The sequence below is a fragment of the Prosopis cineraria genome, unplaced genomic scaffold, assembly GCF_029017545.1.
Source record: "Prosopis cineraria cultivar Desert tree isolate PC_DT_omini unplaced genomic scaffold, ASM2901754v1 PC1, whole genome shotgun sequence".
Taxonomy (NCBI): Eukaryota; Viridiplantae; Streptophyta; class Magnoliopsida; order Fabales; family Fabaceae; genus Prosopis; species Prosopis cineraria.
In genome coordinates this window covers 35,780,869-35,905,124 of record NW_026555332.1, presented here as the reverse complement: position 1 = coordinate 35,905,124, position 124,256 = coordinate 35,780,869, and the positions used below count along the sequence as shown (strand labels likewise).

General features: G+C 31.4%; 13 protein-coding genes, 2 long non-coding RNA genes and 3 pseudogenes across 21 annotated transcripts; 9 read left to right on the top strand and 9 right to left on the bottom strand.

Moving 5' to 3' along the window:
- Positions 1 to 4,410: 4,410 nt before the first annotated feature.
- LOC129293946 (kunitz trypsin inhibitor 5-like) lies at positions 4,411 to 5,309 on the bottom strand. Its single transcript, XM_054932096.1, has one exon. It carries the CDS (start codon positions 5,283 to 5,285, stop codon positions 4,638 to 4,640), a length of 648 nt encoding a protein of 215 aa, XP_054788071.1. The 5' UTR covers positions 5,286 to 5,309; the 3' UTR covers positions 4,411 to 4,637.
- A 10,291-nt stretch (positions 5,310 to 15,600) lies between these two features.
- Positions 15,601 to 16,530, top strand: LOC129304763 (miraculin-like). The gene has a single exon (XM_054944551.1). The coding sequence runs from the start codon at positions 15,807 to 15,809 to the stop codon at positions 16,413 to 16,415; it is 609 nt and encodes a 202-aa protein (XP_054800526.1). The 5' UTR covers positions 15,601 to 15,806; the 3' UTR covers positions 16,416 to 16,530.
- A 6,164-nt stretch (positions 16,531 to 22,694) lies between these two features.
- LOC129304080 (miraculin-like) lies at positions 22,695 to 23,395 on the bottom strand. The gene has a single exon (XM_054943721.1). It carries the CDS (start codon positions 23,393 to 23,395, stop codon positions 22,796 to 22,798), a length of 600 nt encoding a protein of 199 aa, XP_054799696.1. The 3' UTR covers positions 22,695 to 22,795.
- A 733-nt stretch (positions 23,396 to 24,128) lies between these two features.
- Positions 24,129 to 26,373, bottom strand: LOC129304089 (uncharacterized). Its single transcript, XR_008591592.1, has 3 exons — positions 26,210 to 26,373; positions 25,382 to 25,448; positions 24,129 to 24,381 (listed from the first exon to the last, which is right to left on the bottom strand). It is a non-coding gene; the product is annotated as an uncharacterized LOC129304089 (long non-coding RNA).
- A 3,306-nt stretch (positions 26,374 to 29,679) lies between these two features.
- Positions 29,680 to 30,473, top strand: LOC129291068 (miraculin-like). Its single transcript, XM_054928228.1, has one exon. It carries the CDS (start codon positions 29,717 to 29,719, stop codon positions 30,320 to 30,322), a length of 606 nt encoding a protein of 201 aa, XP_054784203.1. The 5' UTR covers positions 29,680 to 29,716; the 3' UTR covers positions 30,323 to 30,473.
- A 2,453-nt stretch (positions 30,474 to 32,926) lies between these two features.
- LOC129305475 (miraculin-like) lies at positions 32,927 to 33,510 on the top strand (annotated as a pseudogene).
- A 3,209-nt stretch (positions 33,511 to 36,719) lies between these two features.
- LOC129302776 (miraculin-like) lies at positions 36,720 to 37,497 on the top strand. The gene has a single exon (XM_054941685.1). The coding sequence runs from the start codon at positions 36,756 to 36,758 to the stop codon at positions 37,359 to 37,361; it is 606 nt and encodes a 201-aa protein (XP_054797660.1). The 5' UTR covers positions 36,720 to 36,755; the 3' UTR covers positions 37,362 to 37,497.
- Positions 37,498 to 41,892: 4,395 nt separating this feature from the next.
- Positions 41,893 to 42,542, top strand: LOC129293302 (miraculin-like; annotated as a pseudogene).
- Positions 42,543 to 46,314: 3,772 nt separating this feature from the next.
- On the bottom strand, positions 46,315 to 47,049 carry LOC129304837 (miraculin-like). Its single transcript, XM_054944661.1, has one exon. The coding sequence runs from the start codon at positions 47,011 to 47,013 to the stop codon at positions 46,402 to 46,404; it is 612 nt and encodes a 203-aa protein (XP_054800636.1). The 5' UTR covers positions 47,014 to 47,049; the 3' UTR covers positions 46,315 to 46,401.
- Positions 47,050 to 49,145: 2,096 nt separating this feature from the next.
- Positions 49,146 to 49,757, bottom strand: LOC129293228 (miraculin-like). The gene has a single exon (XM_054931106.1). The coding sequence runs from the start codon at positions 49,755 to 49,757 to the stop codon at positions 49,146 to 49,148; it is 612 nt and encodes a 203-aa protein (XP_054787081.1).
- Positions 49,758 to 65,430: 15,673 nt separating this feature from the next.
- On the bottom strand, positions 65,431 to 66,399 carry LOC129294577 (miraculin-like). The gene has a single exon (XM_054933000.1). The coding sequence runs from the start codon at positions 66,320 to 66,322 to the stop codon at positions 65,711 to 65,713; it is 612 nt and encodes a 203-aa protein (XP_054788975.1). The 5' UTR covers positions 66,323 to 66,399; the 3' UTR covers positions 65,431 to 65,710.
- Positions 66,400 to 74,104: 7,705 nt separating this feature from the next.
- On the top strand, positions 74,105 to 74,783 carry LOC129305831 (kunitz trypsin inhibitor 5-like). The gene has a single exon (XM_054945974.1). It carries the CDS (start codon positions 74,105 to 74,107, stop codon positions 74,726 to 74,728), a length of 624 nt encoding a protein of 207 aa, XP_054801949.1. The 3' UTR covers positions 74,729 to 74,783.
- Positions 74,784 to 78,309: 3,526 nt separating this feature from the next.
- On the top strand, positions 78,310 to 79,150 carry LOC129305211 (miraculin-like). The gene has a single exon (XM_054945231.1). It carries the CDS (start codon positions 78,346 to 78,348, stop codon positions 78,964 to 78,966), a length of 621 nt encoding a protein of 206 aa, XP_054801206.1. The 5' UTR covers positions 78,310 to 78,345; the 3' UTR covers positions 78,967 to 79,150.
- Positions 79,151 to 83,133: 3,983 nt separating this feature from the next.
- On the top strand, positions 83,134 to 84,846 carry LOC129293155 (miraculin-like; annotated as a pseudogene).
- Positions 83,654 to 90,623, bottom strand: LOC129286161 (uncharacterized). 7 transcript variants are annotated; one of them, XM_054922194.1, is made up of 6 exons: positions 90,382 to 90,623; positions 88,537 to 88,831; positions 86,125 to 87,048; positions 85,014 to 85,348; positions 84,859 to 84,934; positions 83,654 to 84,366 (listed from the first exon to the last, which is right to left on the bottom strand). In XM_054922194.1, exons 2-4 carry the CDS (start codon positions 88,823 to 88,825, stop codon positions 85,290 to 85,292), a joined length of 1,272 nt encoding a protein of 423 aa, XP_054778169.1. In that variant the 5' UTR covers positions 88,826 to 88,831; positions 90,382 to 90,623; the 3' UTR covers positions 83,654 to 84,366; positions 84,859 to 84,934; positions 85,014 to 85,289. The 7 variants fall into 7 exon arrangements, with proteins under 7 accessions (XP_054778169.1, XP_054778154.1, XP_054778161.1 ...); XM_054922179.1 differs by having other exon boundaries at positions 90,351 to 90,602; XM_054922186.1 differs by having other exon boundaries at positions 84,859 to 84,929; positions 90,351 to 90,602.
- A 1,343-nt stretch (positions 90,624 to 91,966) lies between these two features.
- LOC129307013 (TMV resistance protein N-like) lies at positions 91,967 to 97,326 on the bottom strand. Its single transcript, XM_054947865.1, has 5 exons — positions 96,832 to 97,326; positions 94,804 to 95,905; positions 94,423 to 94,695; positions 93,539 to 94,342; positions 91,967 to 93,435 (listed from the first exon to the last, which is right to left on the bottom strand). The coding sequence occupies exons 1-5, from the start codon at positions 97,308 to 97,310 to the stop codon at positions 92,047 to 92,049; spliced, it is 4,047 nt and encodes a 1,348-aa protein (XP_054803840.1). The 5' UTR covers positions 97,311 to 97,326; the 3' UTR covers positions 91,967 to 92,046.
- Positions 97,327 to 102,089: 4,763 nt separating this feature from the next.
- Positions 102,090 to 103,636, top strand: LOC129302091 (uncharacterized). The gene is made up of 2 exons (XR_008591257.1): positions 102,090 to 102,187; positions 103,058 to 103,636. It is a non-coding gene; the product is annotated as an uncharacterized LOC129302091 (long non-coding RNA).
- Positions 103,637 to 112,721: 9,085 nt separating this feature from the next.
- On the bottom strand, positions 112,722 to 113,228 carry LOC129293067 (uncharacterized). Its single transcript, XM_054930902.1, has one exon. The coding sequence runs from the start codon at positions 113,226 to 113,228 to the stop codon at positions 112,722 to 112,724; it is 507 nt and encodes a 168-aa protein (XP_054786877.1).
- Positions 113,229 to 124,256: the final 11,028 nt, after the last annotated feature.

Sequence of the window (124,256 nt, the reverse complement as noted above, 5' to 3'; positions counted from 1 at the left end):
AAATTTTTCAGTTCAGTTTTATAATTTAAAATTTGAATAAAATAGTAAATTATCTCCTAGATTATAAGTTTAAAAGTATATGGGATCATAAACTCTTTTTTTTTTATAATGTTCTTCAATTTTTAAAAACTATAGGTGCAGTCTGATTGTTGCTATTACCAAATGTTAACTTTACTCATAGTTGCACAAAAAATAAATTTAGGGTTTCATATTGCTTTTTGACCTATAATTCACAAGTTAAGTTGTTTTTACCCTTAAAATTTTTTACTTAAAAATATTTTAAGGGCATGAATAGAACCTTGAGTTTTAACTTTACATAATATTTTAGTAGAATCTCTTAATTTTAATTTTATAAAGTGTACTTTTAATACTCTAATATTCTAACATTGTTAATTTTATTGACTTAAAATGTTAACATTGTAATTTTAAATGCTTGAAAAGAATTTATATGCAATTAATTTTTCAATTATTATTTTTAATAAGTTAAACTCAATATATATATATATATCAGTATTTAAAATTGCATTGTGGGCATTTTCTACCAATAAAACTATCGACTTCATCATCATTATTTTTGGCCAAAAACTAACAACTTCATTAGAACATGCAGAATGAGAAAATATTGGCTACATGGGTTTTTTATGGGAGCAAACATGTTTTTTTTACGAGGCATGCAAACACTACACCAATTGGCTAATCTTCCAAGATAAATTTACACTTGTAATGATTGCTGGCAATGGACGCGAGTATGCAATATGTATATAATGGCATTTCTTCATTTCACTTTCAGTTTCATTTCTCCAGTTTGTCATCCTTGCTTTTATCATGCCATACCTTTGCTTCCCTTGCAATAACTTCTCTGATGACAATTTTTGCCGTCGATGAAGGCGCCGCATCATTATTGCGGATGATATACCTGTAAGGCAAGTCCTTGAAGGCCTTCCTCTTCCTAGCACTGCCTTAGCCTATTTTATGGGTTTAGATGACATTCATGTTACCCAGCAGACTTTGGCTCTTCAAGGTGGCCCTTTCACCTGTGCAACATGCAATATCAACGTTGAAGCAGGCGGAGTGGCCAAAAGGCTAGAATGTGGGCACATTTTTCATGCACAGTGTCTTGAATCTCATGTGCAAAGGGGTAACAGATGTCCTGTTCCAAACTGTGATCGTCAATTGCCACTTGATGATCTTATCACTCGTTGGGTTTTATTTCGCAGTCAAGGAGGTCAAGGTGGAGAAGTTAATAATGAAATGGGTCAGCAGGGTGAAGATGGTGAAGAAAATCATGTTAATGATGGCGGATTAGCCAATGGTTATATGACTGAAGATGATCAAGATGACAGGGCTGATCATGAGGCAGAAGCTAATGGCTATGTGGTTGATGATGAGGATAGCCAAGATGAAGAAGCTAACAGTGAAGTAGGTCTTGATGAAGAAGATCAGGATGGGGAAGACCTTCATGATGAAGATCAAGAAGAAGAAGTGGATCATGATGATGAAGAAGATGACGATGAAGATCAAGATGAAGAAGAAGATGATTGAGGACCATTATCGATCATGGGAATGTTAATAATATTTAGTTTTTGGTTAATAATAATATTTAGTTATATTATCATAGACTGAGTAGTTTGTATTTTTAGTTGGAGAATTTATTTCCAATTAAAAGTTAGAAGTATTTTATTTTGATGCCTGAACTTCATTTAAAGTTATATCTTTAATTGAAGACTTAAAGTTAGTGTTTGATTTGAGTATTGATAAATATAATGAAGATTAATATAATTTTTTAAATTATGAGCCATCTTTTACTTAACCGGTTAAGGCAAAGGTTTCCCTCAATACTAAAATTCCAAAAAATATTATTTGTATGATTCTTTAAACGTACTTGAAAAGATTTAGTCAAAAAAAAAACATGATTAAAAAGATATAAAGTTAATATAAAATATTTGATCAAAATGTTGAGGAAAATCTAATCCTTAGCTGCTTATAATTTTATCAAGTTTAGATTCAATCCCTATAGTTTTACTTTTCAACAAGAAAAAGTAAGCTATACAGATACTCTGTTTACCTCTGTTCTTGATATAAAAAACAGAGGTAAATTACCAAAGAAAGTAAAGGCTTTTGTGAAGTACTAAATTGCTCGAGGAGGTAATGGATTTTGTGTAGTCTTAGAAATAATAGGGTTGGGAACAAAAACCAAGAACACCTGATATATTACTAAACGTGACTGCAAATTGATACTAGTATGAATTTAATCTGATATTACTAATTAAGTCTGCAGGAAAAAAAAAATCTTCAGCCTTAGCCAGCCTCACTTTCAGAAATCGTCACTCTGATTAAAATAATATCAAAAGAAAATGTCCTAAAAGAAATTCAAAATGACATAACATAAATCAACCATTCTAAAAGAAATCAAGTTGATTCAGACCAAGTGTAAAGAAAACATATGCTAGTTCACAATAAACCTAAAAAAATGGGCATTATTATAAAAACATATTCCTGCTTTGTTTTAAGTTCAATCCAAATTAATTCAGGAAAGTACAATGAAGCAAATCTTTTAGGATGCTTTATATTTAGAGCTAGCCCCACGTTTCAAGCAAGCAAATCTCATATCAAAACAAGATCGGTTAATTTTGTTTTGAACCTATAGAATTTGATTTTGAGTTCTGCAAAGTATATTGCTTTCAGAATTATACAAAAAGGCGCACTAAAGCACCATGGGGTCAAAAATGACTCATTCCACACGTACTTGAAAATATTTTTAGGGTTATTTCAATAAAAAAATATATTGTTAAGGTTATATATAGTCCATAGAATATGTTGTTCTACAGGATATATCCAATGACACTGGCACACTTCAGAGTTTTGAAATTATTATTTTGACCTGAATACCCTTCAGAGGTTAGATCGTTGTCATGCCAAACCCAAATGAAAAATGAGTAAACAATTATACAAATTTTTTCACCAATTAAACAAAGCAGTACAACCAACTGTCATGCCAAACCCAAATTAAGGGGGGGAAAAGAGACAATTATACAAATTTCTTCACCAATTACAAGCATGAAGAAACTAATAATATGAAAGGGAAAATAAGATGTTAAATCTACAGGAAGTCCCCTCTTCATGAACTACCAATAAAATATTTTTTTACTCGACTCACAATGCTTGCATGTCTATTTAATTAGATGTCGGGGCAACGATGTAAAAATATTATAGCTGTCAGGGATATTAATTAGACAGCAGAATTTTTGTTAGCTGTCGGATAGGTTGTCACCTGACCCTAAACCCACTTTCGGGCACAAGCTTTCTCAAGTTGACTTTCAGGAAATTCTGAAATGTTAGGAAGAATATTCATAATTTTATTTTTAGATAAACAGGATATTCTTAATTTTAAAATTTACATTTCTCATTAAGTCTAGAATCACATATATCTATATATTATCTTTATTTCTCTATCCTAATTTGAATATCCTATCCACTATCACTAAGGTATATAATTTAATGCATAATGATTATTTTAGTAACATTCATGTGGGGAATATTATTTTATTCATCAACGTATTGTATATGTAGCATATACCCCCCGGGTATTGAACGAATTCTAAAGTGCGCACTAACAAATGTATAAGTAATTGATATGGCTCGTAGTGGCACTGTGTTAATCCATAATGTTTTGTTTGGAATAACAAGAAAATAAGATGACAAAATTAAAGAAAAATGGTACTTTCCACTTTATTTTCTTCTAGTTTTCTTTTAGCTGGATAAGAGAAATTAAAGGAAAAAGAAAAACTTTAATTAGAAGAAAAAAATCTTCATCTTTCTGATTTACTTTTTTTTAATTGTTTTATTTCTTATTTTGTTTCGATTGCTTTTGGGAATTTTTTTTAATTAAAGGTAATGTTCTTCGAATCAATTACTAGTAGTAGATCTAAGTTGAGTTGGGGGTGGGAAAATACCCCTACTTAACTTAAAAATATTTACAAGTATATATTATAAATTTTGAAATTCTACACCCACTATCCCAATATTTTTGAACCCACTAAATTCAAAATAAAACACATTTGAGTTCTAAAAAAATTTAAAATTTTAATATTTCATTTAAGTCTAATAAATTTTAAGCTCTTAACCTGTTAAATTTAAATTTATATTATTTTTTGGTAATATAAATTTATATTATTTTTTATAGTATTTAAATTTAATTTTACCTTTTATTATTTTATATTTTATGCGTCCACTAATTCAGGGTCTTGCATCCACCACTGTCAAACACTTATTTTAACGAGAATCTGAAGATTGATTCATTATGGTACGAGGGATAAGTCATTTTCGCTAAACTCAAATATGGTTGATTTTCTTCTTCTTTTTATTTGTTTTTCTATCCCAAACGCACAGTAAATTAAAAAAGGTTAACAGTAACAGTACAAAAACTAGTATTATTGGTGGCATTTGTAAATTATTTAACATTATGAGTCATACTTGAGAATGCAAATGATCTCTCCCCGCTGGAATAATTCTACTTAATGGGAGCTCCATATTATAGCAAAATAAATTCTCACAGGAGATTATAGTCTGCTGCTAAATAGGTTTAATTAAGTGACGAAACATTAAAGTTGCGTTTATCATTAGTTAATTATAACTAGCTAGCTTGCTCTCTTAAACACAACACTAATCGGTTCGAGCTTGTCGGCCAGACCCAGATACCTTTTCTTGTCATCTGCAACATAAATGCCGAGGTCGCTGCACGTGACGGAGCATTTGCAGACATCAGTGGGACAAAACCTGAGCTTATAGGGGCTGCCACTTTTATCAGAAGATAATTTCTCGATCATGAACCAGTTGACGAAGGTGTTCATGTTAGGGTTTCCTTCAACGCCATCCGTGCTGATAAATCTCGCTTCCGATATCCTTTTCAGCAGCCTCCACACCATGGAGCTCCCACAGGGTTTCGCCGACGATGTTATGGAAAACTTGAAGTTCAGATTCGTGGAGGTTTGAATCACACGGGCTCCTGGATTAGCTGGTGAAAAAGTTACCGGCGGGAATTTGAGGGAATCAGTTTTCTGTTGGACATGGACGACGACAAGTGGGCAGGTGTCGTTTTGATAGCCGGAGAGAGTAAAAGTGCCTCCGGTGGCCGGAAGGATCTGGTATGGGACGCCGGGCAGGAGCTCTTTGCCTGAAGTGTCAAGCACCGCCGAATCAGGACTCGCAGCTCTCAAGGACAGTGGTTTCGCGGGGAAGGAAAGAAGAGAGAAGAAGAAGAGAGGTAGAATTGGAATATTACTCATTCTTTGAGATATTTTTGTTGTTGCTGTGATAATGGAGGGAGGAACAACGAGGTCCAATTTATAGAAGAAATGAAATGCGGCTTCGCTGGAGGCCAAGAGCACATTATTTTATTTTTAAAAGGGGAAATTATCAATAATCACCTTACAAAAAAATTATTGATAATTATAAATAGGGAACTTAGATTTAAGAAATTTAGTTTTGTATTTTTATCATTTATAAGAAAATATAAAATTTTGGATTTTTTAAACAATAAAAAAAACAAAGCTATATCATTTCATCACGATAAAATATCCAAATGCAATAATTTTATATAAAATATAATAATAATAAAAATATTGGAATATCGGAGCCATTAGAAGCCCCACCCAAGCTTAAAATTATTTTTTGAATTACGGGTGGTATTTGTGAATTTTCTTGTGCGACTTGTAAATTTCCAATTTAAGACAACCCGAAAATTAATACAGAATTGTAAATCATTTTCGTGCAACTTGTAAATCTCTTTAACAAAAAAAAAACAAAACAAAACAAAACAAAAGATTTGCCAGGTTTCAAGTGCCCACTTTTGAAATCGAGAAGTGGCACCATTGTAATAATTTCCCGAGAATTGAGAAAAAAGTAGATGGCGTTTGATGATTAATTGACAACTGGATAATGGATCCGACATGACAGCATGGGTTTCCAATCTGTGTGTGTGTTTTTTTCCCCATTATATCTTCTATATAAAATTCAACCGTTCAAATTAAATTTAGATTTTTAAAAATTATCAAATTTAATTTACAGTTCAGATTTATAGTAATCTGTTATTTGCTCTTTTTCGCAGATGAAAAAAATCCAATTCCATTTCAAATTTCCAACACGAAACACGCTCAAAGTCGCCAATAGAAGTCATTCCATGATCGTTTGGTTGAATGGAAATGAAAGGGTGAGGAAAAAAAAATTCCAATGATTTTCAATTTTTTAAAAAAATATAAAAGTAAGGGAAATTAATTAAAAATTTTAACCCCACTTTTCTGTTTTTTAAATTAAACTCATTGAAATATTCTATCCCTTTCATTCTCACCAACCAATAAGTCACTTTCCGAGTAGATAATTGTATCGATGGTCATCCGCTCATGTAGTTAGGCATATGTTATATTTTTTTCTTAGTAGAGTATTAGGAAATTGTATCGGTGTAGAGATATTAATTTTTTTACCGTGTAGTAACATTTTATTAGAAAAGGCATTAGACACGTGGCGGAACAATATGTTAGTTTTGGGATAAGTGGAGGCGCACTAGACGAGGATCACAGTGGAGAGACACTGCTCGCTCGAAAAGAAAGCAAGATTATTGGACTGATAACCACTTAATTTCAAGTTGATGGTCCGTGCAAACTCCAGGCCAACACTTGTGAGCAAGAGTAAATCTTCCTGTGTGCCTGCGCTTAATATATACTGCCACTGTTTTGTTTTATACAATGTTCTTTGTGTTTTGATCTGGTATCTAAAATATAAGATATTTTAAAAAAAATAAGATTTCTTGATGATAATTATTTCAATATTATCTTTTAATAGGTCATCCTTTCTCTCTTAGTGTTGAAGAGTAATTTAAGAAGTTTATGGAAAAATTAAAGTTATAAATTGTATTCCTCCATTCAAAAATGTAAAACATTTTTTGAGAAGTTAAATGTTTAAAAATATAAGACATTTTTAATCTTTTGATGTGTAATTATTGCCTTCTTTTCAAAAGTATCCTTATTAATAATGATTTTATATTTATTATAAGGTATTTAATAAGGATAAATATGAAAAGATAGAGTTGGTTGAAAAGTAAGTAACTACTTTTAACGGGATGAGATTCAATTAAAAATGTATTATATTTTTTAATAGAGAGGGTATTCAATAAACTTAATTTATTGATATGTATAAGTTTGTCAAAAATTATCTTATAAATTGGTACGGAGGGAATAGATACCCTCTTCTATGCTTTTTATAAGTTAGAGAGAAAACGTTATTTGTCTTATTTACAAGGCAAGCCATTGAACATTAATAAGGTAACGTGCGTTGTTGAAAATATGCATATTTAATAAGAGTAAAATTATAAAGTTAAAAATTGATTAAATTTTTAGATATGATTAATAAATTTTAAATTTTTTTAGTTCCTATAAAATCTATTAAAAGTAATTAGTAAATATAACAAGTGAGAGTATATATGTAATAATTTAGTATAGATTCACAGAAGAAGAGTAGATGATTTGAGTTAAGCCCAATAAGCTAACTTAAATAAGCTCAAAAAGTTTAAGTATGAGTTTGAAAGTTTAAAATATTTTCATAACTTTAAGTTTATTTAAGCTGTCCAAATAAATATGTAAAAATCTGGGCCAAGTCGAATCCAAGTGGGCTTAGCCCAAGTACCAAGATTCTTTTTTTATTAATAAAATAATGCAAAAATAAAAAATGTTATTTTAAAAAATAAAAATTAAAATTAAATAAAAATAAAATAAAATAATATTTAACAATTTAGATATTTGGGCTAAGCTTAGCTATATGAGGTTTTTTTTATATGGTAGGATACTTTTTAAGTTTGGCCCAAATTGAGTTCGACCCATTCGAATTACCAGCTCTACTAAAACCTAATAATATGGAAGAATAATATTTTTACTATATTAAATTATAAGACGCTTTTAGATAAAATCATATAGATCAATAAAACTCATTAATTACACTTTATAATTTTATTTTTTAAAAATAAAAATATAAAATTTTAAAAATTCTCTTCATTTAAGATGGAGAGAGAGGGTAATATTAAATAATTATCATTAATAAAATTTTATTTTTGTCTAAGTGTCATGTATTTTGATATGCCAAATTTTTTTTAAAAGTATCTTATACTCCTTCCATTATAAATTATAAAATACTTTTAGATAAAATTTCATATATCAATAAATTTCACTAAATATACTTAATAACCTTATCTTTTTAAAATAAAAATATAAAATTTTAAAAATACTCATCATTTAATATATTAAAAAGAGAAGTGATGAAAATTAATTATTAAAAAAAAAAGATAATATTAAAATTGGTGCATTTAATGAAATATTACTCTATCCAAAATGTTTTATATTTTGAAATAAAAAAATTATTTTAAAAATATTTTATAATTAACGACGGAAGGACAGAGGAAGTAATTTGAAATGAAGAGAGTAATAACTAAAGATCATGTTAAAAATTAACGTAAGGATTCGTGTATGTTTACTTTTTCGGTAGATCTACAGTACCCGATTTATAGTATCATCTCACTTTTTCTGTTTTTAAAAATTTGTTACCGTCGGTACCATCGCACTTTTCATTAAAAAAAAAAAATGTTTTTACAGATGGGTAACGTTTTCTTTCTTTCTTTCTTTCTTTCTTTTTTATTTTTTGGATGGATACATCTAATTTTTTTATTTTTATTTGTTAATTTTTTAATATGATATAGTAAATAAAAAAAACATAATGCGGTCCTTGTAGTAAAAAAGGTACATGTGGGATCTATAAAAAATAAATTGTTGATACGAAACTTATATTTGAAAATAATGAAAATATTTTATCTATTTTTATTTTAATTAATCATACCTCTCTTTTATTTTTTTGAAACCTATATGAATATTTTTTAACTTGAATAGTTATAAAATATAAGCTCTCTTTTTATTTTTAAGATTTTATTTTTATTTACCTAACTATTAGTTGACTGTTAAGTCACGTGTGTTAGATTAAAATACCTCTATTTAAATATAAATGTTGTCCAAGAATCATTTAAATTACCAAAAAATTAATTTTTTATTATTTAAATGCATTTATTTTGTAACTTTTTTAAAAAATAAATATATAAATTGGCTAAAAAAGATATTCAAAGATATAATATATGGACTTAGTAAAGAAAAAAAGTAAAATAAAATAATTTTTAATAATTTAGGGTAGTTAAACCAACCGAAAGAAATTTAAAAGCTAAAAGTGTTAAAAGTCAGGTTTGACCATAAATTTTTCATATGGTTAGATATTTTAAACTTATTATAAATTAAGGCTCTAAGTGTAATGGAGAAAATATAATATTTTAATAAACTTTATTTTTAAAAAAATTAAAGTAGTGTGGTTTAAAAAATTAGTGTGTAGGACCTACCATTAAAAAAATACGAGTGAGATTTACATTTATAAATTTTAAAAATTTAAACAAGATCTAAAAAAATAATAAGATTTTTATATTTTGAGAGATCATGTAAGATTTTATACTAAAATTTGATGTGACGGTGAATATATGATCTTTTGGTGAAATAATAGGTTTGAGGGGTTATATATTAAAAATATAAGACAAAGTCTTTTAAGATGTAATAAGTTCCTTTTTCTTTTTAAAATAAACCTATTGAATACATTACTTTATATTTATTTTAAGATGAAATACCATGTTAAATATGAATAAATATGAAAAAAATGGGATTAGTTTGAAGACAGTAATTACTTTATTGAGATGAGATTCAGTTAAAAATGCATTACATTTTTAAACGGAGAGAGTATTTATTAACACAAGGTAACAAATCAAAATAGTTTTTGTGAGCATATATATAACAAGTTTTTGTTTATATTCTTTAAATGCATAAAGAATAAAAATAAATTATTTTATTATTTATATGTAAAAGTTGATTATGATTTGAACGCCTATAAAAAATATTAATGTAGTTATTTACCTCAAGTCCAGGCAAAAAATATTATGGGCTATAAATTAATTATATAATATTAATGAATTTATCTTCTACTGTACATCTAATCTTTTCTTAATGATCATTGTATTATTTGTGATGCTTATAGGTATGATTGATAAATGGTAGTAAAATATTGGTTATATTATTTGCTTGATTTAGAACTATTATAATTATGATTTATGAATAATATTATCACATAAATTGTAGTACAATTGATTATAATATATTTTTACTTTCTTTAAGGTGATACACGGGGTAACACATTTTGAAAAAGAATAAGTTAGATTATATTTTAAATTATAGGATGTGAGAAATTTTTTTAAAAAAATGATATTTTTAAATATATATATATATATATATATATATAAGAGTAGTACATTACAAAATAGAAACTATTTCTTATAAGTATCATTACCTTAAATTTTAGCTTCATATTTGCTGATTGTGGGGATATCTTAGAAAACAAAAAGAAGAAAAAGAAGAAGTGTTCCTTAAATTTTAACTTACATAGGGATTATATATTTTAAAATAAAATAAGTTATTATTTATATTTTTAATATGTATGAACATAACAAATTTTAAAATAAAATATTCTTAAGATTTTAATTTGCACAAATTAATAAATTATAGAGTAAAATATGCCAGCATCCCTTTTATTTTGTTAGAATTATAAAGACTTCTTATTTATTTTTACAACTTACACTTTAGTCTCATTAATCAAATTATAAAATTTAAATAAACATAAATACAAATTATATTGACTAATTTATCTCTTATTCTATTAATTTTTTTACAGATACGTGTTTGAAATATTATTTTAATAAACTTAGTCCATTCGTTAAAAAAATTTAAAAGATTATTTATTAAGAGTTAAATGTTAAAAAATATAAAACGTTTTTAGTGTTTGAAGGTGTAATCATTAACTTTTTTTTTTAAAACGTCCATAATGAATAAATTATTTTATATTTATTTTAGAGTGAAATACCCAATTAAATAGTAAATATGAAAAAATAATATTATTTTAAAGATAAATAACTACTTTATTAGAGGTGAGATTTGAGTAAAAATACTTTATATTTTTTAAAAGATGGAGTATGTATTTAATTTTTTAAAAAATACTACATAAATTTGATTGTATGACTAATAAATTTAAAATATAAATAAAAATTTAAAAGAATATATCAGGAATAATAACTGTTAGTTATAATTTGATGGGTGAAAATAAAAAATTAAAAGCAGGAAGTATATTAATATTTTATAACTCTTAACTATTGATTTTAAGAAATATTAGTATAAATTTTAAAAATAAAAAATATTTATAATTGAAGATAAAATAAAGAAAAATAATATTTTTTACTTTAAGATATTAAAATAATTTTTTAATATTTATTTTTATTTGTATTCTTAAAAACTAAATCTAGTTGTATACTAAATAAATAAATAAATAAATAAATAAATATATATATATATATATATATATAATTTTATAGGCAGCATACCATTGTAGAATTTTTTTTATTTATTTTAAAATTCTATATCCTGCTACCTCATCGTTCAGTGGGCTGCATCAACGATACACTCAGATAACTCATCTCCAAAGATTTGTCGTTTGGTTAATACATAACTCTAATAATTTCACTAACACATATAAGTAAGTACAGGGGATGTATCCATTCTACTACGTCATCAAGCATGCAATTTCTTCTCTTACAATTTGAGGACAAATTTCCCTACTTTTATAATTTCATTCATCTTAGATAAAGAATTATTTCTCATCCAATTAAATATTAATTCATCCGCGTTTCTTAACCTACCAAACAAGGGGAACATGCCTCTGTCTAGAGCTTGAAATATGTGCAACGTCGGACTGCTTGTTAAAGTATTTTATTGTGATGAACCTGAAATATAATTAAATATTAAAATTAATGATAATAGATTCTGATGATATATAAAAAAAATTGTGTATAATTGATGCAATAGAAAATTAATGGCTTATGGAGCCATGCTTATTGCCTATCTATGGTACCGTGTTCGATCAGCACTCAGAAATAATTTTTTTTTTTCATTTTAGTTTGGTCTGAATTAGAATTACCATTATACCCTTCACTTTATTATTATTATTATTATTGTTATTGTTATTATTGTTATTATTGTTTCTCTCCCTTCCTGGATATATTTCCTATCGGCAGAACCAGGGAATTCCGGAAAAAAATAAAAATAAAAATTGAGACCCTCCGATCCTCTCTTCTCTTCGGCTTCTTCCTCCTATCACTCGCCGGCGACCTTGAGCGCATTGTCCGCCGTCACTGGAGCTATAACAGCGTTCTTCCTTCTTCTGGTTCGCCAGTGATGCCAGGACTTCCGTTCTCCTCTGTTTCTCGTCACTCGGATCCTATTCTTTTCCTCTGTTCGTGCTGCCGCGGGTTGGGTGTTAGGATCTTCTCCTAATTCGTCTGCTCAGAATCTTCTCCTCTTCCTCAGTTCTGTCATCAGTCTCCTTTTTTTCTTCGATGCTCATCGCTCAGATTCTTCTGGTTTTGCATTGCTGCTGTTCTGGTATGGCTGCTGGGAGTTTCACTTCTCTGCCTCCATTCCTTATGTGTTCAGTTGGTAACTTGAATTTCCCCTCTTCTCTACTGACGTTGAGTTTTGTGTGTATATATGTTCAAGTGGCTGAAATTTTTAATCTTCTCTTCTCTTCCTTGTTTGGTCGGTGTGCATGAAATTGGGCTGGGTTTCTGAAATTTTGCTTCATTGTTAAATGTGCTAACAAGTTTAAATTGAATATTAGGGAGCTTGCTTGATGTTAGGTAAATTTATCATAAGTTCCGGTGGTCGTGTCGTGTGATTTTTCAGTATAATGACCGTAAATGATTGGGTACCGTAGCAGGGGGTTTGATCATGTTAAATACTTAGGTTTAAGAATGTGATTTTTAGTAGTTAATTTCTCTCATATTGGTTAATGTAAGAAGAAGAAGTTAGATTTAAATTTCTCGAGCTTTCCTTCTTAAGGATTCTAGGCCAAAGAGTGTGAATTGATGATTGAAGTCGCAAAAATTGTTTTCCCCTGTTGCTGCTGTTTGTGACTATATGTATAAGTTTATGAAGGGGAAACTTGCTTTTAGTTGAAATTTATAGTAATAAAAAGAATGAGATGATGGTGTGAATTTGAGTTTTAATTGAAAATGATTGGACTACTGATATTGTAAGGTTTTAGGAAAGTTAAAATTTAGAAGGAAAAGATTAGTACTACTTTAATAATTAATGCTCATAAGATATTCAATAAAATGTTTGTTAGGTTGGGAGAGTTTTGCCTAATCTTGTATTTCTTGAAATTTCATCAAATTTTTTGGAAGACAAAAATAGTTTGAATGCTATTATCTTGTGAATTGAGTTTAGTATTGTATAGAAATTTGATTATAAAGATAATGTGGCTTATTATATTTATTCAACCTCTAAATGTTTAAAATGAAAACTATGGCTTTAAGTTAGATGTTGGGAAGAGAGTGCATATATAAATAAATGCATTGTTTATTTAAATTTTATGTTGGCGGAATACTATAGCTCTGTGTGCTAGAGAGAAATTCGAAAAAAAATGAATATCTATTGGGGATTTATAAAGTAGAGTCATAGTTAAAAAAGTTTATTCTTCTTGTTTAGGTAATAGAGTAGTTAAGGGGGAATTGAGAGAAGCGTACTTTAGAAGAGATAAATTATTGTCTTAAACACAGGTAAGTGGACAGCATCCTAACTGATTTTTTCAATCAAAATTTCATTTACTAAAACATTACGTTTTTCTCCAAATCATTTTAATAGAAATAATGTGATTATTAAATATTTATTGATTAAAATTACTTTATTTTGAGAAATTAGCTTTATCAAATTTAAAATGCTATTTGGACTTTGATTATGAGATTTTTATTCTATTAATTAAAATAAGTTTGAACTTTGATTATGAGATTTTTATTCTATCAAATATTGGATTGATAAAGAGGATGATTCATGCTAGTTTAACTTTAAAAATGAAAACTTTATTCATTATTAATGATTTTCTTGCATATTTGCAATTTGATTTGAAAGGGACTTATTTTTATAAATTAGATTATTTGGTGATTTTACATCTCATTGGTTTTCATTCACTAATTTATGTATAATTATTTATTTTATTTATTTATTTTCTTGAAATCACGCAACAATAATATTTGACTTAAAAGTTTAGTGGTTTAAAATTTTATTTAAAGTTATATATAGATATTTTATTTTGAAGTTTACCAAATTTTTATGAAAATCATTTTCTCCAACTTACATAAATGCTTCAAACTTTTCTTTTATTCATATTCAATTGTTTATTATTGGAACGTTATTCACTGAAATTATTTTTGATCTCAGATAGCATAACTGGTGATCTACCTCTTGTTGATCTTTGTGGGGCTCGTTGTTGAATTAATGAAGAAACCTTTTGAGTATATCTTTCTTTTGTTATAAATGTTTAATTATGTACTATACTTTAAAATTATAATTACGTGCTCTACATTAATAATATATAAGATTTTGATATGTTAGCTATTTGTCTATTTGTTGTGGAGGAGCAGAGCTCCGAATTCCTAATTTGGGTTGTATATGGCTGTTATAGAAACTTTAAAAAGCCTTATTTTTTTAGGGAGATTTTGATGGATTTTTTTAACACAAAGTTTAGAAATTGTTTATTTATACGAAAATGTTATAATGATTTTTTATCCTATTTCAAATGAATTAAAATATTATATTAAAGTTTTCTTGATCAAGGTTTAAGGGGTATATGTTTGTGCATATATCCGTGCCGGTCATGTCTAATTTTTGGGGCATGACATTTATTTTTTTGGTTCATATTTTTAAAATTAGGATAATTTGGTACAAAATGACTTATAAGCTTGTAAAAACTGAGCTCATGTTTAAAGCCTACAAAATTAGGATACTTTTTATATTTTGGGATGAAAATTAGATTTTATAATGTGTTTATAATTTAAATTTAAGACTTCTTTTACTTATTTTCGATGTTATAACAATTTAATTTATATTTTATAAAATAAATATGCAATATTATAATATTAAATTTAATTTTAGTCAAAAAAATAAAAGAGAGCTTTTTGGTCGAGCTTGAAGTAACGGTCAATCTTGAAGTGAAAAAAAAAAAAAAAAGACTCCTGAACTTGAGCCACCATTAATAGCCAAAATACGTCCTTCTCCCAAATCCCAATTCTACCTGCATTCCTTTTGATAAGTACCAGTTAAATATTTTACTTAAATTAAGCAAGGTAATTAAAATTAGTTGATTGTTAAAAGTCTTAATTATTTAGAATTACCCGTAAGCGAGTAAGAAAGAAAAAAAGAAAAGAAAAGTCTTTTAATTTCTCACCAAAAGCTGCATTTTTTCTAAATTCGTCATAAATATTACATCAAATTTTATTCAAAAAATGTATTAATAATTAATGGAAGGAGTTTTAAAAATATGATCGGAAGGTGTAGTAATTATCTACTGTTAGGCAAGTTCGTTCTAATTACACTCTAAAGGAATGTGATTTAATATAGTAATTATCTACTGTTAGGCAAGTTCGGTCTAATTACACTCTAAAGGAATGTGATTTAAAGATAACCTTTTACAGGATAAACTCGGTTAATGCTGCCAATCGTATTTGTCGAAACTTACAACGGTTACTTCATCTTACGCCCTTAGATTTGAATTACTCTAACACTATATAAAGTCCCACGTGCATTCAGTAAAAACAAGTCAAGCAGATTCCATCTGAAGCATTAAATTCAAACTAAGCCATGAAGATTCCATTACTGTCACTGATCCTTCTCTTTGTTGCCTTGAGCACGAAGCCACTGCTCGGAGCCGCCGCCAAGGCACCGGAGGCGGTGGTTGACACTCTTGGCAAGAAGCTCCTAGCTGGCTCCAATTACCATATCATCGCAGCTGACCCTTCCCAAAACGGCGTCGGGATTACGGTGCCAAGCTCCGGCGAGTGCATTCTTCATGTCGTGGTCGCACAGGATCTGGGCCTTCCAATATCGTTTACTCCAGTTAACCCTAAGAAAGGTGTGATACGTATATCCACTGATCTCAACATTCAGTTCAATGCAGATATAGACTGTCCCCAGTCAAGTGTGTGGAGGCTTGACGACTATGACGGTTCAACTAAACGGTGGTTCATAACGACCGGCGGTTCTGTGGGAAACCCGGGATGGCAAACGGTTCGGAATTGGTTCAAGATTGAGAAGTTTGAAGATGCTTATAAGCTGGTTTATTGTCCGAGTGTGTGCGGTTCTTGCCAGGTTCAGTGCAAGGATATTGGGTTGTATAAAGATAAGGTTGGGTTCAAGCGTCTCGTTCTCAGTGATAAGCCTTACAAAGTTCAGTTTCAGCAGCAGGCCTGAAGATGAACATCCTCCGATAGCATATATACTTGAGAATGATGTACTGTTTGTAATCCTTAAAGGATCGATATCACTGATCCTTTGCTTCACTAGGCTATGGAACTTGGGTCCTGAAAAAATATAGACATAAATAAAAGCTTTTCCTTTTATTAAACTTACATATCTTTTTTTTTTTGACATATCTTTGCAGCTTATTAACAAGATTTATATATAGTGACACATTTTATTTCACGCGTCTGATTTACTCAATGTTCATTTAAATCACATGGTAAGAGAGGGCTTGATCTTAGGAGCTTCGAGAGTACTTGGTAGCTGAGAGGTTATGATTCACTAAAGCTCAGGATCATGGGTAGCCTCTTATATTATGAGCTGCACTCTGTAAATTAAATGGTGGTCTTATACTGTTGAAGTGATTCTTTCATGTCGAATTTGTGCTTAAGAACCTGTGTGACAGAGAAAGAGAGAGCGGGACTGCGCCAAGTGAACAAACAAAGCTTATGAGTCGTTGGGATCGAAATTGTTTGGATTTGAATGTTCTCTGCACTCTCTCCTTCAATATTGGGAGAGCTAATTACATTGTTCAAAATTATATATATATCAATAATATGTTTTTTTAATTTAGTGGGCTCTTGCAATAATTTTCATAATTTTTCAATTTTTCTTTACAAACTTGATTGAACTTTGTGCAAGTTTAGAAAGTGGGCATGATCATAAAAATAATTTAAGTTATTAATATATATATATATATCTATATTTATATATTGATATAAAACATTATTATCTATACACACACATATTGTTGCAACGGTTAAAGGCATATATAAGAAATACTTGCTCATTTATTGGTATGTTGGAGATAGTTTAGAACCAACAATTGTAGCTTAGAGCTTAGTACAATCGAGGGAAATAATGTCCTTATGAGGACAAGTCACATTATTCAGATGATCGCTACACTAAGTTAAAATTCGAGATAATGATGATGCCATGGATGCTGATATCTTTCTCTTTGATGAAGAACCCATTCTAGATGAAGAACTCATTTCAAATGAGAAGCAACACGTTTCAGCTACACAGTCCCTGGGTATCATTCCAGCAACTCAAGAAAACATTGAGATGAACATGATTATAGATGAAGCTTTGCCATGTGGAACTACTGTTCAACCAGTCTCTAAGATGACTCAGCCAACTACCGTTAAAGCTCTACTTGCGGCTACTGCTCCTTCATTCAAGGATAAGCTCCTGCATGCAACTACCTCATCAACCGAGGAAGATGATGAGATACAACTAGGTAAGGAGGACGTGACACTAGGCTTGAACAAAGGAATCCCCACGATAAATTTCTCTAAAAAAGTCCTTGAAGTTCTTAACAAGAAAATGGGATTTGCAATTGTGGTGAAACTACTTAGCAGAACCGTAGGATATCGAGCCCTGAGGACACAGCTTCAAAATATATGGCGTCCCTCCGGCCAGTTTCAAGTCACCGATCTTAATGAAGGGTGCTTCATCGTCAAGTTCAAAGAAGAACTAGACTTCCAAAAGGTCTTTCTCAGTGGCCTTTAGCTAATCTATGGTCGCTACTTGACAGTTCAACCTTGGACGCCCTTTTTCAGGCCACAAGACCTTATTATTAATTAGGTGATTGGATGGATCAGACTGCCTAGATTACTAGCTCGTTATTATCACAAGAATATTATTAGATCCATTGGGAGCATCTTTGGTCAAGTTATTAGGATTGACTATAATACCGACTCAAGGGATTGGGGGAAATTCACACGTTTAGCTGTTATCATTGATCTCACCAAGCCACTCACCTCAAAAATTCAGGTTGATGGCAAATTTATCTATGTTGAGTATGAGAACCTTCCTCTCATCTGTTACCATTGTGGATGCTATGGACATCTACAAGATAATTGCCTAACAAAAATGGCAGCTAGCGGCGAGGGAGGTCAACAGATGGCGGTGACAGTCCCGGAAAAAGAACGGGGCGTGCGTGCCAGTATAAAGTACAGAGAATGGATGCATGCCTCCAAACAAGGGCACAGGTATGATAGAGAAGGCAGTAGGGAGGATCACTTGACAAACCAAGGGATAGCTACGTCCTCAAGGTTCCATGTCCTAAATGACGCTGTTGAGGATGAGGGGGAACGCCACAATATGTATGAAAATGTTAAACCACATTATGGTGGAGTGAGCACTAGCTGAAGGCCAAAGACAAAAGAGACAAAAGCTATCCCAAAGGTTAATTAACAGAGACTGACTAATGGTAAAGCAGTATCACCCAGTCAGGATTGTACCTTTAATAAGCCTAGCTACAAAACTATGCAAGGTCCCACAACCCTTGATACGACATATAACCAAGTCGTCTTGGTCCAGGACAGCAGGGTCCTACAAAAGATTCAACACGACTACAATCAATCATCTACCTTGGGCTTACCATCATATGCAACAACCCAGTTTACCCATACTAGACATTCAAACCCCCAGCCCAAACCCCTTGATCCTTTGGCTAAGAAAAGAGGTATTCATCTATCAACTGGGTTGAAAATTAAAAACTTGAAAGACAAGCCTAATGATAAGCCCCTTAGTCCATCTGTTCGAGTAATGAAGGAAATTGCCAAAAGCCTCTATGAGGAGTAGACACAGATTATCACTAACAAAGCTATTGCCATGCTGGTCAAAGGAGTTGACTTTAGCTCAACTTCCAAACACTAATTCCTCTCCATAATTATGTCTATCTTTGTTTGGAATTGTCAAGGTGCCTTAGATAAAAGGTTTCCTTCAATTATGAGATCCTTTATATCTAATTATAATTGTAAAATTTTTGTCATTATAGAACCTCAAATTTCAAGAGCAACAGCTGATAAAGTTATTAAAAAGCTTGGGTTTCACTTCTCTCATAGAGTGGAAGCTTCAGGCTCTTGTGGTGGGATATGGATTCTCTGGACTGATAGAGTAAGCATTAATATCATCAAGAACCATGTTCAATTTATCCACATGGAAATCTCATACCTTCCAACTAGAAGGAATTTCCTATTTATAGTAGTTTATGGTAGCCCACAGCCATGCTATCAAAAATTTCTTTGGCAAGACTTATCTCAACAAGTTTTAGACTCTTCCTTGCCTTGGCTTTTAGATGGTGACTTTAATGCCACCATTAGCAGTGAGGAAAGAAAAGGAGGTAGAGGCTCTGGTAGACTTAATAATGGCTGTAACCTTTTCAAATATTTCATCCAGGAGCATGGCCTTATTGATTTGGGCTATAATTGTCCAAAATTCACTTGGAGGAGAGGTACTCTAATGGTTTGACTAGACAGGGCTTTGTGTAACCAGGCCTGGTTTAATTCTTTTCATAACAGTTGGGTTGATCATCTGCCAAAGATTATTTCAGACCACATGCCCATCTTAATTCATTTAGGTCCATATCAACAGATTTTCAATAGTTAAAGCCTTCAAGTTCTCTGCGTTTTAGGCCACCCATCCTGATTTTCCCTCTTTAGTAAAACGTTGCTGGGTCTAAAATCGCAATATTATTGAAAATATTCAGATTTTCTCCTTGGAAGCCATGAAATGGAACCAATAGACCTTCGAAAACATCAGGAGAAAGAAAAAGCAAATGTTAGCAACGCTTGGGGGTGTGCAACGCAATCTGGAATCACCTCCCTTCTCTAATTTTCAATTGAAACTTGACCAATCTCTACAAGAAGAATATGAGGATAGATGTCTGCAAGAGGAGTTACTGTGGCTTCAAAAATCATCATCTAATTAGATCAATTTAGGTGATCGCAACACATCCTTTTACCACACCAAAGCCCTTATTCGACAACACAAGAATCATGTCTCCCAACTCAAGAATAGGCAAGGAGAGTGGATTGAAGATGAAAGTCAGCTCTCAAATATGGCTTGGGAATTCTTCCAAAATATGTACAGCCTAGATGACACAGAATTCAATCCGTTTCTAGTAACGGGTGCCTTCCCAAAACTTAGTAATTCTTCTTTTATTGAGTTAGGAAAAATGATTTCTCTGGATGAAGTTAAAAGAGCTTTGTTTGTGATGAAACCTTTAAAAGCTCCTGTAGTAGATAGGATTCATGCTTTTTTCTTTCAAAGCTAATGGGATGTGGTAGGAGAAAATCTATTTCAATATATTCGAGACTTTTGGCTAGGTTAACCTCTAGACCCTTCAATAAATCATACTCTTATTGCACTAATACCTAAAGTGAACAAACCTCAATACCTACATGAGTTTCGCCCTATCAGTCTCTGCCTTGTCATATACAAAATCATTACTAAAGCAATTGCCAATCGCCTGAGTAAGATTTTGCCTCATATTATCATGCCTTTCCAAACATGTTTTATCTAGAATCATAGCATTATTGATAATATTATAATTGCATAAGAAGTGATTCACTCAATGAGGAAGAAAAGATGAAAAAGTGAATGGATGGCAGTAAAGATTGATTTAGAGAAGGCTTTTGATAAATTGAGATGGGATTTTATACAAGACATACTTATTGATATTGGCATACCCAACCATTTGGTTGACCTTATAATGAGCTGCATTACGACTTCTTCTATACAAGTCATCTAGAATGGAAACCCACTACCAGCTTTTCACCAAAGAGAGGAATCAGACAAGGTGACCTACTATCACCTTATATTTTTATTCTTTATATGGAAAGACTCTCTCAAGCCATTATGTCAAAAGTTTGGTCAGGTGCTTGGCATCTAATTAAATTGGGTAGGAGTGGCGTCTCTCTTTCACATCTATTTTTTGCAGACGATCTAGTTCTCTTTGGGGATACTTTAAACTCTTAGATTAAGATTCTTAAGAAGGTTCTTTACCAATTCAGTCTATCTTCTGGGCAAGTTGTAAATCATTCTAAATCTTACATTTATTTCTCAAGAAATGTCTTTGATCCAACTTCAAAAGCTATATGCTGTAGATTGGGGTTCCAATGAACAACCAACCTTGGTACTTATCTTGGAGTTCCTTTGATTATTGGGCAAGTTTCAAATAGAACTTATAGTCATATCTTGGATAGAATTCAAAAAAAACTAGTAGGGTGGAAAAGTAAAACTTTGACTCTAGCAGGACGCATCACTCTAGCTAAGTCTGTGGTGACATCCATTCCCTTTTACACCATGCAAAGCACACTGCTTCCATCCTCATGTTGCAAAGAGATTGAGAAAATTATAAGGAAGTTCATCTTGGGTTATTCTGAGAGACATAGAGGAATAAGTCTTATCAACTGGGTAGACCTATGTCATCCTCTTTCTCATGGTGGCTATGGGCTTATAAACCTTGAGGGGCAGAACAAAGCCTTCCTCTCTAAGTTGGCATATAAAATTGTTGCAAAACTAGATTTACTTTGGGTATGTGTATTAAGAGGTAAATATGGCATCAAGGATTTGGCCTCCTCTCACATTTCATGAAACAACCCATCCTACCTCTGGAGGAGCATTACAAGTGAATGGGCTGACACCATGATGCATGTCAAGTGGAAGCCAGGAGATGGTCGCAAATTGAAATTTTGGAATGACTTTTGGATAGGGGACTTAGGACCTCTAAAGAATCTCTCATATGCTGATATTGATTCAATTGAACAGCAAAAGCCTATCTCTTGCTATCTCAAAGAGGATGGACAATGGAATTGGAATCTCTTTAGTCACCACTTGCCACACTCTATTTTGCAGCAAATTAGTGCTATGATTATATCCTCCATTGAATTAGGTCCCTCTTGCTTCTGGCACCTTAACTCTGATAGGACTTTCACGATCAAATCTGCATATCAAGCCTTTCAATTTGCCAACTGGAATCATGAGGATATAAGATGGAAAAAGGTATGGAGACTTCCAGTTGCTCAATGTGTTAGGACCTTTATTTGGTTGTTACTCAAAGGCAAACTACTCATGAATGCTGAACGCTATTGGAGGAAGATGACTGAAAATCCTCTTTGCTCAGTTTGTGATGACATATCAAAGGACATCAATCATGTTTTCAAGAATTGTTCCTTCGCAGCATCGGTATGGAAGAAGATCCTACCCACAGACATGTATGCTAAATTCTGTAAAGATAAGGTTGACACATGGCTGCTTAACATAGTTCTTTCTAAAAGAATTGGTACTTCCTGGAAAGTGGGCATCAGTATTATATGCTGGAAGTTATGGAAGTCAGGAACTAAAGGATTTTTACTGACAAACATTTTGAAGTGGGTTCCTTCCTAATGCATACTAGAATTCTAGTAGACCATACTCTTAAAGTTGCTAGAACTTTTAAGTCTTTGACGTAGCTGGCTTTCGCCACTTGTATCTGTACAGTTTTCTCTAATGAATTTCCACTTTCCACTAAAAAGAAATATTACTTGTGTGGAAAAGGATCTTTAAGCTGCCAGCTGGAACTGAACTTTGTATGGCGCATCAGTGATTGCAAGACGTTGATTTCCATCTGCATTAACGTAAATGCCAATATCTTTGCACTGAACATTGCAGTAGCTGCACACTGTTGGACAGTACATCAACTTATAACTTTCTTTGCACTTCTCAATCTTAAACCAATTGCTCACTGTTTGCCACCCTGGATTCCCCACAACCCCACCTGTTGTCACGAACCACTGTCCCGTAGTATCATCGTAGTTGTCGAGTTTCCATTCGTTGGACTGAGGACAATCTGTATCGGCAGAGAACACGATGTTCAGATCAGTAGAGACACGAATGACACCTTTCTTGGTGTTGACCGGAGTAAACGACAATGGCAGACCGGGATATCCCTGCACTTCCACAACATCCATTGGGCACTTTTCTCCGATGCTTGCAAGTGCAAGGCAACCACCATTTGCCGGAAGTATGTAGTAATTGGCACGGGCTCGGAGCTTTTTGCCAAAAGTATCGACCACTTGCTCAAATGGCGGACCGGCTGCTCCGAGCAAAGGCTTTGTGCTCAGGGCGAAGAGAAGGACGAATGCTACTAATGTGAGCTTCATTCTTTAATTTGAATGCTTCCAAACTAGCTTTGAGAGTTTATAGTTTGGTTACTGATGAGAGATGAAGAGCAGTGAGCATGAATTTATAGCTAAAGCATGGTCGGAATCTGTGGACTATAACATGCAATTATAGTCAAGGATTTCGACTTTTCTGAACTCCTGTGAGAAGACTCTTTGAGCGTTCATCTTCGGATAAAGTTTAATGTGTCTCACCCCGATTCCTGCCTGACAATTTAGTATATTTAGCTAGTTTCTAACTCAACACAGTTGAAAATTTATGTATGGGTTTATATTAATTATATTATTATTTGTTAAAACGGGTTAACTGATGATCCTGGAAATATTAAAGTCTAATTGAGTTATTTGTGTTCATATAATTGATGGGCTCAACACACGATCTGTTATTAAATTTAGTCAGATAAAGTGTTGGCCATTAACCTTACTAAATCCTAACTTAGTGATGTGTGCTTCCCCACTAAGGGTCACATAATTCTAAAATAATATAAGAAGGGAGAACTTGTGCCACGCCCCGTAAATAGAGGGTGACCGACACGGGTGTGAACCACTCACACATTCCCGTAAGCCCCAGAATGAACATTTATTCCATTTTACAAAAGAAAAGAAAAAAATTAATCAAATTACATGAGAATTAAAATAATTCCTTTAAACTCATTATCATAAGAAAGTGTCGACGTTTTTGTAGAAATTTTGGTAGAACCTCCCCTATAATTAGGATCTCCTGAAAATTCTACAATAAAATTTTTTACAGACAACAGTATAAATCAGGAGCGTAACTCCTTCCAGCCAGCAACCAATATACAAACTAAAACAAAGTCTATCAATAATCTATGTGGAGCATTTACTCTTTTTTTAAATCAAAAAGACATACAAATTATATATTTACACTAAAAGCAACAGTACCAATCAAAAATTTCCACCCACTGTAGCTAGTTTGCCCTTCAGAGGTCAAGGGGGATCAGCATCAGCTAACAAATTTGAAACCAAAATAAGTTTTCCAGTGAATAGCATTCCCATGATAAAATTCTTAAAATTTAAAATCAACAAACTCTAATAATGGTGTCAACTAATTAAAATAATTCCTCAAAATTTTATAAACCTGTAAGTCATAACCATAATTGTAAAATATGAGTAAGTTAAAAACAATTTACGCTATCATGCTTAAAGAAAAAAATTTACTCACATATAATTCAGAGTGGTAAAATTGTTAGCCAAAATCATGTAAATTTTGAAAACACATTAATTAACATTTAAAATTTTGAGAACTTAACAGAACAGGTTATAAACGTGAACACACAGTCCACAAGGGTAAATAACCAAACGCGGCTTATGCCATGAAAATAAATGTGGACACCCAGTCCACGAGGGTAAGTAACCAAACGCAGCCAAAGCCACGAAACAAATGTAGACACACAGTCCACGAAAGTAAATAACCAAACGCGACTCAGGCCACGAAATCAAATGCGGGTACAAAGCCCACGAATATCAAACGTGATAACACAACTCATGGACCAAACTAGCTAGTGTTTAACCACAGCGCGCTACGGGCTAACGGAACTGCCGTTAGCAGCAGTGTTCTGTTTAGAGTCCTCTCAAAAATTGCATTTCAAACATGCGAGAAGATTAATTATTTTTGAAATACAATCTGTGTTTTCAATACCAAACTCACAAGCATCATTTTAAATTTCAATTTAAGACTTGTTGAAAATAGTCTTTCATAAAATAATATACAAGCTTGCGTTATCTAAATAATCAAGGATTTCAAGAGTTTAATGAACCAAATAATTTCATAAATCTTTGAAATGTATTCCTTGAGAAAATAAATGCATATATCATCCTTTAACCATCTCACATCGATATTTCTAAGTTTCAAAACTAATGCAATTCACAAGAATAAAATATCTCAATGAAAATCTATTAAAATAAAAGTACTAATAAAATAAATTAAAGAAAATGCTATTCACTTACCTGTTACAGTTTCAAATCTCCAATTTTTTTTTCCAATTTCTATCAAGATCCTCTTCTTTTACACGTCCTATTAAGACATAAAATTTCATAATTACATTTCTTTGAAGTGTATAAATTCATTCATAATTCCATATCTTTCATATTCTTACTTCTCCTACTAGATACTCTTTCGAACACTTATGGTTATATTTTCCCAAGCTAAGACTACCCTTTCCTTTCAAACTTCAGCTTCCATACATCTTATAATACCAATATCCATTCTAATCCTAAGAACCAACAAAATTTCATACACTAAAAATCAAGTTTAATTCGTCTTACAAATATTGTAACAACCATCTCATAGGCACAAATTTCAAGTTTTACACTTAAGCTCTTTCTCTTTTAAATCCATTATAACAATTATTCTAGACTAACCAACTCAATAATTCAACTTAGCTTGGATATTTTGAACTATATGTAGATCATTGTTAGACCTCAGGATATATATTTTCCAAGCTCCATTGAATTTCTTTCTTCTTCCATTTTTAGCACGGTAGCAAGACCACAAAAATTTATAATCCCCTTAACACCATCCCAACCACTCACACTCACAGATTTACGAGGAGAAGGAAGAGATTGAAGCTTCTAACTTTAAATGAATCAACATGCACAAACAGAGAAAGGAGAACAACTTTGAACAGTGAAGAAGAAGGGCTGTCACCATGAATGAAGGAGAAGAGTAAGCTTACCAGTAACCGAAAACAAACCAAAAAGGAAGAAATCTTAGCTCACCCAAAGCATTTGTACACACACAAACAATAAGGTAAAAGAAAGAGAGATTTTTCTTACTTGAATCAGTGACAGAGGCGGATGAACAGCAGCAACCTGTGAAAGAAATCATAGCTGAGGCGAACGGACGAGCACAACGTCAACGGTGACCCACGTGAACGATGGTGCTAGCTACAGTTGAGGAGGAAGAAGATAGTGATTGGTGAGAGGTAGACCAAAAATGTCAGTCCTTCCCATATCTCTCTTTGCTCCAAAATAGTCGATAAAGAAGGAAGAAAGAGTTTTAAAAAAAATCTGATGGAAATAAGGGTAGTTTGGTAATTTCGCACAGCAAAGAAAAGAAAAATTAACTCTTCTTCTGGCCTCTTTCATATTCGAACTTGTGACCTAATACATGAAGGCTTGTTTAGCTACCACTACACTAAGTCTCTAACTTGTTATATTTATCCCAAGAACTAATATAAATACCTTTTAAGCAAATTAACTTATATATATATATATATATATATATATTTATTTATTTTAAATTTTGTCAGGATTATTACACCTTGGTTGAATAGCCCATCACATACCAGGTTTGCAATTCTATCTTATGTATGTTTGTTTGGTTTCTTATCATATACACTAGATTCCAATATAACGTGTGCTAATCAGATCTTACATAACTTTTGCTTTGTTCGTGATAAGTCCATGGGCTGTAAAGAGGCTGTTTTCTGCTAGCTGGGATTCTCTTAAAAAGTTGAAGCTCGCAATTTGCAAAATTTGTTGATGAATGATATTAATGTTCAAATGGTGAAATGGATCATTACAAATCCGTCAAGAGCAAAGAAGAAATATGTCTGATTGTCTGATAATTATAACCTTTCCCAATCTTCATGTTTAGTTTGAGTTGGTACTGAAGTATTTTGTTTGAATGAAAGAAAATTAGACTAATTTAAAATATAAATAAACATATTATATAATTTGAATGAAAGAAACTAGATTATAGAATAACGAAGAAAATAGTAGAAAGTTATTGAGATCATATTACAATATTATAATTATTGCTGAACTATAAAACTCTAATAATACCACATTATTCATTGAGAAAATGACAATTAGAGTCTCTATAGGAACATTGATTACAATTACAAACCCTAAATTATTAAAAACCAAATAACAGATCATGGTTCTTAATTACTTGTAATGAAATATTTTTTCTCGATTGGTTTAAGATTTACAATTAACTTTTGTAAATTCTCAACTATGCTACAAAGATTCTCAAGTATCTTTTGTTAATTTCTTAAGCGATTTAATATTTATATATTGATAGCAAAAAATTACAAGTAATTAGCTTAGAATTCATAATTGATTCTTGTAAATTCTCTACTAATGTTAAAATAATCCCAGATATATTATGTAGATTTTTCAAGCAATTTATGTATATATTGATGGCAAAAAATTACAAATGATTGGTTTGTATTTCATAACTAACTCTCATAAATGTGCAACTAACATTACCAATAATTTCAAGTATATCTTATTCATTTCCCAATTAGTTTATTTAAGCAAAAAATTGAAATTCTTAACTAACTTTCGTAAATTCTAAACTAATATTACAAATAATCTCAAGGCTATTTTTTTGACTTTCCAACTAATTATTCATATTTTTTAATTACAAGTAAGGACCATGATCTATTATTAAGATTGTAATAATTCAAGGTTTATAATTGTAATTAATATTCTTACAAGGTCTCTAATTATCATTTTTCCTTATTCATTTGCGGTCAGAATTTTTGCTATGTATATACAAGACTCATATCTGGTATTCTAGATATAAAAATTAGTGATGTTTAAATTATATATATGTATATATATATAATTACCATAATTTTTGTACCAACAATTACCATAATTTATACTTCATCCATTAAAAAATGTAAGGCATTTTTAATCGAATCTCACCCCCAATAAAGTTCTTACCTACTTTCAAATTATTCCTATTTTTTTATATTTATTCCTATTAACTATCCTATAATAAATATAAGTCACTGTCTATAGAGACACTTTTGAAAAAAAGACAATAATTATATTCAAAAAACTAAAAATGCCTTATATTTTTTAACATCCAACTCCTCAAAAAATGCTTTACAATTTTAAATGGAAGGAGTACTAGAAAGGTTGCTAAATGAACCATGTCTAATATATGTATAAAATATCACTAAGAGTTTGCTGGTGAAGTAGCTCCAGTTCTTCGTCCCACCACCTTTAAGAAAAAGCGAAGGTAGACACTAGACACTAATTGTAAAATTAAAATAGGCCAAGTGATACTGACACTTGACTCATTTCTAAACTGGAGGATTCAATTTTCAAATTTAGAGTGGGACCATTTCGGGCGGAAAAATATAAAAATAAAAAGAAGACACTTTGCAATTTGCAAAATATAGTTGACAATGCTTCCAATTTGCAATATATATATATATATATATATAGTAGGTGGTTATTTTCATTCATATGATCAATCTAAAGCAAAAAATGATACTTAAGAGATAGTGAAGAAAATTATTTTGAAGTTTATCAATTGAAATGTTATCAAGGATTAATATATATCCCATTCCTTACACATATAATTAATATTTTTCATTAATAACTTTATGCAAATTGGTCATCATCATCTTTTTCAAAAGAATCCCAGCTGCAAATCAACTTCTTTCCTTTAAAAAAAAAATGAAAACCCCCCAAAATTCAAAATCGAATCTTTGTTGCTTTACAATGGTTCCTTTGTCTTTATCCTTTTCTAGAAAGCGAAGAAAATGAAAATATAATATATTTACCCATAATATATCAAAGCCCGTGGGCTTCTCGCGAATGTAAAACATAGTTAGTGGTAAATTAGGGAAACTTAGGTAGCCATTAAGTTTTCTTTTAATGAAATGTAGTCTGTGTAGATTCATTATCTAATATACAATAATTAAGCAGTTAATCATTGTCTGTACTTTTTTTTAATAACCATCTAACTCTATCAGATTTAAATATTGTCCGCTTCAATTAGGTATAGATTTTTCAAAGACGTTTTCCGTTTTGACATATACTTGAACATTTTTTTTTTGGCCAACATGTACTTGAACTTGAGACATTGTATTTAAGCTGTCTTTCATTAGTCCTTTTCATTAAGATCAATGGCTGTTGGTTTATTATTGCTCGTATTCTTTTCTCATTCAAAATTAGGATGCAAATTTCACAGCTATAAATTATATTTTATTTCATTATGCTAACCAAAGAGCTCTTGTAAACACAAAGTACTGTATAGTATCGTTAGGTAGGAAGTGAGACTCACTATCACAAAATACAGAGGAAGAGAGGAATTAGTGCCATAAAAATGCTTCAGAAGCAACTTGGTATGAAAAGAAGACAATATCTATCGATCAACCAATGGTATGAGTCGAAATCCTTGACTGTCATTGCATGTATAAGTCCATGGATTCCGACCACGTTTCTACTATAAATTCATGCTCAATTCTCTTCATCTCTCATCACAAACCAAGCTTGACATACAAAGCTATATTTTGGAAGCATTCAAATCAAACAATGAAGATCACATTAGTAGCATTTGCCCTTCTCTTCGCCCAGAGCACAAACCCTCTACTTGGAGCAGCCGGTCCGGCACCGGAGCAAGTCGTTGATACTTCCGGCAAAATTCTCCGAGCAGGTGCCTATTACTACGTAATTCCATCTCCTAATCCAAACGGCGGGGGCCTTGCTCTCGCAAGCATAGGAGAAGCGTGTCCACTCGACGTTGTGGCGGTGCAGGGATATCCAGGCCTGCGATTGTCGTTTACTCCGTTCAACACCAAGAAAGGTGTCATTCGTGTCTCTACTGATCTGAACGTCATGTTCTTAGCCGGCACAAGTTGTCCTCAGTCCGACGTCTGGAAGCTCGACGACTACGATGATACCACTGGACAGTGGTTCGTGACAACCGGTGGGGTTATGGGGAATCCTGGACCACAAACAATGAGCGATTGGTTTAAGATTGAGAAGTACGAGGAAAGTTATAAGTTGGTGTACTGTCCTACTGTGTGCAGCTACTGTAACGTTCAATGCAAAGATATTGGCATTTACGTCGATTCAGATGGAAACCAGCGTCTTGCTCTGAGCGATGAGCCATACAAAGTTCAGTTCCAGAAAGCCTAAACATCTTTTCAACGACACTAAACCGTTTTATGAATAATGTAATTTGTCCTTAGTGGGACATTGTTCTCCTTGCTTATTCCCTAAGTAGAGTTCCTTGCATATGTACTCCACTAATTATGAGACAATAAACAAATGAGCTAGTATTTTCTCTTGTTTCAGGTGTCTTCAATTGTGTGTGTGTGTGTGTGTGTGTGTTTTTTTTTTTTTTTTTAAGTACTGCACGCACATTAATTTGGCCGGTCTATAGCTTGCCATCAATGATTTGGTGAAGTCCACTTACATATATAGATGGATCTGGTTAAGGGCAGTAGTCCCCGAGTTTAGTTGGAAGAGTAATATGGAGGAGTTGATTACGGAATTACACGTATACACAACTTCACATTTTTATATATGATGATGGAATAACATTTCAATGAGTCTAGTCAAAAAGAAAAAGAAAAAGAAAAAGAAACAAAGAAAGCATTCGAAAGTTTGAGGCTTAGCATGTGCAAAGCCCCTAGCACATTTTATTTTAGTTTGAAAGAATTATGCCATTTGCCAATTTAGGATTCATAATTTGTTATTGGGATTAATTGTTTATTATTTTTTTTACTTGTTAATATTTAATGTCATTACTGATGATGGTATTGTTACTTGAGTCTTGAGGTCATAAAATATGCATGACTGATTTAATTGGAGCGGTTGTTTTGTTATGAGATTTATTGAGAGAAAAAATTTGAAGAATTGAATTGAATTATGCCACGCATGTCTACGGTTTTTTTTTTTTAAATTTAAATCTCAAGTCAGAATATTTATTCAGGATCATTTTTGTTTACCATTATATATATTTTTCTATCATAGTAGGAATTGTTCTCGATTTAAATTGTATGTTGAAATTTTTATAACTTTGGAAGCCTTTTACACTAGTTTGATCTTTTTCTAATCTTAGTTTTAAAGTATTTGTTTAATAGGCCAAACTTCTATTATCGTGGTAGCTTTCTAAAATGTAGTTTAACTCTTTTTTTTCCATGATTACTTTTTAAATAAATTGAAACACTGGACGTGAATTTTTATACTATAGCAATCATTTTTGTAGGTTTAATTCTTTATTACCATGGTATTTGTCTAAGGTTAATTTTGAATTGTAAGATTAGGTGTTATAATAAGTCTAAGATAAGAAAATATTATGTGTATTATATTTTTTGAAAATAAAATATTAAAATTGAAGTAATAAAAGAGAAAAAGACACACACTATGGGGAGACTGCATTTGGCGCTCCCTACCTCTGATGAGATATTGACCAACTAGATTTAATATAAATGATTTAGATTTAAGACTTTTCATTTTTATTTTATATTTATCATAATAAAAATTTATAAAATTTAAATAAATAAGTTCATCAGCAATTTGAACTGTTTACATTTAACTTAGATGGTCTAAATTTAATATTAAATTTTTTAATAATTTTTATAAATTGACTTTGCAAACTTACTTTGGATGGTTCAAATATAAAACTTTTAATTTGTAATTTTTTTAGAATTTTCAATTAAGAGATTAAATTTATTTTTAATATTGTATCTATCAAGATAAAAATTTGTAAAAGTTATAAAAAAATTTAATATTAAATCTAGACTGCACGAAGTAAATCTGGATATCAATTAATAAAAATTATAAAAATTTTACTCTTAAACTTGAACAATCCAAACAAAATTTTATACATTCTGATAAATATAAAATTAAAATTAAAAATTTAAATCAGAAGGATTCAGAGTAAATTATAAAAATTAAGAAAATTTTTGAAATTTACTAATTTTCTCTTTGCACTTTTCTAGGAAGCCAATAAAATAAAAATTTAATATGTTTACACATAATATATCAAAGCCTACGGGCTTCTCGCATATATAAAACAAAGGTTTTGGTCAGTCAATGGGAAAGTTAGGTTGCCAATAAGTTTTCTTTAAATAAAATATAATCTATTTGTAGGTAAATTAATTCATTTGGTCTTATTTATCAATTACTTTCAACATTTTTACTAGAATCAAGAAAAATTTTAAATTTTATTAATTCCTTCTAAAAATTTGACAAGTTTTTAACTTTAGCTGACTCTTATTAAATATACATATTTTAAAATTAAACATTTCAATATTTAATAATCTTCCATACATTTCATAAGGACAAAAAAGTAAAAATGGACACAAAAATTATTGAGATATCCTATATAAACATGATTAAAAAAATGCCCTCTCACTATAAATAGGATTGGGGAGTACCTATTACATTATTATTAACAGTTAGTCGTTGTTGCATTATTTCCTTTTTTTATTTTTTTATCAGGCAGTATTTCTCATCTCAAAGTAGAAATTAAAGCGCAATTTAAAGCTTATTTTATTTCATTATGCTAAATAAAGAGGTCTTGTAAATACAAATGAAATCCTGTTGTTCGGCAGGAAGCGGTGGGAGTAGACTCACCATCACTTAGTCGAAATCCTTGACCGTCATTGCATGTATAAGTCCATGGATTCCGATCGCGATTCTACTATAAATTCATGCTCAATTCTCGTCTTCTCTCATCACTAACCCAACTTGACACAAATCCAGCTATTTTGGAAGCACTCAAATCAAAGAATGAAGCTCACATTAGTAGCATTTACCCTTCTCTTCGCCCTGAGCACAAAGCCTCTGCTCGGAGCAGCCGGTCCGGCACCGGAGCAAGTGGTCGATACTTTCGGCAAAATACTCCGAGCTGGTGCCTATTACTACGTGATTCCAGCTCCTAACCCAAAAGCATCGGAGAGGAGTGCCCAATGGATGTTGTGGCGGTGCAGGGATATCGCGGCCTGCCATTGTCGTTTACTCCGGTCAACGCCAAGAAAGGAGTGATTCGTGTCTCTACTGACCTGAACGTCGTGTTCTCTGCCAGCACAGATTGTGATCAGTCCAACGTATGGAAGCTGGACGACTACGATGATACCACGGGACAGTGGTTCGTGACAACCGGTGGGGCTGTGGGGAATCCTGGACCACAAACAGTGAGCAATTGGTTTAAGATTGAGAAGTACGAGGAAAGTTATAAGTTGGTTTACTGTCCAAGTGTGTGCAGCTACTGTAACGTTCAGTGCAAAGATATTGGCATTTACGTTGATTCAGATGAAAACCAGCGTCTTGCTCTGAGCGGTGAGCCATACAAAGTTCAGTTCCGGAAAGCCTAAACATCTTTTCAATGACACTACAGCGTTTTATGAATAATTTTTCCTTAAGGGACATTATTCTCCTTGCTTATTTTCTATCTAAAGGTTCCCTAAGTAGGGTTCCTTGGCATATGTACTGTTGTCAACTAATTATGAGACAATAAATAGATGAGCAAGTATTTTCCGTTTCACGTGTCTTCAATTATATATATTTGAGTACTGCACTCTCATGGTTTTTTATGAAAGATTTCCTTTGTTTTGATCAAAACCTCCATATGTATCTCTCTCAGGACATCATAGAACCTCATTTGTCTCCTTTTTCCGGCTTTCTCTCTTGCACTCACATGCACAAATGTCAGCAGGTTTTGTTTCTTTTGTTTCTTTACTTGTGTGTGTGTGTGTGTGTGTGTGTGTGTGTGTGTGTGTGTGTGTGTGTGTGTGTGTGTTTAAATCCAACCTGATGTGATCGACGAGTGCGGGAGGGAGTCCCAAAAAAACTAAATCCAACACATTTGCACAAAATTGATTTTTGCTAGGATAGCATCATTCTGCATTAATATAAACGCTATACTTTTGTGGAGATATATGAGCGTTTTTCTTTTTTCCAGTTCTTTTTAGGCTTTGGTTTCTCAAAATGTACTAGTAGCTCACAAAAGACTAAATGAGTTAGTAAAAACCTCTCAGCTCAATTACAGACATCAATTCAGAAACAATAAATTTAGTGTCTGTCATGAACTCATACCACTCTTGCATGTTCAGCGAAAAAAGAGCATAAAATTTACATCCTTACTTGATTTTATGGATAGAGGTGGTTTTAGTCGGGCATGGATGAAAATAATTGTTTGACTTATTTTTAAGTAGAATATCCGTAGTCGCATATTTCTAAAATGATATAGGAAGGAAGACTAAGTTGACTAGCTCAACGTGGCTTAGTGAATGCGATCATATCTCAAATATTCAATTCTATCTTGTGTCTGTTTGGTTTTTTTATCATATATTCTGGATTCCTATCTAATGTGTTAATGAAATCTTATATACCTTTTGCTCTGTTCGTTATGAGCCTATGGGCCTTTTTTTTTTTTTTTAAAGCCCATAGGCTTAGAAACGGCTGTTTTCCGCCAGCAGGGGTTCTCTTAAAAAGTTGCAGCTCACCATTTACAAAATTTCTTGATGAATGATATTAATGTTCAAATAGTGAAACGGATCATTACAAATCCGTCAAGAACGAAGAAGAAATATGTTTGATTGTCTGATAATTATAACTTTTCCCAATCATCATGTTTAGTTTGAGTTCGTACTGAAGTATTTTGTTTGAATGGAAACAAATGAATGAAAGAAAATTAGACTCATTTAAAATATAAATAAACATATATAATTTGATATTTTTTTTCTAATCCTATTATAGAACGAAGAAAATGCTAGAAAGTTATTCAGATCATATCTACAATATTATAATTATTGTTAAATTTATGATAAAGAAACTATACCATTATAAACTATAAAACTCTAATAAGACCACACTATTCATTTGCGGTTAGAATTTTTGCTCCGTATATACGAGACTCATATATTAGAATGTATATATATAATTACCATAATTTTTTTTACTAACAATTACCATAATTTATTCTCGAAAGATTGCTAAATGAACCATATCTATGTATCAAATATCACTACGTTTGCTGCTGAAGTCGGTCAAGTACGTCCCACCTTAAAGAGAGAAAGTATAGACAGACACTACGTGTAAAATTAAAAAGAGGTTGGTTTTTCAGGCTAATTGATACTGATACTCATTTCTAAACTGAAAGATTAAATTTTCAATTTCGATGGGACCCTTTTGGAAGAAAAAAAAGATAAAAATAAAAAGAAGACGCTTTGCAATTTTGCACAGTATAGTAGACAATGCTTGCAATTTGCAAAATATATACTCCCTCTAGTCCTTGTAATGAGTCATTCACAACATGTTTCATTAAAATTAAGAAAAATCTTAAATTTCATTAACTCTATCTTAAAATTTAATGAATTTTCACTTCTACCCCCAAAAAAATGAAAGAGAATTATTTTTCATAATTTTTCTAATATTTAATAAGGACATAATGGTAAATATAAATATAGAAAATAGTAAAGTATCATATAAATAGAATTAAAACTAATTTTTTCTCTCTACCTTATAAGTAGGACTAGAGGAGTATAGTAGGTGGTTATTATCATTCATATAATCAATCTAAAACATAAAATGATACTTATGCTAGCTAAGAAAATTATTTTTGAAGTTTATCAATTAAAATGTTATCACGGATTAATATCGCATTACTTACATATATAATCAAGATTATTAATTGACAAAATTTCTAACACCATCTTTTCAAAAGCATCGTCCCAGAGCTGCAAATCAACCTCTCTTCTTTTTTGGGGGGAAAAAAATGAAAGCTCCCCGAAATTCAAAATCGAGTCTTCATTACTTTACAATGGTTCCTCGTCTTTATCCTTTTCTAGAAAGCGAACAAAATAAAAATATAACATGTTTACCCATAATTTATCAAAGCCTGCGGGCTTCTCGCAAATATAAAGCAAAGGAATTGGTCTGTTAGGGAAAGTTAGGTAGCCAATAAATTTTATTTTAATGAAATGTAGTCTCTGTGTAGATTAATTATCTAATATATTAGTATGAAGCAGTTAATCATTGCTGTGTTATTTTTTTAGTAATAAAACTATCTAATTGTATAGGATTCAAGTATTATTGGCGGCTGTAGATTTACTTCCAAAGACGTTTTCTATATTCACACATACTTAAATTTCAAATCTTGTATTTAAGCGACTATAGTTCCTTTCATTAGGACCAAAGCCAGTTGATTTATTATTATATTCTTTCTCATTCAAAATTAGAATGCGAATATCAAAACTAGAAAGTTTTTTATATATATTTTATTGCATTATGCTAATCAAAGAGCTCTTGTAATTAAACATAAAGTATACTGTATGGTATTGTTAGGCCGGAACTGAGACGTGAGACTCACCGTCACTAAATAAAGAGGGAGAGAGGAATTAATGCTTGAAAGTGCTTGAGAAGCAACTTGGCATGAAAAAGAAGACAAAGTGTATCCATCTACAAATGGTATAAGTCGAAATCCTTGACTGTCATTGCATGTATAAGTCCATGGATTCCGACCACGCTTCTACTATAAATTCATGCTCCATTCTCTTCATCTCTCATCACTAACCAAACTTGACTCACAAAGCTAGTTTGGAAGCATTCAAATCAAGCAATGAAGATCACATTAGTAGCATTTGCCCTTCTCTTCGCCCTGACAACAAACCCTCTACTCGGTACAGCCGGTCCAGCACCAGAGCAAGTGGTCGATACTTCCGGCAAAATTCTCCGAGCAGGCGCCAATTACTACGTGATTCCAGTTCCTAACCCAAACGGCGGTGGGCTTGCTCTTGCAAGCATAGGAAAAACGTGCCCAATGGATGTTGTGGCGGTGCAGGGATATCGCGGCCTGCCATTGTCGTTTACTCCGGTCAACGCCAAGAAAGGAGTGATTCGTGTCTCTACTGACCTGAACGTCGTGTTCTCTGCCAGCACAGATTGTGATCAGTCCAACGTATGGAAGCTGGACGACTACGATGATACCACGGGACAGTGGTTCGTGACAACCGGTGGGGCTGTGGGGAATCCTGGACCACAAACAGTGAGCAATTGGTTTAAGATTGAGAAGTACGAGGAAAGTTATAAGTTGGTTTACTGTCCAAGTGTGTGCAGCTACTGTAACGTTCAGTGCAAAGATATTGGCATTTACGCTGATTCAGATGAAAACCAGCGTCTTGCTCTGAGCGGTGAGCCATACAAAGTTCAGTTCCGGAAAGCCTAAACATCTTTTCAATGACACTACAACGTTTTATGAATAATGTAATGTAATTTGTCCTTACAGGGACATTAATTATTCTCCTTGCTTATTCCCTAAGTAGAGTTCGTGGCATATGTACTCCACTAATTATGAGACAATAAATAAATGATAATAAACGTTTATATATATAAAGTATTTTTAATCAAATCTCATAAAATTATTCAAAAATATAATTGACACTCCTTATATTTAACATAGGGCAATATTATATTTTTGATAATATATATTATTCTATATAATTATAGTTGGGATGGTTATAACTATTTTATTTTCTGTCATTATTTTATTCTTTGATAAATTTTTATTTTATTTTTTGATAGATTTTTTTTTTGTATAAATATATCTCATATTGAAATTAATAAAATAAATTATTATTTTCACAAATTGTATTATGATACTAGAGCCAGTGATATTTCTTTTTCATTATTTTTCCTTTTTGCTTTATTTGGTGCTTTTGAAACCTCATGGCACCCGAACCCATCATTCTACCTTCCACCATTATGAGTACTCTGGATGCTTTTGTACTTGTTGATAGAACTGCTCAATCTTCATCTTCTTTTGCCTCTTTGTTGTTCACTCAAGATTAATACAATAGGCTTCTTGCTCTTGTGCAAACCCCTGCACCTACTACTCCATCAACTCCTTTGGCACAAGTTAATCTTGTGACTACTTCTCCTTTCATTACTTCTCTCAATGCATCTTTAACATCAGGTATATCTCACTTACTTTTCTCTAAATGCCTTTCATCTTCATAGATTATTGATGATGGCGCAACTTATCATATATGTTCTTCTATTGATTGTTTCTTCAAGTTAGTTTCTATTTATCCTATTTTTGTTCAGTAACTTGATGATTTTATTATTTAGGCTCATCATTCTAAAACCATTTATCTTTCCTCTGATTTTTATCTTATTAATGTTTTGTTTATTCCTCAGATTGACTATCATTTGATTTCTATTTCTAAACTTAGTTTTTACCTTCACTATTTCTTAATTCTCAATGCCACTCATTATTTCATTCTTAGGCCATGTTTGGTACATCAGAATTGTGAAAAGGAAAATGGAATTGGACATGGAATTCTTCAGTTGGCTTGTTTGGTATATCAGAATTGCTTTCTCGAAGGAATCTGATTCCATCAAAATTGATGGAATCCAATTCTATTGTAGAGACCATGGAATCCACCAACTCAACATGGAATTGGCTTATGTGTCATTAAAAAAATAAAATAAAAGGTATCTTGAGCTTTAAAAGTACATTCTTTATTTTTTTATTGTTAAGTTTTTCATTAAAAAAATAAAATAAAGGGTATTTTGATTTTTTATATTTTAAATACATATACTTATTAAAATTATATCATGATTCCATCTTCATACCAAATACACTTTTAAAACTCAATTCAATTTCGATTCCGATTTCGATTCCAATTCCAATTCTGATTTCAATTCTATCAAAAACTCTTCTATCATACCAAACGAGGCCTTAGTTCATTGGCGCTCGAAGAAACAATCCACTATTTTTCGTTCCTCTTTTGAGGTTGAATATCAAGCTCTTAGTTCTATAACTTGTCAATTACAATGGTTGCTATTTTTGTTGCAAGACCTTTAAATCTCTCATCTTTCTCTTGCAATACTGGCCTTTTGTGATAATCAGCTTGCTTTTCATATTGCCTCTAATCCTACTTTTCATGAGTGCACTAAGCATATTGAGCTGGATTGTCATCTTGTTCGTGATAAGTTTCAAGCTAGCATCATCTATTTGCTTCCCAAGTATATTCAGAATTAAATTGTTGATATTTACACCAAGTCTATTGGAATTAGTCCCTTCAATAATCTCCTGTCTAAGTTGAGCATATGAGACATATATTTTTAGCTTATGGTAGGTAACATAGGGCAATATTAGATTTTTGATAATATATATTATTCTGTATAATTATAGTTAGGGTGGTTATAACTATTTTATTTTCTATTATTATTTTATTCTTCAATAAATTTTTATTTTATTCTTTGATAGATCTTTTTCTCTTGTATAAATATATCTCATATTGAAATTAATAACACAAGTCACTATTTTCATAAATTGTATTAATATTTATGGATGAAATAAATTTTTTAAAAATATCTTATATATAGGGATGGAGAGGGGAGAGAGGACTACATATTCATTAATTTGGTGGGCTACTGTTATGGATGAGTTTGGTGAAATCCAGTTACGTGGATAGATCCGACTAATTGTGGTAGCTCACAGGTTCAATTGGAGAAGTAATATGGATGAGTTCAAGATGGGATTGCTCGTATACACGACTTCATATTATATATATACATATATATGTTGAATTATTGTATCCGCTCAACTGACTTAGATTTTACCTTTCTATTATACTCTGTACGCATTTTTTTATTATTGGGGCTTTTGGCTTTCATTATGTGATTACAAACATTTTAGGTAAGCTGAGTGAAATAAAAGGGAAACATCAGGAAGCTTGAGGCGTAGCATGAGAATAATGTCTTTGGCCAATTTAGAACTCAAATTATTATTGGGATTAATTATTGTTTATTTGTTTTTTACTTGTTAGTATTCAATATTAATTTATTATTATTGATATGAGAGTCCTCTTAGTTGAGACTTGAGGACATGGAACTTGCATAACTGATTTATTTGGGGTAGTTGTTTTGTTATGCCACGCATGTTTAGGGTTTTTCCCCCCTTAATTTACGTCATAGGTTGGAATATTTATTCAGTTCAGTTTTATCTATTATTAATAGATTTTTTTACTATCATGATAGGAGTTGTTCTTATTTTTGATTTAAAATTGTATGGTGAAACTTTTATAACCTTAATAACTTTTTATACTATAGTTTAATCTTTTTGTAAGGTTAGTTTTCAAGTATTTTTTTAAATAGGCAAAACTTTTATAATCATCGTAGCCCTTTAAAATGAAGTTTAACTCTTTTCTATTATAGTTATTTTTCAAATAAATTCAAATATCGGTTTACTATGGTAACTATTCCTATGGGTTTAACTATATATTTATTACCATGGTATTTGTCCAAGGTTTTGAGTTGTAATATTTGGTGTTATAATGAGTCTAAGTAATATATATATATATATATATTATGTGTATTACATTTTTTGAAAACAGAACATTAAAATTGAAGAAAAGAAAAAATGACACCCATTATGGGGGAACGCATTCGGTGCTCATGACATTTTATGAGATTTGGACTGTTCTAATTTAATTTAAATGATTTAAATTTAAAATTTTTTATCATAATTAAAATTTATAAATTTTGAATAAATAAGTTCATCACCAATTTGAACAGGCTATATTTAACTTGGATGGTCCAAATTTAACATTAAATTTTTTAATAATTTTTATAAATTGATTATGAGAATTTACTTTGGATGGTTTACTCGTTCAGATTTAAAACTTTTAATTTATAATATTTTTGAAAAAATTTTGAGAAGTGTCAAATAAGAGATTATTTTTATTTTTAACATTGAATTTACAGAAATAAAATTTATAAAAAATTTGATTTTAAATCTATACCATATCCAAAGTAAATCTAGATATCAAGTTATAAAAATTATAAAATTTTTAATATTATATTTGAACAATCTAAATGGTTCATATTAGTCATATATTTTTATTTTGATAAATATAAAATAAAAATAAAAATAAAAATTAATAGCTTTAGATTAGAAATGTTCAGAGTAAATTACAAAAATTTCAAAAAAAATTATTGTAATTTTCTAATTTTGTCTTTACCTTTTCTAGTGAGCGAATAAAATAAAAATTGAATATGTTTACCCATAATATATCAAAGCCTGCGTGCTTCTCGCAAATACAAAACAATAGTTTTGGTCAGCCAGGGAATGTTAAGTAGCCATTAAGTTTTCTTTTAATAAAATATAGTCTATGTAGATAAATTACTTGATCATATTTATTAGTCACTTCCACTATTTTCACTATAATCAAAGAAAAATTTAAATTTTGTTAAGTTTAATTTATTAAAAATTTAATGACTCTTTTTTTAATTTTACCCCTATTAAATATCAAAGTATACTTTAAAATCAAATATTCCAGCATTTAACAATCTTTCCAACATTTAATAAAGATAAATGAATAAAAATAGATATAATAATAATTGAGGTGTTCTAAGACAAAAAAATAATAATCACTCCCTATTCTAAATAGGACCAGGGAGTAACTATTTGGTCAAAGAGGAGAATACAAATTAAAGCATATTTTATTTCATTATGCTAAATAAAGAGGTCTTGTAAATACAAATGAAATCCCGTATGGTTTATTGTTAGGCAGGACGCGGTGAGAGTGAGACCCACTATTACTAAGTCGTAATCCTTGACCGTCATTGCATGTTTAAGTCCATGGATTCCGACCACGCTTCAGCGATAAATTCATGCTCAACTCTCTTCATCTCTCATCACTAACAAAACTTGACTTACAAAGCTAGTCTGGAAGCATTCAAATCAAAGAATGAAGCTCACATTAGGAGCATTCGCCCTTCTCTTCGCCCTGAGCACAAACCCTCTACTCGGAGCAGCCGGTCCGGCACCAGAGCAAGTGATCGATACTTCCGGCAAAATACTCCGAGCTGGTGCCAATTACTAAGTGATTCCAGCTCCTAACCCAAACGGCGGTGGGCTTGCTCTTGCAAGCATAGGAAAAACGTGCCCAATGGATGTTGTGGCGGTGCAGGCATATCCCGGCCTGCCATTGTCGTTTACTCCGGTCAACGGCTCAACGCTAAGAAAGGAGTGATTCGTGTCTCTACGGATCTGAACGTCGTGTTCTCTGCCAGCACAGATTGTGATAAGTCCAACGTATGGAAGCTCGACGACTACGATGATTCCACGGGACAGTGGTTCGTGACAACCGGTGGAGTTGTGGGGAGTCCTGGACCACAAGCAGTGAGCGATTGGTTTAAGATCGAGAAGTACGAGGAAAGTTATAAGTTGGTTTACTGTCCAACTGTGTGCAGCTACTGTAAAGTTGAGTGCAAAAATATTGGCATTTACGTTGATTCAGATGGAAACCAGCGTCTTGCTCTGAGCGATGAGCCCTACAAAGTTCAGTTTAGAAAGCCTAAACATATCTTCAACGACATTACAACGATTTATGAATAATGTAATTTGTCCTTAAGCTGAGTTCCTTGCATATGTGCTCAACAAATTATGAGACAATAAATAAATGAGCAAGTATTTTCTGTTTGACGTATCTTCAATTATATATATTTGAGTACTGCACTCTCATGATTATTTTGAAAGAGATGATTATTTTCTCTGATGAATGGAATAAATGACTTCAACGCCAATGGCCCATATATTCTTTGTTTTGATCAAAACCTCAATTTATATATCTCTCTCAGGACATCTTTGAACCTGATTTGTCTCCTGATGTCTCATTTCCTGGTTTCTCTCTTGCACTCACACACATATATATCAGCAGGTTTTGTTTCTTTTGTTTTTGTTTTACTCTTATGTGTGTGCGTGTGCGTGTGTGCGTGTGTGTGTGTGTTTTTTTTTAAATAATTCCAACCTGATGGTGTGTTTTTCTTGTGGAGACATATATATGAGCATTATTTTCAGTTCTTTTTACGCTGTGGTTTCTCAAAGTGTAGCTCACAAAAGAGTACTAATGATATGCTTTTTTATTTAGTGAGTTAGCAAAAGCCAGCTCTCAGCTCAATTACAGACATTAATTTAGAAACAATTAATTTAGTTTCGGTCATGAACTCAGGCCATTCATGCATGTTCAGTGCAAAAGAGTATAAAATTGACTTCCTTATTAGATTATATGGATAGCGGTTGATTTAGTTTGATATGGATGACAATATATGACTTATTTTTAAGTAGAATAAGGAGTATTATTTTTATAATTTTAATTCAAAAATTATTTTTGTAGTTTATGATAAGATATAATTATTATAAGTCTCAGAAATAAAAAGTATCATACATGTTATTATATTTTCTCAAAGTAAAATATAAAAATTAAAGTAAGAAAATAAAAAAGGACACGCACTGTGGGGGCATGCATCAACACTTGCTTATTTATTTATTATTTTATTTTAAGACAAGTTGTAACCCTATTTGCCAACGGATCCGCCTTCAGTGCAGCAACCGTTTCAACATCCGAAAAAACTTGGGCCATCCAAATTAAATTCGGATGACACAGATTTTTTTTTTTTCAATTTTAATTTTATATTTATTAAAATAAATATTTATAAATTTTTTACAAGTATATTCAGCATCAATCTGGACATTTCTGATTTAATCTAGATGATCAAATTTAATATTATAATTTTTATAAATTGACTATCTTAATGTATTCTAAACAATAACAATATATTCAATATTAAATTTTTTTATATTTTTATTTTAATAAATACAATGTTAAAATAAAAAATAAAAACTTTAAATTTGGACCTTATAAATAAAAATTTAATATTAAATATGAACCATCCAGAGTACATTCAAACAGCAAATTTATAAAATTATAATATTAAATTGGATCACCCAACTTAGATTAATACTGTCCAAATTAATGATGAACATATTTATAAAAAAATTTAAATTTTTGTCTTAATAAATATAAATTAAAAATGGATGGCCCAAATTTTTTTCTAGATGATGAAACAGTGCACAACAATTGATGAGCACCAAAGACAGGCTTGGGGAACCTATATAATTACTCCCTCCATTTTTATTTGTAGGAGAAAAACCTATATCAAACAATTTAAGAAAATCAATTAACTATATTAATTGTGTTTGAAAATAAAAGAATTGAATTACAATATCCTTTATTAATTGTGTTAATCAAGTTTTCATTAATTGTTTCTTATGGTTTTGAATGATAAAATTATGAGGAATAATTTAGAAGTTTGCAATAAATGTTTATTAAAAAATGTAATTTTGCTTATATAAAAAAAACTAAAAGTAATAGTTTCTTCTATAAATAAAAATAAAGAAAATATATCATAAGCAATAGAAATATATACATATATAAAGTGTCCCTCTAATTAAGGACAAATCACAGCACTTAGGGAACTTATGGGTATAAGCAAAGTAGACAGAATAATGTCCTTCTAAGCATTACATAGAAATTGAATTTTGTATGGCACATTACTCAGTGCAAGATGCTCGTGTCCACTGCTATCAATGTATGTCCTAATATCTTTGCACTGAATGCACATACTTGGACACTGCACCAACTTATAACCATCTTCATATATCTCAATCTTGAACCAATTTCTCACTGTTTGTGGTCCAGGATTCCCCACAGCCCCACTGGTCGTCACGAATCACTGTCCAGCGCTATTATCGTAGTCGCCAAGCTTCCACACGTTGGGTTGATGAGGACGTCCAGTGTCTGTGTCAGTATTGAACACGATGTTGAGATCAATAAAGACATGAATCATACCTTTCTTGGGGATAATGGGGATGAACGATAATGGTAGGCTTGGGATCCTCTTGCACTGTAATTACGTCAAGTGGACACTTCTGACTCTTGCAAGCTCAAACACACCGCCTGGGGGAGCGGGAACTTGAATTATGTGGTAACTCCGACCTGATCGGAGATTTTTTTCCGCCCGAATCGAGAAATGGCTCCGGTTCATCAGGACTCGCAGGTCTCAAGGACTGTGGTTTCGTGGGGAAGGAAAGGAGAAGAGAGAAGAACAAGAGAGGTACGTAGAATTGGAATATTACTCATTGTTTGAGATATTTTGTTGTTGATGTGGAGGGGTGTGAGGGGACAACGAGGTCCAATTAATAGGAGAAATGCGGTTTTGCGGTATTATTTTAACTTAACTAAAAAGTATTAAAAAGAGAGAAAAATGCAACGTGGGACCATACAATGAAATTAACGGTTGACCTGTGAGTAACAGTTGCAATCTTTCTTTCGAATTATAAGTTTATTTAATAAAACCCGTTAATCCGATATAATATAACCTGAAATTGACGGCTGAACTTGGCAGTAATGATAATTAGGAGTGAAAATAGGCTAGACTGTGTTAGACTTTGGCTAAATATAGCTTAGGCCTAAGCCTGTGTAATACAACTTACTTGATGAGCTTATCTAAAATTTAACCTGATCTGAAAGCTTATTTAAAAGTAAACTTTTTAAATAAGTTTGCATTTTAGTTTTAAATATCTCAATTATACTTTAGGACTATTATAGTATACAATATATAACTTAATTTATCAATTATAATATATAATAATTAAAAAGATTTATCAAATACAATATAATATAACAATAAAGTAACAACATTAAAATTAATATATAAGTCTAATATGATTAAAAATATGACTAAAATAAGAAAAAGAATATATTAATTAAAAATCAAATGATGAATGATATGTTTATGAGATATAGTTAGTGTGTGTGTGAAAAAATTGGCTTGGCCTAAACAAGCCTAATTAAGCTTAAACCTAGCCTGACCTATTTCCACTCTTTATAATAATTATTGATTCCATTTATATGACTTATGAATTTGATTAAAAAGCTTACGAATTGGATTCATCATAATTCGTAAGTGGATAATGAATCCGACGAGACAGCATGGGTTTCCCCCGTGAAACAAGCAGAACTACAGTAAAATCACACTCAGTGGACAACAATATATCTTAATTTTTACCACGTTATTCTTAAAGAATTTAAAAATTAAAAATTAACCCACATAAAACATATTTGGAAGTTGTCTTACCATTTGAATTAAAGCAAAGGGATATATTAGAAAATTAAGGATCACTTCAATTTTAGCATATTAATTAGATTTCTTAATGTAGGTGTGCAAAATTTAGATTTAAATAGAAACGGATGAAGTAATGATCAAGTATTAAAAATACTTACAGACAACATAAGAACCCGATTGTACTCTTGTGGAACTTAAAACTATTATGAACAACGGCAACAATAGAGTCCCTCAAAGGACAAATTACATTATTATTGAACTTATTTTCTTATTGAATATTGTCGTACCTTCTAAAGACAACATAGAAATTGAACTTTGAACGGCGTATCGCTCAGGGCAAGACGCCGATTTCCATGGTTGTTCGCATAGATTCCGATATCTTTGCACAGAACCTTACAGTTTGTGCAGACACTTGGACAGTAAACGAACTTATAACTTTCTTCATACTTCTCAATCTTGAACCAATCCCTCACTGTTTGCCTCCCAGGATTCCCCACAACCCCACCTGTTGTCACGAACCACTGTCCAGTGGTATTATCGTAATCGTCAAGCTTCCACACGTTGGACTGAGGACAATCTGTGTTGGCGGAGAACATGACGTTCAGATCAGTGGACACACGAATGCGACCTTTCTTGGAGTTAACAGGTGTAAATGACACGCCTAGGCCCGGATCGCCGAGCACCGCCACAACGTCAAGTGGGCATTTTTCTCCAATGCTTGCTAGAGCGAGCCCGCCGCCGCCTGGGGGCTGAGGAGCTGGAAGTACGATGTAACGGACGCCTGCTTGGAGCTTTTTGCCGGAGGTATCGATGACTTGATCCGGCGCTGCATCGGCTGCTCCAAGAAGGGGCCTTGTGCTCAAGGCGACTAGAAGGACAAATGCTGCTAATGTGATCTTCATGAATTCTCTGATTTGAATAATGCTTCTTCTAAGCTAGCTTGGTGGGAAATTTGGTTATTGATGGTGGATGAAGAGAAGTGAGCATGAATTTATAGCTATAAAGTGTGGTCGGAATCCACGCACGGACCTGTGCATGCATTGAATCGTAGTCAATGATTCCGACTTATACGATTGGCAGATGCAACAAAGGCCTTTTGTGTTTCACTTTCATATCAAGTTGCTTCTGAAGCCTTTTCAAGCTTTTCCTCTCTTGCGCTATACTGTATAGTGATAGTGAGTCTCTCTAGCCGGCTCTTGCCAATCAATACAACACAACGCAGCACTCGTGTTTAACAAGTTTAATAAAAAGTTTAGTAATTCTTACTTGCTACCTCAAACATGTATTTGGATTCTATAAGTGTCTCAAATTTTAGTAACACTTGAAAATTCATGTTTACTGAAAATAAACAAAATGGTAAGTTAAAAGACGACAATGTTATGAGAATAAATTTCAACAATTTCTCTACAAACACATAAATTGATGAATTAAAATATGGGACATGGAAAAATGTATGGCTGTGATTTAATTTGTATTTTGCATGTGTTAACATCTTCGATAACTGTTTAATTGAATCAATGATTTTTATAATACCATATGAAACACACACTCGTTAAGTGGGTGAATTTGTGCCGCTTACTAAATTGAATTCTGATCCTATCAAACACATACCCCAAATGACCAATACCTATGGTTAGTTTGTGAGAGGCCCACAGTCTTTGATAGAACATGGGAAAGCACGTGCTATATTTGATTTTGTTGGCTAGCCATAGTGGAACAAAACCTATGGACCAGGGGGAGACACTCAGCGCCATCTGTTTTTAAAGAACGGCGAGTCTTCATTGGCTAAAGCACAGGATGGGGTGGCCTTCAAGATAGCTGTCATTAAACCTATGGTCAAAGAAAGAACAAGAAATGTCAAACATCCACAATGTTAATAATGGGCCGTCAATAGCAATACACAACGAACCCCAATAGTGGGCCCATGGTTCTGATGAGTCCATGTCAGTATATATCAGGAAAGGGGAGCAGGTTCTCTGCTGCTGCCTGCTCCTGCTCCCCCTAAGGAAAGTGCATGGCATTATAAAGAGAATCTCAGTGAGACTTTGAAAGCTTGGCATAAAGACACGTTTGGCAGTAATTATAGAGCCTAATAAAGGAAAATTCTTCTTCAAGAAGAAGCGACCTGGCAGTTGGTGCCAATGGCTCCAGAAAATTAAATTTTTGGCTGATATTGGCTGATATTGGGTTATTAAATTAGTCCAATAACATAGCTTGAGGTTAAAAAGGATCAAATTTTTAAAAGAAAAGTTAGTAGAGGGAATACTGGTCATTGCATTCTCAGCAAAACTCATAAATCTCCCTAAATGGAGGCATGGCAAGAGACGGATGCTATATATATGACTACCGGTCTTATATCTCTTTAGAAAAAAAAAAAAAAAAAGAGACGGATTCAAGCTTGAAAAATCAATGATTTGTAGTGTAATCAGGCTTCAAAGCACAACTTTATTAAGCCATTAAAAAATAGGTATGGGTAGCCCTCTGAGCTCATAATTTTTTTTAAAAAAATTAAAAATTAAAAGAAGAAATATGAATGTTTTGTAACTGTAATTCATTTCCCAAGTCAGTTTATGATGTAAAATAAGATTTATCAACATGAACTTCATCTCCCTTTTTTTTGTTTCCTTGGTAAATTTGTTATTTAAATATTTTGGTTAACAATATATCAAAAATTTTGGTTGTTGATTAGTATTATATGCTTATTATATTTTCCAAAAATAAAATATAAAAATTTTAGTACGAAAAGGGCGGGGGGGGAGAACGCGCACACTATGGTAATACTTGCTTATTTATATATTATTGTTTTTTATTACTTGAAGACAAGATACAACCCTACTTGCCAACTTAGGGAACCTATAGCTATTATAAGCAACGGCAATAAAAAGTGTCCCTTTAAGGCCAAACAAATTACATTATTCATTAACTTATTGTTGATGAAACGACCTTCGTCAGGCTTGATTACTGAAACTGAACTTCGTGAGGGAAATCACTCAAAGCTGCTATAAGCAAGTAGAATCAAGTCCTTCTAACCACATCATAGGAATTGAATTTTGTAGGGCATGTCACTCAGGACAAGATGCTCGTATCCAGAGCTATCAATATACGTCCCAATATCTTTGCACGGAACATTATTACAGTTCCTACACACACTTGGACAGTACAACAACTTATAACCATCTTCATACTTCTCAATCTTGAACCAATTCCTCACTGTTTGTGGTCCAGGATTCCCCACAACCCCGCCCGTCGTCAAGGACCACTGTCCAGTGCTATTATCGTAGTCATCGACCTTCCACACGTTGGACTGAGGACATCCTGTGTCTGTGTCAGTATTGAACACGATGTTGAGATCAGTAGAGACACGAATCATACCGTCCTTGGAGTTGACGGGAACGAAGGATGATGGTAGGCTTGGATCTTCTTGCACTGTAATAACGTCAAGTGGGCACTTTCTTCTACTGCTTGCAAGCTGAAGGCCGCCGCTTGGGGGCTGGGGAACTGGAATTATGTAGTAACTGTGACCTGCTCGGAGCATTTTGCTGCCGGAGAGAACTGGCTCCGGTTTTGCATCGGCTGATCCTCCGAGCATTGGCTTTGTGCTAAAGGCTAAGAGAAGGATGAATGCCGCTGCCAATGTGATCTTCATTCTTTGATATATTTGAAATATGCTTCCAAAATATCTAGCTTTCTTCTTTGTCTGGTTACTGATATGGAAGATGATCGGAGAATGTAAGCATGAATTTATAGTCACAGTAGTGTGGGCGGAATCCGTGGACCAAACTTGGACTCATGGTCAAGGATTTCGAGCTTAAGGATAAACTCTTTGTTCTCCGTATAAGATTGCTTCCAGAATCAAGTCTTTTTAAAAAGCATTTGTCTTTGTCATGTGGTCTAATTACTTGGCCGCTATCTTTTTTTTTTTTTTTTTCAATTCGCGAGATCGCCCACCGTCTTTGACTAACATATATATACATACATATTATTATATTTGAAGATTGCAATTTGCAAAATCTATTATTTAATTTATTGCTGCCGACCTCTGCTTCATGACTTTCTTTTGTAAGATGAACTGGACCAGGGCAATGAAATGAGGTATATATCCATAGTCCTGAATGGTTATAAATTTGAAGAATACAGGAGCAAGCTTGCCATAGCCAACCGCGTATGATCTCTTTTCTTTGCTTGCAATTCGGTATCTTGAGTCTGACTCAGACTAATTCAGTTAGCAGCTTGCGGGTACCTCATATTTGGGGACATACGTCAACCGTGTATGATCCATTGATCCTTGGTTACGTTGCCTCCCCCCACCCCAAAAAAAAAAAAAAAAAGATATCAATATATAATAGTAGAACTTGTCCCAAAATATTCCTGAACATAAGACGATGCTTCCAAGTCTTGACCTGCAGGCTTTAGGCAACTTCATTCCATCTATGCATCTGCAATAATTCCAGCAAGAATTTATTCCATAGTTGTACCATGACTATCACATGTTGCATGTATACTATATATGTCGTATTATTTGTGTCTCAAGTATTAATATAAAGGGAGAATTTCATTATAGGACTAGAGATATGATTTTATTTAAATAAGTCCCAAACAATTATGAAATTACACCTAGAACTAAGGGATTAAATTGAAATTATGTTTTGTAGGAAAATGGCCAAAATGTCCTTCAATTAGTTTTTTTTAATATGAGTAATTTAACAAGTAATAACACTAAAATAATGAGTCAAGTTGCAATTTTAACAAGTCAATAAAATAATATCAACTATGCAAAAAATGTACCGTAATAAGTTATTTTATTGAATTAATAACTAACATTAAAATAAATAACAAGTGAAGTTATGGTTTTAACAAATCCACTTCATGTTATAAAATTATATTGAGTGTCAAAAATGTTTAGTCAAGAAGTTCCTCTATTAAATTAATAAGTAACATTATCAAAATAACAAGTTAAGTTACAGTACAGTTTTAACCAATGGGTATATATCTTAAACAAGTCAATAAGATTGAATAATATGCAAAATGTGTTGTTAACAAATTCTTTAAGGTAGTGTTTGAATTAATGGATTTGGATTTTAGATTTGAAATCTTTTGTTTGAGTAGTTTGAAAAAATTCAAATGAGGAGAGATGATTTGAGATTCGAAATGAAAAATAAAAAATAAAAATAATGAATTTATTTTTATTTTTTAATAGATAATATATGAAAAAAATACGAGAGTCATAAAATTATCAATAGTAAAAGTATGAAGAGAATACAATGTTTCAAATAATTAAAATTTAAAATGACTAGAGTGTAAACAGAGTTTTAAATTACAAAGGGATTATAATTTGAAATGATTCAAATTCAAAACTATAAATTTTTGTGTATTCTAATTAAAGATTTAGTTCAAATCCAAATCCCCATAAATCTAGACACACCATTAGATAGCATTTAGACTGGTGGATTTGAATTTGAATTCTATGTGGAGTTAAAATCTCACATTTCAAATATCACATTTAAAATAAAAAATTAGAAATAGTGAGTTTACTATGAAAGACGAGAACGAGATATGAGAAGAGATACATATAGTAAAAATACAAAGAGAATAAGATGTTTAAAGTGACAAAAATTTTAAATAACTAGAGTGTAAAAGAAATTTAAAATTACGAAGAAATTATATAATGAAGAAATGGATTTGAGTTTGAATCCATAAATTCTTATGTATCCAAATAAGGAATTCAGTTTAAATATAAATCCCTATCAATCCAAACACACCATTATTAAATTTACAAGTAACATTATTAAAATAACAAGTTAAATTAGTAAAAATAATTTAAGGGCATTTTTGTTGTTTACCTACAAAAAAAAATTTTAATTTAATCTCCTTGGTCATGCAGTATAATTTCATCATTTTTTAGGATTAATTGAAATAAAATTACATATCTTGTCCTATGTATAATAAAATTCTCCGTAATATGAAAGCCGCTGAATCATGCAAAATGGAGCCCGTGCTTTTATATTCTCTGTACAATTCAAATTATAGCAGTTTTGCTTTTATATTCTCTGTATAATTTTATGTATTCACATTTAAATCTATTCTGATCTCTTTTCATCATCTATATCCACTTCAGTTTTTTGTTTTCATTAAATAATTGTTTTCTACCCTTTCAATCTCTGTAAGCTGTTTATTGTTTTCAATATTTTAGTTTACAAATTTTCAAGTCATACATTTAAAAATAATTATATCAAATAATTTAAAAATAAAAAATAAATTCAGTGTTATTTTCAAAAAATAAAATAATATTAGACCAACCCTACCTAATGGGCTAAATATTTAACTTCTGGAGGAGGGACCTCTAAAGAAAAATGCAGCAAAACATTAGTATATGTTTTTTTTTTTTTGTTTCATAGACATTCTCCTCTTGAAGATAATTTTGTTCAAATCATGGTCAGAAAAATATATGTTAATTATATAGTTTAAACTTTAAGGGTAGAATTATCTTTTTATGATTTTATCCACACACACACACACACACACATATATATATATTAAGTTTTTCATCATATTTCAAAACTTCAATTTTTATAAGATTATTTTTAAAATTTGAGATTCGGAAATTCGTGAAAGAAAAATAAATCAGAAAGGAAAATTTAAAACAAGTTGAGAAGCAAATGATTAGGCAGGAACCAGCATTGAGATTCACTGTCACAACTCACAAGATATTACAGCGACAAAGATGGCACGTTTCAATTAGACGACTGAGATTTCAAGTGACACAAAAACGACGCGGTTTAAGCTGCGCACACAGCTAAAGTGATGTTGGTCTATGCACCAAATCCTAGAAACCCTCAGCTACTCCCTCACTACTTACCTGAGTCACTGTCATTATGCGTATGTATAAGTGCTCCCCAGTTAATCCTCCTCCAATCTCATTTGTAAATTTTTGTTTTATCAGTCAATACTAATATAATAAAATATAAAAAATAAAAATAAATAAAATTTCAAACATAACTTTTAAGTAAAAAACAAACTATGTAATATTATTTTTTCTATCTCTCTTATTTTTCAAAAATAATTTAAAAATTTTAATTTAAAATAAAATAATCATATAAACCAGTAACTTATAAAATGAATTAAATTATACTTCTTAAAAATGGTTACGTAGTGGTTCTGATGATTTTAATATTGTTACAATGTACAAGCATCTAAGTGGTTTTGATCAACAAGAGGGAAATAGTTTTTAGATGAAAATTTGGTCTTGGAAGGGTCCGAGACGTATCCAAACATTCTTATGGTTGGTTGCTTCAGATAGATTACTAACGTCTATTCGAAGGTTTAACAGTGTTGATGGGTCGTTTGTTTGTTGCATGTGTCGGTTGGTTGAGGAGTTCTGTTTGCATGCATTGAGGGATTGTTCTTATGGGCGTAGTGTGTGGGAGCAGCTGATTCGAGGTATGCATTCTTTTGATTTTTTTTTTTAAATTTGCATGAATGGTTTCAGAAGAATTTAGGTGATAGATCAAGGAGGGATGCCTATAATTGGCATTTGATATTTAGGGTGGCTATGTGGTTCATGTGGTCTTGGAGGAATAAAATGATGTTTGATCTTAACTTTGATTCCTCCAAGATTTCTACTATGAGTATTTTGCAATATGTTGATGGAATTAAGAAGGCTTATGATGTGGATGACAATATTTGTCTCAAGTGTTGGGATGATATTCGGTGGTGGCCGCCTGAAGAGGGTTGGTTAAAGCTCAATATTAATGTTGCTGCTAAAGGGTGGCTTGGGGACACTGGTTGTGGAGGAGTCATACGGGATTATACTGGTGACTGGAAATGGAGTTTTGTTAATAGAGTGCGTAGGTGTACAACTTTGGAGGCGGAGTTATAAGGATTATGGTTTGAATTCCTCTTGTTACAAAGATTGGGTCTAAGGAAGGTTATCATTGAATTTGACTCTACTGCACTTGTACATATGCTGAAACAGGTGTTGTCATGTTCCTGTGTGAAGAATCGATTCCTTCGTCAAATTCAGACTATGATTGATGTTAGCTGGAATATCAGCGTGACACATACTTATCGAGAAGGGAATTTTAGTGCAGATTGGTTGGCTAATTAGAGCCTCTCACAAAAATGTGGATTACAAGTTTTGAGTGAGTCTCTTAAAGATTTACTTGATGTACTGTATAGAGATAGACTGAACTTAACTTACCTACGATTAGTTTTAGTCTAATTTTATTTGGGCTTTATCCCTTTGTGTACTGAAAAAAAAAAAAAAACTAATATAAAGGGTCGTAGGGAGTATTTAAAAAAAATGTTAACAACGAAGTAGATCTCATAAGATTGGGAAAACTTCATTGAAGATCCTTAAATCATACTTGTTAAAAAAGAAAGTCCCTGAATTTGTGATATATCACTGTAAGTTAAAGTACTGACTTAATATTAAATTTTTTAATGAAATGACAAGATTGTCCTCGCTTGTTTCCATGTAATTCGTGAGACAGAAAATTCTCGCGTCGACGTCGTCAGAGAGAAATGGAGTCTAAGAAAACAAACCAAGAGCAGCTGATTGACGGGTCTCAAACATGCGTGGGATCTGGGTTTTAGGAAGGTGTGCCTGCTTTTGGACACTCTAGAAGTAATCAGAACCATTCAAGGAGGTTCCTTGGAGCTTCACGAGTATGGTAATGAAATTCTCTAGATTCGAGATTTGTTACGACGGGAATGGCAACCCAGAAATCTCCACTTCGCACCGTACTCACCACTTTGCTCATCATTTGCATTTCCAGATTTTATAAAATTCATTTTTTAATTTTATTTTATGTTTATTATAAAAAATTATAAAATTTTAGTAAATTTATTTTATCATCAATTTACACAATATATATTTAATTTAAATAGTCCAATTTAAAATTATTATTTTTTTAAATTTTTTTAAATTGATGATTCAGGTATACTCTGAGTAGACTGGATTTAGAGTATATATGAATATTTAATATATAATTTTTTTAAAAAATTAATATTAAATTAAAACATTCAAATTAAATTTATATTATTTAAATTGATAATAAAATAAATTAAAAATTTGGACCAAATTGCTGAGCACGCACCAAAACCGAACGCCTTAGTACGTGAGTCCAATGAGAAAGCCGACCTCAAAGCCAAACGAAGATTATCCTTTTGCACCTGATGACTTCTCTCGACTTTCCTTGTTTAGGCTGCCTTATTAATTATTTTTTTTGGGTGTTTTTTCTTTTTTAACTTTTAGTTTGCTTTCCTTTGTATTAAAAAAAAAAACCAAAAGCATTGGATCATGTTGCAAGAAGTGGGTCTAGGGAGAGCAAGACGAAGAAGCTAGATTTTCAATTTGGAAGGAAGGATTCTAAGGAAGATGATAAAGAATAAGAGAAGAAGAAATGAATAAAAATTTCACGGGACCAGAGATAAATAAATCCGAAGCAGGGCAATCTATTCCAAAAGGCAAATGAACAAGATTTGGTTGGGAAGTGAACAAACAAATGAAAAACTTATCCAAATATCAAAGCAATAACTAAAATAAAATCAAGTGAAAGTATTGATGAGTTTTTGCTGAAACTAAAAAAATATTAAAAACAAGAGGAAAATGCAAATTGGCACCATACAATGAAATTAATGGTTGTGGCTCAAAAATTGAAATTAACGGTTGACTTGTGAGTAACAGTTGCAATTTTTTTCGACTTGTAAATTTATTTAATAAAACTTGTTAATCCGATATAATGAAACCTGAAATTGACGGCTGAACTTGGAAGTAATGATAATTATACATTTTGTTTAGGTGACTTGTAAATTTCATTAAAAAGGTTACGGAATTTTTCATCTCCTGTGTAATTTATAATTTTTTTAAATAATTTAAAACACTTGATATTTTTAAAAAGAAAATGGTTAAGGGTGGAGTAATTTCAAATATTTAGGGTTGCTATTTAATTTCCCCTCAAACTAAAGAGAACTAGCTAGTTGGATTCATCATAATTCGTAAGTGGATAAAGTATCCGACAAGACAGCATCGGTTTCCCTCATGAAACAAGCCAAAGTCAATAAAAATAATAGGCAAAAATATATCTTAATTTTTACCACTGTTCTTAAAGAATTTATAAAAAATTGTAAATTATAAATTAACCTGCAAATAAAAAAAATTGAAAGTGCTTACAATTTGAATTAAAGGGTATAATTTGAATTAAAGGAAGAATATTACAAAATTTAAAATAAAGTAATATTATATTTGAATGTATATGGATTTGGATTTGAATTTGAGCGAACTCCATTGTTTAGGTAATTAAAATTAATGTGTAAATTTAGATTTGACTCAATCCTACCATGGTCCCTTTTTAATTTACAATTATTTTTAAAACCCTATTATTTCAAATTTTCATAAAAGCCTCGCTCATCTTTTGCATTCGTTCGTCAACTTTGCTACCTTCTTGATTTCGACATTGCTGCCTTCGGTCGACTTTCACCTGGATCAGAGTGCTGGCACTAACTAGAACCGAGCATCAACATTGACTAAGACCAAATAATAAACTTCGTCTGGGACTGAACTGCTAACACTAATATATATTAAACCGTTAACTTCAACAGGGATTGGACTGTCAACTTAATTTAGGAATTTCAAATTTCAGTTCACTTTCAATCACCCTCCTCTACCACATGGTTCCAGCTCGTCACTGTTAACCTCTAGAATTTCATGTCATTTGAGTACATTTTCCTTATATTTTAATATATTTTAGCTCAATTTTATGTATTTTGATTTTTCAAATTAAGAAAATGTGCATCTTATATTTTATTTGCACACTTAGCTTTATTTTATCACTTTTAAGCTAAATTTATGATATTTTGGTTTAAGGTTGGAATGGAAGCGTTTCTAGACCTTTTCTTGATGCTTTTGGAAGGCTTTTAAATGAAGAAATCAAGTGCAAAGATGATAAGTTTCATTAATTAGAAGAAGTGTGAAAAACCTGATGATAGGATCTAGTCGCTCAACCCTCAAAATAAAACTAAATTAACGCTAATATAATATAGGGCCAATCTAGGTCATTTTTCAATGAATGGTTTTAGCTCAACTTAAAGTTATCTAATGGAATAAATCACTCAATGAATTGAGAGTTTGGTTACCTAATTACTTATCTAGTTACCTAATTGACAAATAATTAAAAATGCTGGCTAAAGTGAAGCCCTTATCAAGTAGGAATCCTAGGGTGTTGTTAATGAAAGAATCCTAGCCTCTAATTAATTATGGTAGCTCACTAAACTTCTCTTCCTTAATTGAAAAAGTGTTTACTCAAGACGACTATCTCAAACAACCTAGCTTCACTAATTCAATTCCCTAAGTGTTAATTACAAGCCCCTTAAGTAATCTCATTAGCTTAGCTCAAGAATTAACTAAGCGTTTAGTAAAAAATCACCCCCTAATGCCACAATCAAAGGATTACTCAAGCTCAAGACTATGAAACTTAAGCAATTCATCAAGTATTTATAAAATATTTACCATTTGAAATCACATATTACCATGTAAATTCATCAAGTGGCCAAAATTTCCAGCAACAAAAGGAAGTAAAATTCAAGTCAACAATCTTGTTTCAATACAAACATTTACAACCAACCATAAAACTAAAGTCAAATTGAACTACAATCAATTATAGTCATAGTATTCTAGTAAAGTTGAAATAAGATGAAGAATAAGTTGATCTTAGTCAAATGAAGACTTCAATGCTCCTCTTCCATAAACTCTTCTCTAAGATTCCATGAAGAATTTAGCTAGAAAACATTAAGAACACCTTGCTCCTCTAAGAATTCCAAGAGGCCGTGAGGTATGGAGTGTCTATTGATAGATTGAGCTTCAAATCTCCTTGCAATGGTGAGGGGTAGGGTCGGCAAAGGGAGAGGAGAAGAATGGTGAAATAATTTTTGAAGTTTGATGGCTGGAAGTGGAGATATGGGTGCTGGAAAAAAAAAAGTAAAGAGAAGGTAGAGAAAATGAAGAACAAGATGAACTAGAGAGAGAATGGAGGGGATGAGTGAATTGTGTGTGGTGAATTTGAAATTGTGGTGAATGGGACATGCCTAATGAGTTTGCTTCATCTGAACACTAATTAAAAGAAAAGAAAATAAAACAAAAAGGAATTTTGGAGCCTTATCACACTTGCTAGGTAGCACCCTCCTATTGGCTTGTAGATGATTCCAATATATGTCAAATTAATCCCACCTATCATCCACATTTTAAGCTGATCTAGACTACCAATATGAAGCAAAACACGTCCAAATGCTTCAGCTTTGAGTCTATGAACTTTTGACTTCATTTGCTCAATTGATGCAAAGTTGCATGTCATCTATGTAACAAAAATTACATAATTCAATTAAATAACATGTGATAACATAAAATCTAATTAAATTGCAGAATTAAATTCATATTTAGAAGGGATAATTTATTAAAATAATCAAGTTTTTGGGTGCACAAAATCATATAAAACTTTTCACATAAATAAAAACAAAAAACTAGATCAAATTAGCATGCTTGAAAAAGTATTGACTTTTTATTTAATTATTCCTAAATTAAAATGAATTTGTAAAATCTAATTTGACTACTCTTCTTCTACACTTAAAATAAATTTTTTTAATTTTTCTTGTACATTTTCTCAAAAGTTCATTTTTTAACCAAAATACCCTAAGTGCACAAAACCTAAACACTTAGGCAAATTTTCAATTCTAATACAATGTGTGTGCACTTTGAGATAATAAATCCTTATAAATAGTCCTAATTGACATATAAATGTGTTCTATGTCCTGGCCAAAGTCGTCACCAAAGTTGCGGTGCTGTCTACAAAACGTTGCATTTTATTTATCTGAAAATGTTTGGGTAGGATACATGTATGCTTCTCTTGCTCAACCCATAATGCATTCTTTAGATAAACTTAGAGCCACCATTCAGAGCTTTATGTGCTAGGGTTTGGGCATTGGAAGAACTTGAACAAATGATTGGAGTTTTGAAGACATTTGGAGCTTATTTTCTTTAGTTTAATTCTCTCTTATTTTCTAATATGGGTCCAAATATTTTGTGTATTCTGTAACTTGTGGATGATTATGAGTAGTTAGACACTTTTCTTTAAGATTATTTGGAACCCTTGTATGTATTAACATCAAGTTCCTTATCTTTTTTTGTGTTTAATAATATAAGTGTTTATTTTACTCTTATCTTAATACTTTTAAGTATTTAGCCACCATTTAGATGTTGGATCTACTTAATTGATGTCTGAGAGAGAGCTAGATTGAGTGTAGAACTTAGATAAAATAGTGTAAAAACTTGAACTTTGCATGTTGAATTGATGGTTTTGTTAATAAGATACAAATATACTTGCTAGTCTTGTATATTCATATTAGGCTTAAAAATTGGGTTTTATTAATTGTAATAAGAGACTGGGCAATTATTAGAACCCTTGGTTGGCAATTATCTTCATTAAAAACATTTATGAGAGGGGGTATTTTTAGTGTTATGAGATACAAGAGGAATAAATAATCTTAGATTCTAATTTGTACTTGAAGTTTGAGAATCAAGTGCTTTTCTTTATTTTCTAATTTTAATATAATTTAAAAAATTAACTTTCTCAACTAATTGTGTTTTGCTCAATTTAATTAAATTTGTTAAGTCTTTTGTTTGATCACTTGTTTCAAACAAATCTCCATAAAAATGATACTTTACTCACGGTTTATTATTCGTCATGGCCCATGCACTTGTGGAGAGTGCGACAATCGCCACCATGGTCATTCGATGTCGATCCACTGCCGTCATCCGTTGTCAACTCACTACCATCACTTAGTGCTGGTCTGTTGCATCCAACCGATTTGTGATCATTGTCTTCGATCTATCTTCCTTCATTGTTCGATCCCAAACACTGCTATTAATAGGGAATGATCTAGTGTTGTCATTCAAGTCTAATACACAACCCTCAGATTGCTATCATTATCTCATGATAATTTGTTGTTCGGGATTGGACTACCTATGTTGACTAGGACCAGACTGTCACTATTGATCAAGAATGGACCACTGATGTCGTTCGGTTTAGATAGCTGGAGTCAACCAAGATTAGATGCCACCTTTAATCTAGATTGGATTGTCGATATTGTTTGAGTTGCCTTTTAATTCAAACATAGAATTTAAAATTTGGAATTTTATTTAAGACCTAAGCAAAATATTTTAATATTATATTTTGAAATTTTTTATATCATCCAAAGAAAGAATTTAAATTTATGAATTTTAAATATAAGATTTCAAATCTAAATTTCCAACATAAATTCACCCATCCAAAAACAACCTAAATTTTAGCATATTAATTAAATTTCTTAATATATATGTACAAAACTTAAATTAAGTAGAAACGGAGGAAGTAATGATCAAGTAATAAATTTACTTAATTAAAGACAACATGAGAACTCAATTATGTTATTGGTGACACTATAAAAAAAACAACTAATTAGTGATGGAATTTTCCATTGCTAATCAGTGAAAATTCTGTCACTAAATGGGTAAGTGATGGAATTAGCAACGGAATATTTTTGTCAATAAAAATATCATTACTAATTCATTAGCGATGGGATGCTGATGGAAAATATCCATTACTAAATAAGGATAAGTTATTATAACTTTGCGAAGGAATGCATTCCGTTGCTATTTCATCGCAAATTTCCAACGGACTTATTTTATGGCTAATTTCATTGCTAATATTTAGGTGGACTAAAACATCATTGCCATGTCACTTAGTCAATCAATGCCACTTTAGCACCACCTCATCACCACGTCATTTGTCACTGCTATGTCAAATATTATTATTTTCAATTATGCCTTAACCAAGCTCGAACCCACAACTTCATACTCTATAATGCCTTTGTGTTCACCTTATTACCAGTTGAGCTGAAAGAAATATTCAGTATTAATTGATAAATTAAATATATAATACGTAACCACACAAACACACATATTAATAAATATATTATTTAAATTATTATTAAATATAGTATTTATTTATTAATATGGAAAAATTAATTTTTATATAATAATTATTTCTATTATGTTTTATTTTAAAAAATTATTTCTGATAATAAATTTAATAATAATTATTAAAATATTTTATTATCATTATATATTATATTATATTATAATTTTTTTATATAATATATAATATTTTAAATTTTATTTATTAATTTATTTTATTTTAATTTTATTTTTAAATAAGAATAATTAAGTGTGCAATTTAAATTCTTATTAATAATATACAAATAATTTAAAATAAAAAATATTTTAAATTATAATTTTTAAATTATTTATTTATAGCATAAAAATAAATTATATATAAATATATATTATAAATAATAAACTTAAATTAAAAATAATTAGCAACGAAATTATAACAGAAAGCTTTGTGATGAAATTTTTTTGTCACAAATTCTGTCACTAAATTGGAATAAGATATCCTTAAAATTAATAATGGTATTTTTTATTGGTAAATTTCATTGATAAATTATTTTTGAAAAATTAGTGATGGAATAATGATAGAATTTTAGCGATGGAACATTCCATCACTAATTTCTGTCGCTAATATGTTGTGTTTTTGTAGTGAAACTTAAAGCTATTAGTATGAGCAACGGCAACAATTGAGTCACTCTAAGGACAAATTACATTATTCTTGAACTTAATTTCTTGTTGATAGAACGATCTTCTTCAGGCTTGCGGCTTAAATTGACATGTTTCCAAAGACAACATAGAAATTGAACTTTGAACGCGTATCGCCCAAAGCAAGAAGCCGGTTTCCATGGCTGTTCATATATATTTCGATATCTTTGCACAGAACCTTACAGTTTCTGCACACACTTGAACAGTGAACGAACTTATAACTTTCTTCATACTTCTCAATCTTGAACCAATCCCTCACTGTGTGCTTCCCAGCAACCCTACCCTCTTGTCAGAACCATTGTCTGGTGGTATTATCAAGATCGTCAGCTTCCACACATTGGACTGAGGACAGTCTGTGTCGGTGGAGAACATCATGTTAAGATCAGTGGACACATGAACACGACCTTTTTCTTAGAGTTAGCTGGTGTAAACAACACGCCTAGGCTTGGATTGCCGAGAACCGACGATCATTACTTCCTCCGTTTAGTAGTTTTCGAAGCATTCAAATCAAACATTTCATGAAGATCACATTAGTAGCATTCGTCCTTCTAGTCGCCTTTAGCACAAAGCCACAGCTCGGAGCAGCCATCTCTGGCACTAAATCGGCTGCTCCGAGCTGTGGCTTTGTGCTAAAGGTGACTAGAAGGATGGATGCTGCTAATGTGACTCTGGCACTAAATTGGCTACTCTGAGATGTGGCTTTGTGCTAAAGTTGACTAGAAGGACGAATGCTGCCAATGTGATCTTCATGAAATCTTTGACTTGAATGCTTCGAAAATATCTTTGTGTGTGAAGATTGGTTATTGATGTGGATGAAGAGAGGTGAACATGAACCTGTGCTAAAGGCGGAATCCATGCATGGACCTGTACTTGAATGGCAGTCAACAAATCTAAAAGCTTCCAGGAAAGTTAATCCCCCTTAATACGAAGAGGCTTAATTTATTCTGGTTATTTAATTTTAATTAGACTTTAAAATCAAGGAATCTAAATTAGATCAAGTATCCTTTGATTACTAAACCCGTGATCTCCTATAATGTGATGTCTTGAGCAAATCTGATCCCATTATGCGCAGTCCTTTAATGATTACTTAGGGCTCTTAAGTATATTTCTATCTCAAAGACAAATTAGATTAAATCTAATCTTAAGTTGCTTAATATATGGCCTGTTTGAAATTCCCTTCTGTCACAAAAAAAACAAAATCCAAACACGCACTATAGGGTGCCAATCATAAGCATGGAAAAATAACTCACATTAAGCATTAAAGTCATCATAAAAACCAATAACCAGAAATAAATCTACAAACAAAGCATTAAAAGGGTTCATAAAATTCCTAAGGGCAAAAGAGAACTAGCCACTCAATAATTTCAATTCACCACAAAGATACAAAAGCATAGAAAAGAAATAGAGTTAGAAGAATCCTGTTTAGACCCTCAATGATAACCCTCTAGACTTCAATCTAGCCTTCAAGCTCTCAATTGTTGCTCTAGAGTTGCTTTATCAATCTCCGATTTAACTCTGGAAGACTCTGGAAGCCACTATTTATAATAATTTGCATTTAATATTTTTCAATCTTCCATGAAATGCCAAAATATTATTTTTCTCCATATTTGATTTGATTTAAAATCTAATCTTTTTTAAAATATATTCTCTCTATCAGCATATCTTTGCTTCCACCTCTTCTTAATTTTGTATTTTCTTTTCCTGCACAATAAAGAGAAGGATGAGTAGATTTTGCTCCAAAAATTCTTTTTTCATCTTATAATTAATTGACAGGAGAAAAATATATAAAAATTAATTCAATAAGTATAAATTATTAATAAATATAATTAAATATAATCTAATACGGTCCAATATCTATACCTATTTACTTGTAAAATACACACTTTGTCACTACATCAAGCATGGATTAAGATTCAATAAGTGTTTTAAATCCTTTCACCCAATGAATATCCACACTATAATCATAAGATTTCATTAACATTTAAAAATTCTTGTTTGACCAGAAATGAAATAGTCATTTAAATTAAAGATGCTAATTTTATAATTAAGGATGAATTTCAACCATTTCTCTATAGCAATCTAAACTGATGGGTCAGAATATAAGAAATGGAAAAAGTTAGTGCTGTGATTTTTATTTTGTGTTAACATTTTCAACAACAGTCCAATTGAATTGACGATCTTCATTATAGTACTATATTGTATAAGACTCTCATTGGATAAGAGGTAAAAGATTTGAGACACCCATAGAATCTGATCCCATGCATCCAACGCTCGTAGACACTCATTAGTTTGTGAGAGGCCCACTGGCTTTGATTGAACATGGGAAAGGGCATGCCACATTTGATATATTTTTTTGGGTAGCCAGAGTGGAACAAAACCTAGGGACCAGGGGAAGACACTCGGCGCCTCCTGTTTGTAGAGAAATTTTTAAGTTGATTGAACGCATCACATTATTTCTTATCTATTTAATTAAAATGTTTTAAATTATTTAAATAAAATTTTATATAATATTATTTTAATTAATTTTTTTATAACAAAATATATATTTAATTTTTTTATTTTTTAACTCAATGATCATTAATATTAAAATTAATTTATATTTAATATCATATAAATAATTATATTTTTATTAGATACATTACAAATAATTTCATCTACCTAACAATTTCGCTTTGGAGAAACGCGAGTCTTCATTGGCTAAAGCACAGGATGAGGTGGCCGTCCCGTCAAGACAGCTGTCACTAGACCTAGCTATGGTCAAAGGAAGGACAAGGAAAAGTCAAACATCCGGAATGCTAACAATGGGCTGTCAATAGCAATGCACAACGAAGCCCAATACTGGGCCCATGGTTCTGATGAGTCCAAGTGAGTGAATGATAAAGAGAATCTAATTGAGTCTTTGAAAGGTTGGCATAAAGGCACGTTTGGCCGCAAATGATAGAGCCTAATATAAGTGCGCAAACTACTGAAGAATTTATATAAAGAATAATAATAAGGGAAAATTCTTATTCAAGAAGTGACTTGCTCCGGAAAATTAAATTAATTAATGGCTAAAATTGAGTGATCAAAACTCAATATTTTCATGCTTGATTTAAAAAAAAAACCGAGAAAAGAATTCATTCATCACATAGAAGATCGACTAAAAAAATTGGCCCCTTAGACTTAGCCTTTTGAAAATTGCTTCTTGGACAGAAATACAGTCCAGTTCGATAGCGTTTAAACTCATTCATATAAAAGTTTGAGTTTGAAATTAGTGATTTGTAGTGTAATCAAGTTCCTAAACCTAACTCTATTAAGCCATGTAAAAATAGACTCAAGCTCAGTAGCCCTCCAAGCTCATAATATATTTTTTAAAAAAACGAGATTAAAAAAATTTTAGAATGAGGAAACATGAATGTTCTGCAATTGTAATTCATTTTTCAGGTTAATTTTTAATGTAAAATAAGATTTGTGGCCATGAACTTCATCTTCCTTTTATTTTATCGATAAATTTGTTATTCGTTAACACTTTGTCACAAACTTTGGCTATTGATTATTATTATTATTATTATTATTATTATTATTATTATTATAATTTCCAAAAATAAAATATAAAAATTTAAGTAAGAAAAAGAAAAGAAAAAAAAAAGAACACGCATTATGGCAATACTTGCTTATTTATATATTGTTTTTCACATTTTTATTAGTTGCAGACAAGATATAACCCTACTTGCCAACTTGGGGAACCTATAGCTCTTATAAGCAACGGCAATAAAACAGTGTCCCTCTAAGGACAAACAAATTACATTATTGATGAACTTATTGTTGATGAAATGACCTTCATCAGGCTCGATCACTGAAACTGAACTTCGTAAGGCAAATCAGTCAAAGCTACTATAAGCAAAGTAGAATCATGTCCTTGAGTCCTTCTAACCACATCATAGGAATTGAATTTTGTAGGGCACGTCACTCAGGACAAGATGCTCGTATCCATGGCTATCAATGTACGTCCCAATATCTTTGCACGGAACATTATTACAGTTCCTGCACACACTTGGACAGTACACCAATTTATAACCATCTTCATACTTCTCAATCTTGAACCAATTCCTCACTGTTTGTGGTCCAGGATTCCCCACAACCCCGCCCGTCGTCACGAACCACTGTCCAGTGCTATTATCGTAGTCGTCGACCTTCCACACGTTGAATTGAGGACATCCTGTGTCTCTGTCAGTATTGAACACGATGTTGAGATCAGTAGAGACACGAATCACGCCGTCCTTGGAGTTGACGGGAACGAAGGATGATGGTAGGCTTGGATCCTCTTGCACTGTAATAACGTCTAGTGGGCACTTTCTTCTAGTGCTTGCAAGCTCAAGGCCGCCGCTTGGGGGCTGGGGAACTGGAATTATGTAGTAACTGTGATCTGCTCGGAGAACTTTGCTGCCGGAGAGAACTGGCTCCGGTTTTGCATCGGCTGATCCTCCGAGCAGTGGCTTTGTGCTGAAGGCAAAGAGAAGGACGAATGCCGCTGCCAATGTGATCTTCATTCTTTGATATACTTGAAATGTGCTTCCAAAATATCTAGCTTTCTTCTTTGTTTGGTTACTGATATGGAAAATGATCCGAGAATGTAAGCATGAATTTATAGTCACAGTAGTGTGGGCGGAATCGGTGGACCAAACTTGGACTGATGGTCAAGGATTTCGAGCTTGAGGATAAACTCTTTATTCTCCATATAAGATTGCTTCCAGAATCAAGTCTTTTTAAAAGCATTTGTCTTTGTCAAGTGGTCTAATTACTTGGCCGCTGTCTTCTGTTTTATTCGCGAGATGCCCTCCGTCTTTGACTAACATATATATACAAACATATTATATTTGAAGATTGCAATTTGCAAAATCTATTATTTGTTGCTGCCTACCTCTGGTTCATGACTTTCTTTTGTAAGATGAACTGGACCAGGACAATGAAATGAGGTATATATCCATAGTCTTGAATGGTTATGAATTTGAAGAGTACAGAAGCAAGCTTGCCATAGCCAACCGCGTATGATCTTTTTCTTTGCTTTCATTCTTGAGTCTTTATTGACTCAAATTAATCCAGTTGGCAACTTGCGGATACCTTATATCCTTGAGACATACCTCAACCGCGTATGATCTTTGATCCATTCCTTAGTTGCTTTTTTTTTTTTTTTTTTCAATAGATATCAATATATAATAGTAGGAATTGTCCCAAAATAGTTCTGAACATGAGGCGATGCTTCCAAGTATTGACCTGCAGGCTTTAGGCAACTTCATTCCAACTATGCATCTGCAATAATTCCATCAAGAATTTATTCCATAGTTGTACTATCACATGTTGTGTGCTATATATGTCGTCATTTGTGTCTCACTAATTAATATGAAGGGAGAATTTCATTATAGGACTAGAGATATGATTTTATTTTAAACAAGTCCCAAACAATTATGAAATTACACTATAGAACTAAGGAATTAAATTGAAATTATGTTTTGTAGGAAAACGGCCAAAATGTCCTTTAATTATATTTTAATATAAGTAATTTAACAAGTAATAATATTGAAATAACAACTCAAATTGCAATTTTAACAAGTCAAAAAAATAATATCAAAGATGCAAAAAATGTACTATAATAAGTTCCTTTATTGAAGTAACAACTAACATTAAAATAAATAACAAGTCAAGTTATAGTTTTAACAAGCCTACTTCATGTTATAAAATTATATTGAATATGCAAAATGTTTATTGTAACAAGTTCCTCTGTTAAATTAACAAATAACGTTATCAAAATAACAAGTCAAGTCATAGTTTTAATAAATGTATTTATGTTGTAAACAAGTTAATAAGATTGAATATGCAACATGTGTTGTTAACAAATTATTGACATCTTGCATTTTAAATTAATCTCACATTTAAAATTCATATATGAAAATATTTTATTTGGGTAGTTTGAAAAAATTCAAATGAAAAGAGATGACTTGAGATTCAAAAAAAAATTAAAAATTAAAAATGAAGAGTTTATTTCTATTTTTTAATTGATAAAAGATAAGAAAAGATATGAGAGTTATAAAAATATTAATAATGAAAGAACAAATAGAACAAGATGTTTCAAAGAAATTATAATTTGAAATGGATTTGGATTTAAATCAAATTTAAATTCAAAAATTTTTATGTATCCAAAAGAGGGGTTTGGTTTAAAAACAAATCCTCATTAATTCAAACACACCATTAGACAGTGTTTGAATTAGTCAATTTGGATTTGAATTCTATCTAGATTTAAAATCTCACATTTATAATCTCATATTTAAAATTTATGTATTTCCAATTTGGGTAATTTAAAATTTTTCAAATGAAGAGAGGTGAGTTGAGATTTTTTTTTTTGTTTTTGTGCAAAAGTGAGTTGAGATTCAAAACAAAAATGTAAAATTCAAAATAGTGAGTTTATTTTTATTTTTTAATCGATGGAAGATGAGAATGAAATATGAGAAAAGATAAGTCATAGAGGTATCAATAGTAAAAACACAAAGAAAACAAGATATTTAAAGTGACTAAAATTTTAAATGAATATGGTGTAGATAGAATTCAAAATCATAAAGAAATTATGTAATAAGAAATGAATTTGAGTTTAAGTTCATAAATTCTTATGTAACTAAATGAGAAATTTAGATTAATAACATTATTAAAATAAGGGTAAAGAGGCAAAAATACCCACAAAGTGGTCAGCCATGAGCAACCAATATCCTAAAGTGAGAAAAATGGCAAAATACCCATATCGTTACATGGATAGGTGCAAAAGTGATCAAACCATTAACTTTAACATAATGCCGTTAACTTTAATCGTTAAATGCTGATTGTGTATGCTACGTGTTAGTCTTTACTGATATGAACTAATAAAGGAGCAAAAATATCTACGAAGTTATAGGCTAGGAGCAAAAATACTCATAACATTATCAAAGTTGGTGCAAAAGTATTAATACATCTAATCCCTTAAATGTTGATCGTTTAGCTGACACTTAAGCAAAAGTTGACCTTTTTTTTTGCTAATATGGGTAAAAAATATTTCTAGATGAAATTCTCTGAAAGTTAATTGATCATTGTATGAATATCTTGTGAGAAAATATTATTTTGATTGAATATCAAAATTAAATCACTTGTTTCTTTGTAACAGTGGTGAAAACCATTTAAAAATTTTAAACCTATCATAAATGCAATTACTTAAGGTTGTGACAATGTTCTTAAGCTAGATGTGCTCATTTCAATCTTTAATTTTATACAACCTATCTCACTATATTGAATCTTAGGTTTTACAGATAAGAAAAATGAGTGGAGATGGAGAAATAAAGGGAGCGAGATACATGGTGATGGAAAGAAATAATGTAATATTAATTTTGACGGATTGGTTACTATTACACTTACTAAAGTAATATTATGGGTACTCATACGGTGATTGATCAATATTCATAAAAATTCATCTGGGAATATTTCTTGCCTACATCAGTGAAAGAATAGTTAATTTCTACTTAGGTGTCAGCTAAATGGTCAACATTTAAGAGATTGGATGGATTAGTAGTTTTGCACTAACTATAGTAACATTATGGGTATTTTTGCTCCTGATCTCTAACTTGTAGGTTTTTTTGCTCCTGACTGATAATTTCATGAGTATTTTTGCCTTTATATTAGTCCACATCAGCAAAGACTAACACGTGACATGCACAATCAGTATTTAACGGTCAAAGTTAACAGTCTGGTTATTTTTGCACCCATCCATATAACGTTATGTATATTTTTATCTTTTTCCTCACTTTAGGATACTGGATGTCCGTGGCTAACTATTTTGTAAGTATTTTTGCTCATTTTTCCTTAAAATAACATGTCAAGTTACTGAAAATAATTGTTTACCTACAAAAAATAATTATAATTTAATCCCCTTGGTCATGCAGTATAATTTCATAATTGTTTTGGACTAATTTGAAATAAAATTACATCTCTTATCCTACACACACACATATTGAAATTCCCCCTAATATAAAAGCCTGCGAATCATGCATAATTGACCTCGTGCTTTTATATTCTCTGCATAATTTTATTTATTCACATTTAAATCTATTCTGATCTCTTTTCATTATCTATACTCACTTCAATTTTTTGTCTTCACTAAAGAACTGTTCTCCACCCTTTTTTGTTTATTTTTTTCAATATTTTAGTTTACAAATTTTCAAGTCATACATTTAAAAATCATTATATCAAATAATTTAAAAATAAAAAATAAACTCAGTGTTATTTTTTAAAAAAATTATATTAGACCAAGCCTATCTAAGGCGCTAAATATTTAACTTCTAGAGGAGGGACCTCTAAAGAAAAATGCAGCTAAACATCAGTACATGTTTTTCATTTTTCACAAATATTTTTCTATTGAAAATAATTTTATTCGAGTTATGGTCGGATAATTATTCATCAATGATATAGTTTAAACTTTAAAGGTAAAATTGTCTTTTTATGATTTTATCCATATAAATAAATATATATATATATATAGTAAATTTTTCATCATATTTCAAAACTTCAGTTTTTACAAGATTATTTTTAAAATTTGAGATTTAGAAATTAGTGAAAAAATATCAAAAAGGAAAAATTAAATTAAAACAAGTTGAAAAGAAAATAGTTTGGTAGGAAACCAACATTTAGAATTTAGAACTGTGCAAATGGATTCTAGGCCAGCTTGCACAAATTAAAGTTTTAGCAGGTTGGGTTGGTCTAGCCCGCCAAGATAAATGGGTTGGGAAAACCCAACCCAACCCAACCCACACATCAGCAAAATGTAACTTTATTTTTTTTAATGGTTTAAAATTTATAATCAAAATATCATATATATATATATATATATAAATTAAATCACCCTTCTAAATCCTATTAAACGAATCCCACACAATAAGTTTTATTTTTTCTAACACCTATCTAAATCTAAATGGTCTATTGTGCATTCTTGAAAAGTCATGATACTTCAAAAAGATTTAGAATCCAAACTTTTTTTTTTTTTTACTTGGATGTTCCACTAAAAGTAAGTTTGAATAGAAATGGATATGAAATTGATAAAAGAAAAAGAATTAGAATTAAAAATATTTTTTGTATCACAAAAAATTTAAATATAATTTTGATATTATTTATATATGCTTTTTATGGATTAAGAATTAAATATAAAAATGAAGCCAAAATATTAAAAAAAATTGCTAAATTTTTACTATTAATCATCTTCTCACCTAAGTATCTTATCTTTTTCACTAAATAAGAAAATTTAAATATAAATATATTTTTTTAATGTATTATTATTTTTATTTCAATCAATAGATCTGATGAGATTAACAAATAATATATATTCAAAATATTTCTATAAAAATAATAAATTATCAATTTATAAATTATAATAAAAATTTTATTTGTAAATTATAAGAAAGATTTGCATTAGTTTTTAAATGTAAATAACATATTTTAGAGTCATAAATTATATATTTAAAAACTATCATTATATTGTATATTTATAAAAAGATATATTACAATTGAAAAAAAAATTATTTTTTAAAAAAAGTATACTTGCTTGTAGGCTAACCTTTTTAGCAAGCGGGTTAATCTATTTTAACTCATTAATTTTGCAAGTTGGACTAAAAAATAGGTCAATTTTTCAACTGAATCAATCAAAATTGATAGGTTAAATGGATTAGTCTGCTCAATTCATTTTCCGAACTCTAATTGAAATTCACTACATAAGATATACTCCTCCGGCCTCATTTATAAGTCCTATTTTAGAAGGTCTATTTGGTTTCATTTATAAGTCATGGTGCATCTTTTTAGGTAATATTTGAAAAGCATTTTCAAAATTACCCTTTATGAGAAAGAAAAAGCAATAGGACATTACTTTTTAGATTTGTTATATAGGGGTATGTTTGAAATTTTACTTACTTTTATTTCTTGTACTTTTATTGTATTGATATTGATAAGATTGATAGAAATAATTTATAAATAGAACCGGAGGGAGTATATTACAGCGACACAGATGGCATGTTTCTAGGCCAAAACCAAGATGGCATGTTTCAATTAGATGACGGAGATTTCAAGTGACGAAAAACGACGTGGTTTAAGCGGCGCAAACAGCCAAAGTGATGTTGGTCTATATGCACCAAATCCTAGCACCCTCAGCTACTCCGCACTCCCTCACTACTCGCGTGTCGCCGTCAGTATGGGTATGTATCAGAGGGAAAGTACTCTCCAATTAATATTTTTTTAAAAAAATGTTAAGAACGAAGTGGATCTCATAAGGTTAGTAGTAGTACATAATAATATATATATATATATATATATATATCAAAGTGTGTTACAGATATCAGAACAAAGTAGAGACAACTAGGCAATTTAAACGAGTTCATTGATAAATAAAACGGGAAAAAATTATCCACCCTCCGTTACTATTTATGACAAGACAACTTTTCAAAAGTTTTGGCAATGTTTCTCTAGAATGTCACAATTTACAAATTAATTAGGCAGTAATTAATGTGTATTTAAAAAATCACTTGAAAAAAAGAGCACTTTTCCATATTAGTCTAAAGGGTGGTCGCATTGTTATCAAATCCTCCAGTTGACTCTCAGAGCCTATTATTTTTATATTTTTAATTTATAAAATTATATTAACTTGCTCATAAAATTAGATTAAATAAAACTCGGCTAAACTTGTGAGTTAACTTCTTGAGTTTATTATTTTTATATTTTTAACTTATAAAATCATGCTAATTCACTCATAAACTTGTTGAACAAAATAAGTATATATTACATAGAACTTGGTCCATAAAAACGTTAGGACCTGATTTAATGAAAAATAAAACTAAAAAAACTAATATTATAAAAAAGAAAAAATATTAAAAATAAGTTGCTCTATTTTAAAATTTCTATGTTGAGTATAATAATCTATAAATGTAAATGGATTTAATTTCAATAATATATATTTAAAATATTTTTAAATTAAATTATGATCATATTTTATATTTTAATTATTTAATCATATACTTTTAAAGGTTATTTATTAATAGAGATAAATTCTTATGAATCTACGATCCAAGTTTACATTTTAAATTTATATCCCTATCATGAATTTACTTAAACTCTCAAGTTTGACAACCTTGGGTGGTTGTAATATTTCTAAATTTTTTAAGATACTGGATGATGAAATAATAAAAAAAACAAGTTGTCTAAGAAAGAGTATGTGTAAATAGATGGTGTAATTTTAAATATATTAAGCAGTTGTCTTGCTCAATGTGTAAAGTCCTTCCTTTGAATCATGATACGATATCTTCTATAAATCCTGCTTAATTAGTAAAACATTAGGTAATTTTTATAAGGGTAAAAGTATATTTTTATTCCTAAAGTATTTTCTGAGAAGCTCCTAATACCTTAACATTTTTGTTGGAATAATTTTACCTTTAAAATTATTAAAATAGAGCATTTTTACCCTTTCTATCAAATTTTCAATGGTGACATCAAACGTTAACTGTTAGAAACTTTGATAGAAAGGAAAAAAAATGCTCCATTTTAATAATTTTAAAGGTAAATTACTTCAATAAAAATGTTAGAGTGTTGAGTGCTTCTTAAAAAATACCTTAAGAACAAAAATGCACCTTTACCTTTTTTATAATTGTTTTTTCACTTATTCCCCCACTTTACTTATTACTCTTTTTTTTAAATGATCTATTAAAATTTTAATTATTATTATTATTAAAACACTTATATAAGTAAGGTATTTAATGACAATATAATTGAAAAGATGTAAATTTTTATTTTTAAGACTAAAGTTTCATCTAACTTATTTTAGAAAGAGTAAAATGGTAATTACCAATGTCTTTTATTGTGATCCAAATTCAGAGAGAACAAATAATTTTATCTTATAAGAAGAAATAGAAATCAGTTATAATAATTGTATACGAGAGGTATTTCAAGAGTGGTTAGAAAGGAGGGAACTAAAAAAAATTGTCTGCCCCATCTATAACAATGACTGTGTGCTTCCCAAGAACTAAACAAACAAATTAAAGCACTAATCAGCAAGTAATCTACTATTACAAGGAAAAGCGTGGAACAATTCAACGGCTTAAACGAGAAGCCAACTTTTATGGACAAAACAGTATAAGCTGCCAATCGTATTAGTCGAAATCCTTGACTATTACACTCACAAACCAGTTCTGTAAATTCATGTTCCTTTCACTTCATATCTCCATCACTAAACCAAAACCTAGACACAACACCCACATTTATTTGAAGCATATATACACTTCACAATGAAGATCACAATGCTAGCTTTCGTCCTTCTCTTCGCCTCAATCTCGGAGCCAATCCTTGGCGCAGCTCCCACCGGCTCATGGCTGGAAGCCGTACATGACACTTCAGGCAGGAGGCTCCGAGTTGGCACGAATTACTACATTGTCCCTGACGGTCCTGCGCAGTACGGAGGTGGTCTTGATCTTGCAAGCATAGGAGAAGAATGTCCTCTTGATGTGGTAGCCGTGGAGGGTTATCAAGGCCAATCATTGTCGTTTACTCCTGTCAATACTAATAAAAAAGGCGCCGTTTATGTCTCTACTGACTTGAACATTGAGTTCTCTATTGCAGAAACTAATTGTCCTCAGTCCATTGTGTGGAAGTTGGCCGACTATGATTATTCCGTTGGACAGCGGTTCGTGACGACCGGTGGTGCTATAGGCAATCCTGGTCGACGCACAGTGAGGAACTGGTTTAAGATTGAGGAATATGAAGATGCTTATAAGCTAGTTTACTGTCCTGTTGTGTGCAGATATTGCAAGTTTTTTCTGTGTAAGGACATCGGGTTATATGTTAATAGTGGTGGAAACAAGAGTCTTGCTGTGACTGATACGCCTCTCAAAGTTCAATTTCAACGAGCTTGAAAGAAACTCTAACAATAATGGCCAAAAGCTTTTTGAATAATTAGGAGTAATGTGTTTTGTGTGTATGTGTTGTCTCTAATGGGACAGTTTGTTTCTCTTTGTTGAGTAATTCCTATTATTAAAGTTTACAGCTGCTTATTGAATTCAAATTTAGACTTTGAATTTTAATGAAAATATTCACAAAATAGATGTCACATGTCATCACTGTCAACAGAAAAGGTTGGTTTGGGTTTTAATTTAGGTTTTAATTTATTGACTACTTACGTACGTTTGATATCTGACTTTGTGATTAGTGGACTAATCATTTACAAGTTAATTTATTCACAAGGACCCTAAATTACCATTCACATAGCATAAATTTGTGAGCCCAAACGTAACTACAATCATATTTACCACTGAAATAATAGTACAAATGTATAGGTCAAACGATATACTTATACTAGTACTACTATTTGTCACTAAAACAACACAAATTTGTAAATGGAATTATGAATATTTACCATATAAGGGTCCTTATAAATAAAAAGTTCTGGATTTGGTCCTTTAAATAATTTTTCCTTCTTTCAAATGATAATTGTTTAGCATTTCAATATTTATCTACAAATTATTTAATTTGGAAGCCAAAACCATATCACTCATTTGCAGGTAGGAGCACATGTCACCTATCATTGTCACTTGAGTCTTGAGCTAACTGAGTCTGTTTATATATTTTTAATTGTAAAAATGTCCACATTTTATCTTAATTATAGTCTTATCTTTTACCCCCATAAATGCTAAACTCTAGATTCGCTGTTGGTGGAAGAAATTCCATTCTTACTAGGTTTTTTTATATACAAAGTTAAAGAAATGAAATCCTGATCACTTGATTGATTGTGGGAACAGAATTTTACCCCTCACTCCGGCTTTGGTGGCTTGAAACATTGGCGAAGATTAATTTTTTAAATCAACTTATTTTTAACTATTATTTCTTCATCCATCTCACAGACATATAAATGTAAATAGCTAATCATATGGAATCTCTACACATCTATTTAGATATTTATGCCTTCATTTAATTTAAATCTCTTTAATTTCGTTTAGATGGTGTAAGTTGCATTATTGCATTAGTTTATTAAAGAGAAACATCATATAACATAAGTATAGTTTTTGAACAAAAGCAGAAATAACATTTGGGGCAACTTTATGGGATTTAACCGTTGTGTAACATTGTGACCATTTCTTTCACAAGGGATGAACAACCTATATCCATTAACAATGAAAGAGCAATATAAGCTTATACAACTCATAATAAACTCTCTTAAGGTATCGTACTAATTAATCAATCATCCCTTGACAGGTGATAAAGAAATCCCAAAGGACCGCACCTTTGGGGTATAAAGATGAGATCTACAGTAATTCCAATAAACTCCCCACCCTAACCCCTTGTTTGGTTTGGAAAAGTGGAGGGGTCCCCTCCCTTCCTCTCCAAACCCCCCTCCAAATTAGGGCAATTGGGAGGGGAAGGATATAATTTTGTTATACAATGACCAGTATGCTCCTTCTTTTAATTACTACTCTTCATCTTTTTAAACAAATTCAGTAATGATATATTTTTAATAATATATTTAACAATGATAATTACTCTATATACTAATAATTACATGTTAAAAACATTCATAATTATATTTTATTAAAAAATTAATAATATAAGAGTAAAGTTGTCTATATATAATTATTTTTTCTCCTCTTTCCTCTTGAACCAAATAAACCCTAATAAGGTGCTAAAAATTGAATTAATTATTAAACTAATTAAGATATTGGCTCAAGGGTTAAGAGTCAAAACCATGATCGAACTATGGTTAAACTACTTATAAACAAAGTATTTTATTAAACCGATCAAGACAATAATTTAATAATTCGCTGATGAGTTTATTTGGATTCTAATATTATGCCCTACATGACAAATATTGATAAGAGACCCTCTATAGACTAGGGTCACTAAATAAATAATTCATACATGATCTTAACCAATTAGCATAAGATCTTAACAAACTAATATCCATTTAATATCTCTAGCAACGGATATGGCCGAATGCATTCCATTACTCAAACATGTAATTAATATAAATTTATCTTGTAACTACTTTTGCAAGTGGCTAATATCATCTTTTCTAAGGAATCTAAAGCTGAAATCGTCTCCCCACCCCCCCCCCAAAGAAAAAAGAAAAAAGGAAATGCCCACTGAAATCCAATCTTAAGTTTAGAATCGTTCCTGGTCTTTTTATCGTCCCGGATGAGAATAAATCATTGATCAAGGAAAAGTTATATACTTAAGATTGAACAACGTACGTAAAAATAAAGTATACGCCATTATTTGAGACTCTTTTTAACTCATTAGACACATTAGTTGTTCATTGATACATTTTTTTTTTCTTTCAAACTGAGGCCGCCCAGACGTTCAAATACCAGGAGTAGAGTATTTTGAATTTAAATTAATCCTATTCAGTAACTAATAGGGTTGGACCTATAATTGTTTGGTTCACAAAAAGTAATATAGCCATCAAGCCATTGATGCTTCTCAATTATGCAGTATCTTATATATATATATTAAAAAAAACACTTTCTAATCAGTATTGGCTTGGTGGTTATAAGCTTATAGCTTGTATTATATAATTAAAAACCATTAATAATTTGGTGGTCATATTTATTTTGATGAATTAAGAGGTCATCAGTATTTAAACTACTCTTAGTCACTTTAAAGCATCTATTCAACCAGCATCCACTGGAGCTCTGTGCATTGGAGAGCGTCTGATCACTAGAGCTCTGGTGGCTAGTGATGATTTGTGTTTCAACAATGTGGTTTGATGGCTTTCTCAAACAAATCAAGTGTATTTGAGCCATTTTTCTTTAAATATAATCTCAATTTACCCTCTTGTTAATTTTGTAATAAATAATATTAGAATAATTTGATCTTAATTTGTAATAAATTTGTTACAGTGATTCGTTTATAAAATGGAAATTTTTATAATTATTTACTTAACTATATCCTTACTTCATTTATTACATTTTTTAAAAAAATAATATATTAAAATTTCAATTATCATTATTAAAGCACTTTATAAAATATTTAATGATAATATAATTGAAAATTAGATGTAAACTTATCTAAAAGATTAAACTTTCACTCAACTTTTTTTAGAAGTATAAAATGATTACCAATGCCTTATATATATTGTAGTCCAATAAAGTAAATAATTTTATCTTATAAAAAGAAATAGAATCAATTACAATAACATTGTATACAAGAGGCATTTCAAGAGTGGCTAGAAAAGAGGGAACTAAAATAAACATTGTCTACCCCATTTATATCAATGACTATGTGCTTCCCAAGAACTAAACAAACGAAGCACTAATCGGTAAGTAATCCATTGTTACGAGGACAAGTGTGGAACACTTCAACGGCTTTAAACGAATCCAACTTCTATGGACAAAACAGTATAAGCTGCCAATCGTATTAGCCGAAATCCTTGACTATTACACTCACAAAGCAGTTCTATAAATTCATGCTCCACTCCATCACTAAACCAAAAACTAAACACATTCAACACCCAACTTTTGAAGCATATATACACTTCACAATGAAGATCACAATGCTAGCTTTCGTCCTTCTCTTCGCCTCGATCTCAGAGCCAATCCTCGGCGCAGTCCCCACCGGCTCATGGCCAGAAGCTGTACTTGACACTTCAGGCAGGAAGCTCCGGGTTGGCACGAACTACTACATTGTCCCAGACGGTCCTGCCCAGTACGGAGGTGGTCTTGATCTTGCAAGCATAGGAGAAAAATGTCCTCTTGATGTTGTGGCCGTGGAGGGTTATCAAGGCCAATCATTGTCGTTTACTCCTGTCAATACTAATAAAAAAGGTGCCGTTTATGTCTCTACTGACTTGAACATTGAGTTCTCTATTGCAGAAACTACTTGTCCTCAGTCCATTGTGTGGAAGCTGGACGACTATGATTACTCCGTTGGACAGTGGTTCGTGACGACCGGTGGTGCTATAGGCAATCCTGGTCGACGCACAGTGAGGAATTGGTTTAAGATCGAGGAATATGAAGATGCTTATAAGCTGGTTTACTGTCCTGGTGTGTGCAGATATTGCAAGTTTCAGTGTAAGGATATTGGGTTATATGTTGATAGTGATGGAAACAAGCGTCTCGCTCTAAGTGATACGCCTCTCAAAGTTCAATTTCAACGAGATTGAAAGCAACTAACTCCAATAATGGCCAAAGCTTTTTGAATGTTAGGAGTAATTTGTTTTGTGTGTATGTGTTGTCCTTAATGGGACAGTTTGTTTCCTTGGTTGTGTATCACAGGGTTGCCTCTAAGTATAGGTTTCCTTGTCTTCAATAAAATAAAGAAATAAATAAGCAAGTTTTTATCCCTCATTGTTGAGTAATTCCTATTATTAATTAAAATTTACAGCTTCTTGTATTTGAGAATTGGACAATTATTGCAAGTCTGATTTAGACTTTTGAGTTTTTAGCGGAAATTATCAAAAAAAAAAAATAGATATCACATAATTCATGAGTTTACTGTCAACAGAAAAAGGGTTGGTTTGGGTTTATTTTGTTGGCTACCTTTGATATCTGACTGACTAGCTATTATTTAGAAGTTAATTTATTCACAAGAAAATTACAATATACATAGTACGTACAAATTTATGAGCCAAATTACGAGTATATTTACCACCACTTTTCATGGTGGAATTATGAATATTTACCATTAATGGTCCTTATTAATAAAAAAGTTCTAGATTTAGTCCTCATAAATAACTTTAAGATTAATGACCTATTTGTAAATATTGAAGTTTGACTCGTAAATTACTTGCAAAAAATAAGGAAGAATGACAGAGAGGTTTTAAAAAAATTAATTAATTTTAGTTAGATCTTAAGTATTAAATTTTAGAAATTTGCAAGTCAATATTTGTTATGATGAATTTGTAACTAGTGTTTTAAATTTTGATAAGAAAAATAAACTTTTTTTATTTCTCAACCTTATTAAAATTTAAAAAATAAGTTATAAATTTATTACAATATAGTTGCAAAATTAAGAGATGGACTTATAAATTTATGAAATTTGACACTTGAGACTTAACTTGAATTAATTGTTTCTTTTAGATCCTTCTTATCATTCTCCCTAAAAATAATTACTTTTCTTATTAAAGATTTTATTATAATTTTTTAATAATTTTTCCTTATTTCAAATGATAATTTTTTAGTATTTCATCAACATCCAATTCAAGATCATTTTTACAAATTATTTAATTTGGCAGCCAAAAATATATTACGCATTTGTGAATAGGACTAATCTCTCCTAGAGCACGCAGTCATAGAGTAAAGTGGCATTATATTTTGATAGATTTTAAGTGGTCAAGCATGGGAGATTGCCTAAGAGCTAAGACTTTTACCTATAAGTTAAAGCTAAGCTAGTTTAATTTCTTTTTTGTTTAAGGTTTAAATTTTAAATCCTTGACATTTACTTTTTTTTTTTTTTGGTAAGGGGTAACTACCCATTATATCCACACACTTACTCGTATTTACACCCCTTACCCTACAGACACAGATACACATGCCTACTAATTTTTTCCAACGTGACAATCAAGCAACAACCTTTTCATTAGAAGAGGGGAGCCAATGCCACTAAGTCAGACAGGCCTCAACAATCCTTGATATTCACCTAAACTAGTTTTGGGTGACTTTTATTTATTTTTACCTGTAAAAATGTTAACATTTAGTTTGGCCACACATTTTTCTTTTAGTCTTCAGATTTTACACCTCCAATGCTAAACTCTAGATTTAATTTAGGGAAAATTTTGGTCTAAACCAAAGGTAGTGAAATAAAATTAAAATACAAACTAAAATTATCTCCATGCCCTAGTGGCTCAAACTTGTTAAAAGATACTTATAAATTTTTTATATTGAAGCCATTTATTTCTCATATTGAAATAGTTAATTTTTTTTATTAAAGTTGTTTGTGCACATAGTTTTACTTAATTTTATTCTTAATGTTATTATCATGGTAAAAAACGTTGCAAATTTTTCATACTATAGTTGTTTATAACCCATATTAAAATAGTTATTTTTTCTACAAAAGTTGCTTGTGCTCATAGCTTCACTTGATTTTATTTTCAATACTATTATAATGGTAAAAATAGTTACAAATTCTCCATACTAAAGCTATTCATTTTCCATACTAAAGTAATTAATTCTTATACTAGAATTTGCAACTATTTTTACCATGACAATAGCACTAAGAATAGCAACAAGTGAAGCTATAACCAAAACAACCCTAGTAGGAAATAACCACTTTAGTATGGTGATGAACAATTATAGTATAGGGAATTTGTAACTCTTTTTACCATGATGACAACACTAAGAATAACCACAAGCAGAGCTATGAGCACAAACAAATCCTAAAGGAAAAAAAAAACCACTTTAATATGGGCAATGGACAACTATAATATGAGAAGTTTGCAATTCTTTTTATCAAGATAACAACAATAAGAATAATATCAAATGAAGCTATGCATACAAATAATTTCAATAGAAAAATTAACTTCTTCAGCATGAAAAATGAACAATTTCAACATATAAAATTTGCAAGTGTCTTTTAATAAACTTAAGCCATTGTAGACAATGAGGTAATTTTAGTTTGTATTATTTTAATTTCATTTTACTACTCTTTATCTACAATGAAATTTCAGACATTATGTTTAGTTAAAAGAAGGCGAGGGAAGAGGAGGGGGAGTGGGGGAAAGGGGGCCCCCAATTTTGGGGGGAGGCTTTAGAGGGAAGGGAGCCCCTCCCCTTGTTTGGCAAAAGGGGAGGAGAGAAATTTCAATAAATTTTTCCTCCCCTCCCCTCCAACCAAACAAGGGGTAAGGGGTTCTCTTTTTCATTATGTTTGGTTAAGATATTTAGATGAATATTTTCCTATTAATTTATTGTTGGTGGAAGGAAATTAATTAAATCCTTCTTCTAGTTTTTATTATACACAAAATGTAAAAATTGATAATCTAATTAACCATTTGCAATTAAGGGATAAGACTTTACCATTCGATCTCCACCTCTGGCTTGAATTATTGGAGAAAATTCTTTTTTAAAATCAACTTATTTTTATCTGTTATTTGCTTATCTACTCTCAAACACATATAATGTTATTAATTATTAATTTTTAAAATCAATTTACACTGTTATTTGCTTATCACATTGAACCCTCTACACATCTGTTTAGATTTATACATGCCTGCATTTAATTTAAATCTCTTTAATTTCATTTAGATAGTGTAAATTTCTTTATTGCATTATTTTACAAATGAAACATCAAATGAAATAAGTATAGTTTTTGAATTGGTGAAAATCCAATTGATCATTGAATTGATCAAGACACTAAACCAAAAATTAATGGTCAAAATTGTGTTCAGATTATGTTCAAACTGATATTGAACAAAGTATTTTATTAAATCAGTCAAAATAATGATTTAATGATTTGCCGGTTCAATAAGCTGGATTGACTTGCATTTCAATATTAATATATCGTGCCTTGCACAATATATTCAAAGGAGATCCTTTATATAGAGTAGGGTCACTAACTAATTCATACACAATCTTAAGAAATTAGCATAAGATATGAAGAAACTAATATCAATTTAATATCTCTAACAAGGGATTTGACCGAATGCATTTCATCACTTAAACCTGTAATCAATATAAATTTTATCTCATAACTACTTTTGCCAGTGGCTAACATCATCTTTTCTAAGGAATCTAAAGTTGAAATCGTCTCTCTCTCTCAAAAAAAAATAAAGGAAATTCCCACTGAAATTCAAAATCGACTCTTTAAGTTTGGAATCGTTCGTTGTCATTTATGGTCCCCGGATAAGAATAAATTATCGATCAAGGACAAGTTATACTTAAGATCGAACAACGTGAAAATAAATTATACGCCATTATATGAGACTCTTTTGTTGACTTTTTAGACACATTAATTGTTCACTAAAACATTTTTTTTAAACTGATGAGGCCGCCAGACGTTCAGATACCAGGAGTAGAAGATTTTTTATTTTAAATTAATCCTATTCAGTAACTGATAGGGGTTTGAACTTATAACTGTTTGGTTAACAAAATGTAGTATAACCACCAAGCCCATTGATGCTTTTCAATTATGCAAAATTATATACGTATATATATAAACTTTTTGATCAATGGCTTAGTGGTTACAATATGGCTTGTATTATATAGTTAAAAACCCTTAATAATTTGGTGGTTATGTGTATTTTTATATTGATATGAATTAAGGGGTCATATGTGTTGGCAGTAGGTAGAAAACTGAAGCTTTATGGCATTTTATTCCTTGATCCGGTGTGTCGATGGCCGTCCAACATTCATTTGGGCTAAGACTATATGTACCTGTACATCTAGTGTTCTCACTGCCCGGCTCTTGAAATTTCGAGCCTCTTCTTCCCTCTTCCTCTATTTGTGCCGTTTGGGTGTTCTATTCTGTTGCTCTTTGTAGTTTTGTGCCCCTTTTTTCAGGACGGGCTTGTTTAATTCTAAAAAACTATCGTACAACCAACAACATATGGCGGAATAGCTCTTGAAAGCAATATTCTTAATACAATTTAGACTAATGTTTTGCTCGTTGTTCTCTACAATATGGTTGGTGGCTTTTTTAAATAAAGAAAGAGTATTTTGGTCATTTTTTTAAATATAATTTCAATTTAGCCTCTTGTTGATTTTGTAATATAATATTGGAATCATTTGAGCTTAATTTGTAAAATAAACTTGTTACAGTGATTCGTTTACTGAAATCCTCCCTAATTAATACCATCCACTATAAATAGTATACATTGCAAGTTGCGAACATCATCTTTTCGAAACAATCGCTGGTCAAAAGTCAAAACTATCTTCTTCTCAATTAAAATATATCAAATCCTGCGGGCTTTTCACGAACAAGACAAAACGTAGCAGTCAGTATACAGCACGCAAGTCCTACATTGTTAGGCAGCAAGAACGATCCGACGCATCGGAAGGAGAAAGCTCGAGAAGACTTCGAAGCAACTTGATAAGAAAGAAGAGTTTATCCATCCTACCAATCCTATAATTAAGTTGAAATCCTTGACTATCATATTTGCATGTACGTCCATGGATTTCGACTGAGCTTTAGTTATAAATTTGTGTTCAATTCTCTTCATCTCCCATCAGAAACAAAACTATGAAGATCACATTAGCAGCATTCATTAATTCTTCTATTCACCTTGATCACAAAGCCACTGGTCGAAGAAGCCAGGGAAGCACCGGAGCAAGTGGTTGATACCTCCGGCAAAACGCTTCGAGCAGGTGCAAATTACTATGTAATTCCGGTGCCGGCTAACCCGAACGGCGGTGGACTTGCGCTTTCAAGCATAGGAGAAGTTTGCCCATACGACGTTATAGCAGTGAACGGCTGAACCTCAAGAAAGGTATGATTCGAGTCTCTACTGATCTGAACATCGAGTTCAAAGCTGCATCAGATTGTCCTCGGTCCAATGTGTGGAAGCTTGAAGACTACGATGATTCCACTAGACAGTGGTTCGTGACAACTGGTAGAGTCATTGGCAATCCTGTTCAAGATTGAGAGGTTTGAAGAAAGTTATAAGTTGGTTTATTGTCCCACTGTCTGCAGCTACTGTACAGTTCAGTGTAAGGATCTTGGGTTATATGTGGATGCCAATGGATTTAAACATCTTGCATTGAGTGATACGCCGTACAAAGTTCAATTTCAGCAAGCTTAATGATCCTCTCAGTTCCAAAAAGTCTATGAATATTCATGAATAAAGTATTAAATCATTTGAAGGATATTATTCCCTTTACTTATGCTAGCTCTATAATAGGTTCCCCAGGTGGGTTCCTAGCTTGTCTTCAAGACATTAACAAAAACAAGCAAGTATTTATTATCTAAGTTCTAACTTTCAAGGAATACACGCTCTTTTTAATAAAACTTATGTATCCTTAATTTTGATAATTTTAAAACTTATGGAGTGTTTTGCAAGTTATTTAATTAGCAAAAAGTAGAGAGTAAGATTGAAGTATACCAAGTGAAATCAAATACTTACGTTAATATCTTCTCGGACTTGTACAGATATAGTTGTTGGCTCTAAACCAGAGATTTGATGAAACTTCAGACCTGCACTGAATCACAACAAAGACACTTTCCATCATTTTGATGGAAAACGGGTTCATATAGAAATCCAGAAGAGAGGGATCATACTTGGAAAGACAATCTTTCAGACCAGTGTACCCTCACCATCTCTAGTATTTCTTGGCCAACCCAGCTTAAATATTCGATAGTGTTCCACAGCCACCCAGCTGGCCGGCCACCATATCATATCGACGGCAACTATGACCACCCATTTTGACGCCAGTCACTATCATCTCTTCCATAATACCGCTCCTCTAAACTTGTAAAGATGTTTGGATTAAAGAATTTTCACACAAATTTTCGTCGCAGTTCCATCATCTCAATGACAGTCACGATCATCTCTTCCTACTTCTCCTTCACTACCGTCAATGTCAAAGGCGCCGCCACCATGTATTCCTCTGAACCTGAAAAATCTTTTAGATCATACAATTTCTACGAAATATCTCAGCACAGTCCCATTTCAATTTGTGATTAATTTCTACGTTTAGTGAAGACGCAGCCCTCTTGCTCCCTACCAACGGAGGAGGAGGTTCCAGGTCTGTTCGATTATGATTGGTGTCAAAATAGTGAACTTATTTAGTGAAAGAGAAGGCAGATTATTTATTTTTAATTGTGGTAAAAATTATTCTTTAGTTAGAGCATATCTAAAATCTTTGGCCTAGAGTGCTGCTTCTATTGCAGGAGCGAGAGGCATTCTGACTAGTACTGCGAATGACTGGGCTAGTTTCTGTTGATGGGGCCTTCTCGCAGCTAACTCAGAGAGACTGGAGAACTCATTTGCAAAAATCTTTCATTTCATCATTAATAAATATATACACACCCTTTATCAAAACAACCCCCCCCCCCCCAAAAAAAAAAAAAGAAGCCAAAAGCATCTCAGCATCCAATTGATTTTTACATACCCCTTTTTGAAGCTAATCCTTGTTTCCTATCCCCTTCGCATTCTCATTTTCTTTCCTTTCCATCGAGACTCCTTCCTCCAGCATACCAAACAAACCCGAGAAACATGAATAAGGAGCAAAGAATTGTTGAACAGCAGTATATTCAGCCTGCCATTCTTTTTCACTTCATTTCCCAAAGAATTACAAGATGAAGCAACCAATATTTGCTATGCTACAAATCTGTTTGTAAAATCAATTTTCAGAAGGCTCAATGCGCTTGTTATTATCAAAGTACTTACAGTTAACGCCATCTAGCCTTTCGTTAAATCTTTCTGCTAGCTTTGACCATTCAGCTTTTATATTTGCTTGGATTTTCTTAGCCCAATCCCACTCGTCTCTCAAGCCTGGGGCTTGTTCTTTCAACTCATCTCTTTGTGCTTTAAGAGTCTTTCCTTCCTCAAATATTTCCCTCTTTCTCTTTGTTGCTGTGCTCTTAGCTGACTGAAAAACACAGATGTTTGCTTTGATGCCATTTATCTGCTCTTCCAATTCTTTCTTTCTTTCCTCCAAACCGGTTAACTGACTGTTCAACTCGCTTTCCAGTGATGCTAGTTCTTTAAATTGGTTCTTGTTAGCTTCAAGACTTTCTTCTAGTTTATCTGCTTTCAACAGGTTGGTGCTAGCACACTCAATTTTTCGACCAGCATTGTTATATTCACAACTCCACTGACCAAACCTTTTTGAAACTTCTGATATTAATAATTGCACTTCCAGAGAGATCCCATCATCTGCTGTCAGAAGGTACTCTAAGGCGGACTTCATCGAATTGCTCTGGCCAGGATGCAATACGACAGAAAAGTCTTTGGAGAGAAAGCCTTGTAATGTTTTCAAAGCTTTCTCAGTCTCTTCACATGGTGGAGTTCTGGGCAACTCAATACCGACCCTGACATCTTGAGAAGGTGACACAACAGAGGTCTCGGCATCCAAGGAAGCATAAAATGCTCTCATTTCTGCATCATCCAAAGATATATCCATCTGGTTTTTGGGGGATTCAAAGTTAGACAATCCCAAAGTGGTTTTGTTTTTTGGGTGTTGTTCTCGCCCTGTAGCAGATTCAGTAATAATCGATCCTTGACTATTTGGTGTCTCAGGAAAAGAAGTGACAAGGGATCCAGTTTCAACCTTTAATGGTTGTGCCACATATACTGTGTTCGCTCCAAATTCTACAAGAGAAGTTAGTAAAGATGGAAAAGGTTAAAGCAGTGGAATTGCTGGTTGACAAATGGTAATTCCAGAAGCTACACATCAATGTGAAAAAATATAAGCAGCAATTATAAAGTCCAAGACAGAATGAAGTTTCTCAGAGCCAACATATAAATGTAGGGGAATACTGCAATTTGATATGGGAGTTAGTAGTCCATCCATTCTTATATATAAGTCGTGTTAAACTAATTCACACAAATTAAGAAAGTTAGTTAATAAATCTCATATTTCCAAAAATATCAGTAATTAAATGCAATAAATTTTAACTCAATCTCACCCATCTCTCTCAATCCCAGCCTCCAACATAATTACTCAACAAAGTTCATATCAATTGCACTATTGGGAAAAATATTTATTGTTTCATAAATGACTTATAAATAGGAACATAAAAAGCTTCTAAAAGATGACTTATAAATAGGAATAGAGGAAGATTCTTCATATTCATCTGTGGAAAAACATAACAAGTATGCTTTTTCATTCCTTAAAAACAAATAAGTTTTGCACCATTGCTCATTTGTTTCTTCCAGCCTGTTTGCGTTGACCACCAAACAAGACTTTCAACCATAAAAATAAGTCCTACCAACTCTCTCACAGTTTGACCTCCCAGACTAATAAATTTGTCGCTCAAGAGGTGACTCATAAGCCACCTCCTCTGTCTCGTCTTTCCCTTCACCATTGGCATCACAAAAGCGAGAACCAAGAACATCAAGCCTTATCCTCTTACTAAAAATTTACCAATCCACAATTTAACAGGCAGCTTTTTTTCCTCCACTACCCCTCATTCTTTCCTTATCCAGTATTACAAGTCCAAGAACAAACACCCCAACTTCCAGCTGTTTTCATTCTTATTGCTGCCTATATCAGAAATAATGAAGAGACGAGAAAAGTTTACTGCTTTTTCTCAACCAAATTGTAATAGTTAGCATTTCAAATGGCTACAAATAACCATGGAATATAAATTAACATTACATTATCACAAATAGAAATTCACTTAGGAATGAATCATTTTATTATTACCAATAAGAACCAAACTTAAATGGTAGGTGCTTGTCAAATTTATCTCTACTGCATTTCCTTTTTATATCAACTAAGCTTGAAACCATTTAATTCAGAAGACATCTTTTTTTCAAAAGTCAAAACAAACAAGCACTCAAGAATAGATATCAACTTTAACATCCTTGCAACATTATATGCAGTATGTTTGATGCTCTATTATGAATACTTTAAGCTTCATAGTTTCTCTACTGTGTATGTAATTTATCAGTGACTCATTGCAGATGAGACTATAACAGATACTTTTATGGGAGATCCGTTAGATGCATGCAACTAACACAGCCTATAATTATTGGACTTCTATCTATTGTTCCTCTCATGAAAAATCAGTGACGATGTGTGGAGATTAAATAAACTTGGGGGTTATTTCACAATCATAAAGAATGTATGCTTACCTTTGTCAACACCCATGTCTTGGGCATGTGCTAAAGTCATTAGCTCTTGATCAACACCATCCACTGTTTTTGGACGCTTGAGACATCTGACTATGTGACGCTTTAAATGAGAGGTTCCACAGTTATCTTGCAACAACCTGCCACAGTGTTTGCATTGAACTTTACAACCATCGCTTGTTTGAACTTTAAGCATATCCTCCCATACTTTAGAAGTCAATTTCGATCGCTTGGAACTATTAAATTCCTCATATTCGTATTCTATGTCAATACTTGTATTCTGATGTGTCATTTTGTCCTGTGGAATAATAATAGATGATTTTTAGCAAAGCAACCAGATTTTTTCATGAATGGAAGAAAATAAATATAATATCTAATTGTAAATTTATTGCTCATAAAATCAGAAATGAGAATTTAAAGTCAGTAACAGTGACATTTATGCATTGTAAAACAAATTTTACTGTCTCATATTTAAGCAACAGCCCAACCGACAGGGCTATTTTATCAGATGCCTGAACTGAAGAAAAGTACTTTCAAATTTTAAAATGAATAAAGAATCTATGAATTAAATTATTAAGAAATACAACTGCCATCAATTCAGCTTACTGAAACCTCCCACAGCAAGCTAAAAATCAGACGAAGTATAACCTACCATCAAAGATGTTTAACTTTACTAAATAACATTTTAGAGAGAGGAAAGGGAGGGGAACAAAAAGGGGTGCCATTATGGTAAATGAATGAAATTCTAATAGATGTAATGAGAACCTTAAGTTACATGTAAAATCCAACAGCCAAGAGACAGAAAAATGTAACAGAGCTAATATTCACCTTTTTCCCATAAAATTGCAGAATATACTTAAGGAGTCAGACCTACCTAGCTCAGAAAATTGGACACATTACCATTCAATTGTTATGCAGATAACAATGAAAAAAGATTCCTCTAAGAAATCTTAGTTTGAAGATCATTAATCACCAACTTATTTCCTACCAATCTATATACACTAGCTTACAAATTTGCAAGCTACTATTGTACCCAAATGCACTCTCTCAATGCAAGAGAGCCATCAGGAAAAGAAAAACGCATAACTTGCAATAAGATCTCATCGAGTTGCTATAAAGTAACAAAATAAATATGAGGACAATTTATTTGAAAGTTGACTTTGTAATCCAATTAAAAATGAGATAGACAAATTAAGCAAACCAAACTTCTTTTGGTTCTCAACGATCCATATACTTGAAGGAAGCATTTGATAATATGTCAATAGAAATTGTGAACATTGTAAAGCAAGATAAAAAATTTCAAACGTTCATACGGTTTCGCTCAGAGAAAAATTCAAAAAACCCTTGGCTTAAGCAATCACTAGTAACCCGTCTTCTCTTTCATCATACAGGTTGACCATACATGTAAACAACAATGGCGTCACTAGCATCCCTGAATTACTTTCACTTAGCTTCCTAGCTATACACACGCACATATCTATAGGTTTCCTCTCCACTCCTAAATCACTAAACCTTGTACAGTGCCATAACTTCATTTTGAGGTGTGGTAAATAACATTTTATATGTCAAAAACTTTCGAGTTCAACAATTCCGAATGAAAAATCATCAATGGGTTACATCTTACATGTTCCAGAGCATTCGCTCCAAATTTTGCCAAACTCATAAGAAGCTACTAAATTTTCCCCATAAAAAATAAATGTATAATCACATAAAGGCACCAAATTTGAGCTCCCTGCAATACCCTCTAGCAAGGAGCAAAAAGAAAGGAAGTAAAAATTAATCGAAGATCAAAAGGTAAATGAAAATCATGTACATACTCTAAAAAGAACAAGAGAATCTTTCGCCTACGTTCTACTGCGGCATCCAGCAGTGCTGAGACCGTCGCCAAATACCTCGACTGGCAGCGACGGAGACTCGTTGAGGCCAGATTCCCAGACACGATAATGGCGCAAAGAGGCCAGGGCTGGGAAGAAACGGTGGGTTTTTTTGCCAGGCGTTTGGGCTTCAGCCCGGGTCTCAAGCGTCACAGTTCATGTCAAACGGTAAATTTTTTATCTTAATAACAACAAAGAATAAAACTTTTAGTTTATTACCAAAAAAATGAAAATTTTAGTCCTTAATTTTTTTTAGTTTCTAAATTTTAAGACAAAGCTATCTAATCCTAAATTTTATAATTGTTAAATTACACACAACTCTTCTAAATTTTAAATCATATATAAATAACTTCCTTAACTTTTAAAACTTAATAATAAACCTCCTTTTTTTGTGTAATTAAGGCCCTAAACTTTGATTGATATATGAATAACCCATAACTTTAAATTATGTGTAGATAATTAATATATAAAACTAATTATATAAAGTTATCTACATAAATACAAGAGACGAGGGGGTTCATTGTAAATTATTAAATGTTAAGAAAGTTATGTATATATGGTCCAAAGTTCATGAGACTAATGTATAATTTAGCCTTTTTTGATTTGAAATAAATTAATTCATATAATTTTTTTAATAAATAAACTATATGAACTGAATAGTAACAATTTAAAAGTTCAAAAATTTAATCAATAATTTTGAGAAAATTTTGGAATTGAAAATTATATTTTTCTTTAATAGTAATTAATCACACTTAAATATAGGATGCTTAGTGAGTTCCTGTAGTTTAAGTCATTGGTTTTAAAGCATGTGATCAAAATTTGATTCATTAACCATGCAAATGTAAGAGCATTTATTGAAAGAGATTAACCCTTTAACTAGAATCCCACTAATAAGTCTCTGGAACTCGTGTTAGGGGATACCATGGAGAAATTAAAAAAAAAAAAAACAGAGAGAGATAACAAAACTTTTAGTTTTCATATTTATTTCAATTACCAATTAAGTCTCTTAAATTTTTAATTTTTATCAATTTAATTTCTTATGTTTTTTTTAAGTTATCTCATTAGTCTTTTAGATTTTGAAGTAAAAATTGGCTTTCAAATTAATTTGATACATAAAGTATGTTGATGACTTGATAAGTACACATGACAAAATGAGAAAAAATTGACCCTCAAATTAGTTGAATTTTTTTATCAATTTAGTCCTTAAAGATGTGTTTTGTTCTTATGTTTTTTTTTTTTAAATTTCTGAATTTGTTCTCTTTTAGTTTGCCATTGGCTTGAGCTACTAATTTTCTAATGCAAAAAATTTACAAAAATATATATTCTCATTGTTATAGTATTCATAACTAATAATTAAGTAGAATGATGAGAACTTGATGCTTTTTAAATAAAGTTAAGGATTTGAATCATATGAACAAAGGAAACTACCTTGGATACATGATGAGAGATCCTAAACAAGCTACTTATCTTGAAGGGATATTAAATCATCTTTCATTTCAATCTTTATAATCAGCAAAGAACTCCTAATTATTTTACACATTGCAATCATTATAATCATCTTTAAAGTTGGATTGAACTTGACCTCATGAGTTTAATACTTCATTGCCATTCTTATTTCCCCCTTCTCTTACATCACGTACTACATTTCACTGAGAAAAACACCTATGCTTTTGTTATTTATTTTTTCTCTAAGTTTTGACCATTCAGTACTGATATTTGTTTGGATGTTCTTTGCTAGTGCCCAGTCATACCTCAAGAGTGGCAATTGTTCTCTCAACTCATCTCTTTGAGCTATGAGCAACTTTCCTTCCTCGAAAATTTCTCTCTTTCTCTTAGTAGCCATTTTCTGAGCTGAATCAAAAGTACTGATGTCAGACTTAATCGCACTGATTTGATCCTCTAGCTCTTTCTTTCTCTCCTCCAAATAAGCCAGCTGGTTTTGCAACTCATTTTTCGTGATCATCACTTCCTTGAAATGGCTCTTGTTAGCTTCGAGACCCTCATCTATTTCATGCACTTTCAACATGCTGGTTTTGGCAATCTCCATTTTCTTGCTTGCATTGCTATAATCCCAGCTCCAATGAGTGAATTCCCTTGAAACTTCTATTATCACTGATCTCATTTCTACTGACACTCCATCATCTGCAGATAATCCAGAGAGGCAATCTAATGCAGCTTTCATGGCGCTATAATTTTCAAGCTTCAACATGTCAGAAAAATCTTTGGTGAGAAACTCTTGAAATGTCTTCCACGCTTTCTGGATTCCTTCACTTGGTTTGGTACATGTTTCCATTTCAGAAATAGATGTGATATCTTTTGAAGGTAATGGATCAAAGGTTTCAATATCTAAAGAAGCATAAAATGCTTCCATTTCCTCATCACTTTGAGCTATGTTTCGCTCATTTCCCCAGCGTTCAAGCATTTTGCTATCCTCTGTATCAGTGGCTTCCAAGTTATCATTGACATTGCAACAATTGTCTTTAAAGACTTGAAAATCTTCCATTGAATTGTCATTACTAATGATCATCTTCAATTCAGCCTCATTGTTATCAGATTCTGTGATAGAATCTGATTCCGAGTAAGGGTCTGTGAATCTTATCTCATTTTGTCCTTGCTTGCTTACATGAATACCACACCAGCTAACATTTACATTTGGAACTTTAGACATTTTCTCACAAGAAATCTCCACCTGATTCCAATTATCATCCAAGTAGGAATCACACGGATTCCCCTGGAAGGATGGTAGAGTTTGCAAATCAAATAGCCACACATGATCTGTCATCATTTTTGAAAAGCTTGTTGGTATTTCCAATTCAAACAATTCTTCACCATTAATAAAAAAGTGAACTTGACAACTGAGACCCTCCTTCATTTCACCCTCTACTGCAAAAACATAACATAGAGAAATCACTGGAAATTTTTCACGAACCCAAAACGTCATATATTTTCCTTTGTTGCAGAGATCAAACCACATTGGAATGCTTGCTCCAGGCACCACAACATGTAACTCCCTTTCCTGAAAGGTTTCCTGTGAAATAAGTAAATGATAAGAATACTGTGAAATAAGAAAAGGAAAGTTAATGTGAGGCTCACAAGATTAAAAGGGGAAATCTGCTTTCACAAATACAAACCTGACTCAATAGTAAATTTGATGACTCTGCATTCAATGATGTGCAATTTGTTGCATTAATGAATCTTAAATCAGGAGGTAAGCTTGGAATTTCTTGGAGAAACTTGCAACTGTCTACGTGAAGTAACTGCAAGTAAAGAAACTCCTGCATGCGGGATGGAAGCATTACAAATTTGTTCCTTGAAAGGTCTAGTGAAGTCAGCTTGGGAAAAGAGTATAAAATTATGGGAAGATCTTCATCTAATAGGCCACAGTTTTCTAGATTCAATGAATCAACATTATGAAAGGTAGGGGCTTGTTGTCCCATTTCTTGCAACTTCTTTAAAAAATTTCGGAGTTGTGGACATCCCTCAATGTTAAGGTCTCTTAGATTTTGTAGCATGTCAATTTCTTCTGGTAGTTCCTTGAGACTTAAACAAGATGTCATACATAGTTCTTGAAGTCCACTGAGGTTTCCAATGGAAGCTGGTAATTCTTCTATTCCACTGTTTTCAATAGAAATGGATACAAGATTCTTCATTTTTCCTTGGATATCTGGAAATTTTTGAATGCTTGAACACCATATAAGGATCAAACTTTTGAGTGATGGCAAGCTAATGACACGTGGAAATTCCCTTAGTTTGGTGCATCCGGAAGCCCTCAACTCTACAAGTTTCTGAAGAAATCCAACAGAATCATGAACCTCTTCTAAATTTGCACAGTAATCAAGATTTAATTCTGTCAAATTTGGAACTCCAGAAATGTCAGGTAGTTTTGTTAAGCAATCACATTGGCTCAAATCCATAGATGTCAAAGAGTCCAAATACTGCAAACCAAAAATTGAATCACTATTAGATGCATGTTTTGAAGAATGAAACATAAAAAATGCATAACAATGACATATACCTTGAATGGCTCCTGCATGTTTAAACAACTACGAGATAAGTTGAGGACAACAAGTTTTCTCGGATGAAAGTTGGATGGTAATGATGATGAGGGGTATTCCATCCAATCAAGCAATCTTAAATTGTTTGGAAGATGTTGAGGGCTTCCAAAAACGTGTGCATTTTTAACTATAAGAATTTTCATATTTTTCATCATTTTGAAGGTGTTTTCTGTCAAATGTACCAAATAATGATCTGGGAGGTCCACCATCATGCCCTGAATTTTGCTTGACCCCTTTATGACAAAAGCATAAGGAAATAACATAGTTAGAATTGAAATGATAAAACCAACCAAGTTCTTTATCAAACAAAACGTTTGGAATGTCAAAAGCATGGATCTTACTGTATTTTGTGTGAGTACTTCATAAACATCTTCAGGGTACCATATTCTACTCCGATTTCCTGGCTCTAATGGAGAATCTTCTCTTACAACTTCTCTTCCCATGTCTTGAATCAGATCATGCATTCTTAATCTATTATACTCATCAATAGTTATAAGAGACCTATCAATTAGTACACTAATACCAAATTTTGGGTAGAAGCCACAAGCTTTTAGTGTCTTTTCAACATATTCTACTGTCTCTCCTTTGAAGAAGCATGCTATGTCTAGGAAAATTTCTTTCTCATTGTCCTCCAGATTATCATAGGTTACTCTGAGTACATTTTGAACCTCTTTGTTGGGAATCTTTTCATATTTGTCCAATGCAGATTTCCACTCATCCACTGTTTTACCATACAAATTTGAACCCATTACTTTCAAAGCCAGTGGAAGCCCTTCAGCATATAGAACCACACTGTTTGAAATCTCAAAATAACCTAAATCTGGTGATTTTCTTTTGAAGGCGTTCCAAGTGAACAATTCAAATGCTTCACTATGGTGTAGTTGCTTTACCTCGTATGTTTTTTCAACTTGATGAGTAACTAGCAAGTGTTTATCTCTTGTTGTGATCACAATTACACTCCCAACACCAAACCAATCTCTTCCTCCTGCTAAAGCTTGTAACTGCTCTAATTTGTCAACATCATCAAGAATCAAAAGGATTTTTTTGCAGCACAATCTTTTCTTCAAAATGGGGATTCCTTTGTAAATATTTCCTAGCTTAATGTTCTTGTCTCCAACTAAATCAAAAAGAAGTGCTTCTTGGAGCTGTGCTAAACCTTTTGGTTGATTTGAACTTTCTCTAATATCAGCAAGAAAACATGCAGCATCAAATTGATTAGCAATCAAGTTAAATAGAGCTCTAGCAATTGTTGTTTTTCCTATGCCTCCAAATCCATAGATTCCTATCATTCGAATACGTTCACCAAGCTCCATTTGCAAAAGTGATTTCACATCTGATAAACGAGTCTCCAGTCCAACTGGATATTCAGCAATGTGCAAAAGGGTGTGATTTAATTTGCTAGAGACCTCTTCAACAATCCTTTGAATGAGCTCAAATTCATACCTAACCGGTTACAAAGTAGAGTAACCACAAAGTAAGCAAGTGGGAAATCTATATATAACATAAATAAATAAGAAACCATATTTTCATAAAGTGAAAATGCAATAATAGGTCCTAGTACTTTGATTGCATTTGTTTTTAGTCCCTATAGTTTTATTTTGTTGTTCCCTATCCCTTTAGTTTGATCCATCTACAGGATTAGTCCCTATAGTTTTAAAAATGCACATAATGACCATGAGTTGGAATTGATGGAGTAAATTTTGCTTTTATGTATTTAACTTTTAACCCTTTTGCTTACATGTACTTAATCTTATCTTTGTCTCTCACATTCTGTTCAAGCTGAATATGAAAGAAAGACTTTTTTTCATTTATCTTTTATTCTTAATCGTGCTTGGTTAATTTATTTCCATGCCATCAGCATATTTTTACCATGTCAGCAAAGGAGTTAGCAGAGGGAAATCACCTCCATCAATGCCATTTCATGGTCTTTATGTATATTTTTAAAATTATAGGGACTAACGTTGCAAACTGATTAAACTAAAGGGACTAGAAACAATAAAATAAAATTGTAGGAATTAAAAACAAAATGCAATCAAAGTACAAGAACCTACTATTATGTTCTCTCTTTCATAAACTATGAATAGTTTGGTTCATTTCGGATTTTGTTATACTCTAAGCTTTTTATTTGGTTTAACGGAGATATTTTGTATGTTATTGAAGCAATATATATATATATATGGACAAAGGAAGATCCAAAAAATCAAAACCCACTAAATTCACTTGCATCTTCAAGAGCTTTTATAACAATAACAAGTCAAGGATTTGATTCACCTGTTATGTTTTATTTAAAAACTTTTAACAAACACCTAAAAAACTCTGCAAGCTTTTTTTCCAAAGTAGAAAAGGGAGAAGAATCAATGGCACTATACCCATTTTCTAAGCTCCAACCAGACAAGTTAGCTGCTTCAGACAAAGCCAACTTCCATTTCTGCACCTTCTCCATATTATTCTTGAATCTGTCTTCATGCTTGGCCATGGCTATGCCAAAACTTCCTTTTTGATGGCGTACCACAGAGGGATCTACATAGTGAAAAACTGGCAAAACCAATTGCCCCTTGACTTTCATACAATCAAGGATCTTAACTAGCTCCTCAAGACACCATGTGGAAGAAGCATAGTTTTCAGAGAATACAATGATAGAAATCCTTGAATCTTCAATTGCTTTAACAAGAGATGGAGAAATCTCTGTTCCTCTCTTGAGCTCCTCATCATCTATGAATGCGTTAATGCCCTTCTGACACAGAGCATGATACAGAAAGCCTGTGAAACTTCTTCTGGTATCTGCGCCTCTGAAACTCAGGAACACATCATAGTTCCATCCTTGAGCAGAAGAATATATATGAGCCATTGCTATCAAGTTTTGATAGTTCTGGTCTGCGCTCAAACAGAATCAACAACACTTTGATGGTAGGAATTAAGATATGATTGCATAAAAAAAACTTTCACATGCACTCACGTGGCTAACGCGTTTTGCATCTATAGTCAACGAAGGAACAAATAGTAGGGACCTCAGCTTCTAAGTCATATCATTATCAACCATCAATTTATTCTTTTTATTTCAAAAGAAAAATGAGTGGATTATGCAAAAGGGTTATTAGACTTTATTCTAGAAGGATGTAATTTTCTGGAATGAGTCACATTATTTTTTTACTATACAATATATGGGAATACATTGATTTTTATTGCTAGAGGATGCCCAATTTTGGATTCGCATTTATCAAAATGTGATTCAAAGTGATCTCTCTAAACAGAACTAAACAAAATAGCATTTGCATTTTCCTTAGCAAAGTAATGTGATAGTGCTGTGAAAGGTTCTAAATTCTAGCACCGCAAGACAGATGGAACAAGGCTATGCTTGTGGGGAACGCTTCATATCAATCAGAATTCAGATTTGATTGTATTCTACTTCTTTTCAGAAGGATGTGATGTCACTAAGCTTCAGTTTATAACTTCAATTTCGCTAACCAGTGATGCTATTTTATTTTATTTTATTTTATTTTTTAATTGGGTTCTCCCTTGAATTTTCAGTCACATCTGTACTACTTTTGGGAGAATTTGCTCCTCCACTACCGCTACATGTAGGGGTGTTCATTCCGGACCCGTCCCGATTGGCCCGGTATCGTCCCGATCATATCGGGACGGGTCTTGTCCCGGCCCGAAAATAATCGGGACGGGACTTTACGGGACGGGACAAGAAAGGAGTGCGGGACGGGACGGGACACGGGATTACCATCGGGACGTCCCGTCCCGTCCCGAATATTATATATATTATTTTTTATTTTAAATATATTAATTATATCAACATAATCTATACTTATATTAATTATATCAATTATAATTTTAATACTTGTAATTCTTATTTAAAACTAAAGTTGTTTTATATTGATAATTTTAATGGCATGGAGTAAACATGGTGATATCTTTCTTTATAATATATTAATTATATTAATATAATTTATTCTTATATCTATCTATTTAATAAATTTTCTTTATAACATATTTCTTACTTATTTTTAGAAGAGTAATTGGCTTAATACATCTTTACTAAAGAAGAAGAACAATTATTTAATGTTGTGTTTGATTTGCCTGTTGTTGCTAATCTTATAGCATAAAGATCACTTGCATTTTTTATTATAATATGTAGTTGTGATTAATATAATTCAATAATTGATTTTAAATTATTGTTATTTATGTACTTGCGTTATTTTGATTTTAAACTTAATAAATTATATAATTTAAAATTTTAAAAAACATTATTATTCAGATTTTTTTTCACATTATTCCATTTATCGGGACGGCGGGACGTCCCGATCTTGTCCCGGTCCCGTCCCGACTCTTAACGGGACGGGACAACTTTCGGGACGGGACGGGACACGGGATCAAAATTCAGTCCCGATATTTTTTTCGGGACGGGACACGGGACGGGGGTGTCCCGATCCCGTCCCGTCCCGTGAACACCCCTAGCTACATGGTGCAGATACAAGCGAAGCAGAATGGTAGATATATAGGTGGGTAGGTCCCACATGAGAGAAACTATTTTTTTTTTGGGGAAAAATCACATAAGAAGACCTTTAAAAAATATCATTTACGAATAAAGACTGACAAATAATGGCTCGCTGTTAAAATAGAAACATAAACTTATTTTTTTTTTAATGATCACTGATTATTGATCATTATCTGCAAATAATATTTTTATAGGTTCTTATATACAATTTTTCCTTTTTTAAAGGACACTGTTATTGTCATTGTGGTTTTTATCACTCACTGGCCTTCCACCTTTTTTTTTTTATTTAAAGAAGCTTACACACATACCCTCCGCTGTATATGAGAGTTTTACTTGGTTCAACCCCTCATGTCTTCCATTTGATGGTGTTTTGGTGTGACTAGGCTATTGATATTGACATTATTTCATGTCTAACTTTGAACACTCATTTATTTTTTTAAACGTGATCTAAAACATTTTTCCAGGCAATAGTAAACAAAAATAGCATCTACAACTTTAAAGAGAAAAAAATAATATTTAAAATAAATTTTAAAATTAAAATTAAAATAAATTTCACTAGAGCTTAAAATGATTGTGACAAGGATTTATTTTGAATTGTCAAATTTGTGAAGATAACGTCATCATAGATAATCAAACCTAGACTTGTGCCTGAATAATCTCATCGTGCGTCTAATAAATAATATGATAGAATATTATTTACAAATTTGAAAGTTGAAAAAGTCTTATTAATAACTATTTAAAATCAAAAGCACTTTTGGCATCATATCGAAAGTTTAAATATATTTTGTGCAATATGGTAGAGGAGTTAATACTACCTGTCAAGATTAATAGAGATTTTGATCATCATTAAATAATTTGGTACGTAGACACATATAGTAAAAAAAGAATAGTTGCTTTATAAAATAAAATTTTTGCATTAAAAAATTAAAGTCAATATATGGTATGGCGGTTGCTGGTTTAAAAAAATGAAAAATAAAAATGGCATGGTGGCTTACGGGTTCACGCACTTGAGGTCAAGGAACCCAAACCCGATATGACTTTTTTCAGTTTCACTCCTCTAATTTTACTTATAACTTACTCTTTGTTATGAAATTAACAACTAAAAAATAAAGATATTGAGAGAAGAAATAAAGACAAGAGAATGAGAGAATTTCTTATGAATTATTGTATCTTTCAATATAAATTACATGCCCTATTTATAGACATGATCCTACACATTAAAGGTTACATAAATGAAAAAAGCAAATAAAAGGTAATCAACTCTCATGATGGTGGGAGTTTCATGGGAGAATATGAAGATGAAGAGGTGATGAAGATGGATATCCATTATCCTTGTAATATTCATAATACTTCCCCTTGGATATCCATTATATAAGAATGTGCCTCATTAAAAACTTCAACTAAGAAAAACCCTATGGGAAAAAACCTAGCAGAAGAAAAGAGTACATCATTCATTGATATACTATTCAATGCTACCTCATTAAGAACCTTTCTAGGAAAACCCAATGAGAAAAAACCTTAAACAAGGAAAAAAGAGTACAACACGTGTTAACTCTTCCTCTTGATAGCATCAATTGATGTCTCTGAGTCTGCAAAGTCCAATATCATGAACAAGTTTTTCAAATATTTTAGTAGGAAGTGACTTGGTGAACATATCAACTAAATTTTCTTTATAACGAATTTGCTAGATGTGAATTCCACCATTCTTTTGAAGATCATAAGTGAAAAAAAAATTAGTAAAATATGTTTTGTTCTATCTCCTTTAATATATCCTTCTTTCAATCGGGCAATACAAGCAGTATTATCTTCATATATGATCGTTGAGGATCATTTTATTAGAAGACATACCACAAATAGCTCGTATGTGATGGATTAATGATTTTAACCACACACATTCTCGACTTGCTTCATGTACAGCTAGAATTTCTGCATGATTAGATGATGTGGCTGATACTATTTGTTTCATAGATCGCCGTGCAATGGCTGTACCATCACATATGAACAAATAACCTGTCTGTGATCTACCAACATGAGGATCAGACAAAAATCTAGCATCTGCATAATCAATAAGGTCAACTTTAGGTACTTTGGAATAAAATAATCCCATATCCATAGTACCCTTAAGATAACAAAAAATGTGCTTAACACCATTCCAATGCCTTCGTGTTGGTGAAGAACTGTATCTTACTAATAAGTTAGAAGAACTGTATCTTACTAATAAGTTAACAGCAAATGAGATATTAGGTCGCATGTGAGTAGTAAGATACATTAATGTTCCAATTGCACTAAGATATGGTACTTCTAAGCCAAGTAGTTTTTTATCACCTTTTCGAGGTCTAAAAGGATCTTTATCTACCTTCAATGATCTTACAACCATTGGGATACATAACAGATGTGATCTATCCATATAAAATTATTTTAAGACCTTTCTTGTATAAGTTTCTTGATATAAAAAAATTTTATTATTCATATATTCTATTTGCAATCCAAGGTAAAATTTTGTTCTTCCTAAATCTTTTATTTCAAATTCTTTCTTTAAGTGATTTATAGCTTTTGAAAGCTCTTTAGGTGTTCCAATGATATTTATGTCATCAACATAAATAGCATTTATAGCAAACTCTTTCCAGATCTTTTCATAAAAATATAAAGACAAATTGGATCATTTTTATAACCTTCTTTTAATAGATATTCACTAAATTGATTATACCACATACACCTTAATTGTTTCAATCCATATAAGGATTTATTTAACTTAATCAAATAATTTTCTTGAGAACTCAAATTGTATGCTTCTAGCAATTTGAATCCTTCAGGGAGTTTCATGTTGTAATAACCCTCAAAAAAATAAAGAAATAAATAATAATATTAAAATTTATAAGAATATATTTTGATTTCATTTTGTAAATTTTGGAGCAGCTGCAGTAAAATGAACGAGTAGCTTAGCGGCAAATCTTTTGAATTTCTACTTGTTGCTTCAGAGTTCGAATCTCGAAAGTGCCATAGGAGATATTTTATTTTTCTGGCATTGCAAAATTCCTAAAATGCCCTTATAAAAAAACAGAGCACAATCAGGGATTTAAAAACGCACTCAGTTTTCACCCTCTCCTCCATCTTCATTTTCAATTTTTACAAAACATATAGAGAGAGAGAGAGAGAGAGAGAGCTCCTATCAAACCTCTCTTCTTTGATCGCCCTTCTTCGTCCTCGACCATCACCAGCAGGTGAGCGTTCATTCGCTGCTATAGGGGAATTCAATCAAGGTTTCAATCGTTTCTTCTCTTCTGTTCTGGTTTGTGTGTCGGTCCTCCCTTGGTTCTGTTTCTTGGTGCCAGAAATCTCTCCCTGATTCATGTTGGACAAGCACAGTAACTCGTTGGAGATGAGAGAATTCCAAATCCTCTACTCTGCGATCTCCGACCTCCATTTTTTTCTTCGTTCACCTTCGCTTCTTTTCTGTTCATGTCGGCGACCATGTGAGAGCTGGAGACATCTTCTTCCTCCTCCTCCTTGCGTCGCGTCAGCGCTGAACCTTTTTCACCTATTTCTGTCTTTTGCTTGTGTATGATTGGGAGGGGTATCTGCGTTCTACCTCCCTGTTCACACGCCCAGAATCTCCTTCTGTTTGCTGTTGCCATTGTTAAGTTAAGGATCCTAGAGTCTCCTCTTCCTTGTTGATGCTATGTGCGTACTAGGTGGCTAGAAATTCTGATGCGTTCTTTCTTGCTCTGTTGCTGTGAATGACTTTTGTACAGTAGGAGGTTTGAGTAATTTAAATTTAAAACTTATGTGGCATTTCTATTAAATAATCTTGATAACTGGTTAAGAATCAATGCCCGTAAAATATTTAATAAAATGTTCAAGAAAAAATCTTGTTATATAGTTGATAACCTATTGAAATTAACGTCAATTTAGTGCATTTTCTTATACTTTATGTGCTAAATTAGATCAATTGTAAATATTTTGGATTAAATATAGGAAAATAAGCATCATTTCAAATTGACATAGAAAATAGAGTTTATTGAGAATTTTACAAAGATGCTGATTTTGATTTTAAACTTTAAAAGATCTCATAACCTTATTTATTGTTTTAGTTGATTTTTGTTAGATATTTTTAAAGAAATAGAGCTAAACAATGATTGAAGGTCCATATGGAAGCAAATAGCAAAAAAATGGGAATCAAAACAAAAGATTAGAGACTCTGTGTCATGTGCCGCGGCGCATGCACAGTGCGTCGCGGCATGTGGCACAGAGATCGAAGTCTTGAAGATGCATGTGTGCCGCGGCGCATGGCCTTAATTTTGCTGTGCGTTTTGAGCTTCAGAACAAAAAAATTAGGGTAGAAAAACCATAAACGCGCCTGCAGACGGGAGACCATGACTTGGAGAGATTCTTTGAAGTTTGCTCTGCTAGGGTTTGGGGTTCTTGAAGAAGATTTGGCCAAGGATTGAAAATTTGAAGAGATTCAAGTGGATTTCTTTCGGTTTTTCTTCTTCTCTTCCCTTTTCTCTCTTTGTTTCTAATATGGATGCTATATATTGTAATATTTATGGCTCTGTTCTGAATATGAGTAGCTAGTTCCCTTGTTCTAGGATTATTTCAACCCTTTGTATGGATTAATACTTGGATATTCCTCTCTTTTGGTAGTTAATGATATATATGTGCTTATTTTATCCTATGTTTAATGCTTTTAAGTGCTTGATCACCATTTATATTGCTTTGTTCACCTGAGTTGTGCTTGAGAGAGCTAAGTTAGGTGTAGAACTTGGATGAAATAGTTTTGAACTTGAAATTTTACAAAGATAAATGGATGGTTTTGTTGGTAAAATAGAGATATTTTATTAACCTTTTATAGTCACATTAAAATTGGTGTTTAAACTTTGTTCGCACTAATTATTTTCAAGGGATTGTAAAATTTTAGTGTTTTCAAATATACTTAATTTTGACTTGAGAAAGCTCTTTCAAGTGAATTAGAATCTTAGACTAACACTTATTTTCATTAAAAATATACTAGAGAGGAATTAATTTAAGTTTTATGAAATACAAAGGGGAGGGATAATCCTAGTTCCTCATCTCCAAAAATCAAAGTTTTAACAAGTTTTAATTGCTTTAAAATTATTTTGAATCAAATTTTTATTACTTTCACATAAAAAGAAATACTTTTAATTTTGCTCAACCTATCTCAAAGCTCGATAGTGAATTTCAACCCTCATTTGCCTAAAATTCTCGTGAGAATGATAACTCTGAAATATTCTAACGCTTGACAGCGAACAAGACGTGATATATATGTGTGTGTATATATATATATTTGATGATTATGTTATTGATTAGATAAACCATCATTAGAAGACAATTACCTTTGTAAAACTTGGTAAGTTGATTCAATTATCTATTATCTATTTAATAAAATTTTGGAAGGTGGAATCAAGGAGGAAAAAGTTTGGTTTGAGTTTAAGAATTAATACATGAAAGGTGATTGACAAAAAAAATGTCTATTGGGATGAGTTTTATCTAATTATGTAATTTATGAAATAAAATGCATTCAGTATAGGTGCTATTTAAGTTAACTTAGCTTTATGAAAATTTTTTGATCATGTAGTTGTTGGGTGGCTAATTGAATTTTGGAAATTGTACTATTGATGATTTATAAATTATGGTGTTGATTTATGACTTGTTTTGTGGTGCACTTAAAGTGTTTGATGAAGTGAGTTATGGATATAATTTCTTAATTTAATAGAGTAATAAAGTTCAGGTGTGCATGCATGTTCATACTTTGATCAAAATTTAGTTACTTGCTCTTAAGTCGAGTTGGAAAGACAAGTGTAACATAGAGAAAGCTTTGGATAAATAAATAATATGTAGTATTGTGAGGATTGAAAAGACTTAAGATATGTATAGGATCAATTTGAGAACTTAGGGGTATATTGCCCCTGTTATGGAAAAGGAGTTTTATTAGACTCGGATAAAGGTCACTAAAATTTCCGTATTATTGAATAGGAGGTTTGAAGAAAAGAAATCTTGATTGAAGTAGTAAGGAAGGTTTGTTTGAAGCGTTAAAGGGTGAATTTTTGTGCTTGGAAATACTGCAGGTAAGTGGATAGCGTTCCAACTGATTTTTTTTCAATCAAAATTTCCTTTACTAAAATATTACGTTTTTCTGGAAATCATTTTAATAGCATCAATGCGATTATTAGATATTTATTAATTAACATTACTTCATTTTGAGAAATTAGCTTTACCAAATTTGAAATGTTATTTGATCGATTAAATCAAGTTTGAACTTTGATTATGAGATTTTTATTTTATCAAATATTGAATTGATACAGAGAATGACTTATGCAAGTTCGACGTTGAAATTGTTTTTTATTCAATAAATACAAGCATGAGCATTGGATATGAAATTTTATTCTGACAAGTTTTAGTGGTTAAGATTATTCATGCGAGTTTGATTTTAAGAATAAGAACTGTATGTTGAAAGTGATGATTTTCTCACATGTTTGAAAATGGTTTTAAAAAGGGACTTTATACAGAACACTGGTTGCTAACGGCAGTTCTGTTAGCCCTTGGCGTGCCATGGTACACTTAGCTAACAAGGTGTTTATAGGAGGTGCTAGTCCCGTGTGATGGGCAACGCATATGGAACGGAGGGATGGTTATTCGTGGGCATTGTACTCACGTTTGTTTCATGGCTTCAAGTCGCGTTTGGTTAGCATTACCCTCGTGGACTATGTGTCCACGTTTATTTCGTGGCTTCAGCTGTATTTAGTTACTTACCTTCGTAGATTGTATGTCCACGTTTGTCTTTATGGCAAAAGCCGCGTTTGGTTATTTACTCTCGTGGATTATGTGTCCATATTTGTTAATTGTTCTGATAAGTCCTTGTAATATGAATTTGATTATTTGATGATTTTACATTCCATTGGTTTTTAATTAGTAAATTATTTATAATTATTTATTTATTTTCTTACAATCAAGTGATAATAATAGTTGATATGATATTTTAATAGTTCAAGATTTTATTTAAACTTTATAAAATTCTTTTATTTCTGAAGATTATTAAATTTTTATGAAAATCATTGCCTCTTTGATTGCATAATTGTTTCAAACTTTTCTTTTATTCATGTTCAATTATTTATTAGGGAGAATGACAATTAAGGACCTGCTAAGAACATTAATCCCAATTATAGACCGTGAAATTTTGAAATCAGAGTTAAGAACCATGGTCCTTAATTGTGATAAAAAAATGTAATTTGTGAGGTGAGATTCACTAATGCGACTTGAGAATTCACTAACCCAACTTGAAAAAATTACTAACGTATATTGTGAAAACATGAAACCCTACTTGGAAATGGAATGTTTAACAAAAAGCGCCACTTGAGAATTCACTAATTGGACTTGAAAAAATTTCTAACGTATATTGTGAAAAAATGAAACCCCACTTGAAAATCATTAATAAAAAGTGACTTATCTAAATTGGTATTTTTTATTAAATAATCGATTCCCAAGTGAAGTTTTATATTTTCACAATATATGTTAGAAATTTTTTCAAGTTGAGTTAGTGAATTCTCAAGTGGCGATTTTTGTTAAACATTCAATTTTCAAGTGGGGTTTCATGTTTTCATAATATACGTTACAAATATTCTCAAGTTAGGTTAGTAAATTCCAAGTGACAATAATGAATCCCACCTCACAAATTACAATTTTTTAATCACAAGGGATTTCAAAATTTCACGGTCTGTAATTAGGATTAATGGTCTTAGCAGGTCCTTAATTGTCATTCTTCCTATTTATTATTAGGACGTTATTTACTGGAAAAGATATTTTGATCTCAGATGATATAGTTGAACTCGTGACTCGAGATATCCATTGAGGAGTTTTATTGTTGAATTGAAGTAGAAGGATTATTTTAGTCAAATCCTAATTTGATGAAAAATTTGAACTTTATACCTATGTTGACGTCTGGCCTTAGGTGCTCCACGTAGACTACAGGTAGGATTCTCACATTTCTTTTAAAATTGAATATCTAATTTAGTATTTTAACAATTTCTAATTATTCTATTAGTGTGTTTAACGTATTAATTTTAGAGTTTCTTCGATCACGGCTTAAGGGATATGAGTTTTGTGCCTATATCCCGTGCTGATCACACTTGATTTTTGGGGTGTGACAGATGTAAATGTCACTATCGAGTGAACCATACAAATAAGTCGTAACAACATCCATTAGACGTAAATCAAGTCCTTCACTTATTGCCAGGCTAATTAAATATCGAAAAGTAATTGCATCCATCACTGGTGAGTATGTTTCAGCAAAGTCAATTTCAGGCCTTTGTGTAAATCCTTGAACCACAAGCCATGCCTTATATCTTACAATTTTACTATTTTCATTCCTTTGTTACACAAAAACCTATTTATATCCTATCGGCTTAACACCTTCAGGAGTGTGGACTACAGGTCCAAAAACATTTTGCTTTTCAAGTGATTTTAATTCTGCCTCAATTGTATCTTTCCATTTTTTCCAATCCTCTCTTTGTTTGCATTCCTTAATGCACTTTGGTTCATGATCCTCATTATCATTTATTACATCAAACGCTATATTATATGCAAAAATATCATCAACGTTGACTTCATTCCGGTCTTATTGTATTCCATTCATAATATAATTTATTGAGATCTCATTATTTTCACACATTTCAGGTACCTGAGTTTCTTCTAGAATTGAAATATTAGTAGTCTTAATTGACTCTTTATGAGTTACTAAATCTTTTTGATTATCCTTGATCTGACCATCTGTGTTTCTAGCTCCTTTTCTTTTTTGAGGATTTTTATCTTTGAAATCAATGGGCCTTCCACATTTTATGCGTGGTTTAGAATCATTTGCAATAACAGGCTGTCCAATCGAGACATTAATTCTAATTGGAGCATTAATAGCTGGAATATGTGATTTAGTTACATTCTTTAGGTCAATAAATGCATTTGGCAATTGATTTGCTAAATTTTATAAATGAATTATTTTTTGAACTTTTAGTTCATATTGCTTTGTACGAGGATTAAGATTGTCACACCCCAAAAAAAAAACATGAAGAGGTAACCGGCACGGGATGTGAACCATATAACACATCTCCGTAAGCCTCTAATCTTAAACTCATTTCATTTCTAAAATGTAATAAAATTTATATTAATATTTTAACATTTTTGGTATTGGTCATTATAATAAAGTTAAAAAAATTGTAAAAATTTTGAGAAAACCTCGTCTGCAAATAGGATCTTCCAAAACTCTACAATACAAAAATATTTACAGAATATCATGTCAGTCAAGAACTTAGCTCTTCCAATGAATAGACAGCATATATACCAAAATAGAAGCCCTAGACATAGCATATGTGGAGCACCTAACCAGACCTCTCCAAAATAACATACATAAGCATTGATAGTTACATTAAAAAGGAAATTTCGATCAGTTCTTTACCCAGCACATCTATGAGTTCTCATGGATCAACTGGAGAATCGGTGTTAACTAAGGTATCTGAGACCAAAAATAATTTTTTCAGTGAATAACGTCCCAACAATAAATAATTGAACATAACAAAAGATTTAAACAATTATGTTAGTTAAAGAGGCAACAATTTTTATAAAAATTTAGTAAACTTCGAAATAAAATGATTCTATAAAATTTTAAATAAAATCTCGAACCATTAAAATCTCATAATAAATAATATTATCACTTGATTGCAAAGAAGCAAATAAACAAAATTAATAATTATAAATAATTTACTATTTAAAACTAATGGGATGTAAAATTATCAAATAATCAAATTCATATAATAGGGACTTATCAGAACAATTAACAAACGTGGACACATAGTCCACGAAGGTAAATAACCAAACGCGGCTCTTGCCACGAAGCAAACGTGGACACACAGTCCACAATGGTATGTAACCAAACGCAGCCAAAGCCACGAAATAAACGTGGACACACAGTCCACGAGGGTATGTAATCCAAACGCAGCCGAAGCCACGAAACAAACGTGAGTACGATGCTCACGAATAACCACCCCTCCATTCCACGTGCGTTGGCCATCGCACGGGGCTAGCATCTCCTATACACACCCTGCTAGCTAGGTATACCATGGCGCGCCAAGGGCTAACGGAACTGCCGTTAGCAACCAGTGTTCTATATAAAGTCCCTTTTTTAAAACCATTTTCAAACATGCGAGAAATTGATCACCATTCAATCAAATTTTCCTTTTCAATGTTGAACTCACATGAATCATTTTTCTGTAACAATTTGATAATTTCCAAATTGAAATCCCACAGTTAGAATTCAAACTTGCATTTATTGATTAACTAAAATGATCAATTTTGGTAAAATAATTTCATAAAATAATATAATTTAATCAACAAAATATCTCATAATCACATTGTTGTCATAAAAAGAATTTGCATAAAAATATAATATTTAAATAAAAGAGATTTTAATGAAATATCAGTTGGGACTGTATCCACTTATCTGAAAAGTTTTCAAATAAGTAACTTACTTCTAACTGGTCCTCTTCCAGTAATGCTTACTTTTTAAATCCTAGTGCCCAAGAAATACCATTGTTATTTTCTTTTGTAGATCTTATCATCATCATCAGTCTAAAATAATTCGGAAAGTAACACAGATAACTCTTAACTTTCAACATTTTTCAAACATTTCATAGACATTCTAATGACTAATATCTTTAACAAATTAGCTCTTGAATTACTAATTCATAATATTATTTCCAAACTACTCTTATTTCTAATTTCTACTTTTTGTATAGAGAATAATTCTCTTCCATAACAATTTAATTATCAATAATACAATCATCACATCTATTCCCCATCATCCACTAATATTCATCCTTTCCAGCATTTTGTTAAACATCTTATAGGCACCAATTTTTAAATTTTAATAGTAATTTCTTCCTTCAAATACCATCCCATAATTTATTCAACAATTCTACACCATCAATATAAAATTTAATCTGGCATCCCAAGTTTATTTCTTCAACAAAATCAATATAAATTTAGTTATACTCTAAGCACAAACAACATCTTCAATAGACAAAGATTTTTGCTTGGTTCAGAAAACTACTCCCTTTCTATAATCATGCACAGCAGTAACCTCACACACCAAATAATATTATCTCCACTAAAATAGACACACACACACACAGCCAGCAAAAAAAAAAGAAAAATCGATGCTTCTCACCTGGAACCAGCATGACCGAGCAGAGAAGGAGATGATCCTAGGAAAACGAACAAGGAGGAGGAAGGAAAAAGAATCTGTAACAGCATGAACGAAAGAGGAGTGAAGATGTCTATAATGAGAAACAGGGGAGGATGAACCAAGAATAGAGGAAAATGAACAGCTCTTGCTTCCTCGAACGCATGCGCAGATGAACGGAAGAAATGGAGAGTTTGTACCTCACTCACTAATACATACGTGTGCACAGAATCAAACTAGAGAGAGGACAGAATCAAGCTTCCATGGCTACCCATGAGCACTGCCACAACGCACACAAACAAAGGAGGAAGGGGAGCACAGTCGTCAGTGATAACGCAGTGGTGGAGGAAGGAGAAGATGCTATTGCACGAAGGAAGAGGGAGAGGAACGAACTCTACTCACAGCATCCAGACGACGCCAACGAGAAAGAGAAAACAAGGAATCAACAGTGAAGCTTGAACAGAGATGGAGTAGGTAGATCTTGAGTGAAATCTTTACAGCGGCGAACTCATGGTGAACTCGACACCCATGCCGGTGATCAATTGAAATGGAGGAGGTGAGAATGCGGCGGAGGTTTGATCAGAAAGTTCCCTCTCTCACCGGATTCTTGAAGATTCGAGAATGGAAAAATGAAAAAAAAATTAGGTATGCGTGTGATTTATATTCGACTTTGTTTCTATTTCTGTTTCTCTTTTTTTTTTGAAAGGCATAATAGTAATATCATATAAATCAGACAAAATAAACAAAAGCAAGAGAAAAGAATGAAGACTCCCTTTATCCACCATAAGGATTCGAACATGGGACCTAAAAATAAACATAAATAGTAGTTATCACTGAACTATTAGAATATTTTGATAAATTTATACCAAAAATAATGCAAATACTTTAACTTATCTAATTTTAGATTTTTTTATTTACATTATTTTCCTGAATCATTACAAAGATGAGATAATGATAATTCATTTTAATTAACTTCCTTTTCCAACTGTTTATTTTCTCCCTCTAATGTTAGGAAAACTAATTTATCAAAATGACAATCAGCAAATCAAGCAGTAAATAAATCTCCTGTTGATGGTTCTAAATATTTAATTATCAATAGAGATTCATATCCAACATATATTCCCATCCTTCTTTGAGGACCCATCTTAGTACGTTGTGGTAGAGCAATTAGAACATATAATGCACATCCAAAAATTCTTAGATGGGAAATATTATGTTCCTAACTAAAAACCAATTCTAAAGGGGAGCTCTAAGATAACTTGTTGGCCTGATATGAATTAATGATATTGCATGTAAAATTGCATGCCCACAAGTAGAAATTGGGAGATTCAATCACATAAGTAATGGTCATGCAATCAATTGTAAGCATTTAATTAGTAATTTTGCAAGTCCATTTTGTGTATGAACATGTGCTACATGATGTTCAACATCAATTCTAAGAGACATGCAATATTCATTAAAGGCTTGTGAAGTAAATTCATCGGCATTATTTAAATGTATTTTCTTAATAGGATAATCAAGAAAGTGTGCTCTTAATCTAATAAGTTGAGCAAGCAATCTCGCAAATGCCAAGTTATGAGAAGATAACAAGCAAACATGCAACCATTTTGTTGATGCATCAATTAAAACCATAAAGTACTTGAATAGTCTGCATGATAGGTGTATAGGCTCACAAATATCACCTTGTATGTGTTCTAGAAATGTGAGAGACTCACTTTCTATTTTTTTTATTGATGGTCGAATAATTAACTTTCCTTTAGAACATGCAGAACATGAAAAATCATGGGATTGTGGAATTTGTTGACCTTTTAATGAATGTCCACATGATTTTTCGATTATTTTTCACATCATAATTAACTCGGGATGGCCTAACCAATCATGCCAAACATTGAATTTATCACCATTTGTAAACTTTGATTTACAATAGCATATATTTCAATTGTATTAATAAATATATAATACAAGCCAGAGGAAAATGTAGGTAATTTTTCTAGAGTGCACTTTTTACCAAAAATTAAATTCATAATAATAAGATATTCTTTATTTTCTTCATTTGCTGTCTCAATATGGTATCCATTTCTGGGGATATCCTTAAAACTCAATAAATTTCTACTAGACTTAGTAGAATAAAATGCACTATCAATGTGTAATTTAGTTCCTCTAAGCAATAATATATTAGCTCTTCTAGAGCCATCAATCATCTTTATACTTCCAGATATAGTTTAAACATTGGCTTCTTGCATTACCAAAGAAGAAAAATATTTTTTATTTTTGAGTATTGTATGAGTTGTTGTACTATCAATGAGACACATATCTCCATTATTGTCGTTGTACCAATCAGATGAATACTCATTCTTCATTAAAAAACATAAAAATATATAATTAAAATATGGAGTACAAAAACTTTATTCATTGAAAAAACAATATTATAAGTAAATTCTTTATTCCAACGCAAGAAAATTAAAATGACACTTAACTATAAAATTTAACAACATCAATATTTAAGAAATTTATTTCTGAACATTTCCATCCCCAATTAGGTGATCAATTCTTCCATTAAGATCGGCAAAGAAATCAGCAACATCCAAATGAGTAACATCCATGTCACCATAATCAGAATCACCTTCTTCAGAGGCAAAATGTGTTTCTATCTTTGCCTCTTTGTTTTTACTTTTACTTTCAAGTGATTCTTGGTAAAGATCAATCAAATGTTTTGGAGTACGACAGGTACGTGGCCAGTGACCTTTACCACCACAACGGTAGCATAAATTTTTAGTATTATTATTATTATCCCTACTTATTCCTTTCTTGTGTTTCTCTTCATTGTTTGTCCACTTCTTGTCGAAAGATGTACTACCATGACCACGACCACGACCTCGTCCATGGCTATGGCCACGACCACGGCCATAACCCCAAGCTGATTCATTTGTCACTGCATTCACTTCAAGGAATGGGGTAGAACCAGTTAGACGAGATTCATGATTTTTCATCAAAAGCTCATTATTTTGTTCAGCCATAAGAAGACAAGAAATCAATTCAAATATTTTTTAAAACCTTTTTCATGATATTGCTATTGCAGGAGCACGTTGGATTCATGAAATATGGAGAATGTTTTTTCTAATATATCATCATCAATGACTTTTTTTCCACATAATTTTAGTTGAGAACTGATTCTAAAAATTGCAGAGTTATATTCACTCACAAATTTAAAATCTTGCAAACGTAAATGCATCTAATCATAACGAGCTTTTGAAAGAATTACAATTTTTTTATGGTCATACCTTTCTTTAAAATTGTTCCAAAGAACAAGAGGGTCTTTTATAGTTAAATACTCAATTTTCGACCCTTCATATAAATGGTAACAAAGAAAGATCATGGCCTTATTTTGATTGGATGCTTAATTACCATCCTTGATTGTGTCTCCAAGGCCATTGGCATCTAGATGGATTTTCACATCTAGTATCCAAGATAGATAATTTTTTTAGTAATGTCAAGAGCTACAAACTCAAGTTTCCAAAGATTCGACATATAGATACTATAATAAAAATATGATAAGAATTAGATGATATTCAAGATTAAACAAGATTAAAAGGATCAAATGTTTAGAAAATAGATCAAATCATATATGAACATAAAAATTACCTTGTAATGAGAAACTTTGCTACAAAACTTATAGATTACCAAAGCTCTCATGCTGATAACGTGTTATGAAATTAACAACTAGAAAATAAAGATATTGAGAGAAGAAATAGAGATAAGAGAATGAGAGAATTTCTTATGAATTATTATATCCTTCAATACAAATTACATGTCCTATTTATAAGCATGGTCTTACACATTAAAGGTTATACAAATGATAAAAGTAAATAAAGGGTAATCAACTCTCATGATGGTAGGAGTTTCATGGGAGGACAATCAACTCTCATAATAATGGGAGTTTCATGGGAAAAGATGAAGATGAAGAGGTGATGAAGATGGACATCCACTATCCTTGTGATATTCATAACACTCTTAATATATTTTATTAGAATTAAAAAATTTTAAAACTTATTACCTTTCTCTAAAAATTTTATAATTTTTTAGCTTTATCTCTAATAAACATGCATATTTTAACAACATATTTTTTTCTAACATTTAATGGAGGGTAAATGAAAAAATTTGTAAAAAAATTTAATAAAGTGATATATAAAAAGGACAAATTTTTTTTCTCTCTCTTACCAAAGGAGTAATTATTAAAAGGGAAAACTTAATTGTAAGTCCTTATATTTTTAACTTGTTTTGATATTAGTTCTTATATTATTTTTTGTTAGTTCAAGTCTTAAAATTTCATCTATTTGTAGTGTTAATCTCCATATTTCAAACGTAGTCATAAAGATTTAACAGGCTAACATGTATATAAATATTTAAAATTATGATCAATTGTAAAAAAAAAATGAGTTAAGAGGATCTAAAACAAGTAGTGCATTGGATAAAGTTTTAGAAGAAAGAAAACGCATAGCTAGAGTAGATAGACAAAAAAATTAATAACCATTTCATTTATACAATGTCCAATTCATCATAATTTTATCAAATAGTAACAAAATTAAATAGAGTTATATAAACATAAAATAACAAAAAGAACTAATGTTTTAAACATATAAAACTCCAGAGATTTAGAATAATAAAAATATTAAACAAATATTAAAGGGTTAATATGTAATTTAAATCTTAAATTATAGGTTCATAAGTAATTTAAACCCTGAACTTTTGAAAGATATATTTTAAAACCTTAAACAATTAAAGTTGAGTTAATTTCATCCATACTATTAAATTTAAACAAATGTCTGTCAAAATAGGGTATTATGTGCAATTGCCACCAAATGAGAGTAGGAGAGAAAGAGAGAGTGAAATTTGGTAAAAATTATAAATTAGACCTTAGTTTTTTAAAAAATTAACGAACGTTTATTAAAATTTAACAATAAGGCAAAATTGTTTTAACTTTAATATTTAGGATTTAGAAGGTATATTTTAAAATTTTATGATTTAAATTATCCCTAAACCTATAATTTAGAGTTCAAATTGTATATTAATTTGAAATTAAAAGATGCTAAAAGTAGGGATCAACAATTATATTTTCTGCCAAAGTCTAAAATCACAAACTTCTAGAAACCCTTGTAAATATATTAGACATTATTGAAAATCAAAACATCCTAAAAACAAAAACAAAAAAAAATCTAGGGCCTGTTTATTTTCTATTTTCATATTTTTTTAAAAAAACTATTTTATAATACAATTTTTAAAATTATTTTTAAAATAAAATAAAAAAATTCGTTTGATTACATCAATTAAAAAATAGTTTTAGAATTGAAAAAAATACACAGATAGTAATGATTATAAGTAATTAATTGTGGTAATTAATAATAAAAATTCATCAAAGTAATTATAATTTTCAATAATTAAATATAATGTATTTAAAGAATAAAAAAAATAAAGTAAATAAAAAATGAAAACAGCTTTGGAAAGAATTAAATGAAAAACATTTATCTAAATAATTTTTTAATTTTTATTTTAAAAATAAAAAACAAACAAGCCCTGAATATGTGAGCTCCCTTCAGAAGTTAGAACAACAACTAATGGAGGAATGATGTTTGCTCCGACGTTAACTTCTTGTCACTGTTATTTTTTAAAACTTTTTGGATGACACTGTAGTGATATTGTTATTATATCAAGTCTTCTTTGTTCTCAGATTAATTCTCAAAAGAAGTTAACATAGAATTTGAATCCTAAATCATAGATTCAGAAATAATTTGAATTCTAAACTTTTATTTGACACATTTTAAATTCTAAATAATTAAAATTTGTGCAATTTCACCCTACTATTAAATTAAAGTAAATGTTCATTATTTTTTAAAAAAATAGAGTTTAATGTGTGATTTTCATCAAATTTCACCCTCCCTTTCTTCTACCTCCTTTGAGAAAAATTGTATATTAAGCCTCATTTTTTTTAAAAAAATAACGAATGTCTACTTGAATTTGATAATGGGGCAAAATTATACCAACTTTAATTGTTTAGAGTTAGAATATATTAAATAAAAGTTTAGGATTCAAATCATCCTTAAATTTATAGTTGAAATTTCAAATTATATATTAACTATTCTGAAAAAAAGGGAGTAATTCACTGGTTATTTTGAGAAAGAAACACAGTGATCTTAGTTTGGGTCGAAACAGAGCACCTTGTTCGCCATTACTATTACTTTTTATGGATAACAAGTTTTTTATGAAATTTCAATTTATATATATATATATATATATATATTATTTTATATTGATTGATTGTGAAACAATGAAAGATTTGCTTCCAAAAATAGTAATTTCATTGTAGTTATAACAATTCAAATGTTTTGAATATGATTACTTAATTTTTATAATTTAATATTTGAATAATAATTTATTAAAAAATGAAATCCAAACTGTCGAAATCTTAGGCAAATAAAGAAAGAGAATGAGAAGAGAAGAGAATCTTGTCCTCAAAGATTAATGACCCTTGTAAATAATTAAATATTAGAAACCAATATCCAAAACGTGTTCTTAAATTATTTAACGTGTAAACTTTGTAAACAAAAATAATAATAAAATGAGAATAAAATAGTAAAATGAGAGATCATTGAATCGATAATAGCAAAGTTAATAATGTTTCTTGGCACAACAGAGTTAATCATTTAAGTATATAAAAAAGCTCAATTTATGTTTGTCATCCTTAGGGCCATGCAATTTTTCTGTGTCACTCCAATTTTTTCAGGACTATAAAAAAGAATCTACAAGCCTGATCATTGTTTCTGATACTGCCCCTTCACTCCCAAATCCACGAAACCATTTTTATTTGCTGTCCATTCCCCGAACTTAGATTTAGTGACTGTACAGACACTAAATGCCTGCATCATTTAAATTATTAAAATTTAGATTAATAATTTTAAATTCATATTCCATTTGAGGTTAATAAATGAATGAGTTTATCTAAACCATTAATATAAATTTTAATAATTCAGATAGTACAGACACTTAGTACTTATTGTCAGCGAATCCAAATTCCCATTTCATATTTTTTTTAAAGATATTTCTTGACATCTTAAGCCAAGTTTGGTATTGTAAAATCTCAAACATGGAAAAGAAATTAGTGTTGGAATCATAAAAAAAAACTAAAAAAGTGATGTTGGGTACATATTAATCTGAATTCCAAAACAAACAAAGAAAGAAAAAAATTGAATTGGATTCTTTGTACAGAGGTAAGAAATTACATAGAATTGTATTTTAAGACTCTTTTATTTTCATAAAAAACTAGTTTATTACCCGTGCAATTTTTGCAATTTTTTGTAAGTTTTAGATAAACAGACAATCAATATATATTAATTGTCATATGAATAAAAAAAATAAAAAAATGACTCCATGATCAAAAAAATATACGTAATAACCCATAATGAAGAGAAATCTATGGTGATGACATAATAGATAAATTTTAAACACAGAGATAATATGAATCCAACAAATTCTTATACTAAAAAGAGAAAGATAGACAAAAAAAAAAAATCAAAATAGAGTATGGCATCTCATGGGATAGATGGCTGCCAAACATCAGTTAAATTTATTAAAAATCTCTTTGCGTTACATTTTTTTTATGAGAACCTTGTACTACATTAGAAGTAACATTTGTGGCTTTATAATCTATATAAATAATTAATTACATTTTCAACCCTTGCCTACCTTGCACTCGAGATATAGCAATATAGTTGACCATATATAAAAACAAGTCTCAGCAAGTATAGCCCAACACTAAGCAAGCTCCAATTATGAATTTTGCTAATGGCTGTGGAAGAAGACCATAAAATAGAAAACCATCTTTTATGATAAATGGAAGTCAAGAGTCAGCAATTGACATGTCAATTCTTAAAATGTAGATATTTCTACCGTCATTTGATCTTGAATTTGTTTATACTTCCACAATATATTTTCCTATTTAGTAACAATTAGATGTGCTATGATATAGAGATATAAAGATTTATCAATATTTTTCAAAAGCATAATATAGGAGCTCCAACCTTAAGTCTAATGCATGATTTGGGAGGCTAGATATTGATATTGAGATTAGGAACTTTGTACAATATAAGTCACCTTTCAAGTCAAAATTTCCATGCATCTTACTAACACACACCATCTAAGCTTAAATACAAAACCTCCTCTTCAAGAATCATAGATAACATACATTCAATTGTGCAAGTTCACTTAAGTACTGGAGTAAAATGTCATCTAGAATGATGATCTTTGTTTCCCCATTGCTATTCACTTCAATTACCCCATCTCTTATGGAATTATGCAATGCCTATATTCTCCAAGCTTTTGAAAACATAATATGACTTAAAATATCAAAGAGGAAACATCACCTATTAAGTATTTCTTGTTGCCCTTGTGATATGTAGTCCAGAATGATGCAGTGCTTTGGTCAACACCAAGCTGATATATAACATATACTCAGCCTTCCTTCAACTCAGATGAGAACTTTGGAAGGAAAGTTCTTTTGATGACGGCATAAATACGGTCACCCTAAAATGGTCACACATATATACATACACATAAAATAATTCTCATAAGTAGCAAATGAAACAACACAATATGAAAGCCTCATTACATCAAAATTTTGTAAAATCATCTCTAAAGATTGAATCTCTCTGAGAAGATGGCAAATCGGTATTGTCCACGTGTGCACCACCAGATTGTAATCCTCCTATCGTTTCAATAGTGGCATCAAATCATGAAGCCATAATCTGCACCACACTATAGCATGAGTAAAAATTAAACAATGAATTAAAGGGGGAACAAAGAAACAGAAATAAAAAAAAATGGCACGCGATAGAATAGAATTGAATGTGATCATGACTGAATTACATTTTTCCTTTCACTGCTAAAATAATGCACTAATCGATTTAAATTGAGGCTAGCGTTTTTTTGGTCATATTTAAATCAAGGCTAATGGGAATTCATTTGATAGGGCTAATTGTAAATGTTATTGACCAATAACTTTAAAACAGTACATGCTATAAATTAGCTATAATTTTAAAGCATTAGTCATTTTCGTTGGCAAAATCATCATGTGATAATATTTTCAATAAATTTGCACATTTTGTCCATCAAATTATTATATGTGTGGATTCTATGGATTGCATTTACAAAAATAAAATATAATTGAATCTATCCCAAAAGGCTGATGGAGATATAAAAACGTTGATCATATTGTATCAAAAAAACAATTAAATTTATTTTATTGAAACAATAACTTTTTGTATATGACAACTAATTTGATCACAATTAAATATAATTTTTTCATACAGCAAGTGGGGAATGATAAAAATTATATTTTTTTTAAAAAATGTATATTTTAAAAAATATTTATCAATACCTTTCAAGCCAATTGGGCAAAACACAACCGAAACTTTATTGGCCCAACTTGCAGATTGGGTTGGGCATTGGGTAAGGTGGTGCTCAAACTGACCTTGCCCACATGCAACCATACAAATAACAAATCAAAGTTGATCAATAGATAAAGTAATTCATATGCAATATAGATTTATGATCATATCTTCAATAAATTGTGAATTTTATTTCCAAAATTAATTACATGGATGGTATGGATTTTATTATATTCAACCATAAACGTTGTTTTCCCATTCAGTTTCTATTATTAGCTTGAATTTAGTTGCTTGTTTGAGGATTCATTAATTCTTCAATGCAAAGGAAATGAATTTGTTTTGATGTGCAGTCTTGGAGAATTGATGCATTAGATTGCACCACAAAAAATGGCTTGCTAAATTGTGTCCCTAGAGAAATCTACTCAACAAAAATTCAAATCCCCATCATATCATAAACAATCTCTCAAAGGTGACCAAAAGACAAAATAATCTATATACAAAATAGACTTATGCCTTTATCTTCAAGAGTAAAAGAGAAAATTGACCCTTAAATTATAGGCTTATGATTATATCATAAGCATTTGGGACTTTAAACTTATTTTTGTGTAATATTCCTATCAAATTTTGAAAATGGTGTATTTCAGCTCCTACTATTAACAGAAGTTAATTTTAACCATTAATTAATAAAAAAAAGATAATAAAATAATCTCAAAATTTACAAAAAAAAAAAGACTAGTGAATTTCCTTGGCCATTTTCTATAATTTTGAATCCTCATATGTAGCTTTTGGATCCTTTATTGTATTTTTTGGTCTTTTTTTTAATTTTTGGCATGATTTTCTAGTCAACTAATTAATTATAAGAATTAAATTGCACCATTTTTAAAAATTATGATCCTAGACACTCCTCTACTTATAGTTTATTAAGGGTCAATTTGCTCTTTATCCTATTTTTAATAAATTACAAATTTTATTCTCAAAATTAAATGTATGGACTGGATGGATTCATCAAACACAATCATAATATACCCGTGTTTTCAAAATTAGGGATAAATTCATGATCAAATATGATGAAGTTTGTAGAGTTGGCCTTGTCAATAATCTTAAACTCCACCTTATACCTACATTGACAAAGCACATGTTTATACATTAGCTAGCAAAATGTATATAACACTCAGTCAACACATATGTTCAAGTAGTCATAATAATATTGATTTGGTTTATATGTCTAAGACAATACTTTTCACAATTGGTCACCCTTTTCAGGAAATTCAGCTCCATCGATCAGCTTTTTTTTAAACACTTATTGCAAAAGTTGTGAAATAATCATTCACACTCAATCTCAAACCTCATGATAGTAGCCTTACTATAAACAGATAGTGTCCTATAGCATTCATGCATATGTTAGTACACAAGCATTTTTGTGAATATGGAAGAGAAATAATGGGCCATGGAATAGATAATGCTCCAAGTTGTAAACTTAGTGAAATACTTATGAATTTGGCGTCTGAATTGTAGTCCTTGTGCGGATAAAATAAAGGATCCCAAGACTTAGACCAAGCACTCCCACAATTCTTTTTTTATTATTTATATTTAAAGTTACATCAAGTGAATTCACATTTTTTTAATCTTCAGAAAACACATTTGTCATAATTTGAGAGAAAAAATTACGATCCAAATATTTAGTGATAAGTGATAACAAAATACTTGACAATCACAAATGTTCCTTATTTTTTGAAAATAATTAGATCTCATTTTTGCATGAGACATGGAGAGTTGAAATTAAATAGTACCATCAATCTTTTACCATGCCCTTGCCTTGCCATATAGCTTGAGAACTTTAAAGAACTTCTTATGCTCTTCATCAATTGCTCCTCATATTTCGTGATAACATATATATGGTTTCTTGTTGAAACTAATACAAATCTAATTAACTATATATTCCAAAAATGGATAATCAAGGCTTTAAAAACCGAACTAGCTTATTCCACCATTTCAACCCTGAATCAACCTCTAGTTTGGTGTAGCATGGACCATTAAACTATGACAAGTTGATCTAGTGAACTAGTATAAATGGAAAACCAAATGGTTAGGCGCCAATTCAAACTCCATATGTCTAAAAAAAATGGAGAAACAGATGAAATTGTTGAGAGAGGGGAAGAATATCTAGAAGAGAATAAATAGATTGAAACAATAACATTAAGAAAATAAATTATTTTGAGAAAATCACTATTGTAGTTGCACTTCTTCGATCACCAAACCATTAGATTTGCTATGAAATCGAGTAAATCCAATGAAGATCATAAGATTCTATCTTAGGGAGAACTTTGACGTTGAAATAAGATAAAAGAAGTGGAGGAAGAAAACAAATTGCCTGAAGAAAATGAGGAAGGAGGAAGATGATTTGTCCATTTTTCAGCAATGTAAAGAATGCAATATGATTACCCTTCCTTCCCTCCTAACCTGATCTACCTTAATTTGATTGATTTTAATATTATGCTATTAAAGAATGGAGGAGGAGCCGAAGAGGTGATAAGCAGGATGGGATTTGGGGTTTGATTGATTTTCAATTTTTAACATTATCATAATATTAATGAATGGAGAAGAAGGTGGGAATTGATTGGGAAATGGGAAAGGTAAAAACATTACAATTTAAAGCTCAGTCAAGGTTTTTCTTGAAAAACATTCCAATTTTGAAAATTTTACAATTAAAATTTAATCAATAATTATATCAGATTAAATATAATTTTTTGATGTAGCAAATTTGAAGAACCCCACGTCAGTATGTTTTTTTTTTTAAATTTGTATAGGATAATTAATTAATGCAGCAAATCACAGCACAAATAAAGGCCAACTCAATGAAATGTTTGGATAATAATATCTTAAAATAATATTATGATATTTTTGCAAAATTAATTAGTCAATGTCTATATGAACACGAGGAGAAAAACATGAAGCTGATGTGATTTCATAATATGTTGCCACGTGTGCTTCAGAGTCCTAATTATATATATATATATATATATATATTGAAAAAACAACTTTACCCTAAGTCATATATGCCTAACCCTTAACCTCACTTCAGACGGCACAAACAAAGGTGAGAGGTAGCAAGAAGCCAACCTTGCGAGAGAGATTGAAGGAGAGAACTACGGCGAACGATCAATGTGGCCGAGGTATTGTTGTGGATTTCCCTCCCTTTTCAATTCCTATCCTGTCTTTTCTTGCTTTAATTTTCTCAGAAATGCTCCCATTTGTGCCCCCTTATGAGTCTCCTCTGATCATGCTACTGTTAGTTTCTGATGCTCTAATATGAGTTTGATGTGCTTCATAGCAAGTTCTCTGATCAATCCATGCTCTTAAACCCGTCGAGTTTCATGCTCAAGTTCTTGCCGGACCATGATTAATTGCTGTTGTATTGCTTTGTATTGAATGTGAATTCAATTTTAATGCAAACCACGACGATATATCTATCCTTCAGTTGATGGTACTGAGGCGCATGAACACGTAATGTTGGAGCTGCCTTTTGTTTTCGTAGCCCATCGTAAATTTTGAAAATTAGGTGGGAGGGGAATCATGTTCTTATCATGAAAATAATTAAAAATATATTATAGAATAAGAATTATAGAAAATGACAATAAACTCCATCTGAATTATGTAAATAATAATTTGGTCCTTTAAAATGTCATAATATTAATGAAGTCCTTAAAAACTTTTTGTCAATAACTTTTTTTTTTAAAAAGATCATTTTATCTTTATTGATAAATTATGATTTTTTGTTCAATTTTTTCAATTTTTTTTAAAAGTTTTAATTCTTTAAATAAAAGTTGTGAATAGAGTTTATTATTTTAAAAATTGTTTTCAATAAAAAAATTACACTCAATAAATTATAATTTTTTATTCAACTCTTGTGATTTATAAAATAAAAGTTGTGATTTTGGTTTATTTTTCAATGACAGAAATTATATTTAATAAATTATAATTTTTCATTCAACTTTTACGATTTACAAAATAAAAGTTATGATTATTTAAATAAAAATTATGATTGTGTTTTATTATTTTCAGTAAGAGTAAAATAATCTTTTTTAAAATAAAGTTATTGATGAAAAGGTCTCTAGAGACTTCATTAATATTATAGCATTTTGAGAGATCAAATTATTATTTACATAATTCAATGAGATCTTATTATCATTTTTTTTAAGAATTATAACAAAGTATTTGAGAAAATTCTGAGGAAGGAGGAATCGGGACTTCGGCAAGCTTAATAAATTCTCAGGACATGGAGAAGCATTACGCAAAGGTATAACAAATGATAGTCAAATACTTCGGCAGTAAATTTTCTTGTTCTCAATCGTATCTCGTCAATTCGTTTGATTAGTTGGGAGGTTTTCTTTTTTCTTTTTAATAATTTTTCATTAAGGGAAAAACATTCTTTTTAATTAATTTTAAAATTCTAGAGTTTTTTTTTTATAGAAGAAATCATTGCGGTTTTATTATATTTATTATATGAGGTACTATCTAAATCTATATCTAATATAAAGGGGTAAAAAAAATAAAAAACTAAAATAGAGCTTCATTCTTGTATGGGCTGTAGAGGCCCAGGCAAGGAAA

Bases quoted from the DNA above. Each gene is read 5' to 3' on its own strand.
- LOC129293946 (XM_054932096.1), bottom strand. From the start codon at position 5,285: ATGAGTAATATTCCAATTCTACCTCTCTTCTTCTTCTCTCTTCTTTCC.
- LOC129304763 (XM_054944551.1), top strand. From the start codon at position 15,807: ATGAAGATTCCATTACTGTCACTGATCCTTCTCTTTGTTGCCTTGAGC.
- LOC129304080 (XM_054943721.1), bottom strand. From the start codon at position 23,395: ATGAAGCTCACATTAGTAGCATTCGTCCTTCTCTTCGCCCTGAGCACA.
- LOC129291068 (XM_054928228.1), top strand. From the start codon at position 29,717: ATGAAGATCACATTAGTAGCATTTGCCCTTCTCTTCGCCCAGAGCACA.
- LOC129302776 (XM_054941685.1), top strand. From the start codon at position 36,756: ATGAAGATCACATTAGTAGCATTTGCCCTTCTCTTCGCCCTGACAACA.
- LOC129304837 (XM_054944661.1), bottom strand. From the start codon at position 47,013: ATGAAGATCACATTAGCAGCATTTGTCCTTCTAGTCGCCTTGAGCACA.
- LOC129293228 (XM_054931106.1), bottom strand. From the start codon at position 49,757: ATGAAGATCACATTGGCAGCGGCATTCATCCTTCTCTTAGCCTTTAGC.
- LOC129294577 (XM_054933000.1), bottom strand. From the start codon at position 66,322: ATGAAGATCACATTGGCAGCGGCATTCGTCCTTCTCTTTGCCTTCAGC.
- LOC129305831 (XM_054945974.1), top strand. From the start codon at position 74,105: ATGAAGATCACAATGCTAGCTTTCGTCCTTCTCTTCGCCTCAATCTCG.
- LOC129305211 (XM_054945231.1), top strand. From the start codon at position 78,346: ATGAAGATCACAATGCTAGCTTTCGTCCTTCTCTTCGCCTCGATCTCA.
- LOC129286161 (XM_054922194.1), bottom strand. From the start codon at position 88,825: ATGACACATCAGAATACAAGTATTGACATAGAATACGAATATGAGGAA. The intron at 87,049-88,536 runs GTAAGCATACAT...CTTCTCTTGTAG, and splicing joins AGACATGGGTGTTGACAAAG to AATTTGGAGCGAACACAGTA. The intron at 85,349-86,124 runs GTAAGTACTTTG...AAGATTTTTCAG, and splicing joins AAGGCTAGATGGCGTTAACT to GTTCAGAGGAATACATGGTG.
- LOC129307013 (XM_054947865.1), bottom strand. From the start codon at position 97,310: ATGGCTCATATATATTCTTCTGCTCAAGGATGGAACTATGATGTGTTC. The intron at 95,906-96,831 runs GTATAGTGCCAT...GTAACCGGTTAG, and splicing joins GGTTGGAGCTTAGAAAATGG to GTATGAATTTGAGCTCATTC. The intron at 94,343-94,422 runs GTATATGTCATT...TTTGGTTTGCAG, and splicing joins ACATGCAGGAGCCATTCAAG to TATTTGGACTCTTTGACATC.
- LOC129293067 (XM_054930902.1), bottom strand. From the start codon at position 113,228: ATGGCTGAACAAAATAATGAGCTTTTGATGAAAAATCATGAATCTCGT.